Source organism: Pteronotus mesoamericanus, unplaced genomic scaffold (genome assembly GCF_021234165.1).
Source record: "Pteronotus mesoamericanus isolate MK-2021 breed Mesoamerican mustached bat unplaced genomic scaffold, CSHL_Meso_final scaffold_31, whole genome shotgun sequence".
In the NCBI taxonomy this organism is placed as follows: Eukaryota; Metazoa; Chordata; class Mammalia; order Chiroptera; family Mormoopidae; genus Pteronotus; species Pteronotus mesoamericanus.
The window spans coordinates 25,128,290-25,272,468 of NW_026555312.1; positions in this window are offsets into that span (position 1 = coordinate 25,128,290).

A 144,179-nucleotide genomic window follows, 5' to 3' on the forward strand; every position below is an offset into this window, starting at 1 on the left:
TTTATACATGTTCATTTACAAGTTATTCTTATTGAGGTTCCCTGAGTTTCCTAATACATATTTCTTATAAAAATATCATTAAAAGGCAAATAAAGAAATACTGAACAAAATTTTCCCCTTGTTCCTTTCTTAGACTAAGGTGAAACCTAAAATACTTTAAACATGTTAACTTTGGATTGTATAAACACAGTGTAATAAAAATCTGTAAAGATAGATAATATTTAAAAAATTTATTTTAATATTAGTATCAATAAACCATTTATTTTTCCTATACTTCTGGCTTATCGCCCATTCTTATGTCTGGAAAGTAATTTCCTTCAGTAGCCATGAGAACAAACTTCTAGATCTGAATCCTCATCATTTGGGCAAAATTCTTCATTTCTTACTTTTCTCAGTAGTAAAATAGAGTTATTATACTTAATGATTTTTAAAAGAATTTCAATCTCTGAAATATAGTAAAATATATTAGAATAATGAGCATTAACTATAATGGGAATATATATATAAGATATCCAGCCCTGGCTGGTGTGGCTCAGGTTATTGGAATGTCATCCCATAACCAAAAGTGTTGTGAGTTCAATTCCCAATCAGGACATACACCTAGGTTACAGGTTCCATCCCTGGTCTGGATACATATGGGAAGCAACCAATGGATGCTTCTCCCTCACACTGATGTTTCTTTCTCTCCCTTTCTCTCTCTAAAAGCAATGAAAAAAATGTCTTTGGATGAGGATTAAAAAAAAGAAAAGAATCTAAATACGAGTGATATAGTATTACATAATTTAATATTTCTACTCTTGTTCCTAGAAACCCCCAAACCATGATAAACTTATTTTTAACAGAACATTTTTCTTCAACTTTGTTCAAATCTAAAAGAGTACAATGCCAAAATACTTGAACATGACCCATCAATGTCTCTATTTTAGAAGCCAGAAAATCAAGCCTTTAAAGACAAGACCATTATCATTAGGCATTTCTCACTTAGAGCCTACAGGAAATAAAATAATCAAAATATTTGTTAAAAGATTATTAATTAGCATGAGTTAATTTTAATAAAGTAGAGTTTTAAAAAACATATAAGTTGATTATTAAAAACAGATTTAAGTGTGGTTTTAATTTGCATTTCTTTGATGACTAATGATGTTGAGTATCTTTCTATATGTCTATTGGTCATCGATAAGTCCTCTCTGGAGAAATATCTATTCAAATACTTTGCCCATTTTTTAATTGGCACACCTGTCAGAATGGCTGTCATCAAGAAGTCAATAAACAACAAGGGCTAGTGAGGATACAGAGAAAGAGGAACACTTCTGCACTGTTGGTAGGAATGAAGATTGCTGCAGCCACTGTGGAAAGCAGTATGGAGTTACCTAAAAATGTTAACAATGAAATTGCCTTATATGACCTAGCAATTCCACTTTTGGGAATTTATCCAAAGAAACCAAAACACTAATTCAAAAGAATATATGTACTCCTATGTTCACTGCAGTGTTACTTAAAATAGCCAAGATTTGGAAACAGCCCAACCATCCATCAGTAGATAAGTGGCTAAAACAACTATGGGATATTTGCACAATGGAATACTACTCAGCTATAAAAAAGAAGAACATTTTACCCTTTGCTGCAGCATAGATGGACCAGGAGAACATTAAGCTAAGTGAAATAAGCCAGTAAGAGAAAGACAAGTACCATATAATTTCATCCATAGGTGGAATCTAATGAACAAACTGAAATAACGAGCAAAATAGAGACATGCTCATTGATAGAGAGCAGGCTGACAGCTATGGGGATGGAGAATGAGGGGTGGAGGGATGGACCAAAAAAAAAGAAAAAGAACATGGACTTAGGCAACAGTGTGGTGATTATAGGAGGGGTAGAGAAGTGAGTGGAGGTGGAAGAGGGTATAAAGGACATAAATAGTAATGGAAAAATACAATAAAAAGTAAACTATTGAAAAATAATTTTAAGGGGGATCCAAGATAGAGATGGAGTAGGTGGAAGTTATATTCACCCACTCATCTCCTCCCAGGACCAAACTGGAATTACAACCAAAATATAGAGCAATCAACCTAAATAACCAACAAAACGTTAGCTGAATAAAAGTCCTATAACCAAGGATTTATAGAAGAAGTCACATTGAGACTGGTAGGAAGGGCAGAAACTAGAAAAGGGCTGGCCCTATAGCCACAGGCAGTGGCTGAAAATCCTTAGGGACATCTTAGCTGCAAATTTTCTTCCTGGGGATCAGGGAGCTTTCAGTCCTACACTGGGTTCCCCAACTCAAAGCAATAGAGCTAGGAAGAAGGGCCCACAAAACATATGGTTGTGAAAATCAGTAGAGATTCTGACTACTGGGGAGAAACAGGAGTCTGTTAGAAACCCAAATGCCCTCTTAAAGGGTCAACAAACAAAATTCCATTCACAGACACTCACCCTGGGCTCAACTAGAGGGAGTATGGACTGGAAGAGAGTCCTGTGAGGAGAGATTGGGTTTTGTGGCTCTAGGGAGAGAGCTGAAGGGACGGCCACCAGGGTCCCTGTGTTCAGTCCCTATCCCAAATCACAAATATCATATTTCTTCTGTCGACCACTCTTCCAATAGTGTCAGCCTGAGGGGGTTCAATAGCCCCACCTTCTGGATTCCCTGTCACCCACCCTATGGAACTCTCCCACTGAGGAGGAATCAGTTACCTGAGCCCAGAGTGTAGAGATCCAGGTGGACTCAAAAGATGTCAGTGACAGAGTTTATGGCTCTAGAATGGTTCATTCTCCCCACCTTCTTGCAAGCCTGATCAGGGCCTCCCTCTTATGGGAGATCCACTAACCCCACTCTTCCAGTTCCCAGTGGCCATGCCCTGCCATGTTTGGGTTCTCCAAGAGGTCTAGGCAGCATCTCAGAGACTGAGTTGTGTGGCTCTGGGACAGCAGCCATTTTTCCCTCACACACCTGACCATTGCACACAGTCAAATATTGGTTTATTTGGGCCTGATAAACACTGCTGGTCTCACCCTGACAATTCCCTGAGATGCACTCTGCCACAAGTATCTGCAGGTATTTGGCAGGTTGCAGCTGGCCTTGGTGTATGATGAGACTTTTGCTGAGAGGCCTCAGACCCAACACCGGCTCTGAGTTTGAACCTGTATCAAGCTGGTGAATACAACTCAACTACCTGGTAACTCACAGAGAACCCATGTCATGCAACTCAAGTATTGCCAGAGGCTCTTTCAGTGACTGACCCAGACAGGAATCTGGCAGGTGGAGGGAGGTAGAAACAGATCTCAAGGTGCCTTGGGCCTTTTACTAACCTACCCCCAGGCTTGGTATTGGGAGAAGTCAACTTTTGTGAGCATCTTGGCATTTCCCATATGCATCCAGACCCATCAGAGGCAGCCACAAACTTTGGATCTCTGTAGCTCCTGGCAGGTTGCCCAGGGCCAGTCACAGACACTGTCTGACATTGATGTGCACCAGAGTCCCTCCTAAGAGTCCCCCAAAACAATATACCCAGTGGTGAGCTTCAGACAATATCAGAGCAGGATCTAATTAACTTCATAAGTGACACATACAAAGGGAGATCTCTGCATGCACCAGACCCTGCTGAGGAAAATTCTGCTCTGTGTAATAATAGGCACCCATGCAACAGCTCATACATGATTATTAGGGCCAATCCTCACAGTCAGTCAGTTTGAAAGATGGGCCAACAGCAACCAAGAATCAATTACAACAAGGAAGCTCACATAATCTAAACAAGAGACATTCTTGGAGCCCAACTCAAGTGTTCAAGGAGACTACGACACTGAATCCCACAGGTACCTACTACAAAAGATCACCCTACCAAGACTGGGAGACAGAGCAGAACTACCTGATACACAGAAACAAACAGAGAGGCAACTAAAGCTGAGAGACAAAGAAATGAACAGAAGACTAAACAAAAGAACAAGAGAAATCTCTAGGAAAAAACTATGAACTTCTATCAACAATTAGATATGGAGTTCAAAACAATGGTTATAAATATGCTCAAGGAATTGGAAGAAGAATGGATGAACTCAGTAAGAACTTAAACAAAGAAATAGTAAGCATGAAAAAGAATATAGAAATCATAAAAGATCCAGTTAGTAATGAAAATTCAATATCTAAAATAAAGAACACACTAGAAGGAAAAAAAACAGTAAGTTAGATGAAGCAGAGGATTGAATCAGTGATTTGGAAGACATGGTAGCAAAAAATACTCAGAGAAGCAAGAACAAAAAAGAATAAAGAAATGAGGATAATTTAAGAGACATTTGGGACAACATGAAAAGTAACAATATCTGCATCATAGGGGTTTCAGAAAGAAAAGAAAGAGCAAGAAATTGAGAACTATTTGAAGAAATAATGACCGAAATCTTTTCTTAGTGAATGAAAAAAGATGCACAATTCCAGGCAGAACAGAATTCCAAACAAGATTAACCCAAAAAATCCAACACCAAGGCACATGATAACTAAAATGTCAAAGGTTAAGCACAAAGAGAGAATCTTAAAAGCAACAAGAGAAAGACAGTTACCTAAAAGGGAGCTCTCATGAGAATATCAGCTTATTTCAGTAAAGCAGCAGGATATAAATTCATTGAAGTAGCAGGATACATAATAAATGTACAGAAATGTGGTGAATTTTTATACAGCAATAATGAATGATCAGAAAGAGAAATGTAGAAAACAATCTCATTTGCAATTGCATCAGAAGATAAAATAAAATACATAATAATAAATTTAACCAAGGAGGTAAGAGATCTGCACTTGAAAAAATTATGACACAGAAAAGAAAGAAATTGAAGAAGATACAAATAAATGGAAGCATTACTTTGCTAATGGATAAGAATTAACATTGTTAAAGCAAATTCTAGATTCAGATAATTCCTATAAAAATACCAATGATGTATTTCACATAACTAGAAAAACTAATGTAAAATGTTTTTAATTTTTATTTTAATAATTCATTTTTAATTTTTATTTTAATAATTCATTTTATTGTACTTTTCCATTACCATTTTTCTCCATAATACCCACTTCATCCTCCAACCCACATTTCCTCACTGCAATCACCACTAAGCTGTCCATGCCCATGAGTTCTTTTTCTTTTTGGCTTGATCCTTCCTAGAACCAAAAAGATCCCAAATAAACACAGCAATCTTGAGAAAGAAAAACAAAGTTGGGGGATTCATACTACCTGATATCAAATTATACTATAAGGTTATAATAATCAAAACAGCAGGGTGATAGCATAATAATAAACAAATAGATCAATTAGATAGAATACACATCCCAAAAGTAAATCCACACCTTTATAGTCAATTAATATTTGAGAGGAAGCAAGCACATACAATGAACTAAAGATAGTTTACTCAATATATGGTGTTGGAAAAATTGGACAAATACATGCAGAAAAATGAAAATATACCACCTTCTTATACCACACATAAGAGTAACTCCAAAGTGGATTAAAACTTGCATGTAACACTCCAACCCATAAAACACCCTAGAAGAAAATATAGGCAGTAAAATCTTGGACATTTCTCTTAGTAATATTTTTTTCTGACATACGTCTTCAGGCAAAGGAAACAAGAAAAAATAAAATGTGACTACATCAAACTAAAAAATTTTGCACAGCAAAGGAACCCAACAACAAGATGAAAAGACAACCCACAGAATGGGAGAACCTATTCTCCATGATACATCTCATAAGGACTTAATTTCCAAAATATATAAAGAACTCATACAACTCAATGCCAAAAAAGCAAACAATCCAATTAAAATGGGCAAAGGACCTGAATAGACATTTAATAAAGGACATAAAGATGGCCAATAAACATGTGAAAAGATGCTCAATGGCACTAATCATCAGAGAAATGCAGTTTTAAACCACAATGAGATAGCATCTCTGTCAGAACCACATCTGTCAGAAAGGCTATCATCAGTAAAACAACAAACAAGTGCTGGTGAGGATGTGGATAAAAGGGAACCCTTGTGCATTGTTGGTGGGAGGGCAGATTAGTGCAGCCACTGCAGAAAATACTATGGAGTTACCACAAAAAATTAAAAACGAATTACCTTATGACCCAGTAGTTCTACTTCTGGCTATATATCCAAAGAAACCCAAAACATTAATTCAAAAGAATACATGCACTCTTACATTCTTCACAGCATTATTTACAGTAGCCAAGGTGTGAAAACAACTAAGTGCTCATAGACGAATGTGCAATAGAAGAATGTACAAAAAGCAGTTGTACATATATACAATGGAATATTACTTGGCCGTAAAAACAAATAATATATTACCATTTGTGACAGAATCCTTGGACCTAAAAAGTATTATGTTAAGAGAAATAGGTCAGAGGAAGGCAAATACTATATGATTTTCACTTATATGTGGAATCTAAATAATAATATAAATGAACAAACAAAATGGAAACAGACTCACAAATACAGAGAACAGACTGATGGTTGCCAGAAGACAGGGAGTTTGGGGGATTGGTGAAAAAGGTGAAGGGACTGAGAACCGATTGGTAGTCAGAAAATAGTCATGGGGATATAAAAAACAGCATTGGAAATATAGTCAATAATATTGTAATAAGTATGCATGGTGCCAGGTGGGTACTGGAAATATCAGGGGGAACATTTTGTAAAGTATATGATTGTGTAACCACTATGCTTTATACCTGAAATTTATACAAATTAATATTGAATGCAAATTGTAATTGAAAAAAATTTAAAAATATATCACAAAACTGAGTTAAAACTAGTGAAGTTATTAAATGGCTTTACTATTTTAGCTAAAACATGCTGTCATTAATTTAACTTACATTGAATTAGCTCCATGGAGGATATTTATAGACTTTTAAGTTGTTTTTGTTGAAAATGTCCAATTTAAATTGGTCAGTGACTATGGTCTAATATCTTGAAATAAGGCAGGAATTTACTTGTGGAAAAACAGGCATTATAGATTAACCTAAAACCTAGCTTGAGATTTACAAACTGGGGAAGAAGGGCAACTGGGGAATCAGTTCAATCCCTGGAGATACTTTAAGAAAAAAGCTGGAAGGCTGGGCACCATGTGCATGAGGCGAGGCATTTCCGTCCCAGCCACAATTCTAGAAATGGCTGTGCAGAGCTCTTCAAACTGGCAGCTGCACTTCACATTTTGGATTTTTATTTTTTCAGGTGCTTTTAATTCCAAGGTCACAGAGTGGACACATAGATTTTAATGAGAACAATATTTTAAATAATTATTATATTAGTGAGTGTTTATACATAGAAAACAATAGGAAACATGGTATTCAGGATTATAAGATAATCTTCCACCTAAGTTTACTTTAGGTAACTGTAATTGGGTTGTTATAGAAATTCATAAAAATTATATATTTTTATGTGCTTTTTGCCCATATAAATTCTATTTTTGGGTGTGTAGATGAGGATGATAAAGAGGAATAGTTGAAGAAGAAATATATTAAATAAATTGGGGATACTTAGTTGGTAAGAACTTACAATTAGAGGCATTAAGGTAAATATCATTACAAGTATTAACCAAGGGATAACAAGAAAAGGAAAAAAGATTATTATGAAGAAAATCAGCCTAACTACTTATAAGGTGAAAATTCTGAATATAACCATATGATATGTCTTCAAACATGACATATATAATAGGAAAAACATCCCAGGAAGAAAATATTAGTGGCATTAGAGTATGACCATTGAAAACAGGTAGCTGTGGGTTGAAAATCATAAATGTGTATTTCAATAAGGGAAGGACCAGGCAGGTTAAAGAGGGTGGAAGTTCAAAATTTTGGAACTACCAGGTATCAACAAAGATTTCTCAAGGGCTGGAAAAGAAGAGAGAGGCGGAAAGCATGCAAGTTAGAGAAGAAACAAGCATTTAGAGATGATATGGAAGAGCTCAGAAAATGCTGTCATAAAATACACATTGCAACATACATGATGGATCAGTTCTATTATTTAACTCTCCAAAAGATGTAACAATGCAGAGATATGCTAACCATCATAGTCAGCATTAATTTACAGTGGGAGAAATAATTAGAATCTCACTTTTTGTGAAGAAATAGAGTGAAAATGTAAACAATGCTTCCCTCCAGGCAAGTGCTTTGTCAAGTTGACAGGTGCATTTGAATTTCCATGGGTGGGGGATATAATAGGTTATTTATGTGTCATTTTAATAGAAAGACCCAACCATCAAGATGGACAGCAGACTTTATCAGTACTGCTGTTTGCAACTAATCCACCAATTTAGTACCCCATGAAAATACCTGCAACAAAACTTGTCCATTTTTCTTTTACACTCCATTATGGAAAAATCAATATAGGCACTATTCATCGCAAATCTCCTACTTGGCGGGTACGTGAGCCACAGAATCTGAAAAAACCTGACAGTTCAACACTGTGTGTGGCCGAGCCTATTGCTTATAGTTTTATTCTCCCACCCTCTGCCATCCACAATGGCCCAACTGGCCTACTATATACTCTATAATCTAATATAGTTTGGCCAAAAACCCAGAATTTGATTACTTTAAGGTAAACTTCGTCTGGAGTTAGTTTTAGAGAAAAAACAAAAATTATCTGACTTCAAAACTTGACAGGTTTAATTTCCATTTTTAACATTCAAGCAATGAATAATAACTGGTATATTTTAAATAATAATTTAGTGAAGCAACCCATAATACAATGACAATACTTCACTTTTCAACCAGTGTTATCAAAGATATAGTCTGACTACCAATTTTCCAGGAAAATGTTTTTTGTGTTTCCTTCAAAATATCTCCATCAAATTCATATTCAAAATTGTATGTTCAGCGGGAATATTTCTACTACATCCCAAAGTAAACATGTATGAATAGAATGCCAGAGAGTCCATTACTGTCAGCTATAAAGATACAGGAGTCTAATTACCAAGTGTTTTTACTTCAACACCTCCTTTATGGAAGTATCTTAAAGACAAAAAGTTTATTTAGTTTTCCTTGCTTCCTTCCAAATCATCCAAATTAGATATTTGCCTGATAATTATCAGAGCAATGAGTGTTTAACAAAGCGAAGGTTTATACATTTATTTTTACTATTGGATATATAAGCAAAAGCTAAACATTATAGCAAATGCTAAAAATTCCTAAGTGATTCTTGTACCTCAAGATTTTAATTAACCTAAATTTAGGTCAATTGAGTATATTGTATGGAGCTCTGTATCAAATCCTTCAGATGGGCTCATTCAGCTACACTCCAGGCACTTTACAATAGAGAAAAAGGTAAGGCTATATTTCCCAGATTCCCTTTCAACCATAAGTCCTTTTACACATTCTTTTCTAGGTAAACTACCCAGGGGAATTCTGTTCTCTGCAACCCACGGCCCTGACCAATAACAGAGCCAAGGACTGCCCTCAGATATTTGCTAATCAAGTGATAAATTATTGCTTCCATTTTGAAGAAATAATTTTGTTGTCCTTTTGACTTAAAAGTTGGAATTCCACAAAAAAAGTTGGAATAATATTTCTTTATTAGCAACTTCTGTTACTTTAATGACTTTCTAAAAACTAAGTTACTATATTTTATCAGTGTCTTTCATTTAGTCATAAAATATCCACATATCTGAAGACTTGTCAGAAATAATCTGATGCTATTTACTAGTATTTGTCTCAATTAAATAGCATTTATTGAGCATTCTATTATATTCCAGACACATTCCCAAAGCATGCTGTATGAATTAGGACAGAGTTCACAAAAAGAAAACCTTTAAAATGTGTGTTTTATTTTCATGATATTTGATTTGAAAGCAAAACATGCAACCTCACGTATTTTAAAGAATACCAACCCCATAGCCTGGGTTTCCTGTGTGGATGTGGAAGAGAATAATTTGGAATATGATCCCGAGTCTTTCTGGTCACATATCACACAGGCAGAGCAGCTGTGCCAACAGGCCAGAAAAATTTATCCATGCACTCTTTTTATTGGCCTCAATTCTAAGGACTATTTGGTTTCAACAGTTCCTCAGGTGATAATAAAACTGATTCATTTGGAGGCAAATAAATTGTCTGATATAAACAAATTCTTTAAAAAGTGCTATTACCTCTGAAACTTTTTGATATGTAGATATGTCTCATATCATATAGGTACACATATTTCCTCAAGGATTATATATACACTTCAAAACCATACAAAACAAATTGAGCAATTAATTACAACTACTCTTTGTTCTATGATTGTTTTATGTGTTTAATCTTTGTGATACACTCCTGGCTAGTAAGGTCCTTTACTACATACTTTATATGTCTTTATATCCTCCAAGGTATTTACTGTAGAGTTGGACAGAACAGTAGCCCGATAAATGCCAAACTCACTGCCAAGGATATTTGATCCTTTCGATGATTTTTAAAGATTCAAGCAGGTATATAGTCCTGTGATGTCTTATTAGCAGTATTTTAGTTTCATTGCTGCCTTGTAATGACCTGCAGAATTCCTTTATTAATGAGCTAAAATTGCACATTCAAAACACAGCTTCCAGCCATATCAAGTATGTGATCAATGTCACCTTGAAGAATTCATGGTAACTGCAACCACGTCAGGAAAGGGCAAGTGAGGAAACACAGAAAAGAAGCTTTATCGTTTTGCAACAGATCATTTCTGGGTTTGCATTCATTTCGCAATCATGATTATTGATAGCACTGTTCAAATATTGCTGTATCATGAGATATCTTATTCTTGATTTTCTAAATAATTTTAATCCCTGCTTTTCCTGTCATGTGAATGATCAATATTGCCTGAGCACAGGTGATATGATTATTGTGGGTAGCTTCTGTGTTTTATTATTATGGCTGTTGGAAAGCACGTGTTTCTGAGACAAAATGAATCATTTTCATTGAACCATTTTGACACAATACTGTGAAAATAACATTAAGTGTACTCAGATCAGGATGATCAAGTTTGAAATGGCATTTCAGTACCTAACATTAAGCTGCCTGAACTTCAATTTCTCCATTAGGAAAATGAGAATTATACCCTACTTTTCATAGTTTTACAAAGATGAGATATGACAAAGCAAGTGAAATTGTTATGTTGATTTTTTACTATTATAATGATTGTCTTCATTATTTTAAAACAATTATTAATTTTTGTTAGGAAATAGATAATTATACTTAAGTAATTTAGCAAGTGAACATGTTTTTAACAATCCATAGGCTTCTGAAAATACAAATGTTTAATGCATAACATTTAAGTTGGAATTTTGTTTGCAGAATAATTTAAAGTATAACAAAGTGATATTTATCATCTAATTTTTTCCCAAATAGGTCTTCACCAAAACAATCTACCAGTATTGACATTGATGTTCAGTCTCTTTTTAGTGAATCTTGGGTTTCTTGACCGCAAAGCCACTGTTACTTTTATGCATGTTTCTCCTAAATACATATCTCAAGAAAATGTTTCTTTAGTTAAATTTTATAGTTTTAGTTGCACGCTGAACTCTGGTCTTCCTTGGTTGGAGGCTGTACGTTGGAGCTTACCTGTGTATATCAGGGGTCACTATGCACTCCTACAACACAAAGGCCCATATAGTCTCATAAGGCTCCTACTTTAAGCAGCATGGAAAAATGATAGAGAGCTTGTAGTGGTGTTGTTTTATGCTAATTATAAACTCACATACATACACACAGGATCCAGCAGGAGTAACTCCTGCTTGAGCATGGTTGGTAGAGTAATAATATGGGTATAATAATTTATAGCTTTAATTCGAATAATTCATCTAAAATATCATATGGAGTGATTAATATGATCCTGTTATGTTACAGAATTACATGCATATGATTTTGTAATAAAAGATATTGTAATAAAAAGGGGCATTATTTGTCCCAAATCATACACTGTACTTTGCTGTATATAATGCTTTCTCATATAAAATATGCACCCACATTTTTGACCCAAACTTTCAGGAAAAAAAATCTTTTGTTTTAATTTTTTTCTTTTTCAAAATTTTTTTTATTGTTAAAGTACATACATTTGTCTCCATTTTCCCGCCACCACTTTCCCCTGCCCCACCCATCCACACCACCCACCCTCAATCCTTCCCCAGTTTGGCTTTGTCCATGAGTCTTCTATACATGTTCCTTGATTTGACCCTTCCCCTTCTTTTCCCATCACCCCCCACCATTCCCTCTTGTTACTGCCAGTTTCCTTTTTCTTTCAATGTTGCTGGTTCTATTTTCCTTGTTTGTTTGTTTGTTTTGTTGATTAGCTTCCATTTTTAGGTGAGATCATATGGCATTTGTCTTTCACTTTCATGCCCTTGCTTATTTCACTTAACATAATGCTCTCCAGTTCCATACATTCTGTCACAAAGGGTAGTAGCTCTTTCTTTCTTTCTGCTGCATAATATTTCATTATGTAAATGTACCATAGTTTTTTGATCCACTCATTTACTGATGGGCACTTAGGTTGTTTCCAGCACTTGGTTATTGTAAATTGTTAAATGTTTTAATTTTTAATTTAATTATTTATTTATTTATATTTAGAGACAAAACTGGTTATCGTATTCCAGGGTATTATTTTGTATATGGATATCATAACTGTTTTCTAGAGTTATACTTTTAAAGCATAAGCATAAATAAAAGAATTAAAAACATTTATATAGATATGGAATTAGTACTACCCATGTATAATGTGCACCCTTACTGTTCCTTCAAAACTTTGGGCAAAAAGTGTGCATTATACACAGCAAATTACAGTGTATATAAAGAGATATGTGTGTGTGTGTGTGCACGCGTGTGTGTGTATAATCTCCTGCTTAATGGCTATCAACTTAGTCACTTTAAAAATATCTCTTATTTCTTACCTTACTTGTGCTATTCTAAAAGAATTTTGAAATAGAGGTCATTGAATTAACATTTTCTCACTTACTGTGGTAGGTTTCCTAAGGAGGTCATATCTTATATTCTAGGATTCAGGACTTTGGTAAACAGGTGAAACAATAAATGATGAGGCCATCTTTAATGATTTCTTTAAAATAAGCTTCTTTTCTCTTTAAAAATTCCTTGATTTGTGACTGTATACCCACACTTTTAAGTGGAAACAATGAGAATGCTCTATTTAAAGTCTACAGATTGTTTTTGTGTTTCTCTTAATGCACGTATTTAGATTCATGTTGCAAATAAAACTACTCTTTTGTCTTCAGGAAATCTTTTAATTGAACCATTACTTATTGGATGGGAAAAGTATGATTCCATTTGGAATGAAGGTCTCTGAAAATATTTGGGACAACTGCTGAGCCTAGCAATACACACTGTTGTCTCCATTGCATAGAGCTGCATTTCTCAGGCTGTTTCCTTTGGAGACTAATTTTATATTTTCTTTCTGTGAGTTTCATGGCAATGAGATACCAGACTGTATGTAGAATAGAGGAAGTATGTATAAAAAGCTAAACTATATTAAAAATAAAACTAATAATTTGTTTCTATCTCCCAAGACCACATAGACAAATGTAAGGGGATGAGTGGGAGAGAGAATAGAGTGCGCTTTGTCTTCCTGTTACATAAGGATAGAAAGTCTCTGCGTTATTCTTACATTGGTCTTTAAAGATATTAGGAAAAAACACATAGGTTCAAGTAATTTTCAATCTTAAACGTAGCCACTTAAAAAGTAAAAATAGCAATTAAACTTTACAAATCTCCAAGAAATAAGAAAATATATACAGTTCAGATAGCAAAAGACACACAGACTCCCTCCAAAAAAATTAAAGGAAGACATAGTATTTAATAGTTTATAAAACTTGATGGTAGAATCAATTAGTAAATAAAATTTCTGAGAATAACAAAGAATTGAATAAATTCTATTGAAAGAACTGAATTCCGACTAGATTTTAAAAATGCAAGTACAAGCTGCTCACAGAGACAAGAGGGAAGAAGGTAGGGGTGGGCGGGGGAAAGGAAGGGAAGGGGTAAGTCAAGGAATATATATCAAGGACTCATGGACAAAGCCAAAGTGGGGAAAGATTGAGAGAGGAGGGGGCAGGGGAAAGTGGTGGGGGAAAGGCAGAGACAAATGTATTTGGAAAAATAAATTAATTAATTAAAAAAAGAAAAAGCAATATGAAGAACTGTGGTGCATTTACACCATGGAATACTACACAGCAGAAAGAAGGAACTCTTACCCTTTGTGACAGCATGGATGGAACTAGAGAATATCATGCTAAGTGAAATAAGACAGCAGGTGAAAGATAAATACCATATGATCTCACCTATAGGTGGAATTTAATAAACAAAAGAAACAAGCAAACAAATAGAACCAGAGACATGGAAATAAAGAACAAACTGACATTGACCAGAGGGGAGGGGTGAGGGAGATACTGGGGGAAAGATGGGGAAGGACCAAGTCAAGGAAGATGCATATAAAGGACCCACGGATAAGGACAATGGGGGAAGGATTGAATGCAAGAGAAGGAGATGGGCAAGGCAGGAGAGAGCAGTGGGGGGAAAATGGGGACAACTCTAAGTGAACAAAAATTTTTAAAAAATTAAATAAGGGTAATAATAATAACATTTTTATTCATTGAGCATTCCCAATGTGCCAGACACTCTCCTAATTGCTTTAGCAAAATCCCCAATCCAATACAAGGTAAGTGATATTATCATTCATTGTTGATTTTTGTCCTTTTTGTCCTAATAGACATAATTTTTATTAGGTGATCAGACCTCCCATTGCAGCCTTGCTCAGAAAAACCTGACCAGACCTCTAGCTTCTATAAGTAGTCTCATGGAAACCCTACCCAACCTGTCACTTATGAGATGTAAAGAAAAGTTAACAAAAGAAAAAAAAAAGTTTTGTTGTTCCCAGAGATGAGACATCGTGGTTTAAAGATGTGAAGATTTAAACTGTAGTAATGTTTTGACAACTGTGCACAAGCCAGCTTGAAGATGAAGCCAACATATAGAAGAAGCACAACACAGGGCTTTTCAAAGAAATGAAGCAGAATAAAGTAAAACTAATTGTAGTTGGAATCAGCTAGAGATCCTAACACACTTTACAGATGAGGAAATAAAAGAAAGAATTTCGTAGGCAAAATCAGTTTTTAAAATCTGCTAGGTTATTTCCCCCCAAAATGTGTACTTGTAATTAGTATGATATACTAAGATTATGAAAGAATATAAACAGTAGCTGTGGAAATACCAATTGCATATTTAATTTAATAAAATAATATTCAAGGTAAAAGAAAAAATATCATTTCATATGCTAAAAGGTAAAATTATGGACTGGGTTATTAATTAGCTCTAGAAATATAAATCCAAAATCCTTAGATATATAAGGGAACTGAAATGTCATTAGAGTAGAACTGATGAGCACTCATTTGAGTTTTTAATATATTAAGAGTTCAAAATAAGAAATGAAGTATTTTAATATATTAGTAAAAATATTTGAGTTAATGGATACTCTAAAAAAAAGGTGTATCGCATTATAAATACCACAAATGAAGAGTACTATCTTTTCAAGTGTACATTAAACATTTATGTAAATAACCATGCATTAAACCATGAAGGGAAACCTCAATAAAATTTTCCGTAATACAAATATGTAAGCCACATGCACTGCTAGAATATTATACATTACAATAAGCAAGGAACTAATTGCGTATATTTTAATGGAAAATATCAAATGGTTTGGAAATTAAAAACATAACAATACAATAACAAATAGCAGCTTCTAAGTATATATTAGGTCAAAAAGTGAATTAAAACTACAATTAATTATACTTAAAAATAACAGTAGAATAACATAATGAAATATAAGATAATGGATCAAACGTATAAGTACAGATTCAATGTTATAGACAGATTCATGAACACAAATGTTTTAAATACCTAATGAAAAAATTCAACAAAAAAAGTGAAAAAAATCACATTTAAAGAAAATATAAATACAAAAGTAAACAATTAAATTCATACATAAAACTGAATAAAACAAAATAACATAGATAATAATTCTCTCATTTATGCGAAGGATAAATTTAAACTATAAATAAAAATAGAGATCTGTAGGATATAGTAGAAGAACGCAAGTTGTACATCAAATCTTGTCTGTTTTCCTCTGGGGTGATGATAGGTGCTATCTAGCGAATTGACATTATCCTCAGATTATAGAAGTCTATCTAAAAGAGGAACTAAGAAGTTTCTTAAGGATTTACTCATGGCAATGAGATACCAGACTGTACGTGGAGTAGCACAAAAAGCTAAATTACATTAAAAATAAAACTAATAATTTTTTTCTTTTTAAGGTAGGATGTCATGTTTTATTACATTGGGCATCCTTTTAAAAAAATTTATCATGTTTATTCTATTACAGTTGTCTCAATTTTTACCCCTTTACCCCTCTCCACCTATCCCACCACCATCCCTCCCCGTTCTCACAGTTAATTCCCACTCTGCTGTCCATGTCCATGGATCAGTCATACATGTTCTTTGTCTAGTCCCTTCTCCTTCTTTCCACCATTGTCCTCTTTCTCCATCCCCCCTTGTTACTTTCCATCTGCTCCATGTTTCCATGTCTGTGGTTTCTTTTGTTTGTTCGTTTATTTTGTTGAATAGATTCCACTTATAGGTGAGATCATATGGTATTTGTCTTTCACCAATGGACTTATTTCCCTTAGCATAATATTCTCCAGTTCCATCCATTTTGTTGCAAAAGGTAGGAGTTCCATCTCCCTTCCTTCCTTCCTTCCTTCCTTCCTACCTTCCTTCCTTCCTTCCTTCCTTTCCTTCTTTCTTTCTTTCTTCCTTCATTCTTTCTTCTTCCTTTTCTTTCTTCTTTCTTTTTTCTTTCTTCTTTCTTTTTCCTTTCTTTCTTAAATGCATATTGATTTTATTTATTTTTTAAAATATCAAAGCCAATTATAATATATTAAAAACTTTAAAACCATTGTAAAGTCTCAGCAATTAAACCAACATGACACCAACACAGAAATGATCAAGTAGATCAATGAAATATGAGCGCTCTAGAAACAAATGTATATTATACTAACAATGATTAATATATGATTAAATTGATATTTCAAATCGATGGGTAAAATAAGGCTTATTCAACATATAAGGTGCATAGATCATTATTACTTGAAATAAAACAAATATAGAGCCCTATTTCACACATTAAACAGGAAATATTCAGATGAGTTAAAAATCAATATGTAGAATCTAAGGAGTTTTAGGAGAAAATACAAAATTATATTTTTCTTACCCTGAGTAAAATATTCAAACCCAGAAGCTATAAAGTAAACTATTAACAATATGACTATATTAAACATTTAAGACTATATAGTAATATACATATAAAAAAGTTAAAGGACAAGAAATAGAATGGGAAAGTAATAATTTGTTTCTATTACCCAAGATCATGTAGACAAATGTAACAGAATGAAGGAGGGGGAATAAAGTGTGCTTTGTCTTCATGTTACATAGGGATAGATAAAATTCTCTGCATTGTTCTTACCCTGATCTTCAAATGTATTAGAAAAAAACACATAGGCTCAAGTAATTGAGTAGAGTCATTGTAATGGTACATTCTTGCTTTTCACCACTTTGAATATTTTGAGCCAATCCCTTCTGGCCTGCAAAGTTTCTGTTGAGAAATCAGATAATAGTATTACAGGAGGTGCCTTATAGGTAACTGTCTTTTTCTTGCTGCTTTTAAGATTCTTTCTTTGTCTTAAATCCTTGGCATTTTAATTATGGACCTTGGTATGGGCCTCTTTAGGTTCATCTAGTCTGGGACTCTGTGCTTCCCTGATTTGTAAGTCTATTTTTTTCACCAGGTTAGGGAAGTTTTCCATGATTATTTTTTCAAATAGGTTTTCAATTTCTTGTTCTCTTTCTTCTCCTTCTGGCACCCTTATGATGTGAACATAAGTACACTTGAAATTGTCTCAGAGGACAACTTCACTCTCCTCAGTTTTTTTAGATTAATTTTTGTCTTTCCTTTTCTAATTAGGTGTCTACTGCTACTTACCTTACATTTCAGTCATTGTATTCTTTATTTCTGACTAGTTCTTTTTTATGTTTCATATTTCTTTGCTTAAGTTCTCACTGAGTTGATTTATTCTTCCCCTGATCTCACTTAGCATCCTTATAACCAGTGTTTTGAATTCTGCATCTGGTAGATTGTTGTCTCCACTTCATTTAGCTCTTTTTCTGGAGTTTTGTCTTGATTTTTAAAATTTGGAACCTGTTTATTTGTCTCCTTATTTTGGTTACCTCCCTGTGTTTGCTTCTGTGAGTTAGGAAAAGCTGTTATGCTTCTTGGTCTCAGTAGAGTGACCTTACATAGTAGATGTCCTGGGGGCGCCCAGTGGCATAGCCTCCCTGATCACCTGAACTGGGTGCTCCAGATGTTTTTCTTGTGTGGACTGTGGGTGCTCTCTTGTTGTAGTTGAATCTTGATTGCTGTTGGCACATCAATGAGGATTGACTTTCAGGCTGATTGGCTGTGAAAAATGGCCATGACTATAATGGAGGAGCTGTTGTACAGAAGGTGAGAACACAGAGTCTGATTCACTTTAATAGGGCTCTGGTGCCTGAAGGGTTTGCCCTTGGGATGTGTCATTTGTGGAGGTGGTTAGGAGGTGCTCTGGTGTGGTCTGAAGCTGGTCACCAGGTATGTTGGTTCTGGGGCTTCTTTAAAGAGGATCTGGTGCAGACCAAGTTCAGTCCCTGCCTTTGCTCTGCTTGGGGTTACTAGGTATCAGCTACAAGGGGATTTGCAAATGGCTGTCACTTATGCTGTGCCTGAAGGTGCCTGGGAGAAGCTAAGCTGTAAACTGAGGCTGGCTGTCACTTTTGTCAGGCTTGGGGTCACTTAGCCAGAAGTACCAAGCCTGCCAAGGACAAATGCTGCTGTTTAGAGTTTGTGAACCTTTGAGAGATTTTAGGAATGCCTGAAGCATGAGCCAAGGTAGTTCATTTAAATGGAAAAGCCACTGGAAATGGTTTGGGTAGGCCAGCAAGTAGGGTGGGGCAGGATCTCAGGGAATCACCGTGGTGAACTAAATAGTGTTATTCAGGTTGATTCAGACTCAGATATGGTGTTATCCTGTGCCTATACGAGAAGGCTCAGCGAAGTAACAATGGCCTCTGCCAGCTCTTCTGTCTGTGAGAAAGTTGCCACAGTAGCTCTTGCCCTGAAACCAGACAATTAAGTTCTTCCTCATATGTCCCTTGAGCTCTGTTAAGTTGTGGCTCCAACACTGGAACTCAGAGAAAAGAAGTCCATCATCAAATAAGTCCATGTGCAGGCCCTTTAAAAGGAACACTCAGGATTCCAAACGTGCTCTGACTCACTCCGCAGCAATCTGCTGGTTTTCATGGCCAGAAGTTTTGGGGAGTTCTCTTCCCAGCACTGGAATCCTGGGCTGGGGAGCCTGGTATGGACCTGGGACTGCTCACTCCTCAGGATTCTCATGGTATCTCTCATGATTTTTATCCATCATACATGGGTGTGGGACCAGCCCGTTCTATGTCTCTGCCCCTCCTACCAGTCTCATGTGGCTTCTTCTTTTTATCCCCACTTGTAGAACTTCTGTTCAGCTAGACTTCAGGCAGTTATAAATGATGTTTGCTCTGTAGTTTAGTTGTAATTTAGTTGTGTTCGGGGAGGAGGCAAGCGTAGCATTTACCTCCTTCACCATCTTGATTGGAACTCTGAGGCAGTCCAATTTTAACGAAAAACATTGTGATATTTGTCATCACTAGTGCTATATAAATTGTCCTGAAATTATATATCCATTCAATCCTATAAAATATGAATTGAAAATAAGGAATATCATCATTGGAGAATAAGGTGTAGGCAAGAGTTGCCTTATTATTCCAGAAAACTAAAGAGGACAAATAGAAAAAAAAAAAAAGTCTTTTTTAAATTAATAGAATTTAGAAAAGAAATTAGTACAAGATAAATATCCTCCTATCAGTAACTTTCCTATTTAAGATCACAAGCAGTTAAAAGATTTAATGTAAAAAATTTTATTTAAAATAATTTTAAAATAACTAGGAAATATCTTAAAATGTGTCTAGCCTATCTAAAGAACATTGTATTATTTCTTTGATCTAAAAATGAAAACATTTACTTAATTAACTTATATCCCTAGAATTTAAATTGAAAGTTATAAATATTTTGAGATGAATTATGCTCCTGGATAAGATTATTAATAAGATATATTCATAAACTAATTTATATTTGCAGTTCTCACTTTACCCCGTACTATATTAATTCCACATTGGACAGAATCCTTGCTTTACACAATCTTGTGGTATCAATTTCAGTTAACTGTGCACATTGAGAACTGTCTGTAATTTTAAAGTAATTTCAGTTACAATTCTGATGACATTTTCTTTCTAACCTTGATAACATGATTTTAAAGTTCATCTAAAAGAACATGCAATTGTATGTAATAAGTTTGAAATGGCAGAACAATGAGAATAAGAATGTATGATTAGACATGAGAATTAACAATAAACAATTAAAATCCTATAGTCTACAAGGATTGGTAATAAATATTGTAGAATATTTAGCCTCCAAGTAGGCCCTAGTGTATATACATCTTTAATATTGAAGAAGAACTTGGCTGGTAGAGAAGTAATGGATTCTTCACTAGGTCCTCAGGATGCTATCCACACACCAAAATAAATTCCCATATACGTCACAGGTTTAAATGTGTAAATTAAAACCACTTTGTAAAACTATAATAATGATCTTTCCCTATTTAACTGATTTTGGATGTTGATAAAGACTTAGAGGCGATAAAAGCAAAGAAAACCTCAAGTCACTAAGAATTAAAGCTCATTTAAGAATCTAATAGTTATTATTAAAAGTGACTTTTTAGTGACAAACTGGAAAGGTGTTTGGAACCAAAAAATGATGGTCAAAACAAAAACAAAATACCTGTAATCAATAATGATATCTGAGGAGCTAAAAAGAATACCCCGATAAAGAAATAGCAAATGTCTTAAGTGAAAAATTCACAGAAAAATGCAAATAAGCATTACACATATGAAATACTACAGTCATTAACAATCAGAGAAACACAAATTGAGATTATGGAATTTTATTTCATAGGGGAAAAGGACTTTTTTTAAAGAATAATAATCCGTTACTCACTGTTGGTGATGATGGGTTAGAATGAACACTGAACTACACCACTGGTGAGAATGTAAATTATTACATTTACAGAGAGTAATTTCATAACAGGTCCTTTAAATTTTTATATCTTTTGTCTTGGTAATTTTACTTCTAGAAAATGAACCTAAGAATATTATCACATATGTAGAACAAGACATATGTGTGAAAATGTCCATTTCACAAGGAAACAGTAACAGTTTCCTTGTAACAGTAGTGTACAAGGAAACTGTACACTACTGTGTTACACTACAGTGTAACAGTAGTGTAAAATTAGAGAAAAATATTTAAATGCTAAATAATAAGAAATACATTATATCAATATTGACACTTCAATGCCATGGAATATTGTATACAAATATTAACATTTTATTTTTACAGAACCCTTTAGAACACTGGAAAATGATATAAGCATATTGAAACCACACATATATAATATATAGTATGACTCAAATTTTGGTGAGATTTGGATCATTTTTATTTTTTTCCTTTATATCTTTTACTTGTAGTCTAATTTTTTTCTAGATAGAACATGTACTACACTGATCATCAGAAATTCAATAAGAATATCCAAAAATAAATATTTCTTTCAAGGAACAGAGTTCCGCATTTTGAGGCACTGAGCTTATTTGTGTAATTTAAGAAAGAAATCCTGTTTCTTGTAAGTTCAAGTCCTGTGTTAGGCCGCCACTGGGAAGTACTGCTGAATTTCCCCCATTAAGCGGTTTCCTAAGGAGAAACCACCTGATCAAGCACTCATTGCACCATTTCTTTAGATTTTTAATTTCAAAACATCTCACTTGGCAGAGGCAGACCAGGGAGCCCTGTCAGCAACTGCTGGTATTTGGCAATGACAATGGAAACACAGGAAGGAACCAAGCTCCAGAGCAAGCCAACATACTTTAATCAGCTTCTAGTCATGGAAGAGCCAAGATTTACAAGGGCCTCACACCCTTAGGTATAAGCAAAGTGACACACTTCAGTGTAGCTGCAAGGTTTTATAGCAATGTTATCATTCAGAGAACAGAGACATAAATGCAGAGGGGTTGGAAGTAAAGTACCCAATGTTTTCACACACTAAGCTTAATTTCAATATTGTTTCATGCTCCTGGGGCTGCATTATGAATGACTATAAAACTCCATAGTTTTGAAAATCAAAGTGGATCACAAAGAAAATTTCACTTTGATGACTCTGGTGTAATGCATTGATGTACTGGTGGCCTCACCCCACACCAGGGCATGCTGAATTGGCCCTAGCTTCAGGAAAAAGAACTGCAGAAAATGATAAAGGATGAAAAACTTTTTTGCATGTAGCACAAACTATTTTTTTAAGAAAAAATAAAAAGCACAATGTCAAGAGTATTCTAAGGAGTCATGCCTATAATTTAAAAGTAACTCTAGGGTATTTCTAACATCCATGACCAGTATGTATTATAGGGCATTGGGTGACACGTGCAGCTTTTGAACTTGACAGCATTATACAGATAATGTTTCCACAAACCCTCCCATTTCTGAACAATTTCTTGTTGCATTATATATTATATCTACAGCTGTGCTATGTTTAGTGGCCATAAAACCATCCATTTGTGTAATCTCGGGGCAAAAAGCACCACAAAGAGAAGCAATGAGACTGGGAAAATGATCCATCTTCATTTATGCATTTAAAATTTTTCTGACTGTGATAGCCTGGTGAGGTGGATATCTTCTTGTGAAAACCACAGAGAGCCAGCTGCCTCTTCCTAGTCCAACAAACATCAGTAGAGACAATAACATTAAGGATTCATAATCCCACATAGAAGTACACAACATTACCCTAACTAAATTTTCTCCTTTTTCATACCCAAGACTTATTAATACACAGGATAAAAAGCTATGGGAGCTTGAGCTTCCACAGTGCGTGTGATAGATATCATATTCCAGCTGTTCAGTTTCGAAGCTTTTGTCCCAGATTCATCAAGTTCTAGTGGAAATAAACAGAATGTGAATATCTCATTCTCACAGTTTGTCTGAGCATGCTTTCTTCAACTCTCCTCTCTTATATGCCAAAACATTACCCAAATTGCAAACGCTGTCAATATCCTCAGTTCTACAGAATTTTATCTCCACAGAGTCTATGTTTTGCCACTAAACTGTGATAAATACCTCAAGTATTTTAAGTCCTTTCCTTGGGAAGATAGGCTGATTTTACAATAGTTACATGGTCACGCAGTCTCCTTCGCTCTTTCCTTTTCCTTCACAAGACCTGTGCACATTGTCTTTAGGACTATGGTCTTCTCCCTGTCAACTCTCAACCCTGTCTCGACATACTCTTCCTGGTCTCCAAATACTATGTACATGTTGATGGCACTCAGATCTATGTTGCTCTTCCAGACTTCTCCCCCAAGCAGCATCAGACTTTGTATTCCATAACTTGACATCTGGACATGTAGATCTACTAGGTATCTCAAACTTCACCTGGCCGGGATAGAGCTATCAGTTCCCACCCCACCCCTTGGAAGAAAAAAGTTTCTCAGGTCTTCACTAGCACCACAGTAAATGGCTCTGCACCATCTCCTAATTGCTCAGATTTAACACCTGGGTATCACCTTCCAGTTTTTTATTCTTCACATTTTAAATCTATCCAATCCATCAAAGCTACTTCACAAAGATCTTTCTCAATGGCTCATTCACCTGTTATTATTATTTTTAATTTTCCTCCTGTTACTTTGCTTCTCTCTGAAGAGTCAGAAGAGATACTCAGAGAATTGTGGGAATAAAATGTTTCAGGAAATGTGATGGTGTGAGGACAAAGAGCCATTGGCTCTCCTTGGCTTTCTTTCATGCCCTCTGGCTGTGGAGGCAATCTTCCTTACTGCCTCGGTACTGCTTGCCCTGCTGAGGTCAGCAGCTGATAAACTTAATATACAGCTCTCTGCTGGGTGGTGGAGGCCAAGTGCTTCTACTGATGCTGCTGTGCCCACCAAGTTTCTTTCATTACCTCTCTGCAGCGCCTGGTCTTGCTGTTTTACCTTGCAGGTGATGGTGGTGGAATGGCCACAATGGGCCTCCATGGAGGCCGTATGGCCGGATTATTGCCTCTAAACACAGCTGTCCTTCCAGCTTTGCCCATCAGGACGGGAAACCTTTCCAGGTCTGCCCCAGTGCTCCTAGGAATAGAAAAATCTCACTTCTACCCCATGCTTTCCCTACATTCTTAGTACAAGCTTAAATTTAGCTGGTGTATAGGAGAGATGGAGGCTTCCATTCAAGCTTCCATTAGCTGCTTTAACTCACTTCTCCTCTGGACCAAAGACTAGAACACGAGATAGGCAACTACATGTCACAGGACGTGCCTCTGTTGCTTCTAATGTTATACCTCACTCCTAGCTACCACTTCCTAAGGAACAAGAAGGGACAAGCTTCAGGTTTTTATCCTTTTTAAATATCTTCCCCTTTCCCAATTCTGATGACAAAGCTGAGCTTTTTATGAATTGTGTTCTAAAGCTAGGAACTAGCTTAGTCATTGGGGAGGCTAAATTAGGAAACATATCAAAACTTTTGCACTCTTGCAATTGTATGGCAATAAATAGTTATATTTATGCATATTATTTAGAATGTAAATTTTAATATTATTAACTAAATTAGGATACTGCATTTAAAAAATTATGTAGACAGCTTGAACGTCTGGAAATATGTGCTATTACAGTAGTACATGTACACCTGATAAGAATTTTGTTAGGTGATATGGCAAATAAACACCAATTATGATTTTTATGCCAGTATGATACCATTTATGAATGATGACATTATAACACTAATATAATCACTGTGGTTTTTTGGTAGTGTTTTGTACAGTTGAAGTGAGATTGTTGTTGTGCAAATAAAACAGATGTTAAATAAGCTGTATCAGAAGACCCTGGGCACTATGTTTGAAAATGACATAAGTAGAGATTTCAGAAGGCTTCCTCTGGCCATTGTGGCCCAGTAAGATGTATTTTTTAAATGAATGAAGGTACTCAAAGTGTATCCTTCAAAGCAATGACTGACCTGCACACACCAATATCAATCATGACCTAACCGAAAGCACTTTAAGACTGAGTCAAGGAATTGTGCTTGCTTTGTGTATGTGGTCAATATCTTAATTTTAATGTCATTTTTTTCTCTACATACAATCCATATAAAGCCACCTCACAACAACTTAGTAATAAAGCAATATTTGTAACAAATAATTCCCACTGCTTTTATTTTATTCAGCACAACAAACCAAAAATCACAATCTCTAAAATATTTTCCATCATCTTACTTGAAATCTATGTTATTATACTTAAAGTAGGTTTCTTACAGACAGCATATAGTTAGATATATTATGTGTTTTTCTTTTTCAGTTTGTTAATTACTGGATTTTAATTGGTATCTTTAGACCATTTAAATTTAATTTCATTATTGATTAGTTTTGGTTTAGATCCAGCATTTTATTAATTTTCTCTATGTCATCATTTCTTCTTATGATCTCTTCTTTTTTGACTTCTTTTGGATTATTGAGTATTTTCTGTATTCCATTTAATCTACATTTTGGATTTTTTAACTAATATTTTAGTATTTACCCTAAGGATTATAAGTGTAAATTCCTAACTTTTTATAATCTGTTACAGTTAATATTGTACCATTTTAAGTGAAACATAGAAGCCTTATAAAAAGTATAGATCTCTTTATTCTTCATCTTTTATATTATTGTTGCTGTACTTATTACATCTGCATACAATGAAAACTCCAAGACAACATTATACCTTTTCTTCATTTTAGCAGCCATGCATACTTTATGTAACTTTAAAGCAGGAAAAATAGTCTATTATATTTGCCAAGATATTGAATTTCTGTTGTTCTATACCATTATTCCTGAATTCCAGAATTTTTTAGTTTTCTTCAGACATCATTTCATCTCATCTCAGCATTTCTTCTATACATAATCTGCTAGATGAACTCAATTTTTCCACAAAACAAGATGCTTTATTTAACCTTCATTCCTGAAAGATATTTTAATTAGATATAGAATTCTGGCTTGACAGTTATTTTCTTTCAACACTTTACACGTATTCTTTGACAATATTCTGGCCTACATTTTTTCTGATAAGTAATCCCCTATAGGTAATGTGTTATTTTTTTCTGTCTGTTTTCATGATTTGTTTTTCTATCTTTGATTTTTAGCAATTTAATTATGTTTTGGGTTGTGTTTTACTTTGAGTTTATCCTGATTAGGGTTTTCTGAGCTTCTTGAATCTTACATTTATGTTGCTTACTAAAATGAGGAAGGCCACTATTGATTCTTTTCAATCTCTCCTCTCCTTTTTGGACTTCAGTTTCACACACCTATTAATCTTTTGATATTGTCCTTGAGATTCTATTCATATTTTTGTTTCCAATTTCTTTCTCTCTGTCATTCATATTGTATAATTTCTGTAGAACTATTTTTAAAATGCATTTACTCTTTTTTTCTCTCAATTCTGTTAATCCAGCCTATAGAGTAAATTTTTATTGCAGATATTATATTTTCAATGAAATTTCCAGTTTTTTTATTTTTATAGTTTCTACTTTTTCATGAAAATTACTATTTTTTCATTTGTTGAAAAGAGTCCATCTGTGCTTCCTGAAGGATAATCAAAATAGCTAATTCAAACCCTTCCAATATCTGGGTCATCATAGGGTTTGAATCTGTTGATTACATTTTCCCAGTTCTTGGTAGATTGTATAATTTTGCATTGCATCCTTGACTTCTTAAAATATCTCTGAAGAATATGTATTTTTGCTTTTGTTTCATCATATCAAGCAATCAACCCAGCCATGGTCTGAATGCACGTTCTGTCTCACCTTTGTGTGGTGGTCCTGATGGCAATTCAACTTTCTCAGATCTTGCAAATACTATTTTGAAATGTTGCATGCATGTGACATTCAGATTTTAGTCTACGATTTGGACTTACATTGCAGTTAATTTCTAAAAGCCTTTGCTATAGTTCTTTGAATCTGTTCCACACATACACATCTTGATGGTAGGCTCAGAATTATGTCAGCTCATACTCAGGATTCCATACTCTTTGCACACTCTTCAAATACTTGTTTCTCTATCCAGAGCCATAGTTATTTTTCCCCCTCAGGGTTTTAAGTGCTCTTTCTGGATGTTTCACATAAATATAATGATATAGTACATGACATGTTAGTTTTTATTGCTGTGTAACAAATTATACAAACTTAGTAGCTTAAATCAATTACAATTTCTGTAGGTCAGAAGTCCAGGCTAGTTGGGCCATTTTGGTCAGTGTAATATCAGTTTTGGTCAAGATATGAGCCAGGCTGCACTCCTATCTTGGGCCTGACTGGAAAAGAACACATTTCCATGCCCATTCAGATTTTTGGCAGAATTTAGCTGCAGGACTGAAGTCTGTATTTTCTAGCTAGCTGTTGGTGGGGGGCTGCTTTCATTTCCTTCAGTCCTTGACACATGGTCTCCTTCATAGGTGGTTCAAAACATGTTCCTTCAAGGATAATAAGAGAATCGCTATCACTTTGAATCTCTCCTTCATGAAGGGTCTGGACTAGCTTTAAGAAACTTATCCATGTGACAGAATAATACTTGACTTTGTGGTGAACACACAGTGCAATATACAGGTGATGTATTATAGAATCATATACTTGAAACCTTTATAACTTTAAACCAGTATAACCCCAATACATTTAATAGAAGATTAAAAATGTCATCTGAGAATATTTTTTTTCAAGTAGCATTTGAAGTGTTAATGACGAGACATGGGCTCTCTTCATAGCCACCTGTGCCAAGATGTCAAAAAGACACAGTACGCTTGCTGTGTCCCACAAATAAAACCTTTAAAACTACTTAGATTAATATGGAATTTTATTATGTAATCACAGAATTAACAAGAAAAAAATGAAAATTTAAAAATTGAGAACCCCCCCAAATACATTTATAAATAGATAACTCACCCAATTAGGTCAGGACGACCACACCTGCAAAATCTCCCTTTCGGTTAATTCAGAATAATGTGATTTGGAACCTAGATATATCTGCATAATCCCTTTACCAGTTGATGGACATTTTAATTATTTCTAATTTTTGGTTTTTCGAACAACAGATCTATAAAGATTAATGTACTAGTATGTTTTTGTATTTTTTAGATAAACATCCAGAATGAAAGTTCTGATTGCATGATAAATCTAAAGAGAAGCACATCTTGGCACCTCCTGACTTCATATCTCAACTTCATTATTACTAGTTGTGTGATCTTGAGCAAGTTATCTAATTTCTCTGTGCTTCAGGATCCTAATCTGTTATGCTATTTTTCTAACAGTATGACTCGGAGAACCAAATAATCCACATGAAGCAGTTGGGCATAGCTTGACACAAAATAAATACTAATTGTTAGCTATCACTAACATGTACTCTGACAACCCGGTAGGCATTCAGTAAATATTCACCCATTAACCAACAGGTAGAAGATGATTTTGCTAGATAAACTTCCCTGTACATAAAGTTTCTGGTATTTATGTTCTGTACAGCAAAGTTTTGGCTTTCTTCTTCCATTTCTTAGTCAAATTTCCTATGCTTTCAGTTAACTTTATAATTGATCCTTTGAGAGGCTTTTGTCAAATATCTAACACCTACAGATTCCTTTATAAACATTACATTTTTTTTTAACTTTCCAAATAAAAATACAAATAATGAGAACATACAGGCTTCACATTTCTGTAGAAACTTATATGAAAGGAAGTTTATGCATTTATAATCTTATTCCCACATGTGACTTTTAATATTCTGATTTATAACATCAAATAAACCCTGAGGTTTTTGCTATTGTATTTTTTTAACTACAGGCTGGTGGTCTGTCTGGGATAAATTTTATGTGTGAGGAAAATATAAAATTTTATTTGCTGCTTGCAGACTAAATAATTCTTTTAAAGAAGAAAGTTTATTGATGTTATAAGCAACATGATGCCTCTTGGGGCATGAGGGATGACCTGACTAAAGCACCGCCCCACTTTCCTTCCTCTCTTTCTTCACATTCTTTTAATTAAGAAGCCTGCTGATTAAAGTTCATTAGCAGACACATTTTCTATTCTTGGAAAAATAAGGTTATTTTCAGACATTTAACAGGCTCAATATATCATGTTAAATATGAGTGCTTCCTCTCTTATGTTGTATTTTCCAGGAAGCATATTAAAACTTTCATTCTTTCAAATTGTCCCCTTACTGTGATCTAACAGTATGGTAACCTCCCCCTGTTTCTTGATAATATAAATATATAAACCCTATAGTAGAAATAGCAAAATTATATAGATAGTATTGCTATATCACTGAATTTGTTATGGGATAATTCTGTTCTAAGAAAAAGACTTGAATTTCTCCCTGAATTCATATTATTCATCCTGTCAGTCAACATAGGTTTGCAAATCAGCTGGGGAAAGACTGTGTCTCCCAGACCAGAAATGAACTCAATGAAGATCCTAGTTTGCCATCATCAATGACCTTACAGATAATTTTCTATTTCATTTTGGCTGTAAAGAGTTTCCCATGTTTGGCAGCAAACTGAGAGCTAAAAAGCAGCAAGGAAGTAGGAAGTTCCTAAAAATTTATGTGTTCATCAGGGTAAAGGTGTGGTAGCTCTGACTCTGAAGTGAGGTTTTAATAGGTCAGGGTCTTCCCACCTAGCAAATTAGCTAAGTAGTAGGGTCATAAAGTACTCTGTAAGCTCAACACCTTTTACATTTTCCTCTTGTTTCTCTGTTCTTCTAAGTATTTAACCAATTATTTTTCATAAGTTAAAAGCTATTAGAGCTGTGTCGAAATATCCAAGACAAAGAAAGCTCATCTAGACTTCTGTTGGTTCGAACATGGGAGGAAGGCCACTCTGCATTTCAGCTGTTGGTAGCTGCTGTCATTCCTGTGAGAATCCCCAGAGGAAGATCACATCAGAGACGACATTTCTGGTGTCACATGATAAACACTGTCTCTTTCTGGGGATAATCATTACAACGGTAAAATCCCTAAAGTTTTTTGTGCATGTCTGTTTGTGTGTAATTTTTAAGAAGTAAACAATCTCTCTCATACCAGCCTAATCTACTGTGGTCTCTAATGATTCAATTTCTACAAAACTGACTGATTATTAAATTAATAATTGCCTTAAGTTATTTTCTATTTTAAAAATGTTTACAGTTTCTATCTATTTCAATAGAACAAGATGTTCTTTGAAGTTAAGGATGTGACTTAAAATTTGCTATTTTCTCATGAAGATTATAATATACATATTCAACATTTTTAATAGGTAGATTGTAACCTAGATTTAAAATAATTATTTTTAATGTTTAATTTAATAGTTTAAATTTAATAAATTGTATCTTATTCAACAAACTAGTAAACTCTTTTATGTAATATACCTTAATGTTATATAACATATTATTATAAAATTTCAATAGCTGTGGAGGAAAGAGTGCTGGAGACAAAAATTTGTTTCATTCCAGGTTTTGACACTTACTGGAAACTTGTCAAAGTCTTAGAGCCTCTTTGAAGTCTTCGTTTAATTATTAAATAGAAAAATAAAATATTGTTATTAAGGTATAGTATTTCAGTGACATTATATATGTAAAAGTGTTTTATTAAATTATTTACAATAGGAGAAGAAGCAGTAGTAGCAGCATCATTGTATTAATAATTATATCAGGAACTAAAAAAGCATTTTTATAAGGTTAGCTGGAGATGTTCTTTAATGGAAGGATATAAAAGTATTACAAGTAAAATACTAAACTTTATAAAAAGAAGTAATATAATACATCCTATATGTATTTTATAATATAAACTGAAATACTCATAGTCACATTCAATTATAACAAATGGCTTAAAGAATAAATCCAAATAAGTGCCCCCTATTACAAATTTAAAATTACAAAAAGAAAAGAAAATATATTGTGATCTAACCAGCAATAAGCAAGAAAGCTACTGGTAAAAGTGAAAAGACAAAACAGTTAAGCAAAAACCCTTTAAAATACAAATGAAAACGTCCCTGCTCCTCCAATGGGTCAATTCTACTTTACTCACTATGTTAAGTGTCCAAGTACTTGATCAAAATTCAGTAATATGCAGTTCTTAAAAAGAGTCATCTGTTTGCTATGAAATTTCTCTCCTTAAGCTACAATTGAATCTTGAAAGCAGTCTAATATGTTTCAAGTCTGGCTGTTTCACATGCAAAAGTACAAGTGTTGTTTTCAAGACCATGGCTTCCAAACATCCCAGCAATTGAAACCGTGTTCTTTTACTTAACCTATGCACTGCTTCAAATGCTGTTATTTATAAAGCAATAATGAAAATAACAAGTCTATAAACCTGTGCATAGCAGCAGGGGTTTTGGGTTCCAAGGTCTTCAGTCCTGTAGTTTATGCAGTGATTTATATCTAGTGGAATTAAGGAAACAGCATAAAGAAGGAGGGAACACTCAAAGGGGCCGTGTGTGTGTGTGTGTGTATGTGTGTATGTGTGTATGTGAAGTATGAGAGAAAGAGAGAGAGAGAGAAAGGAGTCATCATGGAAAGAAAATAGTGGCACGAATCAGATGATTCAAGAGAAAGAAGTTCAGAGACTTTTGTTCGGGAAACTACTTAGCTGTGGCCAAAATATCATATGGTATCTGTAAATATGCTAAAAGTCCTCAAGCAGCATGGGGAGAGAGAGCACACTTAGGGAGTGGCAACTGCAGATTTTCTATATACATAGAAAGGAATTGGTGGTGTTTCCTGCTTGAAAGTTGGCTAAGGTGTGTATTTTGAAAGTGTAAGCAGTTTTGAGTGGTTAGTTTTGCTGGGGCAGGGGTGTCTGGGGGTGAGAGGTCAATGAAGATTATTGGGAAGAGTGACATTTCCACTGAATCTTCATCTACATTTCGAGGTAAAGGGACTGAAGACAGCTGTACTGTGTGATTTCATGCATTTTAATGGTATTTCTTTCTTGGGCCTTGAAGTCAGCACACACACTTTATGCTGCACATTTCTGTTACTGGCGTAAAGATTCAAGAGTGCGCTGAAAGTAGAGGACAAGATTAAAAAGTATCTAAAGTTATACTATCCAAATCTTCTTCTGTTACCATATATAATCTAATCAAGAATTGTTATCCTAATGAATTTAATTTTAAAAAATAAAAATAGTTATACTATCCAGATTCCAAATTCTATTTTGTCAGCATCCTTAACTTCCAGTTAATTCAGTGACTATATGAATGACAAGATTAAAGTCAAATAACTGCTTTGATTTTCTTCCTTTGCACAGAATTGGCCATTCTTTTAATATTGAATGTCAGCCTTTTAGTTTATTTTTTGTGTGTGTTCATAGAATAAGTTTTTAAACTTTTTAGGGATTTCTTGTTTCAGGAAGATAACTTTTAAAATATTGTTTACTTAAATAAGTTGAGAAACAAAAATTAGGTATATGACTTTGAAATCGTCCTCCACCGAGGTTGCAAGATTCAGATAAAATATGCTATTTTAGTCCTTAAGGTGGTCTTCTGTCACCTGAGAGAGAACCTCATCAATGTCATCTACCCATAGAACCTCATCAATGTCATCTGAGTATTCTTTACTAGATCTTACCAAAGGAACAGACCCTGCTCCTGATTGGTGTTTTGGGAGCAATACTGCAATTTCAAATTGATGTCAAATAAAAAACTGAAAAGCCCACACCTTAATCTTGACTTGTGATGTTTTGGCAGATTAGCTGAGATTCCTGTGTTGAAAATCTAGCAGAGGCCATTTCACCATTCATCATTTTCTGATTTCAAATTGAGGGCAAACTATCATATAACCTATTTACATATTATTTACTATAAAGCATAAAATTAAAGGCAAAGGTTCTTATTCAGGAGGTTTTCATCCTTTTCCTGAATCATTCTCATATATATAAAGATCATGCCAGGAACAATGTCCGAGATTTTAGATCTGGCTGTAACATTTATGATGATGGGCAAGCAATCTCTCAGAATCTCTCTAATTTCCCTCAGTTGTGAAATTTCCTGACCCGCTTACCTCAAAGATTCTCTGAGGAGTAAATAATTATGTTGACAACATGTTTAAAACTCTAATGTGTAATATTAGAGTAAGGTACTATTATTCCTTCAATTTTTTAAGTTAAAATCTAAAAGTTGATTATATTTACATGGACTATTCAAATAACTTTGTTAGATGATAGAAGTAAAATATTTTAGGTGTAAAATTTAAAAGAGATCAAGGAAAAGACATACACTTCTCTAAAGAGGCTCCATTTTATTATAATTAGTTTTCAGCACTCTAAATTGTTAAGAAGTGTTCCCATCTATACAGTTGTATGACATTCCTATAATATAAGATGACTCTTCATAAAAAATCAAGTAGATATAAACATTTCCCTCCACTCTAATTACATAACAGCATAACTTTCTATGCTTCATCACTCATTGCAAAGCAATTATAAATTTAGTTGAGGCTGGAGAAACTGTTATCAGAAACAACACAACTGAATTACATAAATAAATATTTAATGAATGTTTCTGTTTTTTAACATTTAAAATCATATGTATGCCCCTTTTCACATATCTATTAATGAAAAACCAATTTGTCTATTTACACTACGTAGATTATTATTTGTTCAGCCTATAAATTCATAATCATTAGGTTTAGTTAAAAAATATCAACACAAAAGTGTCTTTCACCATTATATTCATATTCAGAAGTGTCAGGATTGGCTAAGCCTGGAGATTGGAACCCACAATTAATAAAGAGTTCTTTAATTCAATTGGTTAGCCATCATATTTCCTCACTACATTACTCTTAAAAAGCTCTACTAGTGGCGATTTTCCCTAGTACTGAACCGGGAAATAATACCAGTGGCTGACGGGATCATTTCAAAGAATGTGTAGGCCTTCCCAACATCATCATCATGGGATGATTTGCACAGCCTATGAGTGTGAGGATTGTGTGTTACAGCTTTGATTTCTGTCCAAAAATAAGAAAGTGGCTATGCAGAGAATTGCTCAAAGAGTGAAGAAAGGGGGAAGAAAGCAAAGAAAGAAGAAAGGGACAGAAGGAGGAAGAAATAAGGAAAGAAGGAAACATTATTACTGCCTAAGCTACTAAGTGACGTGGTTCATCTATAAAATTTCCACTTAGTGATAAAAATTAAACTTTTCTTTAACATTGATTCATGTAGATAGGAGAATATTTGCCTCCTCAGTGAATCCAATATGTCAAATACATATTATCCTGGTGGCGTAATCCCTACACCAAAATAAAGTAAAACAAACTGAAGAAATACATGATATCGATGTTGCTCTTTGGGATGACCGAATGTCACATTTTATTTTAGAGGTTAAACTTGATCTCAGTTATTCTTGGTGAGGGCGAATGAATTAAACTGTAAAGTAAATCAAGTTTTAAGTTACATGAGACAGCATACGCGCATGCCCTGCCAAGAATAATCGAAATATTTGGCACTGCAAACAGGACAGAAATCTTGAGAGCTTTCTCCTGTTTACATCAATCCCTTGGTAACAAACATTCCTTCGATGAATTTTCAACAGTTTGCCTGATGAATGCAAATGATCTTAGAGAAGTTGAGAAAAATGGAAGGCAAACAGAGATGCGGCATTTGCTGAGCACTGCTGTCAAATGATCTTGAGGGCAATTGAATACATTAGTTTGTGATGATAAAGCTCTTCCTGAGCTGTGGCAAGTATCAGTAAAGTGCACTGTTCCTTCACGGCTGTCCCAGGATCCTGATGAAGCACTTTGTCTATCTGTTTAAGTATTGCAGAAAATAATAACTCCCTTCCTGGTATGGTAATTAAGAGAATAATGTTAATTGGGTTAATTTTCGACATTGCTTATACATAATGTGTGTTACAACACTGAAATTGTTCTATTTTTTAATGGTATGAATTCAATTTATTAAATTACATAATCACATGCAGAGATAGTACACATAAATACATATATTTATGTAGCAATTTATTTTTTTATTTTTTATTGAATTCATTGAGATGATATTGCTTAATAAAATTATATAGGTTTCAGGGTTACAATTCTATAATACATCATCTGTATACTGTACTGTATGTTCACCACCCCAGATCAAGTCTCCTTTCCTCACCATTTATCTCCCCACATAAATTGTTCTACATTCTTTTAAAAAGGGAAAAAAAATAACATAATTTTGGCATTTGAAGTAAAACTATAGTAGATTTTGCCTATGACCTTGAAGTTAGGGCAATAAAATGAGAGCTTTGGAAAAGCACTATTATCATAACAGCCAATTCTCTTTTGATCCTGATGATCTCTAGCATCACTTCTTCTTACACGGTTACATGGTATGCCACAGTAGAACATCTTAAGAGCTATCATGAAGCTCCAGAGGAAAAAACTTCACACTATTAATAACTTCCTTCTTTTCTTGGCATTTATCATTGAACCTTGGGTTCAAATTCCTGTAGGCTATGATGTTCTAAAATCCCTTTTAAAAAATCTTAGGAAAAAAAACCTACTTGGGTTCTTCAAGTTAAAAGAAAAGAATATAGATGATGTACACATATAGTTTCTCATGAATTCTGAGTATACAAATACCGTATTTAATTGCCTTATTTCTAGAAGATGTGAGGGAGCAGAAAGCAATGTGTATTTATGTCTCTATGGAAGCCTCATGGGAATTTGCACAAGAGATGATTCTCTTTTGTTCACTAAGCCTTGGCACCCCAGCTGAACAAGAGAAAAGCCAGAGATGGCTTTCTCATGAGGAAGTGGGCCTCCACAAAGACATATTTAGTTCAAGTAAACATTGCTTGTATGTTTAATATATGAGTTCCTAATCTAGTATTGAGAGGGAAACATTCCAAAAACTTTTGATTACTAAAGAATGAGATGAAATTCATTGAAAAGACATAGAGTACCGTCAGAATGTGGTCAATATGAAGTTCTTAATTTCTCTGAATACAGAGAGATGGAGAAGTTGGTTTCTGTTGGACAGGTGAGGCAGTTGCTTAAAACCTTTACAGAAGAGCTGATATCCAGGCTTCCCATTCAACACTGAGAATTTGGATGAGATAAGATTGTGGGGAAGGAAACTCCATAAAGGAAATAAGTCTTCAAAGGCTTAGTGTAGAAATATTCAGTGTATATTTGCAGGAAAGCAAATGTCCGGGTATTTGCTTTGAGAAGCTTATATAGTGCAGAACTCTCTAGAGGTCAACACAGGTCTGTCCTGTACCCTTAAGTACCTGGAATATTGTTCCTTATACTGGGATCCAAAAACGTATTCTCAGAAATCTCAAGTTCTATGAGTTTTACTTTTAGATTAAAGTTTCCATTTCCCTGATAACATTCAAAGGCATTAAAATCTTCTAAAATAAAATTATGGTGATGATTGCTATGAAGACCACCGAATTAAGCACTTTAAATGGATGAGCATGACAATATATAAATTATATATTAATAAAGCAGTTAAGGTTTATTTTACCCACTTTAAGGCAAATGTATTTTAAAATAATGAACTAAGATTTTCATTACTTAACATTTTTCTTGGTAGGGTTGGTACTGACCAATGTGAGGGTCTCAGCTGTATTTTAAGAGATGCCCAAGGATTCCTTTAGAAGGAGTTTTAGGTGATTCCTAGGATATACAGGCCAAAAATGGAACTTGAGAAATGAAAACTACAGATTTTAAAAGTAGAATATTGATAGTAAAATAAGTTGGCAACAGAGGAAATTTGGTTTAAAAACTAAAGGGTTTTTTTTTTTTTGGCAATATATAGTATAGAGAAATGGTATGATTAGAACCAATATACTATGTATGTATCGGGATCTCTATCCCTGAGTAAATTGTGACTATTTTCTATGCAGACTGCACAGAGTTTGAAGTACATTACATCTCAGTAAAGGGTAGTTAATTTTCTCTACTTAGATTTCATTGATATTTTGTATTAGATTTTACAATCACAGAAATTTAAAAATTTAAAAAAAAAACCCTAAAGTTTTAGTTAAAGCACTATACTCTGTTTGAAAAAAAATGGAAATAAACTTATCAACATAGTTCATTCCATCCTAATGATAAAAATAAACTTATTGCTCATGATTTTTAAGGTGTTTTTTTTTTTTATGTGACTAAGACAATTAGAAGATCTGGGAAGGGAAGAGGACCTAAACATGAAAAACCAAGGATTTGAAGGCAACCTAGAAAAATCAAATGTTCAGATAGGACAAGATTTCTTTATTTAATAAATCATGAAATATTTACTACCCCACCCCCTTAGAAACATACTTTTTATATAAAGAAATTAAAAGTAAGCAAGTACCTAAAGCAAGGGAACAAATGAGTCATAAACTGATTTGGTGGCAGGCTGCAGAGTGACAAATGAGAGCTTATCTAACAGCTTGCCTGAGAAGCCAAGGGCCCAGCCTGGAACCCAGGAACTAAATGTAGATGGCAGTGTGTGTCACTTGGAGTGCAGCATGGTGACTCTGTTCCTGCCAAATGTACAGCAGGAACAGTCACAGAAGCTTAGCTGTGTTTTAGGACCTAATCGAGGCATAAACCACAACGGCTGCTGTTGGCGGTGACAATGGAAACCAAATGGCATTTCTAATTGGAAAGGAGTAATTGGAGACGAGAGAGCCAACCATCTAAATCTCTCATCTGGAGAAGCAAAGTGTGACCAGATTCTGCCACCAAGTTAAGCAAGATGTATGTTTCATCAAAGCTTGAAAGAAACTAGTCAGAATGTATGAAGAGACTTACTGTGAACACATTAGCCAATATGTTCTTACAACATGGATGGTCTCTGATATCTTTGCCTCCCTGTCTAAAGAGAGATCATGAGGCCATAACATTACACACAAATTGTCATGGCTCAGGCACCTGTTTGTGAGCATAACATGAATTACTAGTTGTGTCTGTCTCATCTTCTTTCTACAGAACAGGTGTTCCTCAATAGTATAAGATAGTGGCCTTTAAAAAAGGATTTTAAATTGTGCCTGATACTTTTCCTTTTCAAAGATCACTTTTATAGGCCTTTTTATAATTAATTCATTATAATCATTAATGAAAAAATCATTATGAAAATTATGAAAAGCACAAAGAAGATAAATTTCCCATACTCCTATGTCAAAGGAAGATGTGACCATTATGACAATTTTATATAAATCTTTGTAATTTTTTACTTCACTCCATAGTCTACCATGGGCCAGATATTTTTGCACAAGTTGATATTGAATTACTGAGAACTGTGGTTTTGAAATGGACACAAAGTGAGACACTAACATGTATCTCTTTATTTATCCAAACTTAGTGCTCCCTACTGCTTATATCAGTTATGTTCTAGCTGTACCAAACTCTTTTCAAGTCTCCAAAAAGCAGATTTCATCCTCTGCTTGGAGGGTCCCAATTTGTCCTTTAAATACTCCTTTTCTGTCCTTTACTACTCTTCATCTTAAAATACCTTTCTTAATTACATTTTACTTTGGAAGATTTTTAATGGCTCCTTCAAATGAGTTAATACTATCACTGTTCAAGCTACCACCATACCACCAGCACATAGCTCTATTACCCCCCTTATCTTACTGTATCACTATTATAGTCTCATCTGTTATCTTCTTTACTACACTATAAGGGAAGAGACACTTTTTCATCTTATTTTCACTTGTACCTAACAAATGGACTTACTTCATAAAATGATAAACAAAAACGTGGTGAACAAATAAATAAATGGATGAATGAATGAAGGGTTCTCATCTCTCTAAACCCCATTTTTTAATCTGTAAAATGAGAATAATAAAAAGCATGTATATTTGTTCTTTTTAAAATTGTCTTTGACCAATCTACTAAAAATGTGAGTGTTGAAAGTCAAACAAATTATTTCTCTGAACAGGTAATAATAATATGGTGATCTTTTTGTAATACTAATTTATCCAAGCTTTGTGACTATTAAAAGCTCAAAGAATACCCTACAGAAATTCAGTAGCAGGGGTGTCCAACCTGCAGCCTGCAGGCCACATGCAGCCCAGGAAGACTGTGAATGTGGCCCAACACAAAATCGTAAATTTACTTAAAACATCATGAGATTTTTGTTTGTGATTACATGCTGCAATGTATTTAATGCGTGGCCCAAGACAAGTCTTCTTCCAGTGTGGCACAGAGACACCAAAAGGTTGGACACCCCTGAAAGCAAAAAGAGTAATAAGAAAGAGAGCATTTCAGTAGTTTTAGTTTAGCCTCCTTAAAGTCTATACAGATGAGCCCTGGCCAGTGTGGCTCAGATGGTTGGACCATACCCAAAAGATTGCTGGTTCAATTCCTGGTCAGGGCACAAACCTAGGTTGCAAGTTTGATTCCTAGTCTGGGTGCAGACATGTGTGACCCCACTCTGAATGTGTACAATCCTAGGTCCCAACACCATTCCCCAGTCTTGGTGCTTTAGACAGGCAACTGCATGATGCTTCTCTCTTGCATCAATGTTTCTCTCTCTCCCTTCCTCTCTCTCTAAAAGCAATGAAAAAGTGCTCTCCAATGAGGATTTAAAAAAAAAAAGCCTATACAGATTCAAGTAATGTTGGAGAACTTGTGTTTATCAGATAACAGTGAGATTTGACTCTCATTCTTCCTGATAAAGAACAATGTACTCCCAAAGGCAAAAAATAAATAAAGAACATTGTTTAATGCTTTACATGAAATTCCATTTCCTACTACATAATTATTAAAAGATAACTAGCTCCTGCATTATTAATAAGAATAAATAGTAAGATGGCAATTAAATAACTCTCATTAATGACTTATCCATTAATATATTAGTAATTGGCTATTTTATCATGAAGAGAAATTAGAGTAAGATAGTAAGAAAATTCCGTAAATAATAAAACAGAAAGCTCTGTATTATGTTGCAGTTAATTACAAATATATCTGATTCTTAGAAAACTCTAAAAAATTTTGCATATTGAGAATAGAAGTAATTCAAAGCTAATAGGTGCTTTGTTACAAACAAAGCCTTCTCATGTCTTTTTGAGTTTAAATTTGTTTACTCTTAGAAAAACTTGATTTCCTGTGTCTGAGGAAAATAAGCTTATAAAAAAAGATGAAAAGGCTGCTGTATAGCACTCCAGTAAAGGGATGCTAACAAAGTAAGTGTTAATGAATCAAAAACATATGGATTACACTTCACTTCAAGTAGAAATGATTTTATAATCAAGGGTAAAGTACTTAACAAAATTTAAATGTCTTGGTCAATATTAAAACACAAACATTTGAGTTATCTTGAAAAAAACTGCTAGTTATCTATCATTTTCATTTCATAGAAGAGAGAAATTTCTCCATGAACAACTGACTTTTGGAAATTTTAATATATATTGGGTAAGTTAGAAATAAAATTCCAGAAATAAAGAGATAAAAAAAGGATCAAGGGAGAAATGTATGTCAATTAACCCAAAACACTATACCAATGCAGATCATTATCCTCTGCTGCTTGCTTATTATAATTAAAAAAAAACTTAGCAAGAGAGAAATAAATGTCAGTTTTCATATACCTTTTTGAAGTCATATTATACACACACATACACACATATCTATGTATCTTCATTGCCCAAGAACTGGAATTTATATAATAAATATTAATAGTTCTAATTACAGCCCACATTTATATAAAAGCCTTTAAAAGATAACTGTCTTCATGGTTCTCTATAATAGGGAATTTGTTCAATGCTGAAAGAACGTAATATTAGATATGGAATTCAGAATATTTATTTGATTACTGACAAGAAACCCATTTATTTAAGATAATCTAGGCATACTTCTGGCTGTATTTACCTAGGTCCCTTCTTTATTGAATAAATTAAGGTTTTTCTTCAATGCAACAAATTTATGTATTTAACATGCAGTGTACTAATTTCCCATCAAAGATGGTTTATTTATCTCCTATATTGCTGCAATGTCTCTTTCACTCAAAATTCTGTTCTGGACTGCAAAATGTTTATTTCTTATTGATAGATAGTTAATTCAGTGTATGATATTTAGTGTAGAAAACCTTTCAGTCAATTTGGAAGTAGGAGCCTCCAGAAATAAAGCTGTGAATGTAAAAGTCCAATGGAATTGCAGTCAGGGGACCTTCTGGTATTACATGGTATTACATGTAGATGGTTTGAGAGACCACCTTTTGTCCTCTTGCTAAGGAATTAAATGCTCCTTAGCTCTAATTGGGTAATGGCCCTGCTTCCCACTTTCTATAATCAAAGCAGCCTATTTACACTTTGAATCAACAAGATTCAAGCTTTCTTTTTTGTTGTTGTCACTTCTCTGTCATCTGTCATTTTGGATTCAGTTTGACTCCTGGCTTCCATTTCCACTATCTCCCACATTCCATTCCTAATTTCAGATATGGCTAGGTCCAATTCAGTTTGTCATTTATCTTTACTTACTTTCAAGTTTCCACCAAGCTTACAAAATGCTCAAAACCATGGAACTGTGCTGTTGTTACAAGTCAGGATGGTGAATACTTGGGGACACATAGAACACAGTCTATAAGTTATTGTGGTGTGAATTGAATGAGGAAGTGAGAAATGCCATGGATAACTTAGACCTTCTGTGAATAAACAGCTTTCAACGATGGAAAATTGAATTACGTGTTAGACAGAGTGCATTAAACTACTTACTTCCCAAGAGGCGAAAGTATTCATTAGAGCTTTAAAATAAGCAATTTATAGAGTTCAATTCAATGGCAAGCCAAATTCTTAACTTAATGAGTTATTTCTTTTCATTAAAATGTCAATAGCTTCCCATTTCATATGAAAAATATATAGTCTTCTCTAATTGCACATTGCCACTTTCCAATCTACCTCTCCAGGCTGATCTCTCTCCTTTCCTCCTTCTGTCTTTTCTAGTTAAAAAAAAAATTGCTTCCAGTTTTCAAACTTACCTTTGTATTTCCTGTCACTCTTCTTCTATTCACTGTCTCCTTATGTACAGAAAAACCTATGGTGTGTCTCCGCCCCCAATCTTCATCCACATGCTTCCATTTTATCTGTCTGCTCTCACTCTGTCATTCATGCCCCCATCAAAGCTTGTTTTCCTCCTTGACTCTGTTTTCCAAGTAGAAATGAGCAGTACTTGCAAGAAAACACTTTAGTCATACCAAGACACACTGTCCATAATTTTCTGTGTCAATAACAATGCTTCGTTTACCTCTTTATATAACTTAGTATTAAATGTAGTTTCTACTTCTTTACCTCCTTTTACTAAAAATTATAAATTGTGTATAACCTTCATAACAGAATTTCATGAAGAATGAGCTAAAGAATTCAAATAATTGTGGCCACTATGTAAGAACACAATAGTAGCAGATAAATAACAACTCTTATGTTGGGGTATGTTTCTGTGCATGTGTGTTGCTCTGTAAATGTTCATGATAAGAGGTGGGCAGCTCCTTATCAGAGTACCTCACATACTTCCATTGTGCAGGCATCTATTAATAAGAACTATTCTAACACAATAAAAATAATCATTAATTGCATATGGCAGTTCTCAGATAACATAGATGCTAGAGAAATAGACATTTTTGTTTTTATATTTTCCAATTATACTGCTCGAATAGATCTCTAAATTTATACTCCACTGTCCCATGAAGCACAACTTTCTCTAAACCTCCATCTCTGCCTAACATCCTGCTATTTTTATGAGCTCTGATAACCCATTTTAAAGTGGTAGTTTCTTTAAGAAAATAATTACAATGCAAATTAGTCTTCAACAAATAGTAAGGCACATTTTGGAATTAAATTCCCAAGTATTGAAGCTTTGCTTCTTGATATGTTTAAAACTGTTATGTAAGTTTAACCATATCCATTCAATCTATGTACCTAGAAATATCATTTCTTCTGTTGCTAATGAAGGTCCTACGGCACAAATTTATTAAAAGTATACATTTGCATGGGATAATAATTGGGTCGATAATATTAAATTCATAGGCTCATTATTTAATTGCAAGGGCAGCTTCTAAAATGTATTTTAATGAATAACACTACATCCTGACCTAATCATATCAACCTTATGCTATCTAATTAAGAATGCAAAAAATCATTAGAGTTGCAAAATATTAGTTCCAGCTCCATCAGGCTGTGAGCTGCCCCTTCATGAATATATATATTTTTTACTCCATGATAAATAGTTAATGAGGTAAAAATGACAAAATTTGCATGTAGGCAAATTAGTGTAATAGAATGGTGTCTTTTCTGACTACTGAAAGTGACCTTTTCCATCTAAAATTATGACTAAAATACCTAGAAATTATCATTCTGATGTCTTTGCACAAATGACAAATTATATGTATGAACAATATAAAAATTACAAAATGCAATAATCCTAAATTCTCATCACACTGTAAAAAATGTGTTCTGTTCTTTTGCATTTATCAATTTAATAAAAGGAAATTAAGCATATTATAAAGTGTCCATTTACATGACAATTTTTACTCCACAGCATAAAAATGAGAAACACATACTTAATCGCTAGCACTATGGCAAAGATTTAGATCAAAATTTTAAAGTGTGAGAATTCTAGATGACTTACTTGAAATACTTTTATATTAAAATGTCTGTTCCACTCTTAATTTAGCATTTTAGATTACAGATAATTGTTCTCAATTAAACTAGCATTATATGTTGAAATTAGTACATCAATTATTCAACAGGGTTACCTGTTGAAATAAACTAAACAAGCAAAATTTATGTACATCTGAAGCTGATATAATATTGTACAGCCCTGACTGGTGTGGCTCAGTGAATTTGGTGTGATCCTGCAAACTGCAAAGTTGCCAGTTCAATTCCCAGTCAGGGCATATACCTGGGTTACTGGCCAGGACCCCACATTGAGGGATATGTGAGAGGCAACTGATCAATTGTTTCTCTCACACATCCATGTTTCTCTCCTCTTTCTCCCTCCCTTCCCCTCTCTTTAAAAGTAAATAAATAAAATATTTAAAAAATATTGTACATCAACTACAATTTGAAATAAATTTTTAAAAATAAAATTATTCATTGTTTAATTAATATCTAGAAAAAGAACAAACATAAGACAGTTTAAAATTAATTATAAGTATGAGGAAGCTTTCGTGATGTAAATGCCAAGTCATGAAGAGAAAAAAGAAACAAATAAAATAGGTATGTCTATCCAGTTAAGTTTGAGAATGTTTCCATATGCTTATGAAACAAAACCCCAACAACAGGAAATAACATGTGCTTTGAAGATTTTTAAATGATTTGCATAAACAGCTCTAGAGTTTCATCACTGACTGATGCTGAGTCTATACATTGGGTTCAGCAGTTATTTATCTAGATATATTAATGTATCTAAATATGTTAATTTCTATTAAGAGCCCAACAGAACCTAAACCAAAATATTTACTTAAAACACAAATTTTTTTATTTACTTGTTTATTTTAATTACATTTAATCAAATTATCTTTTACCCATTTGAATGTGGACACATAGTCAGAATATTGGACATTCAAGGTTTGCAGTCTCTTCCTAAGCTCTACTCTTGTCCATCATGGGTCAGCTAAGACATTTTCCCAAGAAGAGAATAAATATTAATTTTAAGCAATTCACTCTGCAGAGGTCATGGCTGATCTGAGAGATACAAACTCTTTTCTTAAATATTGTTACATATATCAGGTGCTTAGATTCAACGTCATGACTAGCTGCATGTTTACATGTGACTAGTGTTAAGCCATACATTTAAGCCATCAGTTTGGTTATAACGTGTTTTGTACGGTTGTGTGATATTTGATAGCAAATTGTATCCTAGAAATACTACAAAATCCAAAGTCAATGTTAGTGTAGTTGGTTTTTTCGTGAACTTTGAAGTCATTGTTGCGTGTTGTTGTTGTTGTTGTTGTTGTTGTTCTTGTTTTCATTTACCATTGAAGTGGCTGGAAAAATATGTCAATTTGATGATCCAAGAGATGTCGAAGAACTTTAGCAAATGCTACTCAAGTCCAATGATGAGAATGATACAGTCAAATGTGAAAATGAATGTGATTTAGAAGATGAGGATTATGTTCATTCTGAAGATTTGGATACTGAGCAAGATATTTCTAGTGAAGAAAGTGAAAATGAATTAGTCAAGAATGAAGAGTATTTTTTTGGAAAGGATAAAGAATCAAAATTGAGAAAAAATCCAATAAGAAGACAAATTAGAAAACAGCTGCAGAATATTTTGTGTCAACTTTTGTTAGTTTGGCCAAACACAAAAAATGCCAGGACAGAACTTGGTATTTGGCACTGTTTATCACAAATGATAACTTAGATCTAATCTTATTATATGCCAATAAATACATCAATTCTACCTTGAGCTGGTTTTCACATGAAAGATATGCTAAAGGAATAGACAAAACTGAATTGAAAGCATTTTTAGGCCTCTTATATCTAGCTGGTTTACATTGCAGCAATCAGCTAAATTTACAGGATTTTGGACTACAGATGGTAGTGGGATTGAACTCTTTAGACTTATGACATCTTTACAGAGATTTAGATTTATTCATAATTGCATCAGGTTTAACAGCACCCTCTTAGAATGCCTGATAGTGGACAAATTAGTGGCTGAGAGACATTTTCTCAGCATTTGCAGAAAATTGTAAATTATGTCACTCTATGGGACAGAATGTAACAATAGACGAAATGTTACCTGGATTTAAAGGCAATGTGGGTGTAGACAATAGTATATTCCATGCAAGCCCAGTAAATATGGTATAAAAATTTTTTGCTATGGTCGATTCAAAAGTATTTCACACAAGAAATCTTGAAATATAAGCAACTTGAAGGTCCTTACTTGATAAACCAGCAGACATAATCAAGACACTTGCAAAACCCATTTACTCATCAGGACATAAAATAATAGCAGATAACTGGTTCACTGATATAAAATCTTATCTCTGCCTTGAAAAAGAAGTGACTTCCATATGTAGGTATTGTTCATAAGAATAAATCCCAAGTACCCCCTGAATTTGTGTCTTCTAAACACAGGCCTGAAAAATCCAACTTACTTGTTTTTCATGCAAACTGCACACTTGTATCTCATATACCCCAAAAGGAAAAAAAGGTAATTTTAGTGTCAAGTATGCATTTCTATGATACCATAAATTTACCATATTTTGTAATGTATAATGTGCACCTATGTTTTTGTTCCAAACTTTCAGGAAAAAAATATTTTGTTTTAATTTTCAATTCAATTTTTATTCATTTATATTTAGATACTTATTTTTCGTATCATAAAGAAATTTTGGCATTTATTTTTAAACATATTATGGTACAAGAAATTTTATGTAACAAATAATTATGAAACACAAGAACAGATACCAGGTATTTCAGGTACTATACATTTAATGAGCATCCTTATTTTTCCTTCAAAATTGGGACAAAAATATGTGCATTATACATTTCAAAATACGGAAGATTTGCAAGATCCTGACATAATACAGTATTATAACCAAATGAAGTCTGGAGTTGACACTGTGGACCAAATGATAGGTACACATAATGTGGCCAGGAAAACCAGAAGATGGCCTATGGTTATATTCAACATGATTTTTTTTCAAATCTCTCTCTCTTCCTCTCTCTCTCTCTCTTTTATTTACATTTCTATGGCACTTTATTGTGTTTTTTGTTTTTTTTTAATTGTTCAAATTTGTCTTCCATTATATTCAACACAATTTTGAATATTGCAGGAATACATGCTCAGGCTATTCATATGCTGAACAGCAATGTGAAAATAAGGTACAGAATATTTATTAGAAATCCTATAACATGGTTAGTGTCAGAACAAATAAAAAGACTTTCGGAAATCTCTACAGGTGTGCATAAAACTTTACACTTGAAACTGCATCAATTTCAAACATACATTTGAAGGAAATTATAACAATGGCATAGATACGGTTCCCTCAACAAGCAGAAAAAAAATGATGTGTTAGGTGCTATTCATCCAAAATGAGTAGCTTATCAAAATATTTTTGGAACTGCTGTGAAAAGTACTTATGCCTTGATCAGAGCAATATTTTTTGTGATGACTGTTAAAAATGTTTTGCAAAACCAACTATTGAAGATTCTGATTAATGTTAAAGACATTTTTGGTTGTATTTTTTAGCAATATCCATGTTTCTGTTACTTGAAAAGATAATTTTTATTCTTATGTTTTTATATTTTTATTTAAAATTTCTAGATTGTAACTGAAAATAAACAAAAATTAAGCATTTTATTATATAAATATAATAAGTGCAATTTTGCAGTGCTTTTAATTTTTAATTTTTAATTGTTTTTGCATTTCAGCATACACTAGTAAGGAATGTATCTTTGATACACGCGAACTATGCTGTAAATTTTTTGACCACAACCTTCACAAGGTGAAGGAATTTAACAATCTCCTTTAATTTTTCTTCTAGTACCTAAGCATTTGTTTTTTTCTTTCCTTTCTCTCTGCCCTCCTTTTCTTCTCCTTTCCTCCCTCCTCTCCGCCCACCATCTACTTTCCCTGGCTAAAATAACAAATACTGAAACAATTTTCTATTTTCCTCTGTATTCTCTTGTTAGGTACTATTGTCCAACTCAAACTAATTTGATACACAATATTGGACTGTTTCCAAATAGTTAAACTTCCATGTTGTGAAACTTAATAATAAAATAAAATGTACTCTATCTACCCCAGGCACTTTGTAATTATCTTAAAGAGAATGTTCTCTCTGCTTAATTTTAAAGATAATTTTCGCAATTTTGGCCTTTTAAAGATCATGCTGTTAGTTAAGAATTTTTGAAGAAGAAGAAAAAAACAGAATGAATATATGATAAAGTCAAATTTGTTTTACTTCAAGTCAGGGACTGTGGTCTTGCTGTAATGTTATATTAACTAGTACATTAACAGAATTCAATATATATTGAGTATATTAATAGTAACCCTGTGTGGGATTCTTAAAAAGCTACTATTTAGGGTTCTGTCAAGTAGAGGTCAGGATGAGATAGATTAGATGTTCATTGTATATGTAAACTAACTATGTTCATTTATGTAATGAGCAAATAGTAAAAATGTACCACATGCTGCAGACCCTGTTAGAGATTGAGGACACACAGATAAAGAAGCCAATCATCTATTCTATAAAAGATCCGAGTCTAAAAGGAAAAAGCTATATGCTAAGAGAATGTGTTTCTTTTGTTCAATCAAAAAACAAATCTACTTAAAACCAACTCACCTTCCTTCTTTCACCATTGATTCCTCTCCATTGCTGACACCTTTTCACGATGTAACTTAGCTCCTGATTAGAAATCTCCAAATCATAAGGCATGAAAAACTTGGTTTCTTCACTGTGGATGCGCTGAAATGTGTCTAATATCCGAGAATCAGTGTGCAATCTATGGACAGAAGCATCTGTTATCTGTTTTTTTCCCCAAATACTGTTTACTTTTGTCTCCAAAAATATAATTTGTTATTTTTTATCAATTTCTATTTATTTAGTTTATTATTTCCATTTCTTTCCCAAAAATTATTTGACTAAGATTCCTGAAATTGTTTAATAATTTCCTCCAGCAAATATCATAATCCAAAAACAACAATCTGGATTTTTGCAGTTATTTCCAATAAACCTACTATTTCTGAGTTTTGATGTCTTACTAAAAGACTATCAAAAATCATGAGCCCTGGCTGGTGTAGCTCAGTGGGTTGACCGCCAGCCAGTGAACGACAGGGTTGCCGATTTGATTCCCTGCGTAGGGCACATGCCTGAGTTGCAGGCCAAGTCCCCAGCATGGGGCACGTGAGATACAACCACACATTGATGTTTCTCTCCCTCTCTTTCTCTCTCCCTTCCCCTCTCTAAAAATAAGTAAATGAAATCTTTAAAAAAATAAAATTGAGAAATATTTAGGCATTAATTTGTATTATGACTATCCAAATTTGTTCAAATGTGAGTGATTTGTCACAAGATGTTTAAATTTTGATTTACTCTTTTTCAGCGAGTTGGTGTTAGTGCCCTGTAACAGAAACCCTACTGAACCAGCTCAGTCTGCACAGAGGTTTGCTTGGTTGGTTGTTTTCCAACATGAATGGTAAGTAGACCAATTTGGGAAAGCGTTTAGCCTGATGAACTACTTACTTAATCTTTTCCCAATTTCCAAAACAACTCCAAATATTGAGTAAAGTGCTGTTTTTCTTGCAATACTAGTATGGTGACAATGAAATAACATGCTAAAAATACAGAATTACTACTTCATTAGTAACATTTAGAGGAGTATTAGAAACATTCATTAGGCCAACGCTTGTAAAACCTTTGCATTAAATACCACTAATTTCAGAAAAGAAAAGTGCGCATTCTATTCCTTGTCAGTATATTTGCCCTGATATAATATGTATTTACTTTAGTAACACTGAAACTCTTGAGAAATATTGCTCATATATTTACTCTCCTGACCTAAAATACACTTGGCTCACCATAAACACCTGGAGCTAGTTTAAGAAGCACAGAATTGTTCCACTAAATAGTCTGTAGGTCAGCTCATGAAACCTACTGCATCACAGTGTCAATAAACCACACATTTGAAAAGTAAGTTTTTACAAAATTCCCAGTATATGAATTGGACTATCAAGATAAACCTCACATGGAAGTGCCTTTCCACGCAAAGTGATCAGAATAGTTATATCTTGCTTTAAATAGACTAGATAATTAAAACTGAAACTCATTGATTTCTCTTTATAATGGCAGACAATTTCACATTAATTGTGTTGTCTAACCTTAATTAATCCTGTCTTTTATATATTGAAATAACACAATCAAAATAGTCTCACTGTTTATGTTACAGACATAGAATTTAAACTTCAAAGCTAACTTCAAAGTTTATTTCATCCATCATCTGAATCTTCAGTGAAAGTAACTGATATAACTTACCTTCATTTAACAACCTCTATCTTGATTTTTTTCCAAAAGAGTAAAATAGGTTTTTTTTTAATTCGACCAGCCAAATAAGGTCTATGTGTCTTTACTTTTCCCAACTGTTTTTCATTCATCACAGAGGAGAAATAAAAACAAAACTGCCACCAAGCATCACTGATGGCCCAAGATAGGCCATCTGGCTTGGTGTCATCTTGAAATGCAACCACTACTCTTACTGTGCTTTGAGATTCTAGTTCGGCCATTTGAATGATTTGCTAGTTTCATTGTTAAACAAGAACTAGTCTTTACCATTCTCTTAAGCTTGTTTAATGTAACATTCATCTTTTTTCTTTTAATGGTGATAAGATTTAATGTAGTTAAATTACTGTCGATTTGCTGCCATAAACATTTTCTATATGAAGATTTTAAGTACAGGATTATCAACAATGCAATTAACTTTGAATTAATTAGGAATCAAAGTCCTGTTTCTTCTAGCTTCTGTTCATTTTGCCCAGAAAATGTCTGTATCCTCTTTATATCTCCTTCATTCTGTGTGAAATAATAATTATGTAAACATCCCAACTGGAATCTACAGGATGGTAAACAAATGTTCTAACAGAGCACAAAATGGCACATTGGAAAATAGAAAGCTGTACAAAGATTAATTGCATTTTAGTTTTAGTTAAAAAAACAAATTTTTTTTGCATTTTTAGTGGCATTTTAGTGAAAGTTTTCATGGTGGGATGTTAATGACTTAACTTACCAACCTCCATTAATTTTTAGCACATTCTCCAGCTCAAAAGAGCCAGCTTACACAGAGAAGGAGAGAATAACCTATAATGTTATATGCAAACTTTTAAAAAATCAATTAAATGTAGATAATTTTGTAATTCATTTAATAATATAATTAGTCAAACAATATAATATTTAGCAAAAAGTGAATTATTTCATCCTTTTGAATATTTATGTAACTCATACTGATCAAAGTTGGTGCTTATCTATTGAACTTTCACTTTGTTGGTTCTTACAGAAAATTAAAAGCATCCAACTAAGTGTTAGGAAAATTTATATAAAGATAAACATTGTAAAAACAGTTTTAATTTCATAAATAAACTGGACAGTGGTAGACACTGATAAGAAAGAGACTATTCTCTGAAAATACAACATTAGAATAATTCAATAAATATTAAGTTTAAACTTCCCATGATCCTATTTAGTTATGAAAGTTATTTTTTCTCAAATGGGTCAGAAATAACACACACATGCATGTTCACAAATCTTATGCCATTGGGGGGGTATGTGTCTTTAAATATAAGATTAAATTATATAAAATTAAAGATATTTGATCACTTTGGAAGATAGAAGAGAGAAAAGCAAACAAAAATATTTAATAATTAGTGAATCTAGTACAAAAATAAGTTCATTGTACTATATTTACAATGTTGGTAGATTTGAGTTGTTTTCCTAATATAATGCTAAAATCTTAAATATTCTATTGAAACATACATCATTATATAGTGATGGTTGCAAATTTGTGTTTCTTTTAACAATATAACTATTTAATATGTCTGAAATTTTTCAAATTATTTTGTCAAAATGTAATTAAAAAAGAAACTACATTCTACCTGTCTGTAAAGCCTTAGGCATTATTGTTTTTAGAAATAGGTCATATATTATGCCAGAGGTTCTGATGATGGCCAATAAAACAAAGTAATTTACAAAGTCCTCTGCCCTGTGTCCTACATTTGCTTAGTGAGTGGCAGAAGCTATAATGTTTGGTTCACATCTGAATGTGGGTCATTTAGAGAAACCAAGCATATGACATTTGTTTTAAAACTGAAAAGGACAAGTGTGAATATTTAGATAATATGGTATTATAAGGGTCATGAAAAGGATGGAATCTATAACTAAATTGCTTTAAATTAAAAAATATATAAAAATGAAGAATCAAATATGATTATGTATTTCTAACTCTAAAAGTTACACATAATTTTAGCAGTATGGCTATAGTAGTCAATGTGCTTATGATGTAAGTTGGAAAATTACGTATTTACTGGTATAATTATATTAGAATGCTGCTGGTATAGCTTTGAACAGACAACATATACACATTCAAAATCCATTTTAGCTTGACCAGCACATGCTTCCTAAACTTTGTTCTTATTTTTTTAATGTTAAAATCCATATATTTTTTAGCACAATTGTGAGCACTTTAGATGAAGTGAATGACATTAAAGTGGAATTTCTAGAAACCGTTGAGAATGTTCCATTCTGAATAATAATAATTGAAATTCAAATGGCTTTGGTTTGAAATTATACCAAATAGAGGGAAAGGAATAAAGAGAAGAAAGAAAATAAATATGGGGACATATGTTTAGAAAAAGGAAAAAGTTACAGAAAATAAAAATGTGCACACAATGGGAACTATTTAGTCAAAAACTGCACCCAACTCCCAATGACAGTCTTACTATAGATTCTTAGTTATGAAGTATGTTTCCTTCAATATATATGTAAGCTCATGTTTTTAAGGGGCAAATCTTTTTCATTCATTCTTCATTAATTTGTTCACACAGTCCATGCATATTCACATATGTCTACCAAATGCCAAGTACTTGGCAATTGCTTCCAGTAGGGGAGGGGACAGGTGAGGAATCCAGGCAGGGAGTGGAGAGGCACCTGCCTGGGGCCTTGAGGCTGATGGGGAGATGACAGTGATTAGGAACACACAGCATTAGGGTAGTTATATCTGGAGAAAGCAGGGATCAAGTCAAAGAAACTCTCATTTTAAGAAAAATAGAATGCCATTAAATGGATTTAAGGCAAGAAGTGGTATAATGTTATATTTTTTTATCCTCACTCAAGGATATATTTATTGATTTTAAAGCAAGAGGAAGGAAGAGAGAGAGAGGAACATTAATCCATTATCTCCTGTGTGCCCCCTTACCAGGGACTGAAACTGAAACTTATGTATGTGCCCTGACTGGGGATTGAACCTGAAACCTTTTACAGGATAACATTCCAACCAACTAAATCAGGGCCATGATGTCTTTTTTTTCCCCATTAAAATTATTCTGGTTATAGTGAGGAGAATAGATTAAAAGGGATAAGAGGAAATATAAGGAGACTAGTTTGAAGATTTGAAGATTAAGTAAGTCATCAAAGAGATTAGGGCATATTGGACAGGGCAAAAAGCCTGTGTATACAATGAGATAAACAAATTCAGGAGCTAAAGAACTGCCAGAACCTGGAGAACCTGGGTATGGAGGGTAAGAGAGAGGATGGATTGAGGATACTCTCAGGTTTCTTTCTTCCCTCCATTGCTCCCTTCCTCTCTCCCTCTGTCTTTCTCTTCCATCTTTCCTCCCTTTTTTCCTCCTTCCCTTCCTCCCTTCCTCCCTCTCTCCCTCCCCCCCTCCCTCCCTTCCTTCCTTCCTTCCATTTTTTTTCCAGAATAAGTGATCTTGGCATTTACTAAGATAGGGAACCCTCGATGAAGAGGTAATTTTGACAAGACAATGAATTCGTTTTCAGAATGTTGATTTTAAGTCTTGTTGACATATATATTTGAAGTTATCAGAGTTAATTAAAAGTTCTAAGTGGTTTAACTAAATGCATGTTTTCCTTTAAAGAACTAAACTAAATTTAGGTCTAAATTTTAGAAATAAACTTAGCTTCCTATATTATAAATTTATTAGAAATATACTATTTAAAACAATTAATTCCCAGGAAGCAGATCAAAGTTTTATGTTTGATTATACTATTCATATTTTAAAGGTCAGGGAACATAGTCATAGAGGTAAAACTATTACCAAAGGCCACATAGCATGTAAGTGACAGAGCCAAGATTCAAGACAGGCCTAACTACATTTCACCCAGGACTGAAACCAACACATCATACTCATTCTTTAGATGAAAATTAAACTCAAATGTAAATTTTAAGTAATCTTGCTAAAAATAAAAAATATGATATACAAGTAACGCTTCACTTTTTAGAGTTGCAAAGAATGCATGAGAATAGCAGCTGAGCCACTGGCCTGTTGTGCAATCTTAGGCAAATTACTTAAAGTCGCTAAGCCTTGGTTTCTTCATGTATGAAAGGAGATGATATTGATAGGTCCTGAATCAAGATTTATTGTGAGAATTAAGTGAAGTAACCTATACACTGTATAGAAATGAGGGTTTGTAGCATAGTAAGTGCTCAGGAAATGGCAGAAATGACAGAAATTACTATTCAGTAACTGAAAGAAAAATATTAAAAACCCTCCAAGTAATCCTTAGTGTGACAATTTACATGGCATATAATGGAAGATGTTTTTGAACCTATACTTTGAGATTCTCAGATGATTGTGAGAGCCAATAATATATTAGTGTTAGGAAGCTATCCTTTCTAATCCACAAGCATCAGTTTTACATTCCCATGTGGGTGCTGGCTCAGGTTATGTAAGCGGGTTGGTTTTCCTACAGAAATCCAAACTATAAAGAGTGAGGTGGAACTAGAACTATGGCAGTCTTTTCTCAAGTCAATCTCATCTGGGAGATACTAGCCTCGGGGAAAGTCATAGGACTAACAGGAGGTCCTGATCTCATGATCAGTGTCTATGGCAAAGAAGGAGCTTTTAAACATTTAACCCAGACTAAAGGTTGCAGCACCTTCTATCACCTGTGTCATTGCAGAATGACTGCTTCTTTGCAAATGTGACCAAGATCATTAGGAAACAATCTGCGGTTTTGAGCACCCTACCATGCCTCCTCGTCTTAGCTTCCTTACTAGATCATTAAAGAGAAAGGGCTACTTATAGAAGGAAGTAGAATATGGAGGTTGGGGATAGTGGAATTGAGATTTGAGAATACCAAGTCAGAGCAGAGAATTGGTAAGGCAGGAGTCAGAGAGCATTCTGCATCTATGACGTGTTTATCATCTCCCCATGTCCTTTGGATTTTTTACATAGAGTGCCTAAATGTTTTGCATTCTGCCACTTTGTACATGCTATGACTCTTTTAAGCCTCTCCTTCTACATTGCCTTGCAGTTTTTAAAGTTGGCTGTTGCTAAAGGATTCAAATGAAGAACGTGTTTTGATCACTTTGGTTGTCAAATTAACACCCACGAGAGCTGTGTGTATATATATTTTCATACTTCTTCATTAAAGTCCAGCTGAGAGTTCAAAATGAAAAATATTTGAGAACCAGTATCATTTGAACATACAGCCTGTGATCCAAATTTTGTTTGAAAGAGAAGGTGCATCTTCATCATAAAGAAAATGTATTTTCATTTATTCATGTTTTTAATTCAACAAACTTTTGTTGTGTTTATGTTGTGTGCTAGGCATTTTCCTGGGGAAGAGAATGGTGAATTCTAGAGTCAAAACAACCTTGCCCTTCATCCCTGGTGCAGAGTGTCATGTTATTTCGCCACTGTATTTTTTTATTCTAACTTGACTACTTACATAATATTAAAAATACATGGGTCAGAGAGTTTGACATACCATTTGATGCACAAGTAATGCTCTCTGGCTTTGGCAGCAAACCAAAATAATTGTTCTTTCTGCTTGATTATTTGTTTGTTCAATTATTTTAGTGATAATTATGATAAAAAGTCCTTCAGGAGGAGCTTCGTAGGTTCTACATAACGCTGACACAGAGGAGCAGGGATTGACACTGGCTCTCACAAAAGAACTATTCTGTCAGATGCAAATACCATGAAGTGGGAAGGCAATTTCTCTTCCCAGCAGCTGAAAACAAGCTCAAGCCAGGGATTTGAACTGTTCCAATAAGACCGTACGCATACCTTCCTGATATGTGCTTGCCTTTGTTCAAAATCCAAATGCCCAATTCCCACAAGTTTGGCTAAAATAGTAGTTCCTGTAGATTATTTTTTAGTTTCTCTCATCTTAGAGGTATTGGAAGCAAGCTAATTTACCAAAAGTCAATTCATGAAATGACCAATTAATGATTTATTCTTAACTTACCAGCTCTTGTTTTACCTTTTTAAGAGAACATCATATCAAGGAATGCTCAGTTTACCTCTGACCCAGCTTCTTGTGGGTCACTGAGGTAGAAACAGATCCCTCTGTTTGTTGAAGACGAAAGGGCATTCAGCATATAGTCAGCTGCCCATGCGAGAGCGCTTAGGGTCTGAGGAACAGTCAAGGGATACTAATGGGCACTCGGTAAATGGCTGATCAGAGAATTTGTACCACAGCAGTAATCTATTTTGGCTACAATCATTCAGTTACCATGTAACATCCCACTCTTTTAAATAGTCTATTCCTATACAAACATGTCATAGTGTGCACAGCACAGTACTGCCCATAAAGCTAGAGAGTGCCTATGACTAGGTGACAATTTCAAGGAAGGGGAAAACTGTTTAGCTCTACACTAATTAGATAATTTTTAGAATTTATTTTCTACATGATAAATAACACTTTGCCTTTAGTAAGGAACATTGTAAAGGAGATTGATTCAGAAAATGGAAAATCTTTGATTATCTGATACATATTCCCTAGACAATGAATATTCTCATAACATTCTCATCAAAGCCTGCCTTTAAATTATTTTAATCTAAATTAATTTTTCTAAGTAATAAATGACAGCAGCTAAAACTTATAAAGCTATTTGAAACTATTAAATCAATGATTAAGAAGGCATCGGCACCCCAAAACTAATTAACTCGAGTACCAGTCTTTGAGATTTGTGTACAGTTTCCAAGAACAGAAAAGCTGAAACAAATTGGACATTTAAATAGTGATTTATTTTCATTCTATGCATATTATAAAGAAAAACATAGCCTGTAGATATTTTTGACTATTCAGATAAAGGAGGGAGAGTTAAAGGGAGCATATAACATCAACCCAGGCTTTGCTCAGAAGGGCTCTGAGGCGTGCCGCCAGCCCACAGAGGAAGCAAACACCATGCGAGGTGCGGGGGTCCTCACAGCTTTCCTGATGCCATTGCCTATAGATGGCCGCCTGAAAAAGTTTGGTGAAAAGGTAAATTTTCCAAAAGAAGATCTAGAAAACAGCTTTGTCCATCACACTGGCAACATATGCTGATGTATTAAAATTATTTAAAATAAAACCCAGCAAGACAAAATGCCTAAACAGCTAATTTCTAAAGATAATACTAACTTAAAGAACAAACCAGTAAAATGAAAGGTAAAAGGATTTTTCATTTAGGTCTTGACACTATTGACCTCAAATGAATTCTACATGGCTTATAAAAAATTTCAATGGAAAAAATATTCAAACTTTATAAAAATAGAAATAAATAGTTGTAAAGTTTCTGAATGAGGATTTTTTAATTTAAGAAATATTTAAATAAGTCATAAAAATGATCAAAACACTTTATTGTATATGAATTATAAATATTTGTTATTTAAATATAAAATACATTTAAAATGTAAGTATCAAATGGAGAAATCACCTTAAAATATAACAGATTAATATTGTGTGTGTGTGTGTATATATGTGTGTGTGTGTGTGTGTGTGTGTATGTATATATATCTCTCACAACTAAGTAAGAAAAACATTTGAATACTTAAGGTAAAATGATACTTACAAGGCAGTTTACAAAGAAGAAATATAAATGAATGACAAGCATATTAAGAACGTTTAATTACTAGTAAACCAAGAAATACACTGTTAGAAAAGGATGAGATTCCTTATATTAGACTATAAAAGCTTAACACATGATATGAACAAGGTTTGGTAAGTTCCCTCATGCATTGCTGTGGAAGTATGAATCCATACAGACTCTCTAGGAAACAATTTTGCAAGTTACCTAGTGTGTTAGAAATATCATACTCTCTAAACCAGTATCTCTGGGTCTCTAGGACACCATTCAAAGAATAATTTAAAATGTGAGTAAGCCCCCGAGTCACAAGATGTTCACCAGAATTATTTATAAGATGCACAAAAGTGAGAAACAACTTATTGTCCAAGAATAAATAAATATTTAAATATTTTATACTGCCTACATAGTGTAAAATATTGTGTAGGCATTAAATGTTCATAAAAAATATGAGAATATTTATCACATATTAAATTTAAAATAAACAGATAAATTTATACTTACAGTATAATTTCAACTCTGTAAAAATAAACATACATGGGGAAAAAGGTGAAATAGATTTCCCAAAAGATTAACAGTGTTTTGTCTAGATGGTGAAATTTTTGGTTTTCTAGTTTACTTTTTGATTCTTTTCTATAAATTTTTTCTAAACAACACATTTTTTTTTACAATAAGGAAAGTTATTTTCAAAGGCTAAAGCTTCTTAAAATCCACAAAATTCAGTCCAAATAATTACACCCAGCTCAAGAACCTTCTTGAACAGAAGCAAAGACTAGCATACCAGTCAGGTCTCCCACTACAGCTACAGGAGTGAGAACTTTTCTAGTAGAAACTCTTCAGCAAGAAGTTACTCAAGCTCCTAGAGGAATGAGATCCAAATCAGCCAAATTCAACAGTTTCGAATGTGAAGCTTGCACAACTCTCCCCATAATGTGGAGCTTCCAGTGCCCAGGACTAGACAAAATTCTCTATTAAGAGCCTGCATAACAGACTTCATCCCCTCCAAACTCTTATAATGTTAGCACATGTTTGACAGCACTGATGCAGAAATCCCAGAAAAAATTAGCACTGTTGCTTTAACACTTGGATTAAGAATGTTAACCTAAATCAGTCCACAGACACAAATCCACATTGGCATTTATCACTAAAATAATTTCTTATAATTTCCATGTCTATTTGCCTACTTTTATATCAGTACAAAACCCCACTTCATTGACCAGATGCATCCAATAAGGACAGTGAGTGGTTCATGGAAGAACTGAGCTGCCTCACTCTACTATTTCAGAAAAAGCTATTTTGCAAACATCACTAAGGAGAGATTTTTCAGCCCACACATCAGAGTGACTTTATTTATTCACAAGGAAAATACAAGTATTTTCTCTGTAGGAGATTAGTGTAATTCTATCGTGAGCCAAAAAATCCTCAAGAGCATCTGTCTTCAAAAGACAAGCAAACCCTGCTTCAGGTTACTGAGCATTCCTTGTTCTGAACAGGATAGCATAAGCATGGAAGACAGTTACGAGCTAGGTTGAGAGAGTGAACAATACTTACTTATTAACCCTGGGTTTCTTCAGGTTCATTATCTATGATGTCTAGACACTTTATCTATCTTTGCTTTTTTCTTTATCAGTTCTCCATCCATTATAAAGCTTCCCACTTCTCATGCACACATTCCCCCATGGAGTAATGTTTCTGTTTTATTTTTAAAACACAGCTATTTGTTTTAGATAGCAAAAGGTTAAAATAAAATTTTTTAATGCATACGTACTGAGCTTATGTTTTCATACTTCACAAGTTATCCTGATAATAAAAATATAGACCTCTGACACAGAAAATTATGGTTGTAAACATCCACTTTAAGTGAAAACAGATGTACTGTTGTAGAAATAAATGATATATAATATTTTCTGATAATTTTTTAATTGTATGAAAGTCTGAAATACATGATATACTGTTTTATTTATTTAAATTCTCTAGGAAATTCTAGATAAATAAAACTTAAAATAATACTGATTCATGTAGAGCCTCTTGTAAGATCTAAACATATGTGTTATCTATACCATGATACACAAGAAAATGTCTGAAAATCTAGCAGATGAACATCTTTGCCTAGGGCCATATAACGGGTTAGTAGTTGAGTGAAAACTGAATGATCGTGGAAGACTTCCTTCCCTTTCTTAGGAAAGAAAGTGCTCTGGAAATATGACATGTAGTGCTTATGACATGTCAAAATATAAAGCAAGCCTGTGCCTAAATAACATATATCATCCAAAGAATGACTATTTTACTACGACTATGTTACTGATATGAGTGCCCCTTCAGTCTACTGAAGGAAGAATTGAGGAGTGAGTTCACTTCCCATTGCACAGATAATAATAAAGGCTGGCATATGTGAACTCCAACAGTACCCTGCCAAGAACCTCTGTGCATCTACATTCACCCTCATCTCTTTCCCTATCACAAGAAACAAGATCTTTTTCCTAAATCCAAGTTTGTCTCCACATGCGCTCTACCTTGTGTTTTCAGAGACCTTGCACAATCAATTATTCTCCCTTGTTTCTCCCTTGCATTTTCAATATTCCTCTCAGAATTTTCATATGAGGAGGGACCCCAAAAAACAAAATTTATTTATAAAAAATTGTGTATTTATTCTTACATGTTTAAACTTCAGTCATCTTCAAAGTAGTCTCCATTTGATGCAATACACATATCAAAATGTTTTTCCACTGTTCAAAACAGTTCTGAATTCACCGATTTTGATGACTTTTAAGTGCTTCTGCCATTTTTTATTTCACCTCTTCCACATCGGCAAAACATTTTCTTTGAGGCCTTTTTTCATCCGGAGAAACATAAAAAAAAGTTGCTCGGGGCAAGAGCAGGTGAATAGGGAGTGTGGAGCATGGGGATTATGACATCTTTGGTCAAAAACTGCTGAACACTCTACACAGTATGAGTAGGTGCATTTGTAAATTATCCATCATAAAATGGGCAAATGCGTCAGAAGAATCTTCAAAACAATTTACTGAAGCCGAATGCAGCCTCTCACAACAATGGAAACTGCTACAGTGATACAGATAGGTTCCTAGGACATTGACCTAGCTGGAGAAACCTGTACCACAAGGGGCAGGGGCCCACTCTCCAGAAAATTCTGGTTTTTGTGGGGTGTAGATATATGAATGTGTGTGTGTGTGTATATGTGTGTGTGTATACATTTATGTGAAATGGATTAAAGACTTAAATGTGGGACCTCAAACTTTAATATTGCTATAAGACATCATAGTGGGAAGGCTTCATGACATTAGTACTTGCAATTATTTCATGGATATAAAAATGCCTTTTAAAAAGTACAGACAGCCCTGGCAGGTGTAGATTAGAAGACTGGGTGCTGGCCTGCGAGCCCAAAGGTCACTGGTTTGCTGCTCAGTCAGGGCACATGCCTGGGTTGAGGGCCAGGTCCCCAGTTAGGGGTGTGCGAGAGGCAACCGATAGGTGTATCTCTCACACATCGATGTTTCTCTTCCTCTCTTTCTCCCTTCTTTTCTCTCTCTCTAAAAATAAATAAATAACATCTTTTTTAAAAAGTACAGACAACGGCCCTGACTGGTGTGGCTCAGCAGGTTGAGCATCATCCTGCAAAGCAAAAGGTTGCCAGTTGGATCCCTGGTCAGGGCACATGCTTGGATTTTGAGCCATCCCTGGTTAGGACATGTACAAGAGGCAACTGATTGATGTTTTCTTGTATATCACTGAATCCCTTATTTCTAGCATAAGAGTTGTGTTGAAGAAATGTTTATTAACTAAATAAAGATATAAACACTACAGAGGGGTAGAGGAAAAAGTTGATTCTAACAAAGAGAATGGGAGTGTCAAAAAAGGACTTCAGTCCTGACTGGTACAGCTCAGAGGATTGAGTGCTGGCCTGTGAACCATTCTCCAGGGCACATGCTGGGTTGAGGGCATGCAAGAGGCAACCGATCAATGTTTCTCTCGATCATCGACGTATCTTTCCCTCATTGATGTTTCTCCCCCTCTCCTTCTCCCTCCCTACCCCTTCATCTAAAAATAAACAAAATCTTCAAAAAAATGTATAGATAACAAAATCAAAATAAGACAAATGGGACTGTTTCAAACCAAGAAGCTTCTGCACAGCAAAAGAACCATCAACAGAGTGAGAAGACTGCCTAGCATTTTTTATACTGTCCTGCAGTTGTTATTTTTCTTGCCTTTCTTCAGAACATACATTGTTTGCTATATTAATGGCATGACAAGCTAAACTATAATATTCAAGATCAAAGCTGAAAAATGATTTCTCTATTGATAACTTTGTCAAGGGTGGGAGAGTGTGAAGAAAGCGAGTTTGAAGAAGGAGAAAAAGAAAATTTCACACAATCTTCTCAAAAAATTTTCCAGAATGTCATTGGATATCAAGAGATTACTCCTTATTTTCTTTTGGTCCCTGGTTTGAAGAAACAAGTATAGAGCAAATAAACTTATAGCAAAATCAGCTACCTCTATTATCAAAAAAACCCCAATTTCCTCAAGTCAAAAAAATTCTTGACTGGTCTTTATAAGAGTGGTTACATACAATTAAGAAGATTTCTACCTTAGCCATCTTTCTGCTCCGCTTTAGTATAACCGTGTAACAACAAGACGGGAAACTGAACACATGAAAGAGCCAAAATATTGAAGCACCTTACCTGAGACAGTACAAATATAAAATCAAAGAAGAAATGATGAGCAGGATAATGTAGATTAGCACTGTGAGCATTGCCCCAAGAATTCCTGATTGCCTGGTTCTTATAAATGCCCAGTACAGTTTTGCTGCATCAGCCATAGGAGTCTCTGCCCCATTATATGTAAGCCGCTGACAAAATAACATATAAATAAAAAAAAATAAGGATGGAAACACTGATCATCGAGTTAGATTAATTTAAATACACAAAAACCATATGAAACCTTAATTTGCTTTTAAATTAAATTTTCAAGGTACTGAAGATCACCAGATCTTCCGCTGTCACAAAGGAAAAGAAGAAAGACTGGGTTTGCGTGGTTGGTTTATCAAGTTTTTCTAATTTTCCCTATAAGCCTTTAAATGTGTGCACTCTATATGCAATTCAAAAAGTAAAAGCCATCTTTTATTTATGTACTATTATCTTCTGAATTTAATGAACAAAAGATATGAAAAAATTAAATGCGGTGATGGAAAGATTCCTCTCTGTAACAGATTTGAGAGGAATTTCATTTCTGTTCTGCACAAAATAGATGGCTTATTTTAGAAACTTATAAAAAATGTTAATAGGCTATTTAATATGGGCATGAAAACCAAAGTTTACCTTAAGTCAATTTAACAATAAGTCCTTATTTTAGGCAAGAAAAAAAATTCTACATTGGGTTTGAAATAAATTCAAGGCAATGAGGTCTTTAAAACAAATATAAAAAGCTATGAAACAAAAGCATTGCCATATGACATCTTTGACCTTTGAGTTTTATAAAAATGAATGTTATTTAATTATGACTCATAATATCAAGTGGAAGTAATATACAACATAAAGGTAAAGTATGATTTTTTCTCCAATGTAAGAGAGAAGAAAGAATTTCTTTACTTTTTAAACTGACAATTATATAAAAATAGCTTAAAAGGGCATGTTCAAAACTAGCTAATATAAATCACATACGAATAGGTTAAAACAGAAGCCTGGGGAGGTTAATCAGTATTTTCCCTACACCAAAATATCCTTTAGTGATTGGGCAGTGACTAGAATTTAGATGCTCCTACTTTCAATTACTGCTTTTTCACCACCTTAGCAAAAGTTCCCTTTTATATCTGTATGTGTTAAGTGGTCTACCTCGCAAAATGTGAGTCTGTCACTGAGACTTTAGGCAGCAGACCTGCAAGGGTTATCAGGTATTTCTCCTGTTCCACATCTTACCTTTCTGCTATTTTTTAAAGGTTAAAAAATAGGCATGGGATTCATCAATGAGAAAAACAAAATGAATGATATATGTTTGATGCTAATAAAATAATATAATCAATGGATGCTAATCATTTATTGACCCACATACATGGTATTGAGTGCCTACTATGTATCATTAACCTATAGAGAACAAAGAATTAATAAAATCAGACAAAGTCTTTTAGATTGCCATGAGAAAAATTAATTTATAACAAAATTATCAATAAAATTAGGTAGTATCTATTGTGACTGGCTGACCCGGATCAAACACAGGTGATCCTTAGCTTGTTAAAACACACAGCCTTTTCCCAGATGCTGGGCCTCTTTTCAGAGTTTTTCACTCCGGATATTTGGTTCAGGGCCTGAAATTTTGCATTTCTATAAAATTCCAGATGAAACTATTTCTGTTGGTCCAGCGACCTCACTTTGCAAATCACTGCTTTAGAGAAGTACTTCTCAAAGTTCAATATACTGCTAAGTTACTGGAAAGCATGTTAAAGCACACATTTTGATGAATTGTTGGAGGGTCCAAGTGTATAGACTCCAGTGCTGCTGATATGTGGATTATATGCAACTTTGGATGTTTTGAAAGACAGCAAAAGTAGATAGAAACAAAAACAGCAACTGGCATTGCTGATCTTAGCTGCTTACCATGGCACCCGAGACAAGGCCTTCATGAATGCAGTTTGGAAATGATTTGGTCTTTAATTGTAAAAGCACATTGTTAATGGTAGAATCCATTCAAAATACAGAGTCCATCAAAACACCCCATCACTGTGATCTGCTTGGCACAATGAATATAGTCTACATGTCTCAGTCGTAAAACTTTTTATTTTCTTCTTAAAAGGAGAAATATACCCATTATGGAATATTGTTGCATAAATTAAGATAATTTTATAAATGAATATTTGATCATATTGATTTATTTATAGTATCCATCTGCTCTCTTGCTTAGAGCTGTATTTCATAGCCAGATCTACAGTACAAAAATGTAATTAAAATTCAAGTTTTTGCCCGTTGAAATGGCTTCAAAATTTGATGACTCCAAATTAAAGTGGTTTTTTGGCCTGAGTCATTCCATTATTTGTTAGTATCTTTAATTTTTGGTTTGATAATCTGATATAAAGCTTTTGCCAATTTCCATGAAACCAGATAAAGTAAATAAATGTCAGGTTTTGGGTGGTGCTTAACAGGCAGGAGAGTAAAGCTTCCTCATTGAGCCTTGCTTTGCTGGAGCTTCGGCCCTTCCAAGCTACATTGGCGCCTGGGGTCCTCTCAGCATGTCTGCCAGCTCTTTCCTATGACGTCGGTAGTTTGGAAACTGGTCTGGGGACCAACAACAATGTCAGTGTCATCTGGGAACTTGTTAGAAATGCAAATTCTTGGGCTCTACTACAGACCTACCAACCAGTAACATTCACCAGGAAATCCTAGGCCTTGCAAATTCAAAGCAATAAGAGATTTGGATGTGGCAGTAAATTTACATTAATTTTACATTAATTTGGCCTTAAATTATAGTCCCAACATTCATTAGTAAATTGAATATTTTATTTCAATCAAATAATTGTCATCTAGAGTAATATACATTTGATTTCACAAACAATATATTGATTCAAACTTTGAAGGAGAAACTTTAATAAAAAAACTGCAGCTTTGTAATTCACAGATCTGGGTTCTAGTCCTAGTGTTGGTGTATGTTGGCTTTCTGGCCTGTGACAAACCACACAATTCTTTATGCACAAATCCTTCAGTTGTAGAGTCAGAAGAATACGTGTCCCACCTGTTTACAGAGGTATTATAAATAAATAATCAAATAAATTGTGTCAAGGTTCTTGAAAAATGCTAAAATACTCTTCAAATATAAGAATAACTTATTATTTATACATCATCATGTAGTCTAGTCCATCATTCATAAATATGAAATCCTTATACTATATATTGTAAGGTGAAAGTTTTTGTTATCTCATAAGAATCCAACTATATGGTTATATTTTTCTAAAAGTTTGCTATGAAAACCCGTAATATTCAAAATAGTTACAAAAATATTTACAAAATAAAGCTTCTTTGAAAATGTGCCAACTAGCTTGGATTTAATCTCCAATATTCTTTCTTGCTTATTTTGTAAGGTTTAATTTAAGATAGTTAAATTTATACTTAAACTGATTATGTTGGACATCCATAATTTTTATTATGAGGAAAAACTTAAAAACTTCACTTTAAGGTAAATATTGAATTGGGCATGATTATTGAAACTGCCTGTGTCAACTAATTTATTCACTAAAGCTAAATTCTATGTCAAGAACTCATATCCCAATTACTTTACTTGACTTACCCCGAGGACAGTATCCACTATAAACACTGCCAATGGGTCTAGAACTGTCCATAATCCCATGGTAATGATTAACTTTGACAAGACATCAGGGCAGGAGGCAAACATCAGCTGACAGCCCCATCTGATTAGAACCAAAGGAAATATCGTTGCATTCAGCATTAAAGGCCCCACCGTGACAACAAGCAACTCTTCTCTGATGTGAAGTGATGAAGGTGGGTAGCAAAGTTCCACTGTGAGAGCAGAAAAATGAAATCTGTGGAAAACAAAACAAATATGTGTGCTAGAGGAATTACACAAAATGCCAGCTGTAGAAAACATTAAAAGAATTATGTACTTTGTTTCATTTTTTTAATATAGAAAACTTGAAACTTACTAGTACTCTAAAATAAAGTGTTAGGAGTTTTCATCTTTTTCTGACCCCTTAGTACCACCTTAACAACCGACTTTCAAGAAAAAGGCAAATTCTACCCTGTTCATTGTTCTTGTGTACACAACCATAGAAAGAATATTAATTTCATCCACTGAGCAGATTATTCAGACTAAGAACTTTCCTGTAGTTCACACATACTCACAGGTAGGTTAGTGGAAATGAAAAATATACTATCAGACTTACTAATGGGTCCACTGCCAACAAATTAAATGTACAAGTAAATCTAACATTTTTTCAGAGTTTTGCTTGGGATTTCTCTAGATAGACTGCTAACTACAAAAATAATGACACTAACGAGAGAAATGTCAAATATATTAGTTGTTCTAAAAGGGGAAGCTTCGCACAACCATGCGGAGCCCAGTAATTCCAGCAGCCTAGACCAGGCTTTGGCACCTTCTTTCTATGCAAAATGAGACTTCATTGCACTCAAGGTTTTCCGTCCCCTGCACTGCAGCCTTATAAAGCTGTTTTGTAGTTAATCCTGCTTGTGGATTCTATTTATCAGTTGTCTACTGAAAAGGGTTCATTTTATCCACTCCTAATCTTTGCTTTAAGGAAGTTTTATGCTTTTTTCTTATGCTTTTGTGAATATCAAATAAAGTGTGTCTACTTTTTAGCGAAGAACCTAAAATAGAGTAAGAGCAGAAGAAATGCTCATTGCTGCTATCGTCATGTCTCATAACTACAGCGTGATGTGGAGCTAATATATGATTTAAGCTGGTGGACATAGACAATAGCCAGTAAAATATCCTATAACACTGCTGTTCCTTAAGGAATTAGATATACTGAGCTGTCAAGATATTTTTTGCAGTTTTATTTTATTAACCACCAATAAAGATAGAGCTTCCTTTTCTACTGAAGAAGTGAAAGAGTAAATAGCAAAATACAACTGGATCAAGCATACAACATTTGATCTTTTTGTTTTGGAAATCCTCACACAAAATAAAGAAAAAAAATGAAAGAGAAAATAGAAGGAAAGACAAGAAGGAATATAATATCTATATAAAAATTTCCCTTGAAGATACAGTTAATTTAGTATATATAAATTTGCATATTCTATTCAGATACTTGCAATTCAAATTTTAAAAAGATTAAAATGACTGTGTATGTGTGCACAGATGATGTACATATGTATACTCTTTTTCATAGTGTCTCAGAGTTGTTTGTTATCTTTTTTCATTACATTTGTAAAAAGTTTGACACTATTACAGATGCGCCCCTTTCTCCCTCCACCCAGCCCCCCCATTTTCACCACATTGATCTTAACTGAAAATATACGTGCATCTTTATTTTTATCTGTATCATCTACATTTGAGAAAATGAATTTTACTAGTATTGATATCTGTTTGTATACCTACAGTGCCTATGGAATCATGTTTATGGAGAGATAACCTTTAAAGTATCATCTTTTCCCAGAGGATAATGGCTCAGAAAGCTGCCTGGGCTTGAGTTTGGTAATAGATTGAATTCAATCATTTTGCAGAAGAAGCAATCTTTGCTTCTCTGAGTATAGGTGATAAATCATACTTACATTACTTGTAAAATACCTTTAGCCTAAGTCACTCTGATAAAATCAAAACAGAGTAATATATTGTTGCTAAACTCCTTTTGGATTTTGCTCAGATATTAGAACATATTTGAATCTGCTAAAATTTAAATACATATTGATGTACCAGTTATGTATTTGTATATACAAGTCCATAAGATGTGAATGTAATTGTAACAGACATTTCTGCTCTTCGATAAAAACATTTTTGTCTTTTCAAATGATACTTGCATTTTAGGTCTTATGGTAAATGGAGGGGAGAGGAGTTTTGTACTTTCATTTGCCCTATCAAGATGAAAATGCATTCCTTTCACTTTCAAGGAAAAGCACTCACTTTGTAACAGGAGTTGAAATGGCCTGGAGGAAAAGCCACTGGCTAAGGTAATGCAGGTAGAGCCTCAGGAACCAGAGAGAAGCCATCAGCAGAATAATGTACCAGAAGCCTTGGCTTCGCCATTGAGATAATTGAAGTTCCGAAAACACTGACACCAGTATAAAATGGAGATGCTTGAAGAATTCTCCAGATCCAGCAACTGAAGAACAGCTACAAACAAAGAAATAATAGATGAACTCTGGCCTTAAAGCACAACCAAAAGTAAAATATTTTTAGAATACTAATAGACATAGTATAAGTAAAATAAAATGAAATAATTTCTTAAAGACTTAGGACTCTATGCTTTTGGGGGTTTTTTGTTCTTTGTTCTTTGGGTTTGTTTGGTTTTTTTTTTTTTTGCTATAATTGATGACTAAAGGGGGACATAAAGAACCACGGATGTAGAAATACAAATCCAAACCACAATGAGGTATCTCCTTACTCCAATTAAAATGGCTACTATACAAATTTTTTAAAAGCCAAAAATTAACAAGCATTGATGAAAATGTGGAAAAATTGGAACTCTCATGCACTATGGGTGGAATGAAGAATGGTACTTGCCAGAGGATGGGAAGAGGAGAAAGAGGGAGGTTTGTTTTTTAATGGTATAGAGTTTCAGATTTGCAAGATAAAAGCCATAGAAATTGGTTAACACTACTAAACTATACAGTCAAAAACTTTGCAAACCACTTTTGACATGTTGGTTCAGTCACAGCACCTTCTCCATACACTGTACAGATCTTTTTTTGTGTTTCAGTTACATTTTTTACTTTTCTTGATATAATAAAGCATAACATGCCAAAAAATATTGAGTACTTTCTTCCATCTTCAATATTAAAATGGCTACACAAAAATTCACTAATTCTGATTTTTTTTAAATGCACACTAACATGACAGCTGTCACAATGTAATCTCACAAAATTGTTTCAAATGAAGTTAAAGACAACTAAGCACTACTAGAGCCCTCTTATGGAAAAAAATCAAATGAACTTTTTGGCCAACCAAATAATGTACCAAAAACTATACAAATTTAAAACTTATAAAAATTCTTAACACAGTACTGATATTTTCTGTTGAAACTAAATATACATGTTATTCTGTTTTAGCTCTCGTTGTCTCCAGACTTGGTATTGCGAGCAAGAGATGTTTACAAAGTTTCTAATATTAGTTTTGCAGGAGAGAAAATAAAAAGGCCATCTGAACATAACTCGAGTCAGAACCCATTCTCTACTCAGTCTCAAGAATTTGTTCAGAGAATATGCACTAGAGTTCCTATAGCTCAGCAACTCACAGTACAAGCTCTGGAGCCTGAATGTTTGGGTATGATCCCTCTCCATGCCTTAGTTTGCTCATATGAAAAAGGAGCATGATAATAGCACCCATATCCAGGCTCAGTATAACAACTAAGTTAACAGATATAAAACCCTTTGAAGAGTACTCACCTTGTGCTATCATCACAAAACAATAAATACACAATCTGTTGCTTAGACCTCTTTCTCCTCTTCCAATATTTACCAAAGCTATGTGGAAATAGGCTGGCCTTCCATCAGGCTCAAGAAGTCTAAAAGACTATCTAAAAGATAATGTGGCTCCTTTTATTCTTAAAGAGATATAAACATAGGCATATATTTGTTATTTAAATAATACCATAAATATTGTCAGTATATATCATTATCAGTTTAATAAAGTGTATGTTTCATTAAAGTAGTAACTAATCTTTATAATAACTAGGCTCCAAATTCCTGGATTAGCTCTTCTAAATCTGTTTTTGAAAGACATTCTAGAATAATTTGGTAAATGTCTACCTACATAGTCCTGATGATAAATATATTTCCAATGAAGAAGCTAGTGCCTTAGTAAGTAGTTCAGTGACACAGTGACTAACCAGAGAAGGTGGAAGCAATGTGAGAGCATAACAGAAATGGAACTCATAGACACATTCATGTAGGCAGATTTTATATAAAAAAGCTCTTATCCCCCTCTCTCTCCAAAGACTATTAGATATGATGAAAATCGTACAATGAGAAAGAAAAGATAATTTAAAAAAAAAGTCTTTGGGGAGGAAAAGGAAAAAAAACTAACAACAGAAAGTTAAAAAAAATAAAAAAATAAACTCACTCTACCCCATAGAATTTCAATCGAGGACTTCAGCGTTTCGGTCTACACAGGACTAAGAAGGCACAAAACTTGACATTGATGGTTCCTTTTTGTTGTTCTTGTGTGTATTTTGCCATGAAGGTGTAGAGCATCATCTAACTGAAAACTACGTGCAGTCTTTGTACTGAGCATGCTTTTCAATTACATAAATGAGGAACAGTTACACAGGAAACAGGCCCCCAAGAGGCTTTGGTTTACCAACGGCAATATAGTCAGGAGAGTGATTCTCTTATAGAAGGATTCCAGAGTATCTAACTACGTTTACCATCATGTGAAATGAAACCCAGAACTTTCTATACTGCTAAAGCAAAATATTCTGTGCATGATCTCCTCTTCAGTTAATTATTCTGTCACTGTTTTGCCTCTTCAAAGAGAAGAGAAAATCAAATACAGATTTAGCATTGTGTTGTTTGCAAAAAACTGGAAAATCTCAAATGATGCAAAACAGAAAAGACAGTAGCTTCTTTGACCTTTGGAAATTTCCTGCTCTTTTCATATCCATTGACATCAATGACTAGCAGTTTAAATGTTTATACACAGAACCCACTATAAAGTCATGCTTTTACCATTAGTTTCACTGGTAAAATATCTCCCACCCACATTCGGATACAAATATTTGTTTATGGGACATTTGATTTAGAACAAATAACACTAAAATTTCACTGTGTACTATTTATAATTTATAATTTATAATAATTCAAAATATTCAGTTATCTTGTACCTAGTCAACGAACTCAATATTTATTTGAATTTGTTTAACAATTGTAACCAGAGCATCAAGATTCAAAGAATTAGGAAAAACCTGGAATTAATCATTTTGAATTTAAGAAATATATACTGCAAGGTTAAAAATTAATAAAATAATTAGCTGATACTAGATGATGTCAAATAAATAATATGTAGAAAGCTCATTAATTGAACAAAGCCAGTTAGGTATAACCTTTTAAATAAATCCCATATGAAAAGAAAATATGGCAGTGATAGTCCTTTCCTCTTAACTATTTTGAATTTGCACCTGAAATTTAAATGTGTACTGATATAGAATTTTATCCACAATTAAGTTTCCATTTATTGTTCCTAACATATATTTCATTCAGAAGAAAATTCTGCATCTGCGTTTCAAAACTGTCTTGAAAGAAAGCACCTTTTTTATTGTTATATACATGCAAGGTATATTATAAAATGCAGTGCCCACATTTCAACTGTTCTTCCTTTTCTCTGTAATCTTTCTTGGTTATGTATAGAGTATGACCATCAAAAGGATAATAAATGGTCTCTGCCACTCGAGTGTGTAATATGTACAGAGGGAATTGATTTGTTGGTTATGAAGGAAGCCATAGAGCACACAGATCACTGTAAAATCACATTGAGGCCAGCAGCTACTCCTCAGTTCATGCAGACGGCTCCTCTATTGCTCACAGGGTGAGCTGTCAGAGGATGAGAAGAATGGTGAGGTCATCCAGTATTCAGCTATTAAATAAAACCTATTGCTCTGAACTTCAGCCACATTTCACGTACACACATACATCCCCTTTCCATGCCCAATCCTTATAGATACCTGAAACCAAACAAAATTTCTATGTAGTGTAATAATAATAATTTTTTTTAAAAGACCAAAGTTGGTTAGAGAGTCATCCCATAAACTCAAAGTTCCTGGGTTCCATTCTTGATAGGGCACATGCCTTGGCCCAGGTTTGGTCCCCTGTCCAGGCATGTTGGGAGGTAAGTGATTGATTTTTCTCTCATATTGATCTCTCTCTCTCTCTCTCCCCCTCTTCTTTCCCACCCTCTCTTCCTGTCTCTCTGCAATCAATGGATATATCCTTGGGTGAGGATTTAAAAATAGTAATAATAATAAATAAAAGACCATAGTTGCTTTGTAAAACAAAGTCTGAAATGCATTCTTAAACTACCTTCTACAAAGAACAGAAGCCTCTAAAATTTGTATACAAACAAAAACCCACATTACTCATCAACTGTGCATAATCATACTTTTTAAAAGTCACTAGAAACCAATGGAACCAAAATTTCCATATCTCCTTTTTCTGGTATAACTAATCTTACTATAAATGTTCCTTTTTAAAAAATTAAGTTTTACTTCCATCACAACAACCTATAACAATGTTTTACTTGATAGTTCTCACTTATTTTTTTACTATTTTTCATTCATAACCAAATTTTTGAACATACATATTTTCAGTGGCTCTGAGACTTTTCTTAATCTTTGTCCATGGATATGTGATTTGTTTATTGATTTTATAGAGAGAGGCACTGGCTTGAGAGAGAAATATCAATTAATTGCTTTCTGTACATGCCCCAACCAGGGATTAAACCCACAACCTAGGTATGTGCTATGACCAGGAATAAACCTGCAACATTTTGATGCTTGGTATAACGCTCCAACTAACAAGCCACCTTGCCAGGACTGGTGATACTTTTTCTAAGACTCAGCATTTCTAAGATTCCGCATTTCAGATAGCTACTATAGAGAAGGTATCAAAGAAAGATGCCTAGGTCATACCACATTAATGTTGGAGAAGACCTCATTATATTCCCTCAAACTTTTACAGAACCTTAATAAAACCCAAACAATTAGGTGATTTTCCCAAGTTAACACAACTGGTAGCAAAGATTTTTGTAACTATTTTCTCCTGACTCTCCATTGCAACTCTTCATCAGTCACCTATTGAATCACTTTAGCAAGTAACTCCAAGACTAACAAACTCTAGGCTGTATGAAAATGAGCCTCTTTATTTGAAATATGAAAGAATATTTCTTCCTTTGTAAAAGCTGGTTTAATTGGATACAACTCATTCAAAAAGTGATCATTAAATGAATATAGTACAATATGTCATGTGTTAGGGAGAATAATGCCACCTCCCCGCCAATATGTCTATAGCTAACACTTGTTACCTGTGATTGATATTAAATTATATGGCAAAATGGAGTGAAGGTAGTGGATGCAATTAAGTATACAAAACAATTGAGTTTAAAATTATTATAGATTGTTTGAGTGGGCCCAATGTAATCACAAGGGTCCTTAAAAAAAGTGCAAGATGAAAGCAGGAGAGACAAAAAGACAACCAGAAGTAATGACAGAAAGATAGTATGAGAAAGACTTGGCCCACCCAGACTTGTCTTTGAAGGGGGAAGGAGCCCATAAGCCAAAGAATAAGGGCAGCTTTTAGAAGCTGAAAAACATAAGGAAAGGGGTTTTCTACTGGAATCCAGAGAGAATGCAGCCCTGCTGACACCTTGATCATAGCCTAGTAAGACCCATTTCAGACTTCTGACTCCAGAACTGCAAAGTAATAAACTTGAGTTGCTTTAAGACATAAACATCCAGCCAAGATGAAGACACAGGTAGATACACTTTGCTTCCTCAAAAAACCAAAAGAAGGACAACCACTAATTTAAAAACAAAAAACAACAAGACTGCCAGGAAATTGAACTGTATAGAAGTGTAAAAACCAAGGAGTTAGAGAAGAAACATTCATCTAGACTGGTTGGAGGGGCAGAGACAGGCAGCCACGCTGAGAGGATGTGCTTGGCAAGGAAGTGGCTGGTGGATGGGGCAGGTGAGGCTGTGTATGGTGGACTGGGTGGTACCACATCTGTATGTGGTAAATCTGGAGGAACAACTGGGGAATGAGACAGATCTGGCAACCCGGGGTTCCAGCACAGAAAAAGAAAGCCTCAAAACCTCTGGCTGTAAAAACCTGTGGGGGTTGTAGAGGTGGAAGAATCCCTTGGAGGGACCCATGGGGTCCTAGAACATACACAAACCCACCTACCAGGAATCAGCACCAGAAGGGCCTAATTCCCTTGTGGGTCGTGGGGGAAGTGACTGAAAGTGGGGCAAGAGCCAAGCAAATGTCATTGTTCCCTCTCTGACCCCTCCCCCAAGTATGGTACCACAATACAGTGAAGTGGGTTGCCCCATCCTGCCTAATGCTTAGTGTTCCACCCTTTACAATGTAACAGGTGTGCTGAGACAAAGAAATATGGCCCAAATGAAAGAACAAGTCAAAACTCCAGAAAAAGAATTAAGTGATGAAGCCTTGGCTGGTATGGCTCAGTGGATTGAGTGCCGGCCTGTGAACCAAAGAATTAAGTGATGAAGAGATAGCCAATCTATCAGATGCAGAGATCAAAACACAGGTAATCAGGGTTCTCACAGAAATAATTGAGTATGGATGCAAAATAAAGGAAAAAGTGAAGGCTATACAAAATGAGATAAAGAAAAATATATAGGAAACCAACAATGAAGGGAAGGAAACCAGGAGTCAAGTCAATGGTTTGGAACAGAAGGAAGAAATAAACATTCAAGCAGAACAGAATGAAGAAACAAGAATTCCAAAAAAATGAGGAGAAGCTTAGGAACCTCTGGGACAACTTTAAACGTTCCAACATCTGAATCATAGGGGTGCCAGAAGGAAAAGAGGAAGATCAAGAAATTGAAAACTTATTTGAACAAATAATGAAGGAAAACTTCCCCAGTCTGGTGAAAAAAATAGACATGCAAATCCAGGAAGCTCGGAGAGCCCCAAAGGAGTTGGACCTAAGGAGGAACACACAAAGACACATCATAATTAAATTATCCAAGATTAAAGATAAGAAGAGAATCTTAAAAGCAGCAAGAGAAAAGGAGACAGTTACCTACAAAGCAGTTCCCATAAGACTATCAGCTGATTTCTCAAAAGAAACCTTACAGGCAAGAAGGGGCTGGAAAGGAGTACTTGAAATCATGAAAGGCAATGACCTACATCCAAGATTACTTTATCCAGCAAAGCTATCATGTAGAATGGAAGGGCAGATAAAGTGTTTCCTGGATAAGGAAAAGTTAAAGGAGTTCATCATCACCAAGCCCTTATTATATGAAATGTTAAAGGGACTTATCTAAGAAAAAGAATAGGATCAAAACTAGGAACAGTAAAATAACAACAAACTCACAACTATCAATAACTGAACCTAAAAACCAAAAACAAACTAAGCAAACAACTAGAACAGGAACAGAGTCACAGAAATGAAGATCACATGGAGGGTTATCATTGGGCAAGGGGAGAGGGGAGAATGGGGAAAAGGTACAGGGAATAAGAAGCATAACTGTTAGGTACAAAGTAGGGGGAGGTTAAGAATAGTATCAGAAATGGAGAAGCCAAAGAACTTATATATATGACCCATGGGCATGAACTAAGTTCGGGGAGGATGCTGGGGGGAGGGGGCGCAGGGTGGAGGGTGATAAAGGAGAAAAAAATGGGACAACTGTAATAGCATAACCAACAAAATATTATATTTTAAAAAGACATAAGCATATCTGTTACACCAGCAATAGAATACTAATATTGATATGCACTAGATTTCCACAGAAGAACAACAATGTCACTCACCCACATAATTTTTATTCCATTTGTATAGACAAACAAATAAAAAGACAAACTAAATACTGGCATAAAAATCCAATGTGATAAGTGCTATGGCAATACACAAAATGCTATGAGAAAACATAGGACAGCCGCTTGTCTCAAACTGGGCGAGACAAAACTTCTGTCCTGAGGTCTATGAGGTAAAAAGAAGTAGACCAATGGGAGTAAGGCAGTGGGCAGGAATCTGGAAGAGTATTTATTTCCATATACAATTCTCAGGAGAATGAAGTCCTATTTCTAAAACTGAAAATAAGTTTAATTGGGTGGAGAAAGTCCAAGTCAGTGAAGATGGTACAAGGAACCTGCCTGTGAAGGAGTTTGGGCTTTATCCTTCCACCATCAGTAGTTCTTGAAATATATAAGGGAAAGTAGGATGAGAAACATCGTGTTTGTATTTTAGAAACACTGATCTGAATGCAGATGAGATAAGGGTTGGAAGGATCCAGACAAAAAGGGATGAAGGATTACAACTTAGATGATGTGCAACCAAGAGCAGAACTGTAGAGCTCTCAGAAATGCAGGCATGCTATGTTTTGTTGTCACAATGGCATGCAGAGTGGCAAGCTTCCTGATATGGGCTTGAGAGTTTCAAACAAGGAAGACGTGGAGGTACAGAAGTAAAAAGGTAGTTTTGAGAGAGATTTGACTAAAATTAATAGGGTTTGGAGACTATTTGAATATGGAGCCTGAAAGAGAAGAATCAAAAATGGCTCCAAAGTTTGTGGCTTAGGAAACTCGTCCAAAGGTGACTGAACGTGGGGAGTGGGAAGGTGACTGAATTTTATGGGAAAGAGAAAAAAATGAGGAAAACAATAAGCTCATGTTTGTTTGCATATGGAAAATGCTTATGATATATCCAAGATAATTTGCCAATAGTCAGTTGTACTATGAAAGTGAAGTTCAAGAAATACAAGTTCTGGAAATACCAGTTTGAAGTCACCAATATAGTAATAAGGAGCCATCAGAATTGTTGAGAACCATCATTAATATACAAAATGGGGAAATGACATGAAACTTAAAAAAATATATACAAATTTTAGTCACTAAGTTTAATATAAATTTTATTTTTTGAATGACTGGCTACAATGACATTGAGCAATATAAACCCAAGCAATTATTGAACAGATTCTTTTCTTTTCTGATGGCTTATAGCTGCAAACCCACAGAATCTGGACAAAACCCTCCTCTTTCATTCAGTTCCTTGACAGTTTACAAATAAGAGTTTTAATATATTACCAATAAGATATTATTGGTATAGATGATAATAACTGATATAAGAATACCAGCTATTATGTGTTGAATATAATATGTAATGTAATATTGAATACATGTATGTTATACCTAATTTGTTGGGCCACCTTGGAGGACATGTGTTACTATACACATTTTACTGATGAGAAAATTAGAACTAAGAAAATTTAAATTATTTGCTTTAGATCATACAGATATTAAGAGTCAGAGCCAAAAGCAATATATAGATTTGAACCTAATTTTAGTCTGATACCTGTGTGTTTGTTTCTGCAAGCCTTGCAGCTTTAAGCATACATAGTCTGATGGGGTTGGAAGAAAGGAAGTTTAGAGCTCACTCACGTATTCCTGAAAGTTATACTGGAACTAAGTTAAAATGCAAACTGACATTCACATTAATAACTTAGTGAGGCTGTTCGCTTCATCTCCAGGTCCTAGCATTGTTTCTTGTCATAGTGGTGCTTGAAAATAAGCCTTTGTTAAATAAATAATGTTTATAAATGGTTAGGTAGAAACTATGATCTGCTTCAGTCAGGGATTCTATACCTTTAACTTACCCATTTCAATCAATATTCAAACAGTCCAATCCAACTTACTTGTTTAGTGCCTACGAATTTAGAAAACTGGGATGAGTCAGCACCGGGATCCCCCTGGGCTACTCTCTCAGTTCTCTCCCCAAAGCCTCCTTCCCTAGACTCTCCTCAGGTGTCTACAGCCCATTCTGTGCCCGCCTTTGCAGAGACCAGGCAAATCCCTTTGGACCCAAAATCTACCAGGAAAACTGGTCAAGATCCAAGTCCTCATTATATACGAAACTGAGAGAGCTGTCCCTGGCTCAATGGGCATTAAGCTATCTTTTGACCATATCTTCTTATCAGTGGAAATAAGGTTGTTCCACAGGATTACAAGAAAAGCCTGCCAAGGACTCACACACAGGAGACTGTGGTGGGGCAACATGGTTTATTCGTGCGGAAGGCTGCCCCTGTGTCTCACATCTGTCTCTCCCACATGACAAAAGTCCAGCTGTGTCTTCAATAGGCCAGACAAAAGCCAGAGTCCAGAGTTTCCTCCTCATCGTAAAGCTCAGTCCTCTGGAGCCCTCTCATCTGCTGCGGGCCCGGTAGCTGCCAGACCCACGTGGTCCATGCTCCCAGTTTGCTGACCCCGCCTCAGAAGCCAGAGTGTGGCCCCCTGTTGGGCGATTGCCACGCATGACCTCATCGATCTTGACCGTGATCAGGGGCTCTCACCATGGCAGGTTTGCGAAAGAGGCTGAAGCTTAGAGGCCACTCCAAGCGCCGGGAAAATGAGAAGGCAGGCGCCCACTCGGCCTTCCCTGCATCACGTGCACTGTCAAGCCACGTGATTCTCTTTAGGCCGCAGCATCTGCAGTGACAATGTGAAGAGGAGTTAAAACATATGGCCAAGACATCGTGGGAAGCGGCAGAGCTGGCATTTCGGAGCAGCACGTCTGAGCCTGGAGCCCAAGCTCATCACCGCAATGGGAAACCGCCGTGTGCTTAATAACAACTGAAGTATCTCCCGCTTAGAAGCCTTTTTATTTTCCCATTTTTAGGGATGAAAGATTTAGAAAGAGTGATATTACTGATATATGGCCAGTAAACCTCCTGATACCAGAGTTTCTTATTTTTAAATTTTGTCCATCTTCTTCTATTAGGATTGTTATGACCCAGGAAATGTTCCTAGAAACCTTCCCCAGCTATGGTTTAAGGCAGGGGTGCTGCGCAAATTCTCAGATGGACCCAAGCCCCCCCCCCGCCCCCGCCCCCGCCCCCGCCCCGCACGCTCATAATCCCCCGCATAATCACGTCCCTATACATATAGGTGGGACTTGTGACTAAGGAATTTCAATCTCCTGACTTAGGTGAAGGGATTTTGCAGCAGTAATTAATGTCCCTCTCATGAGAATTAATCACAGGAGATTATTCTGAGTGGGACTGACCCAAGCAATAAACTCTTTATAAGAAAGAGATTGGGTCTTGGGGAAGGTCTGTGAGAGGGTCACATGGCAGGAAACCACTAACAGCATTTCATAACTGACAGCCAGCAAGAAAAAGGGACTTCATTCCCAAGCTGCACAGAAATTAGTTGGCGCTCTCCTCTGTCAGACCTCTGATGAGAGCTCAGCCCCAGGCAGCCCTGGACCACATCCTGGTGCAACCTGGAAGGAGGGAATCTTGCTAAGAGAAACCATGAGATAACTAACGTGTGCTGTTCTAAGTGGTTACGTTTGTAATCATTTTTCTATAGCAATCAAAAATTATTACAGAAAGATAAACTGTAGTAGAACCATGGAACATATTTTTTCAACAGCTCATCGGAGGGAAGGAAAAACGGAAAACGTGCTACAAGCAGACGCGCCGTGGTTCTCAGAATGAGACCGTCTGGTCCTGGGCCACTGAGCTTGTCCAGGAAGTGACTGAGGCCCGTGGATTAGGGCCAGGGTGCTGCGACCACACCACCCTCATGACTCTGACTACGGTTTGTTAAAGTTCGCGGAGTGCGTGCTACATGGCAGGCACCCTTTATATAACATGTTGTTTTCATAGTAAGAAATAAATTATTATTGAAAGAGAAAAAAATTAGAAAACTACCGTTAAGGTTTTCTAAATGGTAACTTTCTGAAAAATGTCTCATAGTTGCACAGCAGTATGTAATTAAATAATTTGGCTCATAGGAAATCTTTGGGTTAACACATTGTGATACCCTGTTTAAAGAAAATGAGGTGAAAATAGCCCTGGCTGGTGTAGCTCAGTTGGTTGCAGCATCCTCTCATAAAACGGAAGGTTGCAGGTTGGATTACCAGACAGGGGACATGCCTAGGTTGTGGTTCGGTCCTGGTCCAGGCACATGCAAGAGGCAATGTTTCTCTCTCACATCAATGTTTCTTTCACTCTCTCTGCTACCCTTTTCCCCCACCCTCTCAAAAAAAAAAAAAAAGTCAATAAGCATGTCCTTGGATGAGGATTAAAAAAAGAGAAAGGAATGAAGTGAAAATATGTCAAGATAAGGAAATGCTTATTTGGAAAGAAAGAACATTAATAAAAAATAAATCATTATAATATTATAAGCAGGTGCTGATCATTGGATTAACATATAGAGGGAGTAGAAATGGCATTGGTTTTATTTTTCACCAAAGTTATTAAAATTCTCAAATCTGCTATTGCTTTGTCATCATTTCAACTACTTTTACAAAAGTATCTATACATACACATTTACCAAAATGTTTTATATAAAATTGTTATTGATTCTTGAAATTTTCAGAAAACTTTATGGAAAGGATAACTTCACAAGTTTATCTTGATGTTAACATTTTTAAAGTATTTTTTCCTTAAAATTTTATCTACATAGTCAATTTGGGTATTATACTTTTAATATAACACATTGCACTTTTAACAGGTTTAATTCAATTTACAACAAATGCCTCTAATTAAGTTAAAAGATCTTTGAAAATTGCTAAATCTTAGGGGTAATATTACCACTACTGACATTGAAATAATTGATCATTCCCACTGAGGCACAAAAATGTGAATGTTCTAATGAGAAAACAGAGATTGAAGTATGTTGAAGGAGTCCAAAGAGACTCCCAAACTCTTTAGGCTGTTATTTCCAATGACAGTCTCTGAATGGGAGTGAGAAGACTTGCAGGGGGGAAGGGACAGACAGAATGTATCCTACAGAAGGAATAGAAAATGCAATCAAACTTTGAAAACAAAATCACCTCTTGGAGGCAAGGAAACCAGTATCTGCTTGCCTTTCTGAAAATAATATATTTTTATTCAATATGTATGTGTTCTCTTTTAGAACATCAATTTTTTGTCATTTACAAATAACATTTTCTTTAATACTCTATGATAATAGATACTGGACGTGATATTAGAATGCATTTATTTTTCTAAGAGAAATTCTTTTAGGGTCAAGAATGGGTAAATATGTAGCTTGATGGTGCTTCATGGTAATTAAGAGGTATGAGAGTTAAGGACACCTTGTGTCTGAATGACACCAGAGTGAGAGTCAGAAATGTACAAATTTTGTCACAATTATTTTTGAAGCTTTCTTTTTGGCTGTAGGAAGTTGCTTAACATTGCAACTAAATTGTTAGCAAGAAGGATAACATTTACCTTTTTGGTATTTGCCTGGCCTAATTAGTTAAAATGTTTACAAAGCACTTATTAAGTGAAAATGGCAAATTACTTTATGCATAATGGAAGTTTATTAATAATTGCAACAATAATGTAAAAGCATTCAGCTTTGAAAACAATCGCATTGATGAGCTGCATAATAATGCATAAGCAGAGTGGCATAAATTAAAAAAAAAAAAAAAAGGCTTCACTGGTGAGGTGTAAGAATGTCATCAGGAGCCTTCAGGACTTGCCAGGCTGCCTGGAACTGCGGGATGAGGAGAGGCAGGACTCCACACGGGCTGAGAGCAGGCAGTCTGATTTAAACTCTTGCTCTTCTATTTTCTTGTTTTGTGATATTTTGAAAATTATCTAATCTCTGGGCCTCACATGCTTTCTCTAAAAATAAGAAGAGATTGTAATATCTACCTCTTCAAGTTATTATGATTAGACAAGAGAGCATGTCAGATTCCAGGGAAGGAGTTTGCCTCTGTTAAAGAAGAGTCGCTTTATGGTACAAAGCTGGGAAGGCACTCAAGACAAATTTCAAACCCCAACATTGGCTTCTGTTTTTAATTCCACTATTGCAAATAATAGAAAAATACATTTTAATTGAAGAAATCACATTGTGATTCTTCTAATGGCATCTATGGGTGGATCAGACATTACAATAAAAATATGTAACTTTGGATTCTCTGCCTCTTTCTTAAAACCAGAGTTTGGATAGTGTGTATTATATAAATAGGAGTTTTGTAGTAAGAAGTCCAGAAATGGAAATGCAACCCAAACTATTGAGAATACCAGATGTGTTGAAAACAGGAGAGAAAATATATATACTTGCTGTGTATAAAAGAGTTTAAACAGGAGGTTGTTAAAATATTAACTATCAAAAAAACCTTAATATTCTGTTTTTGTTATGTTTATTTTTGCCTTTTTTCACAAGATGTGGGCACACAGCACATACATTGTGAGTCTCACATCATGTCACCGCAACACAGCAGTCTAATTCAGGTATAAATCAAGTTAAAATGAAGATGAAGACAAATCTAGAGAAAATAATGACCAAATGTCGTCAAGAAGCCAAAGGGTGTTATCCCTGTCATTTTTGTCTGCTGCCTGGAGCAATGAGCAGGTTGTACTAGTGTTCAGGAAGATTTGGTTCAACTGAACTGAATCAAACTGAATTGAATTGAATTGAAAAATGCACATAGCATAAAGAATGAGCTTTATTTAGCAGTATTAGATAACATATACACATATATTTGATACATAGATAAAAAAATATGAAAAGAAAATGTACATTATGGTTTGGAAAATCTGAGTTTTTAAAATTAGGGACTTGGTTTGAATATCAACTCCATAACAACTTGTTTGAGTGAACATAAGTAAAGTACTTAATCTCCCTAAAATAAGATAATATCTGTAAGATATCTATGCTTATAATACCTACTCCAAATGTTCAGAAGGAAATTAAAAGGATAGTATAATATTAGTCTCATAATAACTGTCCAATAAAGGTGAACTAATAGAATTATTTATTTTATTATCATCAATAATAACAGCATTTTTCTGAGTAATGAAATACTCAGAAAATGAGTAAGTAATATGACTTTCACTCTTTTCTCCCTGGTTGCTTACAGAGAACTGTTCTTGCTGTAGAAATAAAATTTAAATCCTTGCAATTATGTCAAGAGAAGTTTTAGTAATTATTAATCCATAACTTCTTTTAAAACTATAAAATAAAAACCTGAAATAGAGGCACATATATCCTCATAACTTAGTACAACAAAATTCATAACATATTAACTCTTTTTCTTTCCAATTTAATCCTGAGTTGTTTTATTTAGCTACCTATTGCAAAAAGTAATTTGTGTTGATAGGTCTGAGGAAACCTAGAAATTAAGGAGCTAATTAAATTCTTTCTGAGTAATTTTCAAGTCGCTATATTAGTACGCATATGTGCGTGCACATATTCAAACGTCTACAAATCTCCAAATACCATTGGGTGTTTCTGGAAATTGACCTTCCATGATATCTATTTCAACTAACCACTTCCCCTGGGAAAAAAATCCAAACTTTGAGCCATATATCCAAAGGAATCATGATTATGCACCTGGTAAAACTGAACTAGAATGTGAGAAATTATGATCAAAATAGGAGAGAGATGTAATGAGAAAATGATAAATTGTTGTGAATTTACTATTTATAAAGAATCTTTAGAAAGTCTTTATGACATTTAGTTAAAAAATTATAAATATCCAATAAAACATCTAAATAATGGCCTACTTCTATAAATGGTTTAACATCGTCAAAGTTCAATTGAAAGGACAATTTTATAAATTATTTGCCTGCATATTTTAAATTTTATTTTATTATTTTATTTTATTTTATTTTATTTATTTTGTACAGGTAAAAGAAACAATAAGTGCAAAGGCCCTGAGGTGGGAGGGTGTCTGGTGTGTTCAAGGCACAACAGGGCAGCCACAGTGATTAAATCAGCAGGCAGAGTGATCTGGGGGCATGGAGAGAAGGGAGGTCAGGGAGGTTGTGGGGAGTCCAGTGCACTCCACTGAGATGGGCCTGACACATAGGAGCCACTTAACAAGATCTTCTACATATTTTAAAAGGAGTTTTTAAAACATATTTTAAAAGTATTACAGGAAAGCAACATCTGGTATAATAATTTCAGGATATCATCCTGAAATAAAAATATGCTCACAGCTTGCAAAAGACTTTACTGACTGGTGGTGTACATGCAGTATATTCCTATATTTCAAGGAATTTGCTATTTCTATCAGTTGGAACTCTGATATATAAAAATGATAGTTTTGTAATTTTTGCACTTACCAAACTATATTTTTTCAAATGGACATCTGAAAACATAATGCTGTTTATAATAGCAAAGAAAACATAAGTCACCGAAATGTTTCATTCTCTCCTACTAAGTAGTTGCCTTCCACTGTGCAACAGAGTTGCATGCAGGTCTTCTCAAGAGAAGAGATCTTGAGAGCCATAGCTATACTAAATAAAGTAAAGGAAGAGGACTAAGCAGAAATAAATCCTCTCCCACAAGGAGAATGTAACTGAGGATTTAACTAATGATCTAGAATTGGAGTAGCCCTTGAGAATTGTCCCAAAATGGGGCAAGGAGACAAAGCTTTTGTGTTTCCATATCAGTCAGACATTGACTACAAGTTGTCCTGTGGGAGGATCTGGATGAGGATATTTCCTGTGGCCAAAGAGAGCTGTCAAAGAGGGAATCTGGTCTGAGCCATTAGCAGCCAACATTCCCAGGAACTGAATGATATGGGGTTAGCCTGAGGAGGTATCTGGGTGAAACACCATAGTATTCATCACACCTCACATCTTCTACTGCTCAGATCCTTTTGCTTTTATAGTAAATTCATGCCTAAGAACAGTTCCTCCAGGATCATGGTCAGTCTTGTGTTCTGGGAAGCTTAGTGGGGAAGGGCTAGTGAGGACAACTACAGTGAGACACTGCAGTTGATCTCCAGGTTATAATTGAAACTCTTTATCATCCTCCTCCACTATACATCACAGATTCCCCTCACCGTCACCAGCACCTCTGCTGGTCTAGATAGCTTGCCTCATGGAGCAGTCTGAATGAAGATCACTGAAGGGCCTGAACTCCTAGATAGCATGCTCCTCTCGGGGTAGACAATTAAAGCTGGTCATGAGAAGACCAGAAAGTGCCTCAAATAGATCACCTGAAATTCAAACCTATTCTTCCCTGCCTCTAGTGTGTAGTAGCAGGTTGTCCTCCCATGGATGCTATGGGATAATCAGCCTTGCTAGTTGTGATGACTCCTTTCGTTGCCTGATAGTCTCCAAGCACGAAGAGCTTGATGTGACCTGGTGGTGGCTATAGCTTAAAGGTCTGTTTTCCCTGACGAAAATGTTCCTCTTCTCGAAACCAGGGCCTCTAGGATTATAAAATCTAAAGTTGTTGAGTCAGAAAATACAAATCTTCCAGTGGGCCACCAGCAGCAACTGTAAGTGAGGCCATTTCTACTTCATCTCTTGGTTTCCAAATATTCTATGTACTGAGACACCCCATATCATGATCATTGATTTAAGGTGTATCCTCCAACATGAAACAATGGAACCCTGGCCTTACAGAACAACATTTTCAAGCTGTCATCTCAGCTGTACTTTTAAGAAAATGTTTCATCAGTCTGTCAGATTGGAAACATCTGGAGAGTGGATGGAGACTGCATTAGATTGCATATCATGTGCCCATGACTGCAACTTCTTTGAAGTCCAGTAAGCCCCTTGTTCTGAGCAATGTTACACAGCATTCTAGGTTAAGAAACACTCCATAAATCCTAGATATTGATACTAGCCATGACTCAGGTGCCAATAAAAGCAAACCTGTATCTGAAAAATGTGTTGATTACAATGCTGCGTCTTCCAAGGAGAAAAGAGTACTATGTAGTTGACTTGCCACCAAGTGGCTGGTTGGTCTCCTTGGGGGATGGTACTATATCAAGGATAGTATTTATTTCTGTTGGAGGCAGATTGGACGTTTGCTCGCAGTAATTTAAGTCACAGTGAATGGAAGCGTAATTAATTAGGCCAATACCTAACTTCCATCTCTTCCACATGCCTGTTTGGGTCCTGAGTCCACTGTGCCAGCACCAAGGTGGTCAATAATAGAGACTGGCTGATGTTAAATAGCTGAGTTTTGTCTACTCGATTCTTTAGTGCCTCTTTCAGGTTGGATACCACTTACGGGTATTATGATGCAGTATAAAAATCTTCATATTTTATATCTACTCAAAGGTAAATCCACATTCCTCTTCTCAAAATTCTACATTCTATATTTTCTCATCTTATCCCTTTTAGGACCCTGTCCAACCAGATAGGATCCTTGTCTCTACCTTGAATCCTTATATATGTTTACCTTGGGTTACTTCACTTTCAACAAGAAGGTGATAACTAGTTGCACTAGGAAGAACTCTACCCACTGGAGAATTTTCCTTGTTTGCTCTCTAGTAGGGCACTCCTGAGTGAGTTGTAATACAGCAGCAATCCATTTGCTGTGTATATCTATTATCTGTAAACTATGCTTTTTCCTTTTCTATTAGCTGATAATCAGGGAGCCCTTCCCCTATGCTCAGGAAGGAACTCCAATGTATCTGTTCATGCAGCTCACTAAAAATATCATAATCAGAAACTGTGCTACAAAAAGAACAAGTCAGGACAGATAATGAGATAGCATGTTACTATTGCATGAACATGGAAGGCCACTTTTTCCCATTGGTCCCCAAATGAGATGGAATTAGCTACAGTTCCATGTCAGATTATGACAATCGGGAAAAGTATTTGAGAAAGAATGACTGAGTCCCTGGGTCAAGAATCATCCCCGAGGCCAGTAGGTCAGTTCTATTCTTTCCTTCTATCACTATCCACTGCTACTTTTCTTATTAATTTGGGCAAATTGATTTAAAGATGTTGTCATTTTGACAAAAGAAACTTAATATAAATTCTAATATGAATTCAACATATGCCATGTTTGACAGTTGAGGGGAAACCTTTATTCTGTAAATCAACAAAAGTAGCTAATTAAAATAATTGTAAATTTGCAGGGACCAAGTAGCAAATCTTACAATTTTTGATTAGTTGGCTACCCAAAAGTACTTTCCAATCTGTCTCTTGCCCACCTCCAACTATAGAGGCAAAAAAAAATCTACGCTTTCCCTTCTCCAACTCCCTGTTGCAACAGAGTAACTAGCTATCTGGCTCAGTTCTCGAAAATGAGATGCAAGAAAAAGGGTGCTCGAGGAATTTTGAGAATGCTAATAATCTCCCTAGTAGAAGAGTTAACAGGCGGAGGAAGCCTCCTCCTAACTGGACCTTCCTCGTGTCTTGAATGTGACCTTGATATTGAGAGCTCTTGAAATTGTGAGGGGTAGAAAAAGAATCACAGAGAAGCTGGGCCAGAATCCGTCCAGAGCTAAGCTGTTGAAACAATACCAGCAACTGCATTCTTACCTACACTTTGCTATATGAAAAAATAAAACTCCTTATTGTGTAAGCCACTGGTATTTGGCTTTTCCTTTTAAAATTATTTGCAATTATAAATTATCCATTACCAGAACTGACAATTTACTACACTTAGTTTCTACAATCTTCGAAAACCTAGAATAGGAATTGGCATTAAATAAAAATATACTAAGTAAACTAAACAAAACTAAAGTGAGTTAAAAAAATACCACAAGGAGGTAGAACACATTATGTTTGCCTTGATGATGTCACTCAAGTCACTGGAATAAAAAAGAACCTAAGGTTTTGTTAGTTTTGTTTTAAATACTCAATACCATTTTTTAGTTGAATGACAGAGGTGGAAAATATAATTAATTATATATTGATTTAGGCGTTGGTGCTTTGGTTGCTGCTACATGTTTGTATATTTTTATAGGTGACAGGATAATTATGAAATGCCCACATTACCCATATCATGAGTAGCAAGTGTCATTTAGAGAGGTTTCCATGAGATTTCCCGCAAAACATTTTCCCAGACAGAGGGAGTGAGGGGTGTGTGTGTATGTGTGTGTGTTCCAAGGCAATTCACAGCACTGGAATTGTATCTCCATGAATGCAATCACAAATAAGCACACACAATAAATTTAGAAAAGAAATAGGGTGAAAATATGTTATTACATGAAATGTAACATTTCCTCTAGTACTATTCCTTACAATGATGACATTAATTATCAGATCAAACTTAGTAAAAAAATAAATAAATAATATGATTCAATAGGTAAGTTAGGAGAATAGTGTATTAAATGAAAAGAAGGATGTGATATGATAAAAGTAAATAAAATATTTAACTGCCCTCTAAATTAGTTCTGAATGGAAACATAAAATAGTAAGTTAGAAAATCATTAATTCCTGAATTAGGGGATTTTCAAAATAAGGGGCAGTGCAATAATCCCCATGTTAAACAATCGTAACAGAAGACTCAGAAGTACTGGGCACTTGAACTCATGTAAATGAAGTGAAAAGGGCAATACCCCATTTCTCCCATGGCGAAGATCCACACAGAAGAATAGTACCTGAGATATCTGAAATCATCTGCTAGAACCTTTGAGTGTGTTTGGAAATTAATCCCCATTTATATAGTAACTCATCAGATAGTTTTAAAAACAACTCATTATCCAATATCCTGAAGTCATGAGCAAAGCTTATGAAAATAAAAACCCTCCTGTTTTCCTTTAAGATTGTTACGAAAGTGTTTCCATTTATTTTCAGGAAGCAGCAGAGAGAGAATAAGGGCAGATTGCCAAATTTGAGACTAGGGATGTCCTTGAAGACAGCCTAAACCAAAACAAACACAAAAACAAACATGTCTACAATTAAAAGATAGTAACACTGAATTATAATTAGTTGTCTCAGGAAGTAAAGATATTTTCAGTTAACTGAATGGGTGACAATTACTTGGATTATTGTCATACTTAAAATGTCAGTGTTAAATGATTGCTTTAAGCACATAATAATAAATTCTGCATTCTTAAGTGGCAAATACAACAAAGCTAAATATAGGGAATGTTTTTACTGGAAGCAAAATTAAACATTAACAGAAACCTGCAACATACATTTTTAAATCACAGGGAACAAAAGAGGAATAACCATAGAGGAATGAACCTAGTTCTGACACTTACCTCTTTGCTTAGAATTAGGAGCAGGTCAAAAACTCATGGAGAAAATCTGTTTGAGGGCACACCTGTCATTTGAGGAGCACATGCATAAGGCGGGATACTACAGAGAATTCTACAGAACTTTAAAGACCCCCTTCCTGGAAATCTGGGTTAATTATAGCATTTATGAAAATAGCATTGGTTAATTTCACACCTGCTGTTAAATCCTACATGATTTCCTGGGATATGTTGTGATTACATTATAGTCCTGCAAACCATATTTTCCTCATGTCAGTGTTAATTGTACAGGATTAACAAATAACAAGTGCCATTTGCTTATATTACTACTGTCAGTAACGTCTCCCTTTGTCTCCAGCGTAGGTTCTTACTTCCTTTTGAATCCCCATGTCTCCTGAGCAAGCATAAAGCCCTCTGTGATTCAGCTGTGGTAGTTTTTCATCCTCCAAACCATGCCACCTGGAAATTAATACCACTAAGCAGGAAGTTATCGCTAACCTCAATGCTGTGGTAAGGGACAGTTCTTGCCGCTGCCAACTAAAGTCTGTTTGAATATTTTAGAAATTCTTTTATTCATCACCTATGGTTCAACCAACAGTGTTTTGAACACTGAGAAGCAACAAAGCAGAAATAACATGGTCTCTGTTCCTCTTTTTCCCTAGAAAAAGAAGCATGTCCCATACCAATTGTGGATAGTCCAACTGGAAAGTTTTATCAAGCCTGGGGAAGAGAAAAGGCCAATGTAGCCAGGAATATTTAGGGACCATCTGCTTAGAAAATGGTGGATTTGAAGGACTAGGTTGAAAATATAAAAGCAGAATTTGAGAAGAAGGTAGTGGTAAGTGACCAGAGAAATTCTAGCTGCTCCTCGTCTTTCTTTACAAAGGGGAAAAATATTTTCCTTTAAAAAAGCTATAGAAAATAAATCTTTAAAAGACCCATTTGTTCTTAATTGTTAATATCCTGAATTACACACTCCTTAAAAAGGAAATTAAGAAGAAAAAGTTAACTATTCTTTCTGTTTAAAAAAATAATGCTTTATATTGTTCCAAATTATTATTGTTTTTCCTTCAGAATTTATATACCCAGGAGACCTAATTGTTAAGAGCTTTCAAACTCACAATTTTGAAGGAAAATTTATCCCCCTTTAAAGTTAAGACTTTCTTTGAATAGTTCTATTTAATAAATGAACAAGTCAAACAGTCAATTACACTAAATGCTTTCATGCAGAGGGTAGTATCTGCATGAAATTACTGCTCAGAACATGGATGAAAACAGATGCAGAATCATGTCACATCACAATGGCTATTAGTGGGCCAGTCGGAAATACCGATTCACAAATTGTAGTTAAGTGTTAATACGTGACACCACCACTGGATAGGTGTCACTTGATGTGGTCACATTTATTTGTGCCGGAATTTGGAATAGTATAAAAATAAAAATTAAGGTTGAGGTTGTCTTTTCAGAAGCTTTTGAACTTTTTCTGCCTCTCTAATGGAAAAAGTGTGGATTTTTAGCTTCAATCAGGATTTGGTTTCAAAACAATTAACCATTTACCAACCATGCAGTAGTGGGCAAATCAATTAACCTTTAGTATGGCAACTTTATGCTCTTTAAAAGTGGGGTAGGATTGAGTGTGGGAGGCAGGGGTGGGTGGAGTGGAGGAAAGCAGTGGTGGGAGAATGGAGACAACTATATGTGAACCACAATAAAAAATAAATTTAAAAAAATAAAATAATTTCTTAAAAATGGAATAATGAACAACTGAAACAGTTTGTACTGAGGAAAAATCTGGGAGGCAAATAGTAATGCTGACTCAAAACTCTCTTGTTATAACAGTAAAATAATTGAATCACTACTTACCCATTTAATAAATATGGTTAGAGCTCCTGCTATGTATGAAAACTACAGAGAAGTGAATATAGTTACAAGGCTATATTATGAAACTGGAGAAACAGGAAGCTTAAATTAACTGAGAGTTGTCTCTGGGCAAGTAAGATGATGGCTGAACACCCCAGTGTGGGCACCTATGACTGCTCTTTTTGTACAGTTTTTCAAAAATTTCTAGTATCAGAAAAATTTCATAGGATAATGACTCAATTCATAAAAAAAAGAGAAAAACATAAAATGGGGTTGCAACCATACAAGCCTCAATAGCCATGTGTTCTGCATCTGAATTTAAATCCATTTGCATTTGGATTCAACCAACTATGGATTTATAATATTTGGGGGGGAAAATACATAGTTGTTGACATGTCACATGTAGTTAGGCCTAAAGTGGCTGTATTTATTTGTACTGAATGTGTACAGGCTTTTTTTTTCTTCTCATTATTCTCTAAGCAATCCAATGTAACAACGTTTTGCATTGTATTTACATTGTATCAGGTATTATAAGTAATCTAGAGGCTATTTAAAAGATACAGAAGGGGCGGGGGATCCTACCGCGCTGGGGAGCACGCTCAAGGAGCCTGCGTGAGAGTGCAGAGAGAGCCAAAGAAATAGTCCATCCCTGACCGAAGGGGTCACAGAGCTGCCCCAAGCAGGAGTCAGACACAGACAGTAGACTCCTGGAAGGCTCAAACAAACAACCCAAGGTCATATAGGGTCAACAACTGACATCATCAGAGGCAGGCCAAAAAAGAAAAGGGGAAAATAAATAAATAGATAAATAAATAGACCCACCTACTACCATAGAAGTTTAATTCACAAAGTCAGGAAATCGAGATGGCCCAATTGAACCAGAAGCAAAAATAAATAAATAAATAAATAAGTAAATTACATAACAGACTCTCAAAAAAATGGGAAGAAAAAGAAGTTCCCCCAAATGAGTGGAAAAGGGGACTCCCCACAGAGAGAGCTAAATGAAATAGAGGCAACGGAACTATCAGATATCGAATTCAAAACAACGGTTCTAAGGAAGCTCAATGAGCTCAGCCAGCTCAAAGAGAACTATGAGAAACTGCAGAGAAACTATCAGGATCTTACAATAAACTATATCAACCTGGAAAAGGACATAGAAACTATCAAGAAGACACAAGAGGATATGAAGAATACCATTTCTGAATTGAAGAACAAAGTAGAAAGAATCCAAAGCAGGCTGGGTGAAGCCGAGGATCGAATCAGTGAGATGGAGAATAAGGTAGAAAGAAGCTCCCAGAAAGAACAAGAAATGGAAAAAAGACTCAAAAAGAATGAAGAGGCATTTAGGGAAATGCAGGACAACCTGAAACGCAATAATATCCGTATAATAGGGATCCCAGAAGGAGAAGAAGAGGAGCAAGGGATAGAGAACCTCCTCGAAAAAGTAATGATGGAAAATTTCCCTAATTTGAGGAGAGAAAGGTTCTCATGGATCCAGGAGGCACAGAGGACCCCACTCAAGAGGGACTCAAGGAGGTCCACTCCAAGACACATCATCATTAAAATGGCAAATATCAAAGACAAAGAGAGAATCCTCAAGGCAGCAAGGGAGAAGGAGAAAGTAACATACAAGGGGGCCCCGATACCCCTAAGAGCTGACTTCTCAACAGAAACACTACAAGCCAGAAGGAAATGGCAACAAATATTCCAAGTCATGAAAAGCAAGGGCCTACAGCCAAGGCTGCTCTACCCAGCTAGGCTCTCCATTAAAATAGAAGGAGAAATACAGAATTTCCCAGACAAGAGAAGGCTAAGAGAATACATCTCTACCAAACCAGCACTCCAAGATATGCTAAGGGGACTAGTTTAAGCAGATGAAGGAACAGAATGAGACAGAGAGGAACACAGGTACAAAGAGAAAAGATAAGTAAGTTTCTATCAGTAATATCTCTCAATGTGAATGGACTAGATGCCCCAATCAAAAGACACAGGGTAGCTGAATGGATAAGAAAACATGACCCACACATATGCTGCCTACAAGAGATCCACTTCAGAGAAAGAAACCTACACAGAGTGAAAGTAAAGGGAGGGAAAAACATATTCCAAGAAATGGGCATGAGAAAAAGGCTGGGGTTGCCATAATTGTATCAGACAAAGTAGATTTCAAAACAAAGTCCATAAAAAGAGACCCCGAGGGACACTTTATATTACTTAAGGGAAGAATCTATCAAGAAGACATCAATATTGTAAACTTATATGCTCCCAATATAGGAGCCCCCAAGTATATAAGGAAATTGTTGTATGACTTCAAAAAAGATATAGACAGCAACACACTGATAGTAGGATAATTCAACACCCCACTGTCAAAAATGGACAGATCTTCCAAACAAAACATTAATACGGATATTGTGGAGCTGAATGACACACTGAATCAAATAGACTTAACTGACATATATAGAACTTTATATCCCAAAGAAGCAAAATACACATTCTTCTCAAATGCTTATAGCAGTTTTTCAAAGATAGACCACATGATAAGACACAAAGCAAACCTCAGCAAATTCAGGAACATTGAAATAACACCAAACTTTTTCTCGGACCACAAGGGCTTGAAACTGGAAATCAACCTCAAAGAGAAACTTCAAAAACTTGTAAACTCATGGAGACTGAAGGGTGGACTATCAAACAATGAATGGGTCAATAATGAGATAAGAGAAGACATCAAAACATTTCTGGAAACAAATGAAAATGAACAGACAACAGTCCAGAACTTATGGGACACCGCAAAGGCAGTCCTGAGAGGGAAGTTCATAGCAATACAGGCTTACCTAAAACAGATAGAAACATTTCAAATAAAAGACCTAACACTACAACTTCAAGAACTGGAGAAACAACAACAAATAAATCCTAGAGCAAGTAGAAGGAAGGAAATAGTCAAGATTAGAGCAGAACTGAATGACATAGAGATGAAAAGAACAATTCAAAGGATCAACTGATCCAGAAGCTGGTTCTTTGAAAAGATAAATAATATTGACAAGCCTTTAAGCAGACTCATCAAGAATAGAAGGGAGAGGACCCAAATTAATATCAGAAATGAAAGAGGAGAAATAACAACTGATACCACAGAAATACAAAGGATTGTCAGAAACTACTATGAATAATTATATGCCAAGAAATTTGAAAATCTTGATGAAATGGACAAATGTTTAGAAAAGTATAATCTTCCAACACTGAAGGAGGAAGAAACAGAAAGCTTGAACAGACCGATAACAGCTGGGGAAATTGAAGCAGTCATCAAGAAACTCCCGGCACACAAAAACCCAAGGCCAGATGGTTTCACAGGAGAATTTTACAAAACATTTAAGGAAGAGCTAACCCCTGTCCTTCTCAGACTATTCCAAAAAATCCAAGAGGAGGGAAGACTCCCAGACTCTGTCTATGAGGCCAGCATCACCCTAATCCCAAAACCAGATAAAGACCCTACAAAGAAAGAAAACTACAGGCCAGTTTCGCTGATGAACATAGATGATAAAATCCTCAACAAAATATCGGCAAACTGCATCCAGCAGTACATTAAAAAGATTATCCACCACGATCAAGTGGGATTCATCCCAGGCATGCAGGAACAGTTCAATATACGCAAGTCAATAAACATGATACATCACATAAATAAAAGAAAACACAAAAACCACGTGATCATCTAGATAGATACAGAAGAAGAATTTGATAAGGTACAGCACGCATTTATGATCAAAACACTCAGCAAAATGGGAATAAAGGGGGCATTCCTCAACGTAATGAAGGCCATATATGAAAAATGTAGAGCCAATATCATACTCTACGGGCAATCACTGAAAGCTTTCCCACTAAGATCGGGAACACGACAAGGATGTCCGCTTTCACCCCTTCTTTTCAAGATCGTATTGGAAGTCCTAGCCACAGCAGTCAGACAAGAAAAAGAAATAAAAGGCATCCAATTGGAAAGGAGGAAGTAAAGCTATCATTTTTTGCAAATGACATGATAGTGTACATAGAAAACCCTGTACCAAACTCTACCAAAAACTCCTCAACCTAATAAGTGAATTTGGCAAAACAGCAGGATACAAAGTCAACAGTCAGAAATTAAAGGCATTTTTGTACACCAGTAATGCAATAGAAGAATAAGAAATCAGAATAAAAATACCATTCGATATAGCAAGAAGAAAAATAAAGTACCTGGGAATAAATTTAACCAAAGAAGTAAAGACCTGTACGCAGAAAACTATACTCATTGAAGAAAGAAATTAAAGAAGACACAAATAAATGGAAGCATATACTGTGCTCATGGATTGGAAGAATTAATATCATCAAAATGTCCATACTACCCAAAGCAATTTATAGATTCAGTGCAATACCTATTAAGATACCATTGATGTATTTCACAGAAATAGAACAGACATTTCAAAAATTTATATGGAACTATAAATGACCCCGAATAGCTGCAGCCAATTTTGAGAAAGAAACACAAAGTAGGAGGGATCACAACACCGGAAATCAAACTACTACAGAGTCACTATACTCAAAACAATCTGGTACTGGCACAAGAACAGACCCATAGACCAGTGGAACAGAATAGAAAGCCCAGAAATAAGCCCAGGTCTTTATAGGCATCTAATATTTGACAAAGGGGGCAGAAGCATAAAATGGAGCAATAACAGCCTCTTCAACAAATGGTGTTGGGAGAGCTGGACGGCTACATGCAAAAAATTGCAATTGGATCATCAGCTGACACCTTACACAAAAATAAACTCAAGATGGATAAAAGACTTCAATATCAGTCACAACACCATAAAAGTCCTAGGGGAGAACATTGGCAGGAAACTCTCAGATATCCCACACAGCAATTTTTTCACTGATATGTCTCCTAAAGCAAGGGACATAAAGGAAAGAATAAACAAGTGGGACCTCATCAAAATTAGAAGCTTCTGTACGGCTAAAGAAAACATCAGCAAAATGAAAAGGGAGCCAACTGTATGGAAAAATATATTTGCTAATAATACATTTGATAGAGGTTTGATCTCCAAGATATATAAAGAACTCACTCGACTCCACTCCAAGATGACAAACGAGCCAATCAAAAAATGGGCAAAGGACCTGGCGGACGCTTTTCCAAGGACATACAGAGGGCCCAGAGGCATTTGAAAGGATGCTCAGCATCACTAGTCATCAGAGAAATGCAGATCAAAACCACCATGAGGTACCACCTCACACCGGTCAGAATGACCATCATAGGCAGATCAACAAACAACAGGTGCTGGCGAGGCTGTGGAGAAAAGGGAACCCTAGTCCACTGTTGGTGGGAATGCAGACTGGTACAGCCACTGTGGAAAGCAGTGTGGAATTTCCTCAAAAAGCTGAAAATGGAACTGCCTTTTGATCCAGTGATTCCCCTACTAGGACTATACCCTAAGAATACCAAAACGTCAATACAAAAAACCTATGCACCCCAATGTTCATAGCAGCACAATTGACAATAGCCAAGTGTTGGAAGCAACCTCAATGCCCTTCAGTAGATGATTGGATCAAAAAAACTATGGTACCTTTACACAATGGAATACTATGCAGCAGAAAGAAAAAAAGAACTACTAAACTTCACGACAGCATGGATGGAACTGGAGAGCATTATGCTAAGTGAAATAAGCCAGGAGGCGCAAGACAAATACCATATGATCTCACCTATAAGTGGAACCTAACCAACAATACAAAGATGCAAGGAAAATATGACCAGCAACACTGAAAGGAAAAGAAATCAACAGAAACAAGAGGGAAGGAGGGAGGGGGGGGCGGGGAAAAGGAAGGGAAGGGGAAAGTCAAGGAACATATAGCAAGGACTCATGGACAAAACAAAAGGGGAAGAGCTGAGGGAGGGAAGAAGGGAAGGGGCAAGGGAAAGTGGTGGGTGGTAGGCAGAGACAAATGTATTTGAAAAAATAAATTAAAAAATAAAGAAAGCAAGAAAAAAATACAGAAGGATGTGTGTAGTTTACTTACAAATACTGTGCCATTTTAGGTAAAAAATTTGAGCCTCCATGAATTTTGGTGTCCCAGGTGGGGGGAGTCTTAAGACCAATCCCTATGTATACCTAAGGATGACTGTATTAATAACCTGATGTAAATATAAAGAATTCTAAATGAATGTGGTTGGAGGAATCATGCCTCCTAATATTAAACTGTACTATAAGGCCGTAGTAATCAAAACAGTATGATACTGGCCTAAAAACAGACGCAGAGATTAATGGAACACAGAGAAGAGAGAGATCAGAAATAAACCTGTACCTTTACAGTCAATTGACATTTGACAGAGGAAGCATGCACATAATGAGCTAAAGATAGTTTATTCAGTAAATGGTGCTGGGAAAATAGTGCAGAGAAATGAACTAGACCACATTCTTATGCCATAGACAAGAAAAATTTCAAAATAGATTAAAGACTTAAATGTTAGACTTGAAACCATAAAAATCCCAGAAGAAAACATAGGCAGTAAAATCTTGGGCATATCTCCTCTGGCAAGGGAAACAAAAGAAAGAAAGAAAGAAATGGGACTACGTCAAACTAAAAAATTTTTGCGTAGCCAAGAGAACCATCATCAAAATTCAATCTTCATTAAAAACTCTTATGACAAAGTTCAGCTTGTCTGCCAAAATCAATACCATGAACAAGCATCAGTAGCAGCAGTTCCTTTCAGCAGAACTAGGGTACCTACGTTTACTTTTGTTCACATCTCTGTATCCAGGGAAGGATCAAGTATACAATTAGCATTCCACAAATATCATTGCCATGGCATGGAATAGCATGTATTTGTTTTTCTAGGACTCTTTATGTATTCCTGTGCTGGTTATCAACATGAATGTTAGGAGTTATATTTTCTACATCTGAATCTACACAGTTTTAGGTTAGAATCACCCAAAAGCAGGGCCCACTTATCCATTAAAAAATCTGAATTAGCTACATAATTTTCAAGGACCAGTGCAAAATGCAAAATGAAAATGTAGGGCCCTGTGTTTGTTCATTAGGGCTGCCATAACAATGTACCACAGACTGGGTGACTTAAACAACAGAATTTTTTTTTCCATAATTCTGGAGACTGGAAGTTCAAAACTGAGTTGCCAACAGCATTGGCTTTCAAATGGCCTCCTTTTTCACTGTATCCTCACATAGTCTTTCCCCTGTGTTTGTGCATCTTTGGTGTCTTTATATGTCTAATGTCCTCTTAGAAAGACATCAGTGCTATAGGATTAAGGCCCACCTAACAATCACATTTTAACTTAGTTACCTGTTTAAAAATGCTATCTTCAAATACAGTCACAATTTCAGGTACTAGGTGTCAAGGCTTCAACACAGAAATCTTAGGGGACACAATTCAGCCAATAACAGATCCCTTGTTCAAGGAGCAGAAAAAAAGTGTCATTAAAGGTACTAAAATATAAAACACATCCTTTTCTCATGCCATCTTTCTCTCTCAATGTGGCGTATTTTTTACTTTGCTATTTAATGGTGCACTTCATTGAATATAGAAAACTCTCTGGCTTAATGCGGACTCACCCAGGCTCCAAGAGACTCTGCCGTGACTCGGCTGGGAGCCTGCCATCTGCCATCTGCTGGACCAATGCGCCAAAGCCCAGCTAGGAGCAGGAAAGTCATTCCACCTAGAGATGCCACCTGAGTCCCTGTGCCCAGATCACCACTTGTAGTGGAGGGCAGCAGTGGTCACTGAGCAGGGTGGGGACATGTAGGCTGACCAGGCCCCAGAGCAACAGTTACTACTTTCTGAAAGTCTTTTCACGGCCAATCACAGAAATGGTGAGACACAGGTGCTCGGTGGGATATAATTTCTTCTCATTCTCCTCTGCACTGAGGGTAGCTCTTCTTACAGAGTGCTGACCTTGTTGACCAACAGTGTTCTCCACTCAGAACCAGTTATTTGACCCAAAAAGCCACATCTCCCATTGGTGCTTCCATAAGTCCCTCTTGCAGTTCCACTTCAGTGGTTGGCTGTGCTCACTCTGTGCCTCGGCTTGTCTCTGAGCATGTGTTTCAGGGTGATTGGAAAGTGAATTCTCCTGTGGTACTCCTTCAGCTTTCTGCTTCGGGTCATCACTTCCCCAACTCTTACACATTTGTGCACAGTGTAATTCCTATCAGAAATCCAATATCCCTAGTATTTTCAGTGTCTCTGCTTTCCTGACTGAACCCTTGCAAAATCCTTCCCATACCTGTGCACATATCCCTTTGCAGTTTAACTTTCTTGCTATTCTCATCAATACATAGAGTTTATTTCCTTATTTTTGAATCATGGGCAGCCTGAGGCTTGCTTTGGTCAACAGACTATGTCAGAAGTGACATAGTAATACACGACAAATTTAAAAAATTTATTACAAGAAAATATGCTACCATAACAAAAAAAATCTAAAATCTGTGGCATTGGCATTGGTAGGAGATGGGATTATGGGTAAAGTCTGGAAAAGTAGCAAGGAAACCATTTGTAGAGGGGAAAGCAGTGAGAAAACTGATAGAGGATACTGGTTTCTAATACAACATGGAAGTTGAACAATTTGCAAAAGCATCACTTGTAATAAACATGATAGAAAATATACATAGGAAACTTGCAGATCTAGCTAAGGAGAACTTTAGAAACAATGATGAACTTAATCAGCAGTGCTTCTGGCTGTGTATAACAAAGTACTTCCAGAGAGGTAGGAACCCAAGAACGGACTATTCATTTTGGAAATATGGAAAGCAAAAACTTGCTTGGTTTATAAAGGAAAATATTTCTCACCTTCCGTCTCTTCAGCCAACAGAAGATTCTCTAAAAAATCATTTAAAAAAGGCTTCAGAATAAAGAATCAAGGATATGACAATAAGACCATTTGTTAAGACCTGAAAATGATTTTAGTAGATCCCCTTACAATATAGAGGCTCTCTAAGAATATTGGGAAAATCAGTCCTCAGCATTCAGACCTGCCATCCAAGGTAGAGCATAACTATATCACAAAGAATCGTGTGTGTGTGACTAATTAATATGAATCTAACAAAAGTGGACATATTTAATCTGCTACACAAGTTTTTAAGAAACTTTTACCAGCATGGTAAAAGCATTGAAGAAAAGCACTTCAAAATAAAAGGGGCTTCTGTGCCCCCAACTTTCTGTGGTCAGGAAGCAAGGTAAGAATGCCATTTGATTGCAAACATGAGCAATTTCTTAATAAACAAAAAGACATGCAGAAGGTGGAGTTCAGTGCTTAAGAAACTAAGAGCAGAGGAAAATACTGGTATAGGGAACTACTTACAGGAAAATAAGTGAACTCTACTCAAGAAATATTTCCTGCCCCTGGAAGATGGTACCCAACAACAACATATGCTCAGCTGGCTTTCAAAATTGCTATGGACCAATTATTTATATGAGCCACTGTTCCTCTCCTTTGGAAAAGAATGTCTATAATGGTTACCCTATCCTTCCAGATGTGTGTATATGGAGGCAAGATGAAGATAACCAGAACTTTTAGTTCATTGGTCACTGGATCAAGAGCAACTATATTTGACTAGCCGAATCAAAGAAACTTAATTCAGATCTGGCTGAGAATTAGATTATGAAATCCTGCATGATTTGATTCTAATGTCATGATGAAATAAGGTGGATTAGGGGAGTGTATTTTAAGGTAAAGGTGATTGTGCTTATATTTGAAAAGTATGTGAATAATTATGACCAAAGAGTGGACAGTGCTAGATTATCTCCACTAAGTAATTGATACATCTATCATATGTTTATAATTCTGGGGTCAGTATGCTAGTGGTTAGGGTAAAATAGTAAGTAAAAACAGATATAGTTCATTCCACTGTGGAGTTTTGAGTCTAGTGAGCATAGAGAGATATTAATAAAATAAATTACAAATAAGGATAAATTGCACCAATGGTGGTCATTAAAAATGAGAGATATATGGTGTTATAAGAATCAAAATAGGGATCTAGGAAGTCACTAAGAATGAGTAGAAGGCAACAGGTCAAGAAGAGAGGGAATAGTTTCTAAACAGAGGAATCAAGTTCCTCTGGAGGGAGGGCCCAGCAGAATATGTGTCAAACTCTGATGTTTTTTAAAAAAATCCAAACACTATCCACAGTTAAAGTTATTCTCAGGTACTGCTAGTAGATAGTCTCAATTCTAAATCTTAAAGAGCCTAATTGCTCAAAACTATGATTTTGAGGCAAAACAAAGAACAGATGACCATTAATCTAGTTCCTGGAATTGCACATTTAGAAAGAATTAAATTATTCCATGTTAAAGTAAACAAAACATGGAATCCTGAGCAGAAGTATGATGGACCCCTAAATGTAGATTGAGCTTAGTCATTTGCCAAAATATTACTAATAGCCCTGTTATTTACTAAGATAAAGGGGATATTTTACAAGATGGAGAGATATATTTCTTATAATTATAATTCAAAAACATAAATTTTATAAACATTAAGTTGTTTTTATAAAAAGCATACAATATTTGTTTTAATATTTTGGTTTGTGATTCTTTTTGAAAAACTGCCTTGTTTATAGAGATTGAAAGTCCATGTAAAGAACTTTATTGATTACTGTTGAGATTCAATTGTAATGTTTACAGGAAATTCTTCATCAGTGAGACTGAATAGAAGTAAGTCACAGAATTAGGTTTCTGTCCATTAAATAAAGAAACAGAACTCTTTCTAATTATAAAGAATAATATCTACTGGTTATATCTGAGGTAATTAACATCTCCCATAAGGCAAAGATTTATACCAAAGTGCAGAAATAAAATATAATAACAGAAAGTTCAGATTCTACACCTCAACAAAATATGACACTCAGAATCTACTGTTAATGTTCCCATATTGTGTATCATCTTGTATTCAAGTTATCATGATTAGAAACCAAAAAGTTACACAATTTTTTTAATGTAAAAGGAAAAAAGCACATAAATGTGTTGAGTATTTGCAATAGTATTTATAAAAATTAAAGTGCTACTTAACCTTGACAAGTGGAAGTTGGAAATTGAACCAGGCATTTTTTTTATCTATTGACAATATTGCCTTATCATGTGGCACTTTGTCAACATTTTAATGATTACTGAGATTTTGGAAACTTAGTTGTGATTGTGCTGGATCACATCTCTGAAGAACATCTTCTGCTTGTTGATATAGGGGTATCCATGGGTCTCTTATAAGTAAGTCAGTTCACTCAGAAGGATATTTATAATGTTGAGAGGTCGTGAGAAAAAAATAGAAGGTTTTCTAATTATGGACATCATGAAGAGAAACTAGTGTCACATAATCCAGGCTATTTTTTTCCCATACAAGCTAAGAAACTTTAACATGAAAGGGAGAAGAAAAAAATGGTGCTGAGGAAGCACTTTTTTAATCAAATTACAGTAGTCTTCCCCAATCAAGTATTAAGCATATATAAATAATAAAACTAAATAGTAAATGCAAGCCTTATGAAGACAAAAAAAGTCCTGTATAAATAAGGCACATAACTATCTCTGAACTGCAATTTATTACTTGACAAATGAAAACTGAAACACATTCTTCTATCATCGTTTAGAAAATTGAATAATATATGTGAAAGTGTAACTATCAAGTGTTATACAAATACTACATAACATTAATAAAATAAAATCATCACTCCCATTATCACCTCTATTAAAGGTACTATTACACAATGTGTACATGGAATCAACACTTGATCTTACTTGGGAAATGATTTTAAAATTCCCTGTTTTCAAGATCTGACTTTTACTGATATTAATGTAGGCACCTAATCACTAGCTAACAAAGCACATTGCCTTACAATTTCTTTATTTTATAATTTCTTTCACCTCTACAGTTTAACAATGCATCGGAAAGGTTCTTATGCAGCATGATCAAAGAAGTATGATAGTTTGTAATCTACTCAACACAAAAATGCATGCTTTGACCAGAATTATAACTTCCTGATATCGTCATGCCTTGTTAACTTTGTGAATGTGAGGGGAGAAAAAGCCTTTTTGAGAAACACTGATACTCAAAAAGCCCCCTCCTATCCTACGATGGAAACCCACTAGCTCATCAGATTTAGCTGAAAAGAGAAAAAAATTGTCTCTCTTGGATTTACTGTGGTACCACTGGTTGCAAAATAAAAGACGTGGCAAGAGTTCAATTGTGATGATAGAGATAAAGACACACAGTTCCTTTCTTAGTGTCACCCTTGGCCACCTTCAACTCCACTCATTATTTCCTTCTAGATTTTCAGGTAATAACCTTAAAACTCATTTTTAAGAATATTTTTAAAAAGCTTTCCAGGACTGGAGAGAAGTTTAAGAATAGTGATTTATTTCCTAAAACCTTAGAATTTTGTCTTAAGTTATTTTTTGAAAACTGTAGTAAAATTTTGAACTCATTTGTAAAAACATGTGAACTTCTTCCCAGGAATGAAGAGAGTACAAAAAACAAGAATCCATTTCAGAAATCCTTATAAATTTTGCTTTCAATTTTTTTTAAAATGCAATAAATACAAATGGAAATTATAAGGTTAAGTAGAGAAATAGTACAGCCATTTACATTTGGCAGTTCTTCCCTTTAAAAAACAGAATACTGGACATGTAAGGTCTTCCTTTATTGAAAGAAAACTTCAAAGTTAAGAGTAATTTGTGGATTAACTGGTAAACAATGCATAACAAATTACATTAATAGCTAGTTAAAAGCCCTATAAAGATGGTCTATCCTGTATCATTAAGCAACAGGATTGATCAAGAACCTCTGACACATTAAAATGCTGATTCACAAATGAAGTTCTTTTAAAGAACCAAATAAACTTCTCTGTACTCCCATAGGAAACAGATATTTTTTTTATGCCTGAGAAAACAGAGGCACAAAAAGTTTAAACTTATTCGAAGACATTATTAATTGATAAAGCCAAGATTTAAATGCAAGTAGTAAATTGCATAGCTTGTGCTCTTAATCACTGAGCCTGGTTATATTTCTAGATTAAAATGTCTCCAAGGGACATTCCACAAAAGTACAGAAGAATAAAACCACCATAAACCAATGGCAATTGTGAGTTAAACATTTTATTTTGCATAATTACAGTTGGTCTATATGAAGCATAATATGTTTTGTTCACTTGTGGTTGTAAATGTTCAGTTAGTAAAGTATCCTTTTCAAGTCTGAGGTTAGATGATGCTTTTAGTTCTTAAAGGGAAATAGTGCATGTTGATTTGATAAAAGCACTTATTTTGTCAAATCTATAAACAAATATTGCAAGGAAAGCATTCAAAAATATACATTTCAAAAGAAACTAGATAAAGGATTAAATTACCTAGTTTGTTCTACGCCTTCTAAACCTAGATTTCTAAACATAGTAACTGATCATTATTAAATCCCCATGGCCTGGCTCATCACCAGTCCCACTCCCAACTTCAAATCAATCCTAGAACCAGGAAAGGGTTTATAATAAAAATTCCAATGAAAGACGCTTTGGTGTAGGGAATTGTTGCTATGGGCTCTATCTGTCTTTGGTAACTATTTCCCTAGTAATTGTTTCTACAGTAAAAAAGTTTATATCCTCTGGATCCTCAGTGACTCAAGATCCTCTCTTAAAGCTCCATCCCCATTGAATGAAGTTCCTTATCTATTCCTACAGTTTCTTTTCTTTTAATCCTCACCCAAAGATATGTTTATGGATTTTAGAGGGAGAGGAAAAGAGAGAGACAGAGAGAGAGAAAGATGGACGTGAGAAAGAAATATCCCTTAGTTGCCTCCAACAAGTGCCCCACTGGGCATCAAACCTGCAACCAACGTATGTGCCCTGACCAGAAATTGAACCCACAACCTTTTGGTTTATGGGATGACACTCCAACCAACTGAGCACCTGGTCTGGTTTGGGGTAGCCGAGTAGTTGTACAAAGAGCACATGACATAGAATTAGAGGGCTATATCTAACTCCTAGATATGATAGTTAGTAGCTGAGTAAATTTTATTCAGTCACTCAACTCTCCTAAATATTAATGACTACCTCTGAAAGATAATAATAACCATAATAATAGACTAGTGTCCCTGGGTAAACTGTTGGTGCTATGTTGGTGGAGGCTGCACCTGATGCATATTTTGTATCTGTAGTACCCCCTCTATAGTCAATGTTCATAAGTATATGCTGTATCCATACATGAAATAATGAATAAACAATTTTCCTCTTGATTCTTTGGTTCTTCCTAAAACAAAATTCCAGACTTACCCAATCTGACATATCCCATTGGCTCCTAAGCCCTGGTCACACTTTGACATCTAAGGCTAAATTAGTATTGGTGCAGGTTTTTTGGAGCTCAGGCCATCTCACAAAGTAATATGGAGTATTAAACACTTGATCTGATATTTTCTTTTTCTTTTTGTTTTTATCCCCCAACTAATAATGCAATCAAAGCTCAAAGAATCATCATAAACATTAAATTCTGTCCTTGTTAACAGCTTTTCACCCCCACTAGACAGTCAGCCACCACTAAAAACTCTGAGGCAATCCTCCAGACAAATGATAATGATTGTGTGGAAACACATGAGTATACAGGCTCAGAGATAGGTTGAGAGTTTCCTTCCCAGAGCCACATCATTATGAGCTGGCAGGAAGTTAGGTCAGATATGGCCAACACCTGGAAAAGTCACAGACACATCCAGATACTGCCGTCTATGGCAGACAACCAAAGACTGGAGCTGTATTTCCTCCCTCCTGCAACAATGAACAGTTGGATAAGGAGATAGCAGCTCTCATTAAGCTTCTGAGTACATCACTGCAAAGCTTGTCAGTCAGGATGTGGCAAAAATGTAACATCAAGATACAGATGAAAATTCATGTCTCCAGAGCTCTTCTATCTGCACAATTACGTTAATGTGTCCCAGATTTGAACTCATCATCGATGTTCCCATTAGTTCCTGGACTTATTCCACTAGTGCCACCAAAGTGCCACTCTCCAAGTCAAATGGCAGTGTCAAATCACCACCAGCAAGCCCTGGAGTGTGTCCAGCCTTCAGAGGCTGTGGCCAATCTAATCAAATGGCAGCACTTTAGGGGAAGGGTTTGTCAGCAGAATGGATGAAAAACTCATTCTACAGCTTTTATGATAATCTACAGAGGGTAAAAGAACACAGAATGATAGAAAAAAAACTACCACAACTCCAACAAATAGTTACTGAGCAATTATATGTTCTAGTCATTGTTCTCAGTGATATTGTGCATAAAAACATGAAAATGTATAGCTTCTCCCTTCAAGAATATTGCAATATAGAAAGGGCCTCCTATAGAAAGCATAAAGCAAAGATAATTTATGAACACTGAGGTTAAGGAATATAGGTGAGAATCATAGCTCTGACTCTTCCTTGCTTATGTCGCCAGACAAATTACTGAAATTCCCAAGCTTCAGTTTGCTCATCTATGTGGTAAATAATAGATATACTCTTTAGTAGATAGAAAAGGGAAAATTGGATTCTATGTGGATTAAAAATAAAATGTTAAGTGAGTTTCAAATATATGAATGTATATTAATATATTAATTATAATGATTTAAGAAGAAAATGTAAGATAATATTTTGGATTTACAGTGCAGAAAAATTTTTAACTCCTAAGAGTATAAACCATAATGTAAAAAAGTGATAGATTGGGAGAATATTACAATTAAAGATTTCAATTTAACAAGAGCCAGCAGAGAAAATTTAAAAAACAAGTGACTGATTGGAAAAAGGTACTAGCAACATCTAATATCTAGAATGTACTAAAAATTTCCACAAATTAACAAGAAAAATACAGAATACTCAATATAAAATGAACAAAGTATGTGAAGAAGCTTCACAGATGGAGAAACCTAAATGGCAATAAGTATATGAAAGAAATATCTAAACTTATTCGTAACTAAAGAAAATCAAATTAAAACAACAAAACGCCACTTAAAATGGATCATGTTAGCAAAATTAGAAAATGGGGTAATATCACATGCTGGAGCATATGAGGGGCAACAGGATCCTTATATGTCTTTGGCGGATATCAGACTTGCAGATATAAGCACAATCATACAGTATAACTTGGCAATCTAATTCTAGGTATATTACTCAAAAAAAAAATTCACATTGGACCAGAAAGGGGCACATTTACTTCAATGTTTTGCTGAGAGTCATATTGAAAATTATATATAAAAATCAGGACAAAACAAAACAAATTTTTTTTACCATGAAATGGTATACAGCTATTAAAATTTGTTAGAATACTACATCTTTATAGTAGTTATTAGAATATTATACACACCAACGTGGAGCAATCTGAAAGACATTAAGCTGATTAAAAATATAAGAAACAAAATACCTATTACCCAACATCTTTAAAGTAAGCCCATTAAAAAAGAAAAAAAACAAAGCCAGCAGTATCACACTCCCTGACTTCAAATTATACAATACTGTAAAACAACAATAATCAAAACAGCATGGTATTGGCAGAAAAGCAGAAACACAGACATTGGAACAGAACTGAGACCCCAGAAATAATCTCACAAATATATAGGCAAATAATTTTAACAAAGAAGCCAAAAATATATAATAAAGAAAACAAAAAGCCTTTTCAATAAATGGTGCTGAGAAATAAGAAAGCCACATGCAAAAGAATGAATTTAGACTGCTATTTGTCCCTATATACCAAAATAAAACAACAAAAATAGCAAAACTGATCAAAGACCAAAATATAATACAGTGGGGAGTGTGGTGGTGGGGGAAATGGAGACAACTGTACTTGAAAAACAATTTCTAAAATAAAATAATAAAACACCTACTCCTATGCTAAAAACAAAAGGCCTAAAACAATAAAATACATACAAGAAAACATAGGTACTAAATTTATGGACTTTTGTCTTAGAGGATTTTATGAAATTGACCTCAAAAGCAAGGAAAGTAAAAGCAAGAATAAATAAATGGGACTATTTAGCAAACTAAGTTTCTGCACAATGAAACAAATCATCAACAAAACAAAAAGACAACAAACTAAATGGGAGGAAATATTTGCAAATAACACCTCTGATAAAGGGTTAATATCCAAAATATATATTTGAAAAATTCAATTTTAAAAAATGGACAGAGAACCTAAACAGACACTTTTACCAAGAAAACATAGAAATGACCAATAGATATATGAAAAGATGTTCAAATTCACTAGATTTTAGGGAAATACAAATCAAAACTACAATGAGATACCACCTCGTGCCTGTTAGAATGATTATTATCAACAAGACAAGAAATAAAAAATGTTGAAGAGGTTGTGTAGAAAAAGGACCCTTCATACACTGCTGTTGGGAATGTTAACCTGTACAGCCACCATGGAAAAACAGTTTGGAGGTTCCTCAAAAAATTAAGACTAGAGCTACCACAATACCCAGTAATGTTTCTTCTGGGTAGGTACCCAGAAAATTCAAAAAACATCTATTTGTAAAAATATATGTACCTCTATGTTCAGCACAGCATAATTTATAGTGGCCTAGACATGGAAACAACCAAAGTATCTTTTGATAGATGATTGAATAAAGAAGGTGTGGTATATATATACAATGGAATACAACTCAGCTGTTAGAAAAGATGAAAAATATTGCCATTTGTTGCAACATGAACGGATCTTGAAAATGTCATGTTAAGCAAGATAAGTCAGATGAAACAGTCAAGAATGAAATAATATCACTTGTATGTGGGATATAAAACTGAAAGCAACAAATGAACAAACAAGACAGACAAACAAACAACTCATAGACCCAGAAAACAGTATGGCTGTCAGAGAGAAAGGAGTAAGGAAGTAATAAAGATGAAGTGGGTTAAATATATGGTAACAGAAAGAGATTTGGCTGTGAGTGGTAAACACACAATGCAATATACAGAAGATGTATTTCAGAATTATACACGTTAAACCTATGTAATTTTATTAACCAAATGTCACCCCAATAAACTGAATAAAAAAATACAGCCTGGCTGGTGTGGCTCAGTGGAATGAGTGGAACCAAAGGATCACTGGTTCGATTCCCAGTCAGGGCAAATGCCTGGGTTGCAGGCCAGGTCCCCAGTAGGGGGTGTATGAGAGGCAAACACACATTGATGTTTCTTTCCCTTTCTCCATCCCTTCCCCTCTCTCTAAAAAATAAATAAATAAAAATCTTTTTAAAAAAGGCAGATCCATTTTTTAAAAATTAAGAAATACATGCTGGAATATGCCACCAAAATTCAAAAACAAACATCAAACGCATTATGATAGTTAAAAAACCATTTTAATCATCTTTGTATCTCCAGAATTGAGCACAATGGTTGGTGCCCAATGGTTGTTTTCTGAGTAAATCAATGATTCTATACAGAAAACAAGATAGGGAATTTTAGAGATTCCAAACGTTAGAGTGGGTACAACAGAACCACTTGCAAATGATTTGTTTCTCAGATTAGGAAATGAATCTTGTTGATTGAGAAGGTCAGTGACTTCAGGTAACTATCTTTTGACTTTGAAGGACTAATAAAGACCTAGCAGGCTATCTTGGTCTGAAATTCAGGAGGTATTTGGAATTGGGTCTTGGTTCCAAAAAGTTATCAAATAAATGACTTTTAGAGGTGAAAGGAAAAAAAAATGAAGTAGCAGGTGGATGGGCAATGGGATGAAGTAATGCAGACATATCATTAAAATTAGACAAGATGGAAGAGGGCAGTGTGTGCTTAAAAGGAAGGATGAAGTGATCAGCAGAGATAGAAAAATTATTTGCTAGCATCTGTGGAGAGAGGGATGAGATGGGATTGTATGAAAGGGAAATGGCAGTGAGAGTGGTATATGGAGAGTGAGGCTAAATTAAATTTGAGTTTTGGAAAAGACCCCAAAATAAGCTAAGCCATTTGTTTCAAACTGTTTGCTTACTATTTGCCTTAACTATTGAGTTGCAAATTTAAAACTGGTGAATTTGGGGAGAGAGATTAGGGGAGGAGTAAGTGCTTGCAAGCAGAAAGGTCAGAAATCAAACTAAAAATAAGTATAAAAATTTCTATTCCCAAATCCATAAACTGAATTATCTAGAGGAGATTCTAAAGTTGATGAATCCCCAATCAACTTTAATTTAAACTATCATGAGAACTGCATTTCTTAAGTTATTCCCTTGATTCCAATCTGCTATCAGCAAGAATCAGAAAGATACTCAAGATAAGAATAAATTTGAGATTTACTATTAGTGAGCCCAATTTTCCTGTTCTGCATCCATGGGGTGCAACAAATGTTTCTCCCAAAGGACTATTAAAAAAAAAGAAAAAGAATTTGTCAACTTGTGCCCTTATATGAGATCCCGCACTTCTAAAAGCCTCAGTACAGTTCACAGCTTTTCTCCAAGGCAGATTTATGACACATAGCTCATTGGTTATGTCTAAGAACTGACTTCTGGAGGTGGGGTCTCCTAAATAGTCCCAGCATATTATCTTCTGGGCTGAAGAATCTTATTAAAGTAGTCATTTTTTATTTTTACTTTCAGCTGGAGACAGCACAGCTTGGTGAATCAGGTTTGGTGTGCAGACTGTGTGAGTTATGAATGCCAGCCCAGTAAGTTGCCAGGTGTATGATTGTAACAATGTTAATTAACCTACTTTGGCATCAGTCTCATCATCTGTAAAATGGAGATGATAATATAACCAACATCGTAGGTTGTTACAGGATTGAGAAATGATACACACAATACTGTTAGAATAGTGACATATAGAAGGAACATTGAATTAAGTGTCATTAATTACTGACACCAAAGGGAAAGCATGAAGAAATTCATGCTTTGAAATCCATCTTTCTAGTTGGTGGCTAGGATACAGGATAAGATAGAGCTTCTGGAGGTCAGAAGATTCGAAGAAAATACTTCATAATTTAGCCACGAAAAAAGCAATGAAGAAAAGGGGTGTTCACTGGGGGCATTGCAAGGGAAGAATACTTGTATAGAGTGCTTAGGCACTGACCTGATATGGAGTTGGAGATGGAGGCAGACAGGTTGCTCTCTCAAATTTAAAACAGTGTGAAAAGGAAAATGGTATTTAAATACTGAAATATGGAGAAGAGGAGGAAGAAGGTAAAATTTTTATTTTTATTTAGAGAGTGGATTGATGAAAAGACGTCCTCTCATTACTGTCAGACAAACAGAAAAGTTAATGCTTACCCCTAATCCATGCACACTGATGCATTTATAGAATTGTATAAACTGTTATCAAATAATGTAAAAATATGAAGAAACATATATATCAGTTTCTGTCTACATAAAAGAAGTTTGCCAGTAACTGTTTTAAAATTAATGCTAGATTTATAATGGGCTTTGAAGGCCAAATTCTCTTGCCCTAAATTTCGGCACACGGTCTGTATAGGAAAGCAAGAAATGTGTCCTGCATAAGAATATTCCTGAGTATCAGGTAAACAAAAGCTATAATCTGGGTTTTCATATAGCTAAAAAGTGAGCACCACTGGGTAGCTGGCATTGTAATGGGTTACATTTCTCAAGCACTGAGTGATGCTGTACTAAAATTGAAAAGGTGCTTCTAGAAACCACAATTCTCATGCCCACTATTGCAAATTACTAACATTCTTGAGGGCAAGAAATTGGTGAAGATGATATTAGTTTAAAAAAAAGTTTCTTTTTCTTAATATAAAACTAAGCTGGATTGTTCCTAAGAATTTGAGCTGTTTCTGAGATGAATGCGTATGTCTGCATACATTGTGTTTTCTTTGCATCAGATACAATGGTTATTCATAGAATATCAGGCAAAAGAGGAGACAAAGCTATACCTCAAGCTTTCAGAAGCCTAAGATAAAAATGCACTTGGAAGGGTCAAACCTACCCTGAACTCTCTACAGCTATCAATACCATCTTTGGGAAACTTTCTCCTAAAGTGTATGGAGGCCTATAGATTAGCTGAGTGGAGAGAAAAGTCCCCATCTGTAGAGGGTAGTTTTCCTAGAGGAAAATGTTTAATGAAGGTTGATAATGAAGACTTTCTCAAAGAGAAGAAGAATCAGCCTAACAACCAAGGTCAAGATTAAGAAGTGAGGAATATTCATGTGGGAATTTCCTATAAATGGTTTAATTTAAAAGTTGTTTTTCCCCTTTGAAATTTGAGAGCAGTTATATTTAGCATTAATTTTTTAATTGATTCTCCTATATTGTATTCTCTTTAGTTACCTCAACTTTTTAGTGAATCAATTATATCCATAAGCCTCTCTGCTTGTATTATGGGGAATCTATGAAAGATATGAGAGGCGTAGTCTGAACCAGATCATTCTTCCAAGGGGGCCAGCACAAAAGTAGCTCAACACAGGAATACAGCAACCCAAAAGGCTGGGTGGTGATAGGCACACAAAAGTGAATGAGATCAAAGGGAGCTGGGAAGCTCCAACAGGAACATGGTTGTCTTGGAAAGTTTTGCCATAGATGACAACTCAGAAACAAGAGTGAAATGACTGCTCTTTTTCCAAAACATATAGAGGGAGATGGCTTCTGAGTATATAACTTAGGTGGAAAGATGAAGACATTAACAGTTGACTGATATAAGAATGTTACTACTATATATATATTCATTATCTTTCTCTTACTGCAATGTACACTTGGAAAATCTTAAATAATGCAATCAGAGGTTTGGGGAATTTTCCAAATTTAAAAATATTTCCACAGAAAATTATATGACTTTCATATTTGTAATATGGATATCATATTAACAACTTCATCCTGATGTCTTGAGGAATAAATAAAATCATGTATTAGGTATAGATATGGCAGTTTAATTAGACTTGCTCCCATACTTAAGTCTCATCACAAGTCATTTTCAAACAGTTTCTCAAGAAAATTGTGAATTTCTAGGGATGCAGACCCTTAGGGTTGATCATTTTATTAATAAACATAGACTAGATTATGCTATGGTAGCTTGAGAAAAGCTATGGAAGACTAGGTTTTGCTATGGTAGCTCACATCTCAATGACTTAACTCAATAAAAGTTTAGTTTTATACATGCAAAGTTTGCTACAAGACAGTTGCTCCCAGGATGGCATTCTTCCATATGAGAATTCTGTATTACAAGTTGCTTTGATCTATCATACCATCTCTACAGAAGGCCTCCTCCCATACCACCATGCAGGGGAAGGGAGAGGGCAGGTCCCACCTAGCAATTAAATGCTTTACACAGAAAGGATACACATTTCTTCTTGTGCTAACCAGTTGGCCAGAAGTATTCAAATTAACTGGCTCAATGCAAAGGGACTAGAGAATGCAATCTTCTGTGTGTCTCGAAGGAGAGAACTAGCAATTGGGAAGCAGATTAATTGTCTACCAAATCCGTAAATAAACTAAACCATATTTTTAATCAACAAATGCAAAGAATATACTCTATTATTTGGGCTCCTATGATGTGGGAACTACACCCTTGGGTTCTTCCAAAGCTTCTTTGTGGAGCTCTGTTTGTTTAGTGGCAAGTTGCTCATCAATATAAGAAATAATTGGGTAAGATGATGAAGGATATTGGAATTGAGATGTGATAATTTGAAACTAATTGATCTATATATGTTTAACAAATCTTTAAATTCTGAGATAGACATATGAAAAGATAGATAGATGATTGATGGAAGGAACAAAGGAAGGAGGAGATAAATAGAGCAATAAGATGATTGCTTTGCCTCTTATGTGGGATTTTAATGAATCAAACTGGTACTAATAATTTTAAAAACAGACAAGGATTTTAACTCAGTAACAGAAAAAACTTTTAAACTGTCAAAGTATTCAAAATAGACTAGGTGGTCTTGAAATATAGTAAGTGGTCTATCCTTCAAAGTATTTGCATAGATTTTTATGACAATTCATCAGGAAATTATCAACAAGCATCAAATTTTAGGTAGGGACAGAAGGTATAAGCCTTATAACATATTCCTGCAAAAAAACCTATAAAATGCCATAGAAAGAAAATATTTAGAAACAAAAAATCTTAAATATCTACATTATTTGTCCATTATTAATGTAAGGATTTAGTTATTAAGCTAGAAATAAATTTAAGGTAAACATAAAATTGTCTCTTTAAAGTAGGATTAGAGTATACAAAAATTAATGTTAATTGTTTTTCCTTTCTAACAATTCTGTACTCCCTCTGCATCTTTTCAACAAGACACAATAGTTTTACAGACCACTGATGTATATTTCAAAAATATTGTATATACCATCTGCCTATTCAGACCTTTCAGTTTTTGTTTGTATTTGAAGAGATGAGTGTAAGTTTTATATGCTGAGAACACCAATTGAATTAATGATTCTGAAATCATACAAGCTACTGCCATATTACAATTTGAGTAAAACAAAATTCAAAGCAGTTTAGGTAACATAAAATACTGAATAATCATGAAAATTAGTGGATTGTGAAATGAATGACCACCTACCGTCACCGATGAAGCTGGCCCAAGACTCTCCAGTTTATTAAAGAAGGCATAAAGTATATGAGAGTGAAAGAATTTACAATGCCTGAAGCTCAAAATACACCCACTCAATTGTTTTCTTGATGCTGTTTGCAAACTATTACAACAGAACATTATCTATTTTACTGGTCATTTGAGTTTTTGCATCAAATAAATCCCCACATCACTTTGTGCCCAGCTTTGTCTTTTCATCACTTAAATCATGCAGCTTGAATGTGGGCTGATTCATAATCTGAAGCTCCTGGACATTTAAACTTTATCACTGATGTCATCTTAGGTTTCCAGACAGTTGGCTAAATTAATTCTACTCACATCATTCTCCACCTCCTCAACTGAATCAGAGTGGTATCCATGGAGAATCTCCTGCACCATACTGTGCCCATTTTCCAAGTTGTACTAAACTAAAAAGCAACTAGTTACACACTATGCTTTGGTGGATCTAAGACAATGTAGTATTCTGATAAAATTATTCTGATACAGATTTAGGGCACCATGTAAACATGATAAATATTGAATGAAAGAAAGATCATCTGTTCCTCAATTCATCAGGACTATATTTGTAGAGGTTCATCCTCTCCGTAAGAGTGCTTGTAGCTATGAGCAACAGAATGTTCATCCAAGAGTATCAAACAATAACTGCATTTAATTATATCATGTAAAATAAACCGTGAGGTTGGTAGAAAGAGGTCATATGCAATGGCTCAACATAGTAGGCTGCTGGATTAGTTTCTCTCCTGATTTCTCCCTCTTATGCTACACAATGTCTTCAGAATCTGCCAGCATCACATCTTTGCAGCAATGACCAGAGTGGAAAGGAATGAGAGAGTGGCAAAATAGGGTTTCTTTTTTCTGCTTGTTTACCTTTTAAGAGGAAGAAAGCCCAAGATAGTAGCTTCTTACATTTTTATCAGACAGAACTGGGTCCATGCCCACCCACAGTACATGAAAGCTTGGGAAAGTATCTACCATTTTCAATCATTAGAAATGACATCACCAGTTAGAAAGAGAAAGACAAGAAAGAAGAATGGCTTCTATGGCACAACCTACATTGCCCATCATGACATAAACTCTGCTCTTGTTGTAGGGGAAGTCAGAAGAGTCAAAGCCTTAAATTAACCTAGGAAATATCATTGGTAAGTAAATCATGCATTGTAATTTACTTATGTAGACATAAATGAAGAAAAAGGTAATGTGATGTTTCTTATCAATCTAGTGGACTGTGGGGTCCAGGAAATGGGACCATTTATCAGTTTTTATGTCTTCTTATATATAAAAATATGCCAGGAAGAAACTCTATTAGAGAATAATATTTAAAGTGAGTTAATTGATCACCAACAACACTATTAAAAGTAGACATGAAACTTAAAACCCAAAAAGGAAAATGCTATTTATACAAATATAATCAAAATCAACCTGTATAAGAAATAGTGGGTACAGGCAAGAGAGGGGCTAGATAGGAAAATAATATTTCATTGTCACATGTCCAGGCATAAAGACAGTGGAATTAAAAAGTCTTCTGAGAGGAAGGAGGGAGCCTTCATTTCAGCCTCAGATGTACACATAAGAAAGTGGCAGGTGCAAATTTCAACTAAAAGGGAAACTAGATTTGACTCTTTGATATGCAGTGATTCATCTTATTGCTGGTGGAGAGAAAATTACCCAGCACCACTACAAAGATCAGGAGCCTGTCTGATCATGTTCCTATATGCACAGACAGATGAGGGTCCCCTGAGCCAGTCCCCAGGACTCCTGCCCCTCAGTTTTCATAGTCTGTATGACCCTCCCCTCCTGGAGTATGGGTGGGGCCCATGACTTGTTTCTAGCTGATAGAAAATGGCAAAGGTGAAGAGATTCTGTAGAAGTAATTAGATACCAAATCAGTTGATTTTGAGTTACTCAAGTGAGAGATTATACAGGGAGGTCCTGATTTAACAGGGTTCTCCCTGAGGTAAGAGATTCTCCTGTGGGATTCATTTAACAGGGTTCTCCCTGAGGTAAGAGATTCTCCTGTGGGATTCGTACAGTAGTGGTCACAATGGTGAGAAGCTCTAATTGCTCAGAACTACAGGAGGCCTCTTGCAACTGTAGACAACCTCTAGGCAATAGCTGGCAGAAAGCTGGGCTCTCCCTCATATGGCCACAAGGAAATAAATTCTGGCAACAACCTGAATGGGTATGAAGGGAGTTCCTCCCCCATGAGGCCTCCAGATGAAAACACCTTGCCCAGCCAACACCTTGAGTATAACTTGGTAAGACTGTGGGCATAGAATCAGCTAAACTGTGCCCAGACTCATGACCCACGGACACTGTGGGATTAAAAAAAAGAAAGTGTTATTTTGTGCCACTAAATTTGTATAATTTGTTATGCAGCAAAGAAAAGTAACACATTATGTTTACTCTCCTGGTATCGTTTTTACTATTAACATCCTATTTGCCCACTGCAGGTCTTTTAGTTACTAGAAAATACTCTGTTTCTTTCCTCAATCCCCAAAATACAGGTGGTTGCTTTGATAGTTAAATAAAGCTGGAAAGCATATAGCGATGAGGATAACAGAGAGAAGGGAACCTCAGTTAGTAATGCTAGCACTAATCAACCATTTAGTATCTGCTACGAGTATTTCACTATTAGCAGGTATTATTAGCTCCATTTCACAGAAAACTATTTTTACAGAAACTGAGGTACAAAGAGTTTGAGAAACTTGTCTAAGTTCCCTTAACTAGTAATTCATAAAGTTAATTTGTTTGAATTTAGTTATTATTACCCAGAGCCTGTATTCTTAGTCACTAGAATTTATTCCTTCTCAGTAGAAATAGAGGGACATGTTTTTGCCATAACTAATAAAATAAAGACATCAGTCAGTAAATGTATACTTGCATGTGGATCATTGACCAATTACTTTCAGGAATATTTCTCCATAAGAATTTTGCTCTGATGGGTATTCTATAGCTGACATGGCTTGCTTCCCCTCCATAGACAGCATCTTCACACCACACCCATCCAACTCTCTCAGGCACGCAAGGGGAATAGTCTTTAAAATATTACATTTTAAAAGCTGTGAAATGCACAAACTAAACTCCACATGTGCATTTGAGGTAGGTTTCATACTCTAGTGGAAGAACAGGATAGGGATACAACAAACTAGTTTGTTGGTAAAAAAAAAAAAAAGCCATCTAATCATTCTGGATTTGTTATATAATCTGTAAAATTAGGTTAACAATATCATATCACAAAGCTGTTGTGAGCACAAATGAAAAAAAGAAAGGCATGGGAACAAGATTAAGCAATTAATACACTGAAAAATTCTGCAGAAATAGATGTGATTAGCCTATTGTTATAGGAGTGAGGACAGAACATTATTTTCTCTGTATTAAGAATAATCCTGAAGAGATAAAAGTTGGAGAACTCAGAAAAGCTTTTGAGTACAAGATTTTTATATTTGAAATTCACTTGAGAAATAAAGAAATAATGAGGCTCTCCAATCCAGATGAGTAATGTTTTATTCTGGAAACAGTACAGATATAGTATTGAAGTATTAGATATTTGGGTTCATTCTTTGGGAAAATTCTGCCATTTGTTTGACTGTTGCATCTCAGGATATGTTTAAATGGTAAAAAGAAGTTATATATTATTGGTGATTGGAACTACCCTTTCTATTTTATGATATTGTATGTGTATTTCTATTTAACCCTTAGAAAGGGCGCATGAAATAAAAGGATCGTGAGTATACGATGCGAGTCTTTCCTAAAAGGCAACATTTATTTTCAAGTGTTTAGATTGCTGAGACAAGGATTTCTCTCCAACGTACAATTCATCATCCTCCTTACTCACTGTAAAATCAATCTGTTCTGTTTGTATGACATAAACAACAAGTCATTTCTCAGGAATGAGGCAGACCATATGTGAAGGTGTTTTGGAAAAGCACAATAGGGAATACGCCAATCAAAGTAGCATCTGCATTTTATTTCAATGTCAAATCACATGTGTGTTATAAAAAGAAAAGTGTATCATTTTATTAAAGAATAACTTTTCTATTGTGATGTTTATAGTTAACTCATACCTTCTTTAAGCAACAAATTCAGGTCAGTCTCATAAATTACTGGCTGAGAGCTCACAAAGATGTCACTCTGTGTGGCCAGCACCATGTGTGTTTTCCAAACATCTTGGCATCTGCCATTCCCCACCCCCATAGCAGAAAACATATTAATCCATTATATGCATTTTCTCAAAAATCAGCACTTTCTCACCCATGTATTGATAAATATAAAAAACTTATAGTTGATAGAAACAGGAACTATAAAACACTAGCAGAGTTCTAGGGAGAATTTAATTTTTATAATGGGACTGAATTGGGATGGAGAGGAAGTGAGTTCTAGTACTATTTCCATTACTTATTAGCTGCATGACCTAAGGCAAGTCACTTAACTTCTATAGGTCTCAGTTTTATACTTGTATAAACATAAGGGGCAGAAGCTGAACTAAAGAATTCCCAAAATGACTTCCTGCTCCAAAATTGTGTGATTCTCTGGTCGTTTACCTACCCAGTTGTATTTGAATAGTAATGGAAACATTTTAAGATTGTCTTGTTACTGAACCTTCTCCCCAGCTGGGTGTTAGGTAGCTCTGAAAAGAATGTTAACTTCTTTAAACCACTGGAGTGATATCTACTGTACTGAAGCATTCATTAGCACTACTTGCAGAGGAATTTCACACGTAGTCTGACTTACTTCTTTAGCAAAATCACTGTGCAAACATTAAGGCACTGCATTAGGAAGCAGGGAACCCAATTCACTCCACAGGGAAAGAGGTCTTACAGTTATGTTTACCCAGGCAAATGAGTGGTTATTTATGTAATTAACTGAATGGACATTGTAAACTTTCTCACTGAAGTCCCTCTCCTCATAAGAAAATAAATAAAATAAAAATTCCCAAGTAAACAATCTTTTTTAACTAAAGTATGTGTTCTTATGTATGCATATAATTTTATCCATATAGACTCATCATTAATGTGAATTTCAGTTAGTCTCTGACATAGCTCTTATTGGTTTTACTCTGTATAGAACAGAATATAAATGTGTCACCTGCAAAGCATTGTGAGACTCCTACATGTATTTGTTTCAAACAAGCCATAAATAACAAATATTAACAAGAGGAGGCAGAAGGAGTAAGGCTGGTAAAAAAGGGTGGCCATGGCCACAGGGAATATCAACCTTAAATCATTCCAGGTTAAGACTGGAAAGTAGAGAGAATTCCTTTTCCAAGTAACAAAATTTCAAATCCTGAAAAAAGGCTTGGGCAGGCTGGCTCAGATCACATGCCCAGTCCTGAATCAATCATAGTGGTCATAGAAACATAACACACATCACAGTCCAACCTATTGGGGGGGGGGGCGGTGCTTTGTTATCAGAAATAAGGATCAATAAAAGAATTCTTAGGGAAGAAGCATGCTCACTAGGTAGAAACAATTGCCCCAGTAGACAAACTGGTCCAAGAAATCCAAAGTTAAGTTTTATGTCATTGGTCTTTTCCCCAGATCTTTCTTCTGGAAATGCCAATATTCTTATTTTATCCTCATTTTTTATATATTAATGTAATAAATATGCATTAAGTGCTTCTGATTTATTAACCATTGTAGATAGGTCAGAAAGACCATAATTGATTTATTCTCTATTCCTATAAAATTTGTTAAACTTACAGTCTGATGTGGGGGGTGGAGCTTTGAACACCTAAATCATCATGTGCTGAGCTGCACAAAGACTATATGCACGGTATAATGGGACCATATGACAGGTGGAAATAAAGTATCTACTACAAAACTATCAAGGCATACTTTGGATAGCTTGTATTATCTAAAATATTAGCAAAAGATAGTCACCCTATTACATCATTGTATATCTAAATAAAAAAGGTAAACATCCTGTGGCCTAGAAAGATGGCCATGATGTGAAGCCCACCATGAACATCTAAGAGGACCCTTGCCTATCATCACATTCCACTGCTGGCAGAAGACCCACCAATGTGAAATGTTCTGGAATAGTGTTCTCATTTACACACTCACAGGCAGCTTAGTTGTGCATCTTTCCATTTTGTTTTATTTATTTTTATTATTGTTATTGAGTTTATTGGGGTGACATTCATTAATAAAATTATATAGGTTTCAGGTATATAATTCTATGATATATCAACTGTATACTGTATGTATATGTGCCACCCCAAGTCAACCATTTATCTCCCCTTTACCCTCTTCTACCCCCCACATACTCCCTTCCCCTCTGGTAAATAACATACTGTTATCGATCTATAAGGTTTTTTTTTCTTAATCCTTTACCTTTGTGAAGGCTAATGAACAAAATAAACTAACAAACTAAATAGAAACAGACTTATAGATACAGAGGACAGGCTGACAGCTGTCAGAAGAGATGGGGTCAGGGGGCTGGGTTTAAAAAGGTGAAGAGATTAAGTTGGGTACTTCTGGGTGAGAAAATGTAACAGTCTTAAATTATATTTTAGAAGTTTTATTTAAATTATTTGTAGCTATAAATGAGAAAAACATACATTCAATTAGCTTAAAGGTCCTACACATTTTTAAAAAATTCAAATCTGACTTACTGAAATTTTACCAGTTTACCAAATTTACCCAAATCAGCAAGTTCAGTTGAGGCATGGATAGAGGAGGGCCAGGGGGTGAGACAGACCATATAATAAGAGAGACAGAGACAGAGGCAGAGACAGAGACAGAGACAGAGAGAGCGAGCAAGCATGCATTTAAGCCTGCTGCACTGGGGCACATACTTCTCACACATCCTATACATATATATACCTTGAGTTGGTCAAAAAGTCCATATTTTTTTCCATAAAATAAAAGGCACATTTTTTTTATTTCCAACGATAAATTTATTGATTTGGATATTTTTAGTATGTCAGCTATCTCCCACGTGGTATAATGTTTATTGTTACCGATCAATTTTTCAATTTGATCACCATCAAATTCAACTGATCTACCCAACCGTGACGCATCATCCAGTGAGAAACTCCAGCACGAAACTTTGCAAATGACTTTTGGCACACTCGACCAGTCACAGTGCCTTCTCCATACACTGCACAAAGCTTTTTTTTAAGTTGCATTTTTACCTTTCTTGAAATAATAAAGCATATGCCAAGAATGCTGTGTATTTTCTTCCACCTTCAATATTAAAATGGCTACACAAAAATTTACCAATTCTGATAATTTTTTTAGTGTACACTGATACGACAGCTGTCACAATACAATCTAACAAAATTGTTTTGAATGAAGTTAAAGACAACTAAGCGCTACTAGAGCCATCTTATGGAAAAAAAAAAAAAAACCAAAGGAACTTTTTGGTCAAGCCAATATAGGTATCTTTGAAGATAGGTAGTACAGTATTCTGTGTTAAAAGCATTTTATGAGGAGCTGGGGAGGATTTAGGTAAAGGCTGCCTCAATAAATGATTTGCCAGCTCTAATAAAACATCAAGGAAATTGTTCAGATTGTATGCCAGACCATTTAAAACACAAGTTTATAGAGGACTCAACACCCTCCCCCCTCCACATATCCTCAAATCTGGTTTAAAAAGAAATGTTTATAGTGGTTAATTATCCCATCTTACATTTTTTTAATGGTAGCAATCTCAAGAGAAGCAAGAGATTGGAAATAAATAAACAGGTATGACAGCCAAGGGAATTGAGAGAGAGAGAGAGAGAGAGAGAGAGAGATGCGATGAATGATCATTCATTCATCTTTTTATTTATTTATTTATTCAATAAATATTTATTAGTGGTCTATTATAATCCAGGATTCTATAGTTAGGGCTCAGAGACTAAGGAAAGAGCAGTCAAGACCCTTGCCTGCCTATGGCTCCTATTTAGTAAGAGAAAACAGAAAGAAGCAAATAAATATTGGGTTGGCTAAAATTTTGTGTGTGTGTGTGTGTGTGTGTGCGTGTTCCTTAAGATGGCTCTAGCAGCACTTAGTTATCTTTAACTTCATTTGAAACAATTTTTTTAGATTGTATTGTGAGAGCTACCGTATCAGTGTACATTAAAAAAAAAATCAGAACTGCTAAACTTTTGTGTAGCCATTTTAATATTGAAGATGGAAGAATATATGCAACATTTTCAGTATGTTATGCTTTATTCAAGAAAGGTAAAAACATAACTGAAACAAACACAGGAAAATATTTGTGCAGTGTATGGAAAAGGTGCTGTGACTGATCAAACTTGTCAAAAGTGGTTTGTGAAGTTTCATGCTGGAGGTTTCTCACCGGACAATCCTCCACATTCAGGTAGACCAGTTGAAGCTGATGGTGATCAAATCAAGACATTAACTGAGAACAATGGATGTTATACCATACGGAAGATAGCTGACAGACTCAAAATATCCAAATCAATAAAGTTATTCTTAAAAATTAAAAATGTGTCTTTTATTATACAAAAAAAATGAACTTTTTGGCCAACCCAATAAATATAAATGATTAATTTAAATTCTTACATGTACTTTGAAAGAAACAAACAGGGTGATGAGGAACTAAATAACCAGAAAGGGGTAGGGACTACTTCATGCAGGATAGTTAGTAAAGGACTCATGGGAGGTAAAAATGAGGCTACAACCTGCAGTGTGTTGCTAACTATGCCACTGAGAACTGACAGAATATTTCAGATGAAGGAGGCTCCAAGTGTGAAGGACTTTGTGATAAACAGCTCAGTATGTTTGAAGAACAGAGAGAAAGATAGTTTTAAAAGTGAGAAATCATTCTAGGGTGACCTATGCCCTCTATTTTAACTTTTTAAAAATAAATTTTCCTCAAAATATATTATTAATGTTAATAATATTGGTTGCCTTTATTAAATATCTACATTTTCCAGTCACTGTACAGGCTATTTTATATACTTTATTTCCCAACTTTTATCACAACCATAAACTCTACAATACAGGCGTTATTATTCCAGTTTGATATGGAACAAAACAACTTCAGGCAAGTTTAAACAAATTGCCTGAAGTTACAAAGCAGTAACAAAACTGGAATTCATACTTAGGTTTATCTTCAAAAGCTAGTCTTTCATTTATTTTAGCTTATTTGTTCTAAGTGAGAAATATTTGTTGAACCTGATGCTAGAAGCTATACACACAGGAATGAATGAAGCAAAACTCAGTAGGTTAATATTTCCAAATATTTCCTCCACCCCAACATATTTCATCCAAAACTGCTTACATGCAATGTCACATTTCTACCCTGGCATCAAGAGCTACAGTCTGTTCCTTTTATATCTGACCCTGTGACTTGTTTTTACCAACAAAATATGGCAGAAGTCACTGTGTAACTCTGAAGGCTTAGCTTTCAAATAATTTTGAAAGGAGGAAGTAAAACTGCCATTGTCTGCAGATGACATGATAATGTATATAAAAAACTCTATAGACTCTACCAAAAAGCTACTTGACCTAATAAGTGAATTGGGCAAAAGAGCTGGATACAAAGTCAATATTCAGAAATCAAATGAATTTTTGTACGCCAACAATGAAATATCAGAAACAGAAATCAGGAAAAAAAATCCCATCTGCTATAGCAACAAGGAAAATAAAGTACTTAGGAATAAATCTAACTAAGGGGGTAAAAAATCTGTACTCAGAAAACTATACAACACTGAAGAAAGAAATTAAAAAGATAGAAATAAATGGAAGTATACACTATGTTCATGGATTGGAAGAACTAACATAATCAAAATGTCCACACTACCGAACACAATCAGTAGTTTCAATACAATCTATATTAAAATACCAATGATATATTTTATAAATATTGAACAAATATTTCAAAAATTTATATGGAATGATAAATGACCCCAAATAGCCTCAGCAATTTTAAGAAAGAAGAACAAAGGAGGAAGGATCACAATATCTGATATGAAACTCTATTACAAGACCATTGTAATTGGAACAGGCATAAGAACAGACACATAGATCAATGGAATAGAATAGAGAGCCCAGAAGTAAACGCATGACTCTATGGTCAATTAATATTTGACAAAGAGGGCAGAAGCATAAAATGGAGCAAAAATAGCCTCTTTAACAAATAAGTGTTGGAAGATCTGGACGGCTACATGAAAGAAAATGTAACTTGACCACCAACTGACACCATACATAAAAATAAACTCAAGATGGATAAAAGAATTAAATATAAGTTGTGACACCATAAAAGTCCTAGAGAACATAGGCAGGAAAATTTCAGATATTCCATGCAGCAATATTGTCACTGAAATGTACCCTAGAGCAAGTGGCATAATGGAAACAATAGACAAATGGGGCTTCATCAAATTAAAAAGTTTCTGCATGGCTGAAGAAAACATGAGCAAAATGAAAAGGGAACTGATTTTGTGGGAAATATATATATTTCCAATGATACCTCGGGCAAGGGTTTGATCTCTGAAATATATAAAGAACTCACATGACTCAACTCCAGGAAGACAAGCAATCCAATTAAAAAATGGGCAAAGGGCCTGAACAGACACTTAAAGGAGGACAAAGAGAGGGCCCAGGAACATATGAAAGGATGTTGAGCATCACTAGCCATCAGAGAAATGCAAATTAAAACCACAATGAGATAGTACTTTATACCAGAGTAACTATATATATATATATATATATCATAAACAAATCAACAAACAACAAGTGCTGGCGAGGCTGTGGAGAAAAGGGAACCCTAGTGCACTGTTGATGGGAATGCAGACTGGTGAGCCACTGTGGAAAACAGTATGGAATTTCCTCAAAAAACTAAAAATGGAACTGTCTTTTGACCCAGCAATTGCACTGCTGGGATTATACCCTAAGAATCCTGAAACACCAATTCAGAAGTACTTTTGCACCCCACTGTTCATAGTAGCATTATTTGCAATAGTCAGGTGCTGGAAACAGCCTAAGTGTCCATCACTAATGAGTGGATCAAAAAACTGTGGTACATTTACACAATGGAATACTACACAGCAGAAAGAAAGAAGGAACTTCTCCCCTTCACAATAGCATGAATGGAACTGGAGAGCATTATGCTAAGTGACAAAAGCCAACTGGTAAAAGATGATACCATATGGTCTCATCTCTAAGTGGAACTTAATCAACAAAACAAACAAGTGAGCAAAATAGAACCAGAGACATGCAAATACAGAATAAATTGACAGTGACCAGAGGGATGGATGGCAGAGGATATCAGGGGAAATAAGGGGAAGGGTGAAGTCAAGGGACATCTATAAAGGACCCATGAACAAAGACAATGGGGGAGAGGATTGAATATGGGAGGTGGGTGGAGGGTAGGGCAGGGGAGAGTAATGGGAGAAAAAAATAGGGACAACTGTAATTGAACAACAATAAATAATTTAAAAAGAAAAAGAAAAAATATCTGCAGTTTCCCCCCTCTGGGCTTGCAAGAATGTTGCTTGGAACACAGACACCATACTGTAAAGAAGCCCAAGCACCAATGGAGAGAAGTCCATGTGGAACAGTGAGGATCTTAGTTAGAGCAAACCTGAGGCCCCAGATACATGATCCCAATCAAGGCATCCCAAATGGATCCTAGCTATTTTAACCGCCTTAGCTGAAGCCTCTGGTAAAGCACAGACATACTTTCCATGATGTATACTGCCTGAATTCCCAATCCATAGAGTTGTGAGTAAATAAGATGGTTGTTTCAAGCTGCTAAGCCTTCAGTGATTTATCATGCAGCAAGAAAACTGAAACACACAAGAACCTGGCCTGGTAAAGGAGACAAGCATAAAAATATTTTACAAATAATATGAGTGTCATGAGAGAACAGAAACACATCAAAGTCTGTGTAGAGCGAGAGTGAGCAAACTTTTTAGTAAAGAGCTAGACATTAGACGTTCTAGGATTTGAGGATCAAATTGTCTTTGCCTTCAATTTCTTCAATTCAGTTATGTCATTCTGGGAAAAAATAGCCAAAAACAACACATGTCCAAGTGAGTGTGTCTGAGTAACAATTAAACTCTTTTTTTGCTAAAATGGAAGACAGAATTTGGCCTCGGAGCTGTACTTGCCAGTTCCTATTCTTGACTTTGAGAATGAGGAAGCATTTACTACAAGAGTAATGCCTCAGAGTTGCATCTTACAGGATCTATCAGAAAATGAATATTTGAGATCCTTGGAAACTCTTAAGCCTTTTAATTTTATCTGTAAAATAATAATGATATTGTGAAATTGCATACACCAGACTCTGAAAAGTCATCTCAACTGAGACAGGCCAATAGAGACCTTAGTCATCAAAGAAAATGTGGAGAGGCAACAGGGATAAATGGAGGAACTGGGGGCCTGAGAGTTTAACTGAGCTGCTTCTCCAGTTCAGGTGAACCTCAAATAGGGGTCAAGAATTTAGCATGCCCATCTGTCTCACCTGTACACTATAGTCAGTACCTTGTATCTGCTCTTGGCTGTCACTTCATTGAATGAAATTGAAAGTGTATTTGTAATCCTCCTCCTAAAAAGTATCACAAACTGAGAGTTTCTTAAGAAGAAGGACATTGTTTTTTCCTACATGAAAATTGCATTAATTGTATATTATTTCTTTTTTAGAATAGGTATGTATATTCTTGTCTTTGAGGCTCCTAGGTTCCCCTTCTCACTTGATATTCCTTAAGCATAAGTCTGCTTCTTTTGACCCAGAGAAGAGCTCACTGTTTAGCCTGGGTGCCACACTTCAGCTACTAGAGGAAAGCATTGGTGAAAGTATTTAGACTTTTAAATGTAAGTGAAAACCAGTATGAATTGCAGAAAATGTGACTGGATAAAGAAAACTTCAGCTGGAACCATGTCTTCCTAATGATGGTTGTAGGATGGAAGAGTAAGAGAAAGCTCTTTGGGAAGCAAGTCATAAGACAGACAGATAGCCAGTGGGAAAATCATCCAGGGAATGAATCTTGAGGTGGACAGAGGTTTGGAACAGACGACTGACTAGCTACTCCGTCTCTTCTCCTTCCCTAGGTTACTCCACAGGTCACTCACTGCTGCTCCTTCCTCCACCTTTGATGAATTCCACCATTGCAAAATTCTATTACCATTACTTCTGAGAAGCTCCATTGTTCAGCCTTTTACATATTTTTTTCATATTTGTTATATGCATGCTGGCATAGACAAATATACCTGTATACCCACCACCAGGTAAAGAGCAATAACTATAATCTGCTTAGATTGCCAAGTGAACTAAGGTTTATAGCATGTGTCAACACCAGCCATCCTTTTCAATTCCATCTCCGGATGCTGTCCACACCAAATCCTCACCATTTTTCTACTGTAGTCCTCTCCCCAAGTTTTGCCTCAAACTTTTGCTGAAAACTTTTCTCTATTCCTAAATAATTTGGCCATTAGTTTCTCCACATGTAAACATGGCAATTTGTGCATTAAAAAATAATGTTATCAAATCATATTAATATATTTAACACCCATATACTTCATTGGACTATGAACTTTCCCAAGTCAGGGCACAAATTGTATAGCCTGTAATAGGCATATAATCAACATTTTCTGACTAATAAAAGAATGGAATGAGTAAAGACTTGTTGAATTCAATAACTGTAAATTTTAAAATAGAAAGACAGAATATAACTACTCACCAAACTGAAAATCTGTGTTTTTCCAGTTCCTCTAAGTAAGATATATCCTGTGAATAATCTTTAATTTCTCCATTTTTCCAAGCAATTGTGTTTTCTTTCACAGAATGGTCAGTCAGGCTTTCTTCCTTATTGGTGAAATTAATTAAATGGAAAAAAAGAAGTATTTTATCAGGCAGCAGAAAGTTTACCTAGCTTCAGTGACACCTTCTGCAAAATGACATAAAATCATTGCTCAAACAGAAACATAGTTAGACATGGTTTTTGCATTGAAATTATTGCTTTACAGTCCAGATTCTCTCACTGAATTTTCATGCCAATCAGGACAAACTCTCATGTATACATTTGTATTATATTACAGCTTCTATAAATGTTAGAACAAAAACAGGATCATGGTATTTGTATTAAGTCAGGACTCTTGATTGCAAATAAAGGAATTGTAGCTTGAACTAGTTTTCAATAAAAAGAAATTTGAAGGAAGGTTTGAACTATCAACCTAAAGAGAAGGCAAGAAGGCAGCTGGATTTCAGGAACATAGGAGGCAGATAATTGAAGGTTGACCTCCTCTCTGTTTCAATAGGTCACCAAATTTCCTGAGTTCCGCAGTCATTTATATTATTTATATCTTGAAACTATAAAAAACACAAATTTAAGCTCAGAATCATGCCATGTCTGTGAAGCTAATTTACTAGAACTTGAGAGAACTGTGTGGCTGATGTTGATGTGTCCAGAAAACACATTATCCCATTGGAGAAATTCAGCCCTGCAGTTCAATAAGGCATTCTTAGGAGTGCCGCTGTGGTGGGAAGAGGGGAAGGGAGCAAATATTTTAATGAGCATTTCTTCCCTCTTCCACCAACATGGTTAAACTTTCAACTGTTTATATATTGAGGTCTCCTATAAGACTTTTATTACAAAATGCTACTGCAAAAAGTCACTTGAATATCACTAGCCTACAGAAGAAAATTAGGTATGACTTGTATTTATAAGATCATTGTGTTAAAACTCTTCTATTCTTTTTTATACTCTTCTCCAATGTTTTTAATTAACATTAGTAAGATCATAGTTGCCTGGAATTCCTTTATATCAGCTCACACATGGTTTTTCACAACAATGTAGCTGAAATATTTTGAAATTGCAAAATGTTGCTTTGGATTCACAGGTTAGAGTAATCAGGAATACCTTAGAGTAAAACTCAGGGGTCATAGATGTGTCATCAAATCTCTAAGTGAACTCGACTCATTTTTTATCATGAAATTAATGGATTTAATTACTTTAAGAACAAAATCCAGTTATGATAGCTGTCAATTTAAAGCACCTTTCATGTTTCTCAGCTCTATAGTTCCTGTACCAATAAAGGTAATTTAAATCAAAGTTTTAGTTGTTAGTATTTTTAAAACAAACTTAAATCACTTTATTTTTCTTATATAAAATTATGTGATGGTCACAGCTGGAGCCTGAGTCCTCTGCACAGCAACTCTGGTGTGGGTCCTGATAAGACGGTCAGTGAATTCCTGGTAGGAGTATTTGGTGAACATAATCTCTTTCCACAGGTCCAGGGTGAAATAGCTATAGGTCTTGAAGACGGCATCAAAGGTAGCCTTGGTGAAGTTGCCCAGAATGGCAGTGCAGCACCCCTGGCTGAGGTGTAGCAGTTGTCCATACCGGTCATTGGCAGCATTTTCTTGGGCACAGGGGTGAAGTCGATGCTAGTGGCCCTGGGGCAAGGGATGTGGCACACCAGCACAGAGCCTCAGAGGTTGGTCACCTTGCAAGGGATGGTGAGATCCTGCTCCCCTAGTAGTCTCATAGCACAAAGCAATAGAGATGTTGGCCAGGATGATAACCCCACAAATGGTAGTGGCTACCTCCTTGGAGCACCTAACACCCAGACCAACATGTACATTGTATTCTCTGATAGCGACAAATGCCTCAGGTCTTCTGGCTAGCGTGGGTCTCCTTTTGCAACTGCATAATCTTCAAAACCTCATCCTTCAGGGATGCCCCCCAGGAAAAAAGTCAATGATCTCAGGTTCCTTGATGGGCAGAGAGAAGAGAGATCTCTCCCAGGGACTTGATCTTCATATCCTTGACCAGGTGGCTTAGCTTGGTGACAGGGATCCAATCCTTGTCCTCACCCTTGCCTCTAAGAGCTCTGTGGCCTAGGCCCCGGTCCCCAACCAGGCTGCAACCTCAAATCTGCATACCAGCTGCCAAATCCTTCATGGAAGCCTCTGTGGCCTCCCATTCCAGGGCCCCAGGGCCCCAGGGCCCCAGGCCTTCAGGGCCCTACCACAGCACCCATGTCACCCCCCATTTGGCATTTTCTCAGAAACAAAGCCAATGTTAGTATTTTAATTTAATAATTAAAATTCCTGATTAAATTAAAGGTCACTAAAATTCTTTTAAAAATATGAGATTTGAATTAATCCAACTAAGAATATTTGATTTGTGTACCTTTTTAGACTGCTTAAAACATGCTTTTGGAATTACTTAAATTTTAAATTTGATGGCATATCTTCAGGAGTTGTTTAGATACTTTATTCAATCTCACTGATAGAAAGTTGAAGTTGCCACCAAAAATTATACCATATATTTATTTTACCCACCAAAGCTCCTAATGTTTTTAAGTATAGGTGTTTCATAATAGAATGTATTAAATTTCTTTCTATTTGGTTAATCTGTTAATATACCTTTTTTGTAATTTTAAAAACACTTTTTTAAATTTTTAAATGTAATCTTTATTGCATTTTTTCCCATTACCAGTTAGTCCCCTTATAGACCGTATTCCCAGCAATCACCACACTGTTATCCATGTCCATGAGTCCTTTGTATTCCTTTTTTCTCAATCCCTCCACCCCATAACCTCCCCTTGGCCTTAACTGTCATCTTGTTCTACATCTATGAATCTGTCCCCATTGCCTTGTTAGTTCAGTTTGTTCATTAGATTCCACACATGAGTGAAATAATATGGTGTTTTTCATTCTTTGTCTTATTTCTCTTAGTATTAATGTTCTCCAGATCCATCTATACTGTTGCAAAAGGTAAAATTTTCTTATTTTTTAGGGCCGAGTAGTATTCTGCTGTGTAAATGCCCCATAGTTGTTTTATCCACTCATCTACTTATGGACTCAGGCTCCTTGCATATCTTGGTGATTGAAAATAATGCTGCAATGAACACAGGAATGCGTATATCCTTTTAAATTAGTGTTTTGGGTTCCTTCAGATATATTCCCAGAAGTGGGATAGCTAGGTTGAAATACAGATGCATTTTTAATTTTTTGAGATAACTCTATACTGCTTTCCACAATGGCTGCACCAATCTGCATTCTCACCAACTGTGCAAAAATGTTCCCCTTTCACCACATCTTAGCAAGCATTTGTTGTTTGTTGATTTTTTGATGATAGCCATTCTGACAAGTGTGAATGATATCTCATCATGGTTTTAATTTGCATTTCTCTGATGATTAGTGATGTTGAGTCTTTTTTCATGTCTATTGGCCATCTGTATGTCCTCATTGGATAAGTGTCTATTCAGGTCCTTTGCCCATTTTTTAATTGGTTTGTTTGTTTTTTCATGTTGAGTTTTGTAAGTTCTTTATAAATTTTGGATATTAACTCTTTATCTGATGTAACAGCAAATATATTCCTCAATTCAGTGGGTTGTCTTTTTATCTTGTTAATAATTTCCTTTGCTGTGCAAAAGCTTTTTAGTTTGATGTAGTCCCATTTGTTTGTTTGTTTGTTTGTTTGTTTGTTTCTCTTGCTGGGGAGATATATCTGATAAAATATTACTAAGAGCAATGTCTGAGATTTTGCTGTTTATGTTTTCTTTTATTATTTTTATGGTTTCAGGTCTAACATTTAAGTATTTGATACATTTTGAGTTTATTTTTGTACGGTGTAAGAAGATGGTCTAGTTCCATTTTTATGAACATATCCATCCAATTATCCCAGTACCATTTATTGAATAAATTATCTTTAGCTTATTGTGTGTGCTTGCTTACTCTGTTGCTTACTTTATTGACTATAAAGGAGAAGGTTTATTTTTGGGTTCTCTGTTTTGTTCCGTTGATCTGTGTCTGTTTTTATGACAGTACCATGCTGTTTTGATTATTATGGCCTTATAGTATAGTTTCATACTAGTTACTTTAGTTCTTCCAACTTGTTCTTCTTTATCAGGATCACTGTTGCTATGCAGGGCCTTTTGTGGTTCCATATACATTTTTAAAATATTTTTTTTAGTTCTGTGACATATGTCATTGGAATTTTGATAGGAATTGAGTTGAATCTATAGATTGCTTTGGTTATTTGGATATTAATTCTTCCTATTCATGAACATGGTGTGTGCTTCCACTTATTTGTGCCTTCTTCAATATCTTTCTTCAGTGTCTTATAATTTTCCAAGTACAGGTCTTTTCAATCCTTGGCTGGGTTTATTCCTAGGTGTTTTATTCTTTTTAAAACAATCGTGAATGAAATTATTTTCTTAATGTCCCTTATGTTAGTTCGTTATTGTCATATAAAAATGCAACTGATTTCTGGATATTAATTTGGTATTCTTCTACTTTGTTGAATTCATTTAACAGTTCTACTACTTTCTTGGTGGAATCTTTGGGGTTCTCTATATACAGTATCATGTCATCTGCAGATAATGACAGTTTTACTTCTTCCTTTACAATTTGGATGTCTTTTATTTCTTCTTCATATCTGATTGCTATGGCCAGGACTCCCAGTACTATGTTGAATAAGAAAGGTGAAAGTACACATCTTTGTCTTGTTCCTAATCTTAAAAGGAACACTTGTAGCTTTTGCCCATTGAATATGATGCTGGCAGTGGGTTTGTCATATATGGCTTTTATTATGTTTAGGTATGTTCCATCTATTCACTCTTTGCAGAGAATTTTTATCATAAATGGGTGTTGGATTTTGTTTGTTGAGAGTTTGTTTTCAAATACTGCTTCAGTTTCACTAGATGTAATCAGTTTATTCAGATTCTCTGATTCTTCTTTACTTAGTTATGGAAGACTGTATGTTTCTCGCAATTTATCCGTTTCATCCTGGTTGTCCTGTTTGTTGGCATATAGTTGTTCATAAGATTTTTTTACAATCCTTTGTATTTTTTTTGGTGTCAGTTACTTCTCCTTTTTCAATTCTGATTTTATTTATTTGGATCCTCTCTCTTTTTTTTCTTGATAAGCCTGGTTGAAGGTTTGTCAATCTTGTTTATCTTTTCCTCTTGGATTCATTGATCTTTTGTTTTTTTTAGACTGTTAGATTTTTTTTCCTTTTTTTAAGATTCTATTTACTTAGTTTTAGAGGGCAGGGAAAGGAAGGAGAAAGAGGGAGAGAAACATCAATGTGTGATTGCCTCTCATGCACCCACTACTGGGGACCTGGCCCACAACCCAGGCATGTGCCCTGACTAGGAATTGAACTGGTGACTTTTGTTATGCAGGCCAGCACTCAATCCACTGAGCCACACCAGCCAGGGTGGTGTTTTTTGTTTTTTTTTTCTTCCCAGACCTTTATTATTTCCTTCCTTCTACTCACTTTGGGCATTGTTTGTTTTTCTTTTTCAAGTTCTTTTAAGAGTAAAGTTAGATTGTTTATTTTAGCTTTTTTTTTTTTTGAGATAAGCCTCTGATGCTATGAATATCCCTCTGGGAATTGCTAGGGGACTAGGAAGTGTCTCACAGATTTTGGGTTGTTGTGTCCTCATTCCCATTTGTTTCAAGGTATCTTTTGATTTCTTCTTTGATCTTGCTGTAGACTCATTCATTGATTAATAACATGTTATTTAGCTTCCATATCTTGTGTGTTTTTTAGTGTTTTACTTGTGGTTGATTTCTAGTTTCATAGCATTGTGTTCAGAGAAGATTCTTTATATGATTTCAATCTATTTAATTTTATTGAGATTTTTTCATATTTAGGTTTAGTTGTATGCATTAAATTAAAATATATAAGTATAAAGTTTTTGTGTTTCAATTTTTTTGTATTTAACCTTCATTGTATTTTTTTTTCCATTACCATTTTTGTGTTTTAACATGCAGCCTATCCTAGAAAACACTCCATGTGCACTTGAAAAGTATGTATACTTTGCTGCTTTGGAGTGAAATACTCTGAAGATATCAATTTAAGCCATTTAATATAGTGTGCTATTTAAGGCTGCTGTCTCCTTGTTGATTTTCTGTATGGAAGATCTTTCAATTTAAGTCAAAGGGGTGTTAAAATTCTTGACTATAGTGTATTTCTGCAAATTACTTCCTTAATTTCTGATTTACTTTACATATTTAAATGTTCTTATGTTGGGCATATAAATGTTTATAGGGTTATATCCTCTTGTTGGATTGTTCCCTTTATTGTTATGTAGTGTCCTTTTTCTCTTACTATAGCCTTGGTTTTAAAGTCTATCTTGTTGGATATAAGTACTACTACCTCAGCTTTTTTTTTTCTCTCTCTCCATTTGCATGAAATATCTTTTTCTCTCCCTTTACATTTAGTTTGTGTGTATCTTTTGATCAGAGATGGGTCTTTTGGATGCAGCATATATATGGGTCTTGTTTTCTTATCCACTCAGCTATCGTCGTTTTCTTTGAGCATTTAAGCCATTTATATTTAAGGTGATTATTGATGGATACATATTTAGTGCCATTTTATTGTTAGACTATTTTCCTCTGTTTTTTTTTCTTTTTCTTTTTCTTCTTGTTCATCTTAAAGTAAGCTCTTTAACTTTGTTTCAGCAGTGGTTTGATGTTAACCAAATCCTTTAGCTTTTTCTTGTTTGAGAGGCTCCTTATTTCTCCTAGGATTTTAAATGGTAGCTTTGCTAGGTAAAGTAGCTTTGGTTGTAAGTCCTCGCTTTTCATCTCCTTGAATATTACATGCTTCTCCCTTCTGGCTTGAAATGTTTCTGTTGAGAAACAAGATGACAGTCTCATTGGTCCTCCTTTATTTGTAACTGCCTGCTTTTCTCTTGCAGCTTTTAGGATTCTCTTCTTGTCTTTAAGCCTTGTCAGCATAATTATGATGTGTTTCAGTGCAGGTCTTTTCAAGACAAACTTGTTTGGGATTCTCTGAGCTTCCTGGACTTGTGTGTCTTTTTCCTTTTCAGATTAGGGAAGTTTTCAGTCATTATTTCTTCAAATAGGTCCTTGATTCTTTGCTCACTCTTCTCCATCCAATATTCTCATTATGCAGATATTGTTATCTTTCATGTTGTCCAAAATGTTTCTTAAGCTCTCCTCATTTAAAAAAAAATTTCTCTGCTCTCCCTGGGAGTGCTTTTTTCTGCCTTGTCTTCCAAATCACTGATTTGATCCTCTGCTTCATTTAACCTACTGTTTATTCCTTCCAGTGTATTATTTACTTCAGATATTGCATTCTTTATTTCTGACTGGTCCTTTTTATGGTTTCTATGTATTTTTTCATGCTATTGAGTGTCCTTATAGTCATTATTCTAAACTGTCTAATAAATCGGTTGCCCCCATTTCATCTAGCTCTTCTTCTGAAGAATTATTTTGTTCTTTCTTTTGGGGTCTGTTTCTTTGTCTCCCTATTTTGACTGCTTCTTTATGTCTGTTTCTATGTAGTAGGTAGATCAGCAAAAACTCTTATGTAGGCCTTTGTCAGATGCTGCTTGTGACTGGATCTGGTCCACCTGTTTAAGCTATCAGTGACTCACATCATGTGGTTCCTTCTGTTAGACCTGGAATGTAGGATGGGACCACCTACTTCAGTCCCCTATTGCTTGCTTCTAATTTGTTAATGTGTATTTTGATTATTCAACTAAATTCATGGTGGAAATGGGATGTAGTATATTTATCTTTTGCAGCATCTAAAATGGTAAAAGCACATAGTAAATAGCTATTAGAGGTTATTTGTTAAGTACTTATACTAAAATAATAACACTACATTCTATCTCCAGTTGTTTAGTCACAAGAAAAACCATCTGTGACTTCCAAAAATAGCAAAAGTTTTATGAATCTTAGGATTTCCTTTAAAGAATATATGTTAATGTGCTAAAAATTCCTTTAAATGAATGTTTTAGAAGACATAAAATCATGAAAACTAGTTCTTCTCCAGAGAAATGAGCCTAAACAGGAACAAAAACAGAAAGAATTGAGAATTTTAAATTCAAAAAGGAAGTAAATATCTGCAGGGAAATTCACACGTGAGTACCAGGGATTGTGAGCCTATTTATGTGGAGGAATTAATCTGTCAACCATGAACTTATATCTTGAATCTATACCTAAAAATAATGCTTTAACTAGGATATCATTAATATTTAAAAGATAGATAATAGATCCATTAAAACTATAAGTCCTAGGGACGGAATATGGTGGAGGAGTGAATGGAAATCACTTTGACCTCCTCCCAAGACCAAACTGGAATTTTGACTAAATACTGGAGAAATCATCTGGAAAACAACAGAACAATAGAGTGAGAGAAGCCTTGGGGCCGTAGACAGACAGTGGAATCAACTCTCACACATCCTAACAGGTGGGAAGTGCGGTGGAGGCTCAAGAGGGTGGGCTGGGCACCCACGGGCACCAGCACCAGAGGGACATTGAAATGGCCAGTTGGATCCCCCTGAAGAACAGGGTCTGAATCATAAACAGGGACCCCTGGACTACAGCAGCTGAAACGAGGAAAACGCACAGACAAAACACAACCATGAAAAGCTTAGGGGCACTCTCTGCCAGAGACAGGTGGCTGGAGATGCAAAGAGACATTTAAAGGGCCAATGCAAAAATTTGCAGTGGGAGCCACCTTCCGTGATCTCTGGGTAGAGGCAGCAGCAGAGTGAGCTGGTGCCTGAGAAAAGATTGGTGAGGAAAACTTTGTGAAGAGAACTGAGGCGGTGGCCAGCAGAGCCCTGGTTATAACTCACCTCCCACTCTGCAGCTACCATCTCGTTCAGGCATAAGTGAACCAATTAACCTGCCTTCTGCATGCTCCACACACAGCCTGAGTGAGCCAGGGCTGGGGTCCTGAGTGCAGAGTGGCCAGAAGAAATAGAGGATCCCTGGCCAAAGGGAACACAGAGCTGCCAAGAGACCTTTTGAGGAGAGACTGAAGATAGAGGCGTTGGGGAAAGAACTGGAGGAGTAACCAGGGAGTCCAGGAGCTGACTCCTTTCCCTTTCCTTAGTCTCCATTTTGCACGGGCAGACCACGCCCCAAAGAGGCAGCAGCGGGAAAGGAAATAATAGCCCTGCCCTCAGGATAGCCCTGCCGGGACAGGAGTTGCGTGCTGGCCTTGGTGCTGAGTACAGAGCTGCCCGCAGAGATAGTAGACCCCTGGCTAAAGGGGACACAGAGAGGCCTAGAGACTCTTCAGGAGAGACTGGAGGCAGAGGCGTTGGGGAGAAAACTAAGGGAGTAGCTGGGGAGATCCTGGTGCTGACTGCTACCCCAGTACATGTTCTCCATCTTGCTCAGGCAGACCACTTCCCTGAGTGACAGCAGCTTATAAGGACACGATAGTCCCGCCATCAGGAGGCACTGCTCCGCCCTGTGGTGTCTAAGACTGACAGATGAGGACAGAGTAATCAGATTGACAATTGTAGGAGACAGATACAGACATTAGATTCCTGGAAGGCTCAAATAAACAAGTCAAGGTCAAACGGGGTCAACAACCCCGTTAACATCATCAGAGGCAGACCCAGAAAGAAAAGAAAAATAAATAAATAAAAAGACCCACCTACTGCCATAGAAGTTTAATCCACAAAGTCAGGAAATCTAGATGGATCAACTGAAGCAGAAGCAAAAACAAAACAAAAATACTCTCACAAATAATGGGTAGAAAGAGAAGTTCCTCCCAAATGAGGGGAAAGGAGGAATCCTCAAAAGAGAGCTAAATGAAATAGAGGCAAGGGAACGATCAGATATCGAATTCAAAACAATGGCTCTAAGGAAGCTCAATGAGCTCAGCCAGCTCAAAGAGAACTATGAAAAACTGCAGGGAAACTATCAGGATCTTACGGCAAACTATATCAACCTGGGAAAGGACATAGAAACTATCTGGAAGACACAAGAGGGTATGAAGAATACCATTTCTGAATTGAAGAACACAGTAGAAGGAATCCAAAGCAGACTAGATGAAGCAGAGGATCAAATCAGCGAGCTGGAGGACAAGGTAGAAAAAATCTCCCAGAAAGAACAAGAAATGGAAAAAAAGACTCAAAAAGAATGAAAAGGCATATAGGGAAATTCAGGACAACATGAAATGCAATAATATCCGCATAATAGGGATACCAGAAGGAGAAGAAGGAGAGCAAGGGATAGAGAATTACTCTTTGAAAAAGTAATGATGGAAAATTTCCCCAATTTGAGGAGAGAAAAGGTCTCATGGGTCCAGGAAGCACAAAGGGTTCCATTCAAGAGGAACCCATTGAGGCCCGCTTGAAGATACATCATCATTAAAATGGCAAATATGAAAGACAAAGAAAGAATCCTAAAGGCAGCAAGGGAGAAACAAGTAGTAACATACAAGGGAGCTCTGATACAGCTAGCAGCTGAATTCTCAACTGAAATACTACAAGCCAGAAGGGAATGACAAGAAATATTCCAACTCATGAAAAGCAGGTGCTTACAACCAAGACTGCTCTACCCAGCAAGGCCCTCAATTAAAATAGAAGGGGAAATAAGGAGTTTCTGAGACAAAAGAAGGCTAAAAGAATACGTCTCCACCAAACCAACACTACAAGACATGCTAATGGAACTGGTTTAAGAAGATGAAGAAAAAGAGTGAGAAAGAGAAGAACACAGGTACAAAGGGAAAATATGAATAAGTGTCTATCAATAATAACTCTCAATGTAAATGGACTAAATGCCCCAATCAAAAGACACAGGATAGCTGAATGGATAAGAAAACATGGCCCACACATATGCAGCCTACAAGAGACCCACTTCAGAACAAAGGACCTACACAGATTGAAAGTAAAGGGATGGGAAAAAAATATTCCAAGCAAGTGGACAAGAAAAGAAAGCAGGGGTAGCAATACTTACATCAGACAAAATAGATTTCAAAACAAAGACCATAAAAAGAGACCCAGAGGACACTTTATATTACTTAAAGGAAGAATCTATCAAGAAGACATAAACATTGTTAACTTATATGTACCCAACGAAGGAACACCCAAATACATAAGGAAAATCTTGGAGGATTTCAAAAAAGATATAGACAGCAACAAACTAAGAGTAGGGGATTTTAACATCCCACTGTCAACCATGGACAGATCTCCCAAACAAAACATCAATAAGGACATTGTAGAGCTGAATGATGCACTGAATAAAATGGACTTAACTGGCATATATAGAACCTTATATCCCAAAGAAGAAAAATACACATTCGTTTCAAATGTGCATGGAACTTTTTCAAAGATAGACCAAAAGATAGGACACAGGGCAAGCCTCAGCGAATTCACGAAAATTGAAATAATACCAAGCATTTTCTCGGACCACAAGGGTTTGAAACTGGAAATCAACCTTAAAGAAAAACCTCAAAAACTTGCAAACTCATGGAGACTGAAAAGTACACTATTAAACAAGAATGGGTCAATAATGAGATACGAGAAGAAATCAAAAAGTTTCTAGAAGCAAATGAAAAGGAACAGAACAGCCCAAAACCTATGGGACACAGCAAAGGCATTACTGAGAGGGAAGTTCATAACAATACAGGCTTACCTAAAAAAGAAAGAAACTTTTCAAATAAAAGACCTAACACTACAATTTCAAGAACTGGAGAAACAACAACAAATAAATCCCAGAGCAAGTAGAAGGAAGGAAATAATTAAGATCAGAGCAGAACTGAATGACATCGACATGAAATGAAGAATTCAAAGGATCAACCGATCCAGGAGCCTGTTCTTTGAAAAGATAAATAAAATTGACAAGCCTTTAAGCAGATTCATCAAGAAAAAAAAGGGAGAAGACCCAAATAAATAATATCAGAAATGAAAGAGGAGAAATAACAACTGATACCACAGAAATAGAAAGGATTATAAGAAACTACTATGAACAAATATATGCCAAGAAATTTGAAAACCTCGATGAAATAGACAAATTTCTAGAAAAGTATAACCTTCCAACACTGAAGGAAGAAGCAGAAAGCTTGAACAGACCGAAAACAGCTGGAAATTGAAGCAGTAATGAAAAAACTCCCGGCACACAAAAGCCCTGGGCCAGTTTCACAGGAGATTTTTACAAAACATTTAAGGAAGAGCTAACCCCTGTCCTTCTCAGACTATTCCAAAGAATCCAAGAAGAGGGAAGACTCCCAAACTCTATTCATGAGGCCAGCATCACCCTAATCCCAAAACAGATAAAGACCCTACAAAGAAAGAAAACTACAGGCCAATTTCACTGACGAACATGAACGCTAAAATCCTCAACAAAATATTGGCAAACCACATCCAGAAACACATTAAAAAGATCATCCACCATGATCAAGTGGGATTCATCCCAGGGATGCAGGAATGGATCAATATACGCAAATCAATAAATGTAATACATCACATAAACAAAAGGAAAGAAAAAAACCACATGATCATCTCGATAGATGCAGAAAAAGCATTAGATAAGGTACAGCACTCATTTATGATCAAAACACTCAGGAAAATGGGAATAAAGGGGGCATTCCTCACCGTAATGAAGGCCATATATGAAAAACCTACAGCCAACCTCATACTCAACGGGCAAAAACTAAAAGCTTTCCCAGTAAGATCGGGAACACGACAAGGATGTCCGCTTTCACCACTTCTCTTCAACATAGTATTGGAAGTCCTGGCCACAGGGGTCAGACAAGAAAAAGAAATAAAAGGCATCCAAACTGGAAAAGAGAAAGTAAAACTATCATTTTTTGCAGATGGCATGATAGTCTACATAGAAAACCCTGTAGTCTCCACTAAAAAACTCCTCAACCTAATAAGTGAATTTGGCAAAACAGCAGGATACAAAGTCAATATTAAGAAATCAAAGACATTTTTGTATGCCAGCAATGAAATAGAAGAAGGAGAAATCAGAAAAAAAATACCATTCACTATAGCAACAAGAAAAATAAAGTACCTGGGAATAAACTTAACCAAGGAGGTAAAAGACTTGTACGTAGAAAACTATACAACATTGAAGAAAGAAATTAAGGAAGACACAAAGAAATGGAAGCATATACCGTTCATGGACTGGAAGAATTAATATCATCAAAATATCAATACTACCCAAAGCAATTTATAGATTCAATACAATACCTATTAAGATACCATTGACATATTTCACAGAAATAGAACAGACATTTCAAAAATTTATATGGAACCATAAATGACCCTGAATAGCCGAAGCAATTTTGAGAAAGAAAAACAAAGTAAGAGGGATCATAATACCAGACATCAAACTATACTACAAAGCCACTATACTTAAAACAGTCTGGTACTGGCACAAGGACAGACCCATAGACCCGTAGAACGAAATAGAAAGCCCAGAAATAAGCCCAGGTCTATATGGGCAACTAACATTTGACAAAAGAGGCAGAAGCATAAAGTAGAGTAAAAATAGCCCCTTCAGGAAATGGTGTTGGGAGAGCTGGACGGCTACATGCAAAAAATTGAAATTGGATCATCAGCTGACACCATACACAAAAATAAACTCAATATAGATAAAAGACATCAATATCAGTCGCAACACCATAAAAGCCCTAGAGGAGAACATTGGCAGGAAACTCTCAGATATCCCATGCAGCAATTTTTTCACTGATATGTCTCCTAAAGCAAGAATAAAGGAAATAAATAAAGGACATAAAGGAAAGAATAAACAAGTGGGACCTCATCAAAATAAGAAGCTTCTGCATGGCTAAAGAAAACATCAGCAAAATGAAAAGGGAGCCAATCCTATGGGAAAATATATTTGCTAATGATACATTAGATAGAGGTTTGATCTCCAAAATATATAAAGAATTCACACGACTTCATCCAAGAAGACTAATGATACAATAAAAAAAATGGGCTAAGGTCCTGGGCGGAACTTTTTCAAGGAAGAGATACAGAGGGCCCAGAGGCATTTGAAAGAATGCTCAGCATCACTAGCCATCAGAGAAATGCAAATTAACACCACTGAGTTACCACATCACACCAGTCAGAGTGGCCATCATAAAAAGATCAACAAACAGGTGCTGGCGAGGCTGTGGAGAAAAGGGAACACTAGTTCACTGTTGGTGGGAATGCAGACTGGTGCAGCCATTGTGGAAAGCAGTGTGGAATTTCCTCACAAAGCTGAAAATGGAACTGCCTTTTGATCCAGTGATTCCCCTGCTGGGACTATACCCTAAGAATCCCCAAACATGAATTCAAAAGAACCTATGCACCCCAATGTTCATAGCAGCACAATTTACAATAGCCAAGTGTTGGAAGCAACCTAAATGTCCATCAGTAGATGTAGTGGATCAAAAAACTATGGTACATTTACACAATGGAATACTATGCAGTGAAAGAAAAAAAGAACTATTATACTTCACGACAGCATGGATGGAACTTGAGAGCATTATGCTAAGTGAAATAAGCCAGGGCGCAAAAGACATATACCGTACGATCTCACCTATAAGCGGAACCTAACCAACAAAACAAAGATGCAAGGAAAAGAAGACCAACAACACTGAAAGGAAAAGAAACCAACAGAGACAAGAGGGAAGGAGGGAGGGGTGGGAGGGGGAAAAGGAAGAGAAGGGGCAAGCCAAGGAACTTATAGCAAGGACTCATGGACAAAGTCAAAGTGGGGAAGGATTGAGGGAGAGCGGGGAGAGTGGCAGGGGAAAGTGGTGGTGGGAAGGCGGAGACAAATGTAGTTGGAAAAATAAATACATTAATTTTTTTAAAAAAAGAGAAAAGATTAAAATGAAAGATTTCTCCCTGAAAGTTTGGACAAAAAACATGGGTGCACTTTATACAGGGTGAAATGCAATAGGTTTCAAGTGTACGTTTCTATGATACATGATCTTTATATTGCATTCTGTGCCCATCATCCAAAGTCAAGCCATATTTTGTCAGTATATATTGACCAATATCATCCCAATAAATTTAATAAAAATAGACCCAGATACTAAAAACAATTACAAATTTTAAAAAAGATTCTTCCAAGGTTTTTAAGGAAGCAAAGCCCAAGGTCCTTATCTTGCTGTTCAGAGTTTTTTGTTTTGTTTTGTTCTTTTCCCCTTCGCTATAGTTCTTTACAAGGATCAATTAGTTAATGGATAAGAGTGATAATGATGGAACAAGTGAGATGGTAAGTCTTTGTGTGGAGAAAGAAACTTGCAGTTCACAGGGCAATGACAGTGTAGTGGCAAAACACTAGGGTGCTAGGACAGCTAAGCTCCACTTAGCAGCAGCACTTTTCTCCCATATTTGGAACAGGGTCTTTGTGTAGGACTCTGAGGAGCACTGTTCATCTGCCCATCTGGCCAGATGAAGAGCAAGGGGATTCTTTCATCAAAAGAGAGAGCCTTAGAAAGAGGAAACAGTGAATAAAGGGCTGAATCCTGAGGATTACTAATGCTTTTGAACTGCCCTGGGAAGATCAGAAGTGAGCAGCATAGAAGCTTTAATGCCTGCCCAAGTAATGTGCACTATTTTTTTAAAAAGACATGGGAGGAAGGTTTGGGGTGAAGGTACTCTGCTAAGAGGCTTGTGTTAATAAGATCACAGAAATGCAAATCATAGATAACAACAACAAACACCAGGTGCATGTAAAGTATCAAAGAAAATAAATATGACATCATGTTCAATTCCACCAGTGCTGTTATTATCATCCAAAAAAAAAAACATCATAGGTCCAAATTATATCCAGCCTAAATCCTGAGACCATCCAGCAAGAATACTATTTCTTCTTTCTTTAATTCATGTCTCATGTGCTTATCAAAGAATTTTTCAGGACAGGCTTTGCATTAACAGTACCCAGAGGTATCCCTGGCTGAGTGGCTCAGGATTTACCTGAAGACAGCCCTCAAGTAAGTAACACCCTGGCTCTGTTTCCGTCATCTAGAGAACAACCTGCATTTCTGGCTACTTGGGACCACAAATTTCAGTTATTCTAAGGTCACCTGTTATTTGAAAAACTGATGTTTCACATGTGAAATTCAACAGTAACTATTTTTCCACAGCCACCTTATGAATTGTCTGGGTTAGAGTCTTTAATGTCAATTGATGATCCAAATCAATACCTAAAACCATAAGAAGATAAAAAAGAAAAAAGGA